Genomic DNA, 143664 nt, shown 5'->3' on the forward strand with positions numbered 1-143664 from the left:
CAGCAGGCAGCCTGAAACGGTCGCTCTGAGAGGGAGTATTGTGCTTAGGAGGGGAAAATCAAGTGCACAGCTACAAAATGGAGAATAACTGGCTCAGCAGCAGCAAAGGATCTGGGGCCTGTAGTAGATCATAAATTGAATATGAGCCAACAGTGCGGTGCATTTGAGAAAAGGCAAATTCCATTCTGGGTGTATTAACAGGAGTATCAGATCTAAGCCATGGGAGGTAATTTTTCTACCCTACTCTGTACTGGTGCAGCCTCAGCTGGAGTATTGCGACCAGTTCTCGGCACAACACTTTAAGAAAAATGTGGACAAATTGGAGAGCGTCCAGAGGAGAGCAACAAAAATGATAAACAGTTTAGACAACCTGGCTTACGCGGAAAGGTTAAAAAAAACTTAGACTTGAGGAAAAAAGAGTGAAGGAGGGAACCTGATAAATCTTCCAATATATTAAGGGCTGTTATTGAGAGGATAGTGATCATTTTCTCCATGTCCATTGAAGGAAGGACAAGAAGTAATGGGCTTAACCTGTAGCAAGGGAGATTCATGTTGATATCAGGAAAAACTAAGTATAAGGCTCGTTAAGCCCTGGAACAAGTTACCAAGGGACGTTGTGGAATCCCTGTCACTGGAGGTTTTTAAAAAGAGATTAGACAAACACCTGTCTGGGTGATCTAGATTGACTTGGTCCTGCTTCAGTGCAGGGAGCTGGACTAATTGACGACTTGAGCCCTGCATTTCTATGATCTGTCCCATTCATCACCTTGGGATGTTGATTCTGAAACCTAAAGATCCAAATGTACCTGGCAGCCTTGTTGATTGTTGAGCTGGATGTTTCTGCTAAAGTGAATTGCGAGTGGAAATGCTTCCAGCACAATCCCCTGCCACCAACACCTGCAGCTTGTTTCCTCACAACCCCGGCCACCATACAAAAATCTTTGGCATGTTGAAAACTGAAAATTGTGGAGTCTGTAAAATACCCCAGGGACTCCAAGAATGTAGTAGTCATTAAACCTCTTCATTTTTAATTTCAGTGAAATGGCTGCAGAATTTCCAGTCTGCCCCACCAGCGTGTAGCTGAATTCAGAAACATTGCCACAGAATTGAGGTCCAGCTTGTGGAGTGAATGGGGCTGGGGTTCTAACTTCCCCAATGTCTCCAGCCCTGGAGGTTTCTCATAGGGGAGACTTCCCCAGATCATAAGGTGTTTGAAAGTTTCTTAGGGAAAGACAAACCCCGGTAATACTCACTGGCATCTGACTGTGCTGGAGGGGGTACATGACGCAAGCTGCATTCTTTTGGCTGGAGTAGGAGTCCTGTTGGGAAGACCAGGTTTCCCCTTCAGCAGACAGTAGCTTTGGGAGCTGGGACCAGCGGTGCACAAAGGTCCCTGCCCTGCTTCTCTGGTACCTTTTGTAGTTTGCCTAAGAGTCCCTCCATGGAGGTTCCATGCAGCATGTGAGCAAGGGTCTCAACAGCTGCTCAGTCCAGAATCCACACCTATAAGGAAAAGCAGGCTAGAGAGCAGGGATTGGCCGGGCTGGCTAGCTAGCCTGACTGGTTGCAGTCTTTGGATGATGCCATGTTGATGGGGCTTTCTGCTTTGCTCTCAGTGTTGGATGAAGCCACCAGTGCTCTGACAGAGGAGGTGGAGAATGAGCTATACCGCACTTGCGCTCAGCTGGGGATGACGCTAGTCAGTGTGGGACATCGCACCAGCCTGGAAAAGGTGAGATGGAGAGCGGCAGACGTATTTCCATCAGCACGGGGGGCCTGCTAGCTCCTGGACTGCATTTGGGACTGAACAGGGCAGGGAAGGGCAGGTGGATGAATGGCAGAGGCATATGTTGTCAGTGGGTGGATGGTGTGGAGTTGGGCAGGGAGAGAGAGGGATGGTGGGGTGTACATGGGCCAGCTCCTGGGGAGGAAGCGGATCCCCCTTTGAAGCCAAGGCACTCAGTTGTGTGTTGCTGAATTGCAGTTTCACACTTGGATTTTGAAACTCTCCGGAAGAGGAAGATGGGAACTAACAAGAACCGAGAGAGCGAGGCGGCTCCCAGCCAGTGAGGGATGCTGAAAAAAGTACCGAGGCTTGAGACTGGTTTATTACCCAGGAGCTGCAGAAACACCTGATTAGTAGATGTGGAACTGCAGAGCCACCAGGAGCCAATCAGTATTCAGGGAGGAGTGTGATGGTTTCTGGATTTTACTGAAGGAACCAGGGCTCTTTCCTTTCTGCCTGTTGTCCAAACTGTTTGTTGTTGGGTGCTGCTGAGAGTGGAGGTTTCCATCCCCCCAGAGGGGGCTTCTCCCCAAACCATTCCCCTGGCATCTGATCCCCTCTTCCTGCCTATCGTGATGGGGGGAGCAGAAGGAGCCCCATTTTCTTGCTTCTTTTGAGAGGGGGGATCACTTTGGATGGAGGGGGGAACTCCTGGGTGCCAGGAGAAGGCATCATCTGGTGCTGTGCAAAGGCAGGGCCAGTGGTGCCTGCACTTGACTGCAGTGTGATGCTAGCTCAGAAAGGACCATGGTCTCCACAGGGATCACTATCATCTGAACGTGAGGCTGGGATCTGCTGGGATGGACAGGGCCCATGTCTCTTCATTCAGTTCAGGGCCTTGCTCAGCACATGGTAGATTAGTCCATGGAGTTAGTGTCATTTTACCCCAGGCTGAACCTCACTAGAAGCATTTTGCATTAAAATCCAGGGCCTGTTAGCATGGGGTATGTGTGGCAGCATTCATCGAGCAGCCTGAGCTGGTGCCAGACAGCAGCTGCCTCCTCCTGTCATCCTGCACTAGGGCTGCCCTTACAGGTGGGCTAAGTGGGCAACTGCCAATTGGGGTGGGGGAGGTCACGATGTCTGAGTGCCACAAGCTAGTGGGCCTGGGCTACCAGAGCACAGGTGAGTGGAAGCTGGGCTGGAGCCACTGGCCAGCCGGGCGGGTGTGGGCAGTGCTGCCCCGAGCTGCCAGCCTTTCTGGGAGGTGGCAGGCAGCAGGGCTCACCCCTGCAGAGCCAGTGGGCAGCCCCTGGGTCCCCACCTTCCTGTGGGCACAGGCAGTAGCTGTGCACCACTCTCCTCCTGCTAGGTGATCGGGGTGTATGGTGAAGGGAGACCCTGGGCTCAAACTTCTCCCTATGCAGCCTGGCAGGCACCTGATCCCTGCGACGCCCCATGCTACTGTTCTCAAACTCAAAGGGTGCCAAAATACAGATTCAGCCAGGGTGCCATTTTCCCTAAAGCTGACCCTGTCCTGCATGGACACTGCTCCCCCACACAGACACAGTGCTGTGGCAGTGGGTTTGGAGCAGCTGCAGGAAAAACGTGGGCGCCTAGTGTTCTACATGGACATGCTGGAGCTGGGAGCCATCCTGAAGAGAGGCCTCCAATTTGGGATTAGCCAACCTCTGCCTCCTTCCTCATTATCCAGATGTGAGGAGGGGTATGGTGGCTTTTCACTAGGGCCTTCTACCTTCCGCTTCCTCACCCCCTCTGCCTGCTTCACCCTCACTCTTACTGCCCCCAGACACGGTCACTTCTCAGAGGAGCGGTCTGCTTTGGAGGTCCAAGGTCTTCAGTGCTGGTGTGAAAAATAAAGGTCTGATCTCAACTGAATTACTGGTGCCTGTTGATTGGCTTTTTCTAGGCTAGGTCCCAAATTAGATGGGGGTGGAGGGGTGAAGAAAAGGGGAGCAGAGAGTCTCTGACTGCACTCAGGTTACTGGCCCTGCTCCTCCTGCAGGAGGCGCTTGTGCCCCTCAATGATCTCCTCCACGGCCTCGTGGTCATCTAAGGTGGTCAGGTCCCCAAGCTCATCTGTTTTGTCCTCTACAATCTTCTTCAGGACACGGCGCATAATCTTACCTGAACGGGTCTTGGGTAGCCGCTTTGTGACCTGCAGCAGAAAGGAGCAGAGTAAGGGCTGCAGCCCTAAGCTGTATCATCTGGGGCTGGGAGCAGTGGGGAAGGGGCTTCCGCCATACTGTTGGGACAGGGTTGAGGGCATACAAGGTGCAGTGTGGGCAGGAACAGGCCTGCGGGCTATTACCTGAACATATTCAGGGCTTGCATATTTTGCAATCTTCTTTGAGACTAGCTCCTTAAGTTCATTGCTCAGCCTCTCCTGAGAGACATCAATCCCCTTCTTCAGCACAATGAACACATATGCTCCTGGGAAAAGATGGAGTTACTCATCCGTGCACCAAGCCATGGTTCAGGGAGATGTCCAGTGCAGGGCTAAGCACTCTGCAGCTGGCTGAGATGCAGCCTGAAGTATGAGGCTGAGATGGTGTGTCTGTGACCTAAGTGAATCTTGGATCACACACACCTCCCTTGTCCAAACCTTTGGACTGAAGTGATCTCACCAAAGCTGAGACTCTTCCTCTACAGGGCTACGGTTCCTCTCCTCCAATGAGGTTCTGGGACCTCCCTCCTGAAGATGTGTTGGAGGGAGTCCTGTGTTACCTGAAGCTGCAAACCCCTGCAGTGTAAGGCTACCCAAGACTTACCCCCTTCCAGCCCAAAGCCATGTGGCTCTTGCGATGACTCCCACCCCACTTTCGGTTGTGCCCCACAAAGCTTACTGTGTGTATGGCAGGGGTGAGTGCATTAGAAATACCAGACAGATGCTGAGTGTGGTCCCTGTGTCCCCACTCCCCCATACAAGTCAGGTATGCAGTCACCCTGAGAATGGCTCCTCCTCCCACCATTAGCCCTAGCAGCTGTGAAGCCCATTACAGAGATTGCAGTAACAGGAATCAGAGCCCCTCACCTTCTCCTTTGATCTTGTGAGGGAATCCGATCACGGCTGACTCTGCCACCGCTCTGTGCTGATTCTGGAACAAAACAGGTCTGCATTTCACTTCAGCAGTCCTGGCAGGCTGGCTGGAGCCTGTCCTGCCACACGCTAGCATGGTGCAGCCAGCTGTAAGGCAGAGAGAGATGGGGAGCTCCCAAGGTGGCCTCCATGCTCTCTTCCTACTTACCTGCCACACAGTAGTGTGTAGGGAAGAGGCCTGACACCCCTGCTTCCTCTTCCAGCTCTGGGCTTACCTCTGTGAGTGGCAACTACCCATTCTGCTCCTGCTGCAGCAGGACCCAGTAACCTGTTCACAAGATCTCACTGGGTAGTCCCTGCTTACAAACCCAGGGATGTATTTGCTCCAAAGAGCATGGAGAGACTCCAATCTCATAATGGGGGCCTCTAAGGTTTAGATCGGGGTTGGCAACCTTTCAGAAGTGGTGTGCCAAGTCTTAATTTATTCACTCTAATTTAAGGTGCCAATAATACATGTTGATGTTTTTAGAAGGCCTCTTTCTAAAAGTCTATAATATATAACTAAACTATTGTTGTATGTAAAGTAAATAAGGTTTTTAAAATGTTTAAGAAGTTTCATTTAAAATTAAATTAAAATGCAGAGCCCCCCGGACCGGTGGCCAGGACCCGGGCAGTTTGAGTGCCACTGAAAATCAGCTCGCGTGCTGCCTTTGGCACGCGTACCATAGGTTGCCTACCCCTGGTTTAGATGATCCCCTAAATTTGCAGGATGCTCTGAATCTTTTCTGATTCACCTAGTTATAGCCTGAGCGCCAAATAAACCTTTATCCCTCCCTTGCATGCAAGGATAGAGCTGGGGCCTGTGCTGTTAGAACAGCTTAGTTGTGGTACTGGAGCTAAATACTTTGCCATCTAGTCTGATATTGCTGAGGAAAGTGGAACTTAGCCTAGTGCAGCCATGTGCTGGGCCCTTTGACAGAAAGGTAAGAAGGCCTGAAGTGTTTGCAGGGGGAAGGGGTTGCCCCCTACCCAGTAAAGCAGCAGGGCAGCTGCAACATACTCATAGCTGTAGCTAGCTTGATAGAGCTTGTGATGGGAAGAGTCCTAGTGAGACTTCAGAAATCATGGCTGCATGTTATGCTCACTATCCCAGCTGGGCAGCTCTAGAGTTGGTTGGAAATCAGAGTGGGAGTAGCAGACGTGAGAGAACTGCCCCTTCCACCCTACCTGCTCCAGGTAGAACTCCTGCCCCATTCCCTACAAGGCCTCCTGCTGGAGCAGAGAACTCAGGCTTGACAGCAAGGTGCTATGTTCACTCAGTGTTTCATGGTTTCTTTACTTGGAAGCCCCCGTGCCCCTACTCTGCTCCCTGAAGAGGCTCTCCCCACCTCAGCTCTTCGTACTTGCTTATAAGCTAGGGGGTCAGGTGTTTACCACTTCCTTCTGCCCAAGCCTCTTACCACAGTATCTTCCAGCTCTGCAGTGCCTAGCCTGTGCCCGCTAACATTGATGACATCATCTAGACGTCCTGTCAGCTGGTAATATCCTTGGCTGGTACGATAGGCTCCATCTCCCGTGAAGAAAAATCCTGTGATGATCAGAACCATGAGAGTCTCTCACAGCTAGCCAATGCTAGCTGCACCCTCTTCCCCTGTCCCATTACCTCCATGGCTTAGGTACACCCCTCCCCACATCAACACTATCCCCCCTATATACTGTGCCCCCCCTAAACTCACGGCAAAGGGACTTCCCTACCCCCAGTCAACCTCCTGAATTCTCCCAGCTCTGCAGCTCAGGGGCATTCCCTGTTACCACCCTTAATTCTGGGGTGCATGCTCCATTGCTGGACCAGCCCCATTCCCACAAGCCTGGGACCCGTGCCACAGTGCAGCCCTCCATAGTCTGGACACTTCTCTTCCCTTCTCTCATTTCTACAGGAGCTGACATTATTTGTATTACAGATGCAATTGGTGGTCCCCACTGAGATCACGGCCCCTTTGTGATAGGTGCTATGTATACATAGTAAGGAGCTGTCTCTGTGCCAAAGAGCTTATTTTCAAAATAGATGAGACAGATGAAGGGTGGAAGAAAGGAAGAGCCACCTCCATTTTACAGATGGGGAACTGAGGCACAGAGAGACTATGTGACTTATCCAAAGCGTTGCAGAGAGTCTGTTGGAGCCAGGAATTTAACCCAGATCTCTCATGTGCCAGTCTAGTGCATTCACCATAAAACCCCTTATTCATGTGGCTCTAGTCTCCAATCCATGATCAACTGTACATCTTCCTCTGTCCTTCCCTGCAAATCCTACCTGGGTAAGGCATCAAGTAGGTTTCCAGAAATCTCTTGTGGTCATTGTAAATGGTCCGTGCCATTCCTGGCCAGGCCTGAGAGATGCAGAGGGCTCCAGAGACATTGTTCTGTGTTAGGATGTTTCCCTGGAAAATAATACACTTTGTCATGACTGGGGCTGAGGGTAACCTCCATGCTTGGTCCTGGGTCTAGTTTTACCTGCCACACCCCACCACAACCTTCTGACTGGGAGACACATGGAGAGCAGTGCGGGAGGATCTAGTTCACACCACCCGCAGGGCGGTGATGAGCAGCCCACTCTGCTGCTTAACACCTGGTTCTGACAGAAGCCAGTTCTCACCCAGGCCCAGCCTGTTCTGTGCCCTTGTCCAGATCTGCTTCCCCTGGTGTGTTCCAGGCTCCCTGGGCAGTGGCATATAGCTACAGCTATGGCTGTGAGTCTAGCATGGCATCCATTCAGTTACTGAGAAGCTGGAACCCACTGATCCAGAAAATACCTTTGTAGCATTTCTGAGGCATGTGTCCGAGCTCCTCCCAGGACAGGGCACTATAGAGAATGGTGCAGGAACACAGGCTGAGATGGCAAGGGGTTGCTACCAGCTCCCTTGCTGCAGTTGCTCAAAATAGGAGGATCTGTAGGGTGTGGGACATGACCTGGGGTGGGCGGGGAGGGGAGACAGGGTCCAGTTTACAAGTCCTCTACTTCCAGCTTCTGCCTGCTGGAGGGGACAGTATGGGAACATTGGCTAAGAGAACCTCTGGACTGATGGTTGTAAGTTACCTTTTCATCCAGGAGGGCAGGGCTGATCCCAAAGAATGGTCTCATGGCCATGCCTGGAAGAATCTCATCTCCGGGGCTGGATGGACGGGGAGAGATACAGATGCCTCCTGTTTCTGAGGTAAATGTAATGGTGACACCCATGAAATTAGGTCAAAGTGAAAGCCATGGAACACTGCTAAGAAATCCACCTTCCCCCTAAGCCTTGCATGGTTAATGGCCGTGTGGTGGTGAGGGGATTCAGCTGCTTCTGTGCCCATGTAGGGGTTGCTGTAGGCAAGGCTCTCTGCTGTCTGGAGGTGGCTGGAAAAGATTGTTAATTAGAGATGGAAAGTCTTGCTCATCTAGTCCAGAGCTGGATTGGTCCCTACCGTCTATTCTCCAGGCTAATTTTAAATCCTATCATTTATTTGTCTGTCCTGTGGTGGGGCCAAGAGGCTCTCTGTGCTGGGCACTTGGCTGTAATGTGCCATGCACATCTATGGTGATGTCTAAATAATAATTACCCCCAGCTGAACAATCCCAGATGGGTATTACAACTGCGTAGGTGCCTGTAATGGCACCTTTGCTTCTTACCAGTTTGCCACCATGTGTCAACTACTGGGCACCGTGCATCGCCAACCACGTTGAAGTACCACTCCCATGCTTCTGTGTTGATGGGTTCTCCCACTGTAAGGGGAAAGAGAGATGAATTATGTTTAAGGGACAATTCAGAAAAAATTCTCTCCTTCCCTTTTCCTCCAACGTACTGGCTTTATCAAGATCATGGACCTGGGCCAACGAATAGGCCTTCTCCTTGGTGGTGTATTCTCTCTTACTGCAAAGTACTGACCCAACACATACCTCTAATCCAGCCCACTACTGAACTGAGTCTGAGAGTGGTAGTCTGGTCAGCCCCGAACCATCACCTGGTACCAACCTGATCCAAGGGTCTTGAGGGAAGATCTGTCGTATTTCTTTACCCACTCGTCCCCATATCTCAGCAGCAAGCGAATTGCTGTGGGTGCTCCATAGAACTGATTAATTCGTAACCTCTCCACTGTTTCCCAGTAACGCCCTGGAATGGGAAACTGGGCCAGTTACCTCTAGGATTGGCTCATCCCAGTACATTCCTTGCTTTCATACCCCTGTTGTAGCAGTGCTATGGCCCTCTCAGCCAGGCCAACTTAGCTCAGGGTAAACCCAGGAGGAGCAATGACTCTTTCCTTTCTTGAGAGCCCTTCCTGATAACCATCGCCACAGCTCTCTCTGCGGCAGGGAAGGGCACAGCTAGCATCCCCCTCAAGACCCTGCCACACATGTCATAAACAAGAGACTACTCCAGAGAAGGAGGGATTTGCTCTTTTCCTTACTGCTCCACCCATGAATAAGATGGTTCCCTACCACCTCCCCTGGGATACGAGAGGAATTCAATGTGTTCTTCAGCTTCACACATGGACTCAACTCATGCTATGATGTCAGGAGTTTTTGGTACGTGGGCTGAGATGGGAATTAATTTCAGGCCTCTTTCTCTTCTGCATGGAGCGGCCAGGGTCACTTCCCTGCTTGCCAGAGATTTCAGAGCAGGGTTACATTCATGCATTTATAATAGCTTCTTACAGTTCTGGCAGAATGGCTGCTGAGTGTTTTTGAAGAAGGATCCTTCCCTCAGCCCCACAACCTCTTCCTGCTGCCCTTCCCTGCACCTGGGGCTCTTCTGAACCTCCTCATTACTCACCAGGATTGGGGTACACTGGAGTGCTCTCAAAAAGGACAGTGGTACCTCCGTTGCACAGAGGGCCATACACCACATAACTGTGCCCTGTGATCCAACCGATGTCTGCCATGCAGCCAAAGATGTCCCCATCGTGGTAATCAAACACATACTGTGCAAAAAAAGAAGAGAGCAAGAGCTGTAGCCTGGACAGGGCCCCTCCTACCACAGAGGTTGCCAGAGCAGCTCTTGTGTGGGAGAGATCTGTAACTAAAGTCTCCTGTCTCTGCCAGCCTCGTCTTCCCCTTCATAGATGCCAAGACCAGAAGGAGCCATTGTGATCACCTCACCTGCCCTCCTGTGTAACACAGGGCTATAGAACTTCCCCCAAACAATTCCTAGAGCAGGTCTTTTAGAAAAAAGATCCCATCTTGACCAAACATTGCCTTTGATGGGGAATCCACCACAGGCTTGGCAAATTGTTCCAATGCTTAATTACTGTTAAAAATGTACACCTTATTTCCAGTCTGAATTTGTCTAGCTTCAACTTCTAGTCATTGGATCACGTTATACTTTTCTCTGCTAGACTGAAGAGCCCATTATCAAATATTTGTACCCCGTGTGAGTACTTACTGACTGTCATCAACTCACCCCTTAACCTTCTCTTCAATCTAAGTAGATTGAACTCCTTGAGTCTATCACTATAAGGCATGTTTTCTAATTCTTTAATCATTCTCATGGCTCTTCTCAAACCTTCTCCAATGTATCAACATCCTTCTTGAATTGTGGACCCCAGAACTGGACACACTATTCCAGCAGCAGTTGCACCAGTGCCAAATACCGAGGTAAAATAACCTCTCTACTCCTACTTGAGATCCCCTTGTTTATCCCAGGATGCCATTAGCTCTTTTGGCCATAGTATCACACTGGGAACTCCTGTTCAGCTGATTATCCACCATGACACCCAAATTGTTGTAAGTCACTGCTTCCCACCCTCTCTGCTACACCCATCTGTCACAGCTTGTCCTTGTTTAGCCCTTAAACAGGGACTGGCCTATTCTGCATTTGTGCAGTACCCAGCACAATGGCGCCGTAGTCCTGGTTAGGGCCCTGCTGAAAAAGAAATAAATAACAAAAGCAGCTTCAGTCCTGTGCTGAGGAAAGGAGCCAGGGTCTTGATGCAAATTCAGACAAGCCAGTTCCCATTATTATTGGAGTCAACACTTGAGGACTGTCAGGAACTTCAGAAGGACCTTTCACAGGTAGACTTGGCAACATGATGTCAGATGAAATTCACTGTTGGCGAGTGCAAGGGCATGCTTGTTGGAATGAACCATTTGGACCACTCCTTCACATTGCTGGATTCTAAATTGACTGGGCCCACTCATGGAAAAGAGCTGCTCCTGTGCAAACTAATTGTTAGGCTGTATAATGAACTGAACTGACCGTGTGATACTGCCATTAGACAAATCAACAGTAAGTTCATAGCTGGAGTAGTGTTCAGCGTTGCTCATCACTCCACAGACAGGTACAGTAGAAACAGAAATGAACAGAGGCCTAGGAGACTTCCCTAAGAGGCAAGACTATTTAGTTCAAAGAGGAGATGAGTCAGAGGGGATGTGACAATGGTGTATTAAAATACTAATTGGTCTAGGGACGGTAGAGCGGGTGCCTGTGTTCCCCCTTCTCAGAAGATCAAGAAGACACTCACTCAATGAAAGTGAAAAGCAACTAATCTAAAATGGAGATAAGGAAATTATTGGCTACCAAGTGTAATCAGTTTGTGAAGTCTCCCCCCCTCCCCCCCAACTCCCCCGCAAGAGCATTTCTACTCTTTGAATGGTCACGCTCTAAAAAGACCACTATGGGGTTTCATGCTCCTCTTTCTCGCTGACTCCAGATCCAGTTTGCTCAATTTGCCAGTAAAAGAAAAAAGTCTCTTTGTGATTGCCAGCCCTCAAAGTCCCCCGTGAGCAGGACTGGGTTCCTTCCACCTTACAACACTGTCTAATAAAGACAAATAGTTGTGCTGCTGCTCTGCAAGCCAGAATAGATTCCAGCCTCTCTCTTCTTGTGGCGTTGGCTCTGCAGGGTTAGCAGGCGAACACCCCTCTGTCCCACTCAGGGGCGGCTCTGTTTTTTGCCGCCCCAAGAATGGCAGTCAGGCGGCCTTTGGTGGCATGCTTGCGGGCGGTCCTCGGTCATGTGGATTCAGTGGTGTTTCTGCAGGTGATCTGCCGGTCCCGCGGCTTCGGCGTACCCGCTGTCGAATTGCCACCGAAACCGCGGGACCGGTGGACCTCCCGCAGGCACGCTGCCGAAGACCGCCTGACTGCCGCCCTCACAGCGACTGGCAGGCCGCCCCCCGCAGCTTGCCGTCCCAGGCACGCGTTTGCTGCGCTGGTGCCTGAAGCCGACCCTGGTCCCACTCCGCAAGGTAAGCCTGGCTCTGCACCGTCACAGGGACCTGGAGTTCAGACTGCTATTTTCCATACCCTCCCATTTCCTTGGATGTCATGCTGGAGTAGGGGGTGGGACAGAATGTCCTAGAGTAACAGGGTTCAGAGTAGCAGCCGTGTTAGTCTGTATCCATGTTAGTCTGGATAGCAGGGCTGGCCCTGAGAGTGAAACCTCTATTTTACTTGGGCCTGGCTCCTCTCACTCCATTTCCCGTCTGTTTAACACCAAGCAAGTTTCCTAGTATAATGTCTCTTGGAGCCCTTTGTTTCTTGGCCGTTGTTCTGAGATCTGCCATTTCCTACAATACTTTAAAAGCCTCTTGTCCCTTACTAACATCCTGTAGCTGCCATTAGATTTGCTGTGGCAATGCTCGAGCAGCTCCCCGCAAAGTGGGCCCCCTGACAGGAGGGTGACAGCTGAGGTTTCCGGGGGTGAGGAAGGCTCTGGAGTGTTTGTAATGGAAACTCGCTATCCTCTGTGATAGTCTCTGTTTAAAGTAACAGAGTATTCAAGCAGCAGCAGCAGCTTGCTGAACCCAGCTGGGGAAAACAAGCAGGAATTCATTCCAGCTCTGGTCATGTTTTCCAGACCAGCTGGAGCTAAAGTGGCCGTGTGTTGGAATTGGATAGTGCTGCCTGCTTCCCACATTCCTGTCCTGGGACAACATCCCCTGCTTTCAGCTTTGTGTTCTCATGAGCTGCCCCAGTATTGCCAAGCAATAGCTACACAGCGTGCAGTGGCCAGCAGCACAACTGTGCCAAGCCAGGGGTCTAGGGAGGGTTAAGCACGTTGCTTTGTTCTGTGTCAAATCACTGGCTCCCGGATTTCCACACGTCCCCATCCCTGGCACACAGGGCATTTCAGACCTAAGTCACCAGATCTGGCCTCACATGAACACTAGATGCACCAAGGCCAGGACTGGAGCCCTCTGGTAAGAGGGCCTGGGTGGAGGTATAAAGATCCCTGGATCAGGTTTAGGGGGAGCTTGCCCATGGCTAAGGAGCCCACACTGAGCTGTTTAGAAAGGGAATTGTCTCATGAGAAGCCAGAAGGGTGGCTCTTGTGTAACATCAACAGACCCTGGTGGTCAGCAGGCAGGATAGAACCTGGGACCTCTGGAGCTTAGTGAGTGAGCCTCTACTGCATGAGCTAAAAGCCAACTGGCTGTTAGCCAAGGCTGTAGAGCAGACTCATAAATCACTCTCTCTCTAAGTGGTCTTGGAGCCACTAGATGGGACAGAACCCCACACAGAGGAGGTGAGTGGGTTACACTTGGAAGCAGTTTGCTTGGGGAACTGTCTCAAGCAATGGGCTTTTCCCCACTTCCCTTGGGGGACTGTTCTGCAGCCCAGTACTGTGCTGCCTCAGGAACATGTGTGGCTTAGCACGTGAGTTCCCAGCAGCTCTGTCTCCAGCTCTCTCTCATGGCTACACGGCAAAAAACAACCACCCGGTGGCAGTGAGTCTCAGCGCCTAGGTCAACGGGTGCACGATGCTCATGCTACAGCACTAGAAATAGCCATGTAGACCTTCATGCTCAGGCTCTGAAGCCCGGGGAAGAGGGTGGGTGTCAGAACCTGAGCTCCAGCCTAAGTGGGAATGTCTACACAGCTAGTTTTGTGGCGTGGCGCAGCGCGTGCCTGCGTCTGTACACCTTGGCTCTGAGGCTCGCTGCCGTGAGGTTTTTTCCCCTCAAGTGTAGGTTTACTTTCAGAGGGCTTGCCTATGGCACCCTAGTAACTGGAATAAAATCTGGGAGATTGTAGGGGCTTCCTCTTCCCAAAGCTATCTCTGCTCCATTGAAGTATGGACCCCTCTCTTTAGTGCTCTAGGGGCTCTCTTCAGGAGCAGAGCTTTCACTCTCACGTATGCTTGGGTTTAGTTGAATCTCAGACCACAGGGGAGAGGGGTCTTGGAGATATCTCTCTCTCTCTCTCTAAGTATGTCCTGTATTCCCCACTGCAGGCCTGTAAGCAAATTGCTGGCATAACTGCAACAGAACTTATACAGAGAAGGAAAAGGCTAGGTTATTTCTGTAAGATACCAGCCATTTCTCTCTCTCCATACGCTGGAATGAATTGGCTGGGTGTCTGAGCAATGCTTTTCTCTGCGGGTGGAACTCCCTCCCTGAACTGATTGGCTCAGTGGCGAGGACAGAAGAAGGAAAAAACAACTGTTTAGACATAAATGACTGTAAATATAAAACCTGTTTCAGAGAAGCAGCCATGTTAGTCTGTATCTGCAAAAAGAACAGGAGTACTTGTGGCACCTTAGAGACCAACACATTTATTAGAGCATCCGATGAAGTGGGCTGTAGCCCACGAAAGCTTATGCTCTAATAAATGTGTTAGTCTCTAAGGTGCCATAAAACCTGTGTCTTGCTGGTGTTTGCTGCTCCTCCCCCTCTTTCTACCTCACTTGACATCTTGGCAGCTCTTTGGGGCATAGACCATCTCTTCCCGAGTGCTGGAGCAGTGCCCAGCACAACAGGGCACCCAGGTCTACTTGGGGCCTCTGGGCGCTACTATAAGTAACGAATAATTGACTACTCTAGAACATGCGCTGGTGCCCCCTGTTGCCTGGACTCAGTCCTGCTGCACTCCTAGTAACCATCTTTACCTCCAGCAGCTGGATCCCTAATAACATTAGCAGCTCCCAGATTGTGCTTTAGCTCAAGCAGCAGAGACGTGGTCTTGTCATCATAGCTTGGTAGTTCTGTCTGTATGCCTTGACCCGACATCCCTGGTGTCTGTGTCTAGGCCTCGTTACCTTGTGTGTGATGGCAGTATAGAGCAAGTATCCTGCCTGGGAGTGGACCAGCCCTTTGGGTTTGCCAGTACTGCCTGATGTGTAGAGAAGGAACAGCAAGTCTTCACTCTCCATGACAGCAGGCTCACAGCATACATCTTCTTTCATCATTTCCTATGACACAAAGCAGAGAGGTTCTCACTCAGCTCCAGGATCTCCTCACAGCCCCCAGATTTCCCTCCACTCTCTCCACACTTGCTCTGACTTCACATTTCATTAGTCATTTACTAAGCCCAGAAGAGCTGAATGGAAAGCATTATATACATCAGAGAAATGAACCCCACTGTGGCTTATTCCTCTGCTGCCCGGTGATGGGCCAACGCTGCCTGGCAGGGGGATAGCATTGTGGAGGCCGGGCCAACCCTCTAGCAATTCAGATCCTAACCCCTCTCCCCACATTCAGGCTCTTTAATCCTGTTGCTTCTTCCTGCCTACATTTATCAAGTCCATCCTTCCTCTCCTTTCCTATGGCTAACATCTTGTCCAATTGGTCAATTCTCATCTTTATTGCCGCAGCCTCTGCCTCTCTGGCTTCCCTGCTTCCCTGCCTGATCCTCTCCAGTACATACCAGAATGGGTGCTGCCACTGGCCATGCTGCCCACCTTTCTTCAGAGCCCTTCAGTGTCTTACTTTCACCTTCCACATCTGGTTTAAGTTTCTTCTCCTCCCCCGCCCAAGGCCCTACAGAATGCTGCCCCAACAGTATCTTCGCTCTCATTTCCTCCTATGCTCCTCTATTTCCTTTGCCTCCTAGTCTTTGCATCTTCTATGCTGCCCTTAAGCTTTGAATTCCCTCCCGCTCCCAAACGCTCACCCCCTCTTCATTCAGCTGGCTCCTTAAAATGCAGAACTACGCTGAAAAGTGACTATCAAAATGGCACCAGTTTTTCACTGTTGCCAGATCAAGTGTGCTGTGTTCAAGTAAACGGAGGGGTTCTCTTCCACATGCTGGCACCACAAACTCCCCCTGGGTCCTGAGGGTCAAGCTGGCTCTTGCTGGCTCAGGCATCACCACTAGTAATAACAATTCTGCAGTTGGGGCACACTTAAACATTCTGCTGATGCGTTGTCCAGAATAGACTCCAGCTCCCTCTCCCAGGCTGTGTAGGTTCTGTGGAGCCAGCAGGAGTAAAAGGCTGTAATCACTGAGCCAGCAGTCTAATGCTGAACCCAGCCAGGGAGCAGATCTGCTGAGTAGAAAGAGGCCATTTGTTCACTGTCACTTTTCTGACCATAACAGAATTCTTCTGAGAAGCCTTCTCAAGTTAATTAGGTTATTTGTTGAGCACAGACAGTGAGCTCCACTCTGAACAAAACATGGAGGAGGCAGTTGTTTTGAACGCAGGAGCTAACGACAACATACTTCTTCAGAAAGAGTAAGTGCCACTACCCTGAGGTCTGGCCAGCATTGGATGCGTTGTGCTTAACTAAGAGTGTAAACACCAAGAGAGACAGTCCACGTCACTGTCTATGCCTTGTATAGCACTGACTGCAGTCAGTAAATGTGGCTGTGGGCCCCACCCAGGCTGGAACAGCAGGGGTACTGCAAGCCAGGAATGAGGTGCATAGACAAAGATGAGTGGGGAGCCCAGGGCTGGAATAGCAGGGAGTGCTATAGGCCAGGTCTGAAGCACATGGGCAGATAGTTTTCAAGGTCTTGCCCACACTATTGCAGGCTCTGGTTAGTACTGCCAGCCCCTGATGTTACACAGAGAACATGCGTCTCAAAGAGCTCCCCACTTTAACTCATTCATTCATTCTAGAGAGCAGGGAAACTGTTGTTGGGAAGGTTCCTGGCCTGGGCAATAAGCTTCGGACCATGACACTGTTACCCCAGAACAATGGCCCCAGTGCATCTAAGTGCAAACACGGTCCTTTGGGCTGGGCTGGAAACCCACCCCCACCACTTCTCCTGATTCACTAGAGCAGATGCCCTACCCTGGGGGGAAGTTGGTAGTAACTCCATATGGCATCTCACCTCCTCCAGCGGCACATCCAGTTCTGACATGGGAACCTTCTGCTCAGTCCTCATGGAAACCAGAACTCGCTTCACCAGCGGGCACGCATGCATGGCCTGGTCCACTGTCTGCTTCAGCTCAATAACCTTGCCCCCCCTCAGCGCCTGGTTCACAGTGATCACTGTCTCTGACTGCGCTGAAGAGGGCAAAAGAGAAGAAAACAAACAGCAGCATGATCAGCCCTTTACCTCAGCCCAGCTGCTCCCCTGCCCTCTCGCCCTCCATCATTATTACCATGATGTCTAGCCTCCCACAACTCCAGCTCCACACACACATCTAACCCTGCCCTGCCCCGCATGCCTTTCCTCTCTCTTTCCCCCTCCCATCTCCAGTTTTCATGGCCTCTCTTTAAAATAAGAGCAGCAGTTTTAAACTCTTTCTTTCCCATTCATGTGTCCCATTAAATCACATACAACCTGATGAGAGGCAGCACTCCAGGCCCTTGCTCCCTCTGATTCATAGAATATCAGGGTTGGAAGGGACCTCAGGAGGTCATCTAGTCCAACCCCCTGCTCAGAGCAGGACCAATTCCCAACTAAATCATCCCAGCCAGGGCTTTGTCAAGCCTGACCTTAAAAACCTCTAAGGAAGGAGATTCCACCACCTGATGAGGCAGAGAACTCAAGCTCCCACGCCAAGAGGGGATGGCCTGACAGACCCTGCTGCTCTAGGAGTTTATTTTTAAAATGCTGAATTTGATGAAGCCGGGCACAGCATCCATTGGACTGGAAGAGGCTTCTAGTGAGACCTAGTGAATAGCCTTGGATCAGGGCAGGCCCTCTACTGGGATATTTAGTGCTCTCCTCCCTGCTGTGCATCATCATGGCAGGATTCCTTAATCATCCCTGACAGGGCAGAGGATGTTTCTCCTTAAAGAGCTCCGCTGATGAGGAGCATTCCAGCACTGTCCCCTTGCAGCATGTGCCACTGTTGAGCTCTGCTTAGGGTTAGAGAGCGTCTCTGAATATTGAACCTGAACTTCCCCTGCTGCATCTTAAGCCTCTTCCTTCCAGGCCGCCCGTGGGAATGAGTGATCCCTGTGCAAACTGTTTCATCTCCCTCTGTTGATTTCCTGGCTGCAGGTTTTATTTTCCAAACCGTCTCTCAGGGCAGGGCTTGTCTGTAGCTACAGCTTGTGGGGAGTTGTGGCGATGATCTTGGGTGGCTTGAGCATGTGATCCCGGGCCCACATGTTTCCTCCGCTCCCTTAGGCCACTCTTGCCTCCATGGCTGGAGGAGTAAGAATGCCAGGACAGGAGGAGTTTGCCAGGAAGCTTTAGGCACAATCACCACACCCTCAGCACCACTGGTCACTGAAGCTGACAGGGGTTGATATTGTTCTCCAAGGGGACAGGATGAAGGGACAATTTGTGCACAGAGCACCTATCCGTTTGAAGAAGGCGCTTACCATCCCGGATCCTATCAGCTAGAGCCTCGGAGCTGAATCCGGCAAATACCACTGTGTGTACGGCTCCTATCCGGGCACAGGCTAGAATGCTTGCCACAGCCAGAGGGCATGGGGGCATGTAGATGATGACTCGGTCACCTCTTTTCACTCCCTGTCGTTTCAAGGTGTTTCCCAGACGGCAGGTCAACTCAAGCAGTTCTCTGTCCAAAGAAACCAGCTTGTAATTAGAAGCTCTCCCATCCCAGAAGTCTCTCTGAACTGGGAACAGATGGGGCTAGCTTCCCTTCCCTTCCCTTCTGGTAGCCCCGCAGAGCTGGAGATGAAAGACTCTGGTTCCTTAATCAGATAAGTAACCATACCAGCCCTCTGTGCTCAATTCCTCCAGCTCAGGGCCCCTTGATGGGGTAAGTACAGAGGTAAGTACTGACCTGTATGTAACCCGGACTTCTTTCCCAGGCTCATCTTTCTCCCAGATCAGGGCCACTTTGTTTGGCGCTGTGTGGACATGTCGATCCAGACAATTCACTGAAAGAGAAGATTGACTGTCATTACAGGCTCAGCTATTTTCAATTCTAGTAAAGCCAGTGCTAGTGACTCCATTTTCTGAATACCAATCAGGGTGGCTGCATTGTAAGTTTGACTGTTATTCAACCCATTAAACCACATCATTGCTAGCACCAACCATCAGGTCAGAAGCACCACCCCAATCCAACTCCCACACCTTCCTACCCACCACACCCATGACCATCCTCTTCATCCTTACTTGCAATCTGCACATTCCCAACCAGAAACTTCCCCCAAACACCCTGAGTAACCATAACAGCCCTCTGCACTTGTCCTTGGCGGCTCTCTGAGTGCCTCATGAATATTAACTCAGTCATTTCTCAGCAACCCTGTGTGGCAGATAAGCAATCCACAGAGAACACTTCACCTCCCACTGAAATGCAGCTGCCTCTTTAGTGGAATGGGGCAGCTATTAAACAGTGACAGCAGCACTCCAGAAGGCAGTTTAGGACAGGAAGTGAGGAGCACTGTAGAGAGAATGTAGGGAAGCAGAATGCAATCACCGGAGATGGAATAGGGCCAGAACTCTGGGAGTACTTAGAGTTCCCAGAATGTTTAATGACCACAAGCGGTCAAGACCTTGGTTTTAAAACTTATCCCAAAGTGGGCTCCTCTGACAGCACCCGTGTTGCCAACACTTGTAGTTTTATTGGGAGTCTCATTGCATATGTTGTTTGTTGTAGAGCTCCAGCTCCTGGAGTTGTGATTATGTGAGACTTTCAGCTTTCATTTAAAAAAAATAAATTTCTCTCCCTTGTGGTTCCAGATAAAAGCTTGAAAATGTGATCCCTAAAGGCTCAAAAACCAGAAGGCAAATAAAAAAAAGAATCAAAACTTCTTATTTTTGAAATCTCATGGTTTTTGGGGGCCTGAGTCATGATTTTTGAGTGGTTGGGGTTGGCAGTGCTGCTATCTAGCACTGTGAAGAGGCACTCGTTGATAAGGGACACGCACTAACTTCTACTTGATGACCCCAGGAGCACATGGGTGCACCTTTGAGGACTCCCACAAAAGGGTACTGACCAGGCCCAATGACACTTAGCTTTGTCGTGGAAAGAATCACCCACGCACTGATTTTAGTTCACAGACTCAGAGCCTGAGGCCTTTATTGCAATACATACCAAACGCGTTTGGGGTGCAGTTCGAAAACTGACACACCGAGCACTGCTCGCAGGCGGGTTTTTATTTCATTAAACCGCAAGCAAAGTACAAACAATACGTCATGAGTTAAGAAACTGGGGTCATGAGTTAAGAAACCGGGGTTGGGGTCAGTCATGAGTTAAGAAACTGGGGTTGGGGTCAGTCTCCCCCCTCCCAGTACCTTCCTCATTATTTTCCGAGAAGTGGGTGTTATTTGGGTATAGGGGCGCTTGGCGGTTTTCTCCAGGGGTGATACTTGGCACCAGCTTGGGTACATTTCTCGACAAGGCACATGTTATTTTCCGGGGGGTTTCGGTGAAGGGTTAAGGGAGAAGTTACCATGGGACGCCTAAAGAAGATCTATGATTGGTTAATTTGCAGATAGCTGGAATTGGAAAATGTTGCAAATAGCTGCAACAGCAAGGATGATTAACTCTTTGCAAAAGCAATTTCTTAATGTAAGCGGATATCCTATTTTTCTAGCGGTTTCATAAACTTATTATTATTATGTTGCTAAAGCAGTTTCTTGCTGTAGCTTTTAGCATTGTTCTGTGTTTTTCTCCCTCTCCTCCCCCTCCCGGTCATTACCCTTGACTGAGTTTGGCAGAGAACCGTGCTGTTTAGTCTTGCTCAGGCTAAGGCCTGCACTACTCTGTGTAAGGGCAGATAGCATAACAGATCTCTGTTGGAGGGTTTATTTCGGGGCCCACAGATTCAAAGCTCTGGCTATTAGAAAGAAGGCCCCCCTGTTCTATTTCCCCATAGCTTGTGAGAGCAGCTAGGCTCACAGCACATGGTGGTTCAGCTGTATTCACACATGCTAATGAGACACACTCACTCCCCTACAACCAATCACATTCCTACACACCTACCACACACAGCCGATTGGACCGTTCCTGGCAGGAATCCTCTGGCTGAACTTGTGCCTGGATCTGAGAGACCATCCCTCATTTGAATCCTTTTACCAGAATGTGCTGCTCAGCTCTACCTCCCTAGTTTTCGTGAAAGTGTTGGATTGAGTGGCACCGTTGGGCACCCCTGGACTTGGGTGTGAGGAGAATAAGACTGGGAACAAACACGCCAGGGAAAGTGGGGGTCAGAGGCAGGTGCTGTCTCACACTCACACCCTCGCTCTCTGACACACTTTCTTCCCTTTCCCTCCTCCCTCTTTGGTGCCTGTTCCTCAGACTATTCCTCTCAGTTTAGGATTTCCACATGCAGGGGAAAAACAGATCGATGCACTTCCAAGAAAGTGTCTAAAAACAGAAAGCTAATTCTTGCTGCCATAGAACTTCCCCAGTAGCCACCGGCTAATAGAAGGAGTTAACAGTGTGTGCATTCCCAGGAACAGATTCATGAGACTGAAAAGGATCCATCCTGAAGATGCTGGGACCAGATAGGTTCCCCAAGAGGCCAGCAAACTGGAGTTGGGGAGTCTGGCTTCCTGCTTACCTGCTACATTCAGTTGTCCTCCCAGGAACCAGGACACCCAGCCCTGCTGTAGATTACAGTCTTTGACAGAGTGAAAAGGATTAATCCACATGAGTCGGCTTCTCCCTAGAGCTCCCCAGAATTCATCTACCTGCTCCACTGACACCTTGTACAGCCCTGGGTGGTCCCTTGATCCAGCGAACGCTACAGCTTCCGGCATATATGCAGTCAGGGGCCCACCGCTCCAAGATCTAGCTATTCCAGAAGAAAAGGGTCCTCTAGAGGACTGACAGAAGACTTTTAGGCAGCAAGCCCTGGGAAGCAGCCAGGCCATGATCCAGGGTTGCAAGAGAGATCCCCAACTCTGCAACAAGCAGGAAATGGACTTCAGAATTGTGCTCTTCTTCTTTAGATACAAACTCCAGGTTAAGTGCTTTCACTCTGCCCTGGAGCTGTGGCCTTGAGCCGGAAGGAGTGGGGTGTTAGCTGGGTCTCTCTCTGTTCATCAGATTATAAATTCGCACTCAGCAGAGAGCTCATGAGGTGCCCAGTCTCTTCCTGACACGCTCGCTCTCGCCTGTTCCAGATGGATACATGCAAAGGAAATTCAATCCCTTTTAAGGGAGGAAAGGGGGTGGGCTGTAGGAATGTTTGACTGGAATAACCTTCATGCTAATCTGAATTCTGACAACTGCTTTTGCTCTGAAGCCAGAACTGGCTGGTGCAACCGGACCAATCCAGGCTGGTCTGTGTCACCTTACACTTTCCCTTTGTCCTATCACTAACCTGCCCTTGCTTAGAGGTTGAATGGAGCAGTTTGCCTGCTAGGTTGATCTGACCCCACTCCAGACTCCTACCTATCTGCTCTGCTTGAATTCTTCTCCCAATCTCACTTTGTGCTTCCCCCACTCATGCTGCCCCCTGTTCCTGAAATTATTTCCCTTCCTTTAGGTTCCAAATGGCCTCACTCTCCTCAATCAGAATCCTAAAAATACTCTTCTAAAGTCTTTCAGCCACAGTCCACCACAGAACTATGGGGCTTCTATGAGTCTATGAAAACTCTTTGCTGACTAAGATCGCACCTGCAGCTGGTCACCCAAGGGGATCTGGGCTATTTATATACACTCTGGGGCAGGGACTGTGCCTTCCTCTTTATTGTCATTGCTATTTATGCCCTGCCACAGAGTGCACAGAGTTTTACTGGTGACTGTAAAAGTGAGATCCTTGTCCCAAGGGGCTTCCCGTCTAAAGCTGGACTGAAGAGACACAGCCAGATTCTGATCTGCACCTCCCTGGAGACGTAACGCCAAAGGCAAGAGCTAGGCAAAAGTGACTTCAAGAACAGCTCCTGGAGTAAGTTACAGCAGCCCCTAACTTAACAGCAGCATTGTATAGCTGCCCAGGGATTGTCCCACAGCCCAGAATAGCGAGAGCTCAAACCACCCTGGCCACTCCTCCTTCTAGCCACTAGCTGCACCCCAACACACCCCTGCTGAGAGCAGTGTAGGGCCCTGTGCTGCTCTTATGCTAGGGGAATGCCTCCAGATAGGGGTTTCCAAACCCTTTGCACCAGTGGACAGCATCCATGGGCCATAGTGAGACAAAAATCTAGCCTACAGTGAAGGATAACAGACATGAAGGGTGTGGAGAATAGCCCAATAAAGAAAACAGGGATCCCTACCCTCAAAGTCCCAGCTTCCTATGCAGAATGAGAGAAAAAAGCTGGTTGCCTCTGAGATGGTTTGGTTTGGGTTTTTGGCATTCTCACTGCAGGGGGTGACGTAGCTTCTAGGATTTATAGAAAGACAAAGGTTTCAATGAGTAGAGCCTGGTCATTTTGTGCAAGACCAGGGAAGCGGTTTCAGGGATTGGGAGAAGGGGATGGAAGCTTGCCTGGAGGATGGGGAATAGGCGGAAATGAGCCCAAGATGGTGCTAGAGCAGAAATGCCCCACAAGGAAATTTGAAAGGGAATCTGTGTGTCCAAGTGACAGCAGAGGGACAGTGAGATGAGATATAGGGAGGCTAGCGAGGAGGCGGTGGTAGGAGTCAGATGAGAGAAAAGGCCAAGACATGGAGCAGCTTTGAGTGTTCATGGTGGAACTCAGAGATGTTGCAAAGGAAGAGCTGCCAGGATGTGCTGACAGCCAAGGCCCTGGATATGAGTGAAATTCTCCGGCCCATAATATGCAGGAGGGTAAACTAGATGGTTTAATTGTTTCTTATGACCTTAAATCTATGAAAGGGAAGAGAGGAGGCATCTATGGCAGTCAGGTGTGAATCTGGGTGTTGGGAGGACAGTGGAATCCCAGTGATTGCAAAGGAATGACTGTGTGTACAGCACCAAATGCATTGGCAACAGCCCACAGTCCCCACAACAGTAAAGGGGCCTTCCCTGATGCCCTAAGTCCCCAAATAGTCTCCGCTAGCACCATGAGGGGCTGAAGCCCTGTCAACCATCTCCTTCCAGGTGCATCCAGGCTCCCAGGAGGCAGAGAACCAGCAGCATGAACACAACAGGGCTGCAGCTTCACTGCCCCAGAAGCCCCTCTGATATCAGCAATGCCAAATTTTTGTGCTAGGAAAATGGGTTTGGGAGGAAGAGCTGGGGAAGAGGCTAGAGGTCAGAGTCTGTAAGAACAGAGCTGCAGGAAGAGGGCTGCCTGAACTAGGGAGTCCGATGCATCAAGCAGGAATTACAAACACAAGAGTTAAAACTGCCCATCGGCTCGAGAAATATGTGAGCTGGAGTAAGAAGGTGGTCAGGGGGGAAGTGAATGTGTAATTAAATAGGCAGGTGGAGGGAAGCAGAGAGGCTGGACTGAGCAATTGTATCTTATAGAGATAGGCACAGAATGGGTGGCCTGAGTGACTGTATCTAAGGGGCAGGTGTAGAGAGGCCTTGCTAAGTGACCATGTCTAAAGGGACAGGTGTAGAGAGGCCTGACTGAGCGACTATATCTAAAGGGGCAGGGACAGGGAGGCGGAGAAGCTGGATGCAACCTTAGCAAGGAGCATGAGAGTTCCTTTATGTAGCTTCTGTTCTCTCCTTGCACTGGGGCAGGGCTCTGGTTTATTGTCTGTGATGCACCCAGCACACTTGAGGGGATCAGGTTTGCGGGAACATAATAATAATCTCCACGGGCTTGTGCTGGGGCAATGCAGGGAGAAAGACTGGGAGTGGTTCCGGGAAGGAAGACAAGGGGCAGCTGCAGCCTCAGTAATTCTTGACTGGAAAAAGAGTGACCTCCAGTGGCTTTTTCAGGTCACAGCATGTGAGTATTTCCCACTGGACTGGCTCCAGGATTGGCAGAGTTAAAGCACATGGAACACAAACTAAGCCCCTGGGGCAAAAGGTATTGAGGGGGACATGTCTGGCTTGCCCTCTTGTGTTTTCCTGTGCTGATGATTTTCCCTTTCAAAATGGCCAGTCTTGGGCTTTAGGACACCTACACTAGTGCCAACCCCAAAAGTTCAAAAATCATGTGTTTGACCCCAAGAAATCATGAGTTTTAAAAAAGAAAGATTATATTTTTTGTCTCTTTCAATTTTGAACTCTCCTTGTCCACTCCCTCTGTGTGTGTGTGTTTGTGTGTGTGTGTGTGTGCGGACGCACATGGGATCATCAGTGTTTCCAGATCTCCCAAATGTATAAAGTGACTTTTGACACACACACCCCTGCCCCAGTGCACGAGTTCTCAGTGGCTGTTTGAGGGTGTGGAGCTTCCAGCTTCTCCCCAAATCCGAACAGGCTAATTAAAGCTGTTGTCCTCTCAAAAGCCCAACATCAGCCCATCCTACAGCCCATCAAATAATTATGTATCTGCCCCCTACCTCCATTCAATTTGGTTCCACCAGCCCCCGCATTAATTTTGTCCCCATATCTGCCTGTGCCCCAGCCCCCATTCAGCTCTGATTGGCTGCCTTCCCCACTTCCCTACCTCCTGGGAAATAACAGCCTATCAGAGGGGAGTTTCTGATGGGTGGTCTGAAATTGCTGTGAAGGCTGGAGCTTCTCCGAGACTTGCTCCAGCAGTGGTCCAAACTCACGTTACTCATGTTACGGGTGATGAAGTTGTGAAAATTGGCATCACTGCTGTTAGGTCTCCATGCACAGGACTAGTATACATCAAGGCAGGCAGGCTAACCATCTAGCCCCATGGGAGTGGGATGTGTCAGGCCAGGTCATCTCCCCCTGCAGGAATTGGGTGTCATGCCAGACCTACTACTGCTATAGGCATATATGCCAGTGAGTATGTCCATTTTTCCCTTGGCAATGTCAGCCCAGGGAGGCTGGGGAGCATTGAGCTGGAATATCTCCAACTTACAGGCCTGGGTGGAGTAGGGCCAGACCATCTCCCCCTGTGGATCCAGGATATGTCAGACTGGGAGTAGGGGGCTTGCACCAGGTAAAACCCCCATGTGGGCCTTCTGGGCTTTAGATCAGGTCATCTCCTCTAACAGGATGGGGGGGGGGGGGCGTCAGTCTACCTTGTCTTCCACCCAGGGCCGGCACAACCCATTAGGCGACCTAGGCGGTCGCCTAGGGCACTAACATTTGGGGGGCGGTGACCACGGCGGCCGGATCTTTGGCCGCCCCAGTCGTTGGCAGTATTTCGGGGGCGGGACCTTCTGCCGCCTCTGTCGGGGGCGGCATTTTGGGGTTGGACCTTCTGCCGCCTGGGGTGGCAAGAAAGCTGGCGGCGCTCCTGCTTCCACCTGTGGGACCAGTAGGTCAGGCTAGGCCTTCTCCTCCCTGTGAGAGCAGCTGGCTGGACCATCTCCATACACAGGAATGTTATGTGCTGGGCTGGGCTTTGTTTTCCCACAGGACTGGAGGGTCATTGAATCAGGCCACCTCCACCCCTTGCAGCATTGGGTGATGTAGGGGCCATCAGGCTGTGGGGGCTCTGTGTCACATAATGTGCCCCTCATGTAACTATGGGTGTCAGTCCAAGTTGCGCTCCCTCCATGAGACCAGGGATATTGGGTGGGGCCTTCTCCTCTGTGAGGGACCGGGGGAGGCCTGTCCTCTCCTACATGAGCAGGCTGTGACAGGCCATGCCCTGACTCATTGCAGGACAGAGAGGTGTCAAGCCAGGCTGGCTCCAGGGCCGGCTCTGGCTTTTTGGCTGCCCCAAGCAAAACAAAAAAAAACCCAGGGTGGCCAGAACGGCAAAGCAAAAAAAAAAAACACCTACGGCGCGGCCAGAGCCTGGGTGCAGGGGGACTCCCTGCGCTGCAGACGTGCCCCGGCTAGCGGGGGGGACCCACGGGGGAGAGAGAGAGAAGGGGGGCAGCCAGGGCTTCAGCTGGGGGCTGCCATGCAGCCCCAACTGCTGCGCCGCCTCCTGGGAGGCTCCGCGCCGCTCCGGTCGGCTGGGAAGGAAGGACGCGGACTGCCCTGCCGGGCTTGCTGCATGGCACTCCTGTCCTCCGTGCCGCCACCCCATACAGGGCGTCCGGAGCGGAACAAAAAAAAAAAAAAAAGCGGCCATGCCACCCTAGGATTGGGCGGAATGCCGCCTCAAACAATCTACCGCCCCAAGCACCAGCTTGCTCGGCTGGTGCCTGGAGCTGGCCCTGGCTGGCTCCCCCTGTGAGTAGTGCCATGGTGTGCTCAGCACCTACCTCTATGGGCGTACTGAGCTGTGCCATCTTCCACCCCAATTCCATCCCCCTAACCCATGGGACAAGTCATTGGGCCAGGCCATGTCCTATGGTGGACTGGGGTTATGGGATCAAGCCAGGCCATCTTCCTCAGGTAGACTCGGGGTACTGGTCTGTGTACTCTCCCCCTGTGGTACTGGAGTGAATCTCTACATTCCATCGCATCTAATTTATGCCTCCTGCCCATGGCAGGAATGACTTTATCTCTGAACATGAGAGCTGCCAGCTTCTTTCTGTTTTTCTTTTCCTCAGGGCCTAAATAGACAACTATTTTTAATGCAAAGGTTTTGGTTTTTTATAGAATCTAACCAATTGCTTTGCAAGGGACAGGAATGAGGAGGGAGGAACATGAGGGGGATCCCCATCCCCCTGCAGTAGGGGGCTGTGACAAGCCCAAGTAGGGTTGCCACCCTCCAGGATTGTCCTGGAGTCTCCAGGAATTACAGATTAATTTTTAATTAAAGATTATGTCCTGTGATGAAACCTCCAGGAATACGTCCAACCAAAATTGGCAACCCAAAGCCCAGGCCAGTCTTGATGCCAGGCCAGACATGCTGAAGGAATCAATGGTGGAGCCCAGAAGGTTAATGAGTCTCTAATTCGTCAGTCTTCATTAGTGGGATCCCTTGTTGCTCTTGTTTCCCTGATCAGTGGAAATCTGACTTGCCTAAAGCGCTGATCAGGTACCAGTGAGGAAGAAAGTCTGTCCACAGGGAGGGGCTGCCTCCATAGAGAAAAGGAGCAGGGGTGGGGGAGAGGGGAGTGTCTCGCCTAGCATCAGAACCATTGGCAGAGTTACACTTTAGGGCTATAACCCCACTGCATAAGTCCCTCAAAGGAGGACTGATTGTCATTGTTCAGATCCTTGTGTGTATACAACATACTAATGACCCTGTGACAAAAGCAAAACACCAGGATTGTTCTTTATGCAGCAGGATGAGGCCTTGTCTACAAGCGAGACTTATACTGTCTGCTCGTCAGTCAATAGTGCACAAATGGGTCAGTGTGTCCGCACTAGACATGAGCAACTCAGATCAGGGCTGGCTCCAGGGTTTTGGCCGCCCCAAACAGCCAAAACCAAAAATTGTGATCTGCGGCGGCAATTCGGCGGGAAGTCCTTCACTCCGAGCCGGAGTGAGGGACCGTCCGCCGAATTGCTGCCGAATACCTGCACCTGCCGCCCCTCTCCGGAGCGGCCGCCCCAAGCACCTGCTTGAGAAGCTGGTGCCTGGAGCCGGCCCTGACTCAGATACAGTGCTACCTCATAGTCACATTGTCACTTTCTTAAACCTAGGCAACACCGAGCCCCATCTCCAACACTTGGTGGTGTAAGGGTTCAGAGCAGGCAAACCTTCCTCTAGTTTTCTGCCTGAGTCCCCTCTCTGCCCTGCTCCCTTGCACTTCCACTACATCTGTCCCCTTCTGCAGTGTCCCTTCCATCAGTAGAAATACCCTCCTAAGCACCCCCCATCAGGCAGTATTGCCAACCCTAAATATTCAAAGAATCATGACTGCTTCCCCCAAAATCACTAGATTGCCCCCAAAATCATGAGTTGTTTTTTTCAAAAAAATATTATATTGTGGTTTTTGGTCCATCTTTGATTTTTTTTAACTCCTCCCACTCCCTCCGCCCATCCCCACTGTGTATGGGGGGGACAAATTTAGTGTTGCCAGTGCTCACAAACAGATAAAGTGATTTGGCCCCTTGCTGCAAGAACTATTGTGGGCTGCCGTATAGTGTAGAGCTTCCAGCTTCTCCCCCAAATGAACAAGTCAGTGCCCCCGAACCCCCCATCTGCCTGTCCCCTGACCAGCAGTTAATTCTGCCCCTCTAGCCCCACATCAATTCTACTCTCCACAGTCCCTGTATCTGTCTGTTCCCCCAGCCCCACAGCATTTGTGTCGCGTCCCCCGCCCCCATACCAGGGACCTCCAGAGCTGAAGCGCTAAAGAGTCAGGCTCTGTAACTGGTCCCTGTATTAGGCTCACATCCTCTGTGGGTTGGGGATGTGGGATATACCCTCACCAGTGAATTACAGCTATAGGTGCCTGGAGATTAGACACAGGAGGTTTGTTGGGGAGTGGGCTATGTGCATTGTGGGTGAGGTGTAATTTGATGATAATTATTGGCATAATGTATCATACAAGCAGACTGAACTGGGGGGTTGGGGGCGGATGACATGATAACAGTTTTGAAGGTTGTTACCAGGAAGAGGCTGAAAAATTGTTCTCGTTAACCTCTGAGGCTAGGACAAGAAGCAATGGGCTTAAATTGCAGCAAGGGTGGGTTAGGTTGGTCATTAGAAAAAACTTTCTGTCAGGGTCGTTAAGCACTGGAATAAATTGCCTAGGGAGGTTGTGGAATCTCTGTCTTTAAGAGCTTTTTAAAAGCAGGTTAGACAAACACCTGTCAGGGATGGTCTAGTTATTACTTAATCCTGCTATGAGTGCAGGGGACTGGAGTAGATGACCTATTGAGGTCCTTTCCAGTCCTACACGTCTATGATTCTGTGACTGGTCCCCCATGAATTCACTGTCATTTTTGTCAGTTCCTGATGCAGACACTGGTGCCATCTCTGCATCACTTTCTTTTCACGCCAAGATAGGGCCAGGGCCAGTGCATTGGCTACACAGGGTTACCTAGTTTTTCTTTATTGCTGTTTAATGGAAAGTCTTTAAGTCTTTCTGATAGTTTGAGGAAGCCTGTCTCTCACACCCTTGGAGTTTGGACACAGGAATAAAAATGACTATTTCAATCTCTTCTCTGCCTAGCTGTTCCTCTCTTCATTTGTGTCTCCAGTTGCAGAGCTTCTCCCTCTTGCTTGTGGGCACTGATTCTGTATTTGGTAAGAGTCCGTGGAAGTTTGGCACTGTGGTTAGGTATCAGCTAATATGGGATTGTTTCTTTTAAATCAGTTAGTTCCAGTGACATATATATTAGGTAATAAAGCTTTCAGTCCCTCTTCTCCTCATGGCCAGGGCTTTCCTATAGCCTGGTGAAATTTAGAGCAAGTTTCAGGCTGCTCTCAGTTACACTGAGTGACTGGCTTGGTGTCCAGACTTGGGGAGCTTTGCATTTAAAGACACCTTTGCATCACTTCCTCCTGAGGTGCAGTGTGTGTTCTCTAGCCCCACTGGTGGCTTTATCTCTGAGTAGTACCCTGGATCAGCTGGATCAAGGGATTGCGCCAGTAGGACTCATAGGTCACTGAAGTGTGTGCTGAAAAGAGTGGGCTGACATAAAAGCCCAAACTTGCAATTTCCATTTCAGTTCAGTAATACTTTGTTGGCATGACAAGCGCTGCCTGTGATGCCGTGTGAGACGGACCCCTCTGCACATGCTCTCTCGTGCCTTTCTCAGTTGAAGGCCTCCGTTTGCATTCAATTGTCTTTTTCCCTACATCTAACTTGGTAAATGGTCTCTCAGAATTGGTAAGACAACTCCCACCTGTTTATGCTCTCTGTATGTGTGTATATATATATCTCCTCAATATTTATTCCACTCTGTATGCATCCGAAGAAGTGGGCTGTAGTCCACGAAAGCTTATGCTCTAATAAATTTGTTAGTCTCTAAGGTGCCACAAGTACTCCTGTTCTTTTTGGTAAATGGAGTCGTATGTTTCCCCCGCTCCACAACCCCAATAGCAATTGAAGGTTTTGTAGCAATGGATGGTTCAGTCCTGGGTGCCAGATTGAGTCAAAAGTGTCACCAACCTCTTTTATAAAAGAGGCACATCTCCCCCATTGTGTATTTTTTACATTGGTGAATGAGCAATGAAGGATAATTAAGATATGCCCAATGGTTTTCTCAGGGAGGAAGGACACTGCCTTGACTTCATGGATATATTGTATTGGCCAGTTACCATACCTTTTTATTGAGAATGCTGCAGAACAGGACTTCTGGTTCCATGTGCAGTTGTGAAGCCCCATCTAAACCAGACTGTAGCTATCTCTACACGAAGCCTGGTATGTTTGCTACTTTGGCAACGCTCCTATAGCTTGTCATATCAATACAATACTATTAAATTGAATGACATGTGTGCCAAGTGTGCTGTGTACACTTAAGTGAAGTGTGGACAACTGCAATGGGTGCATGCAAGTCGTGAATGTGCGCAAAGTGTAAGCATGGCATTGTGTTGGTACGTCAAGTGTGTTCATGTCTGCAGGGTGTATGTGAGGTGCATGGGTGTGCAAAGCAGAACTGTGCCTGGGTAAGTATGAGTGTGTAAGTACAGGTGTGTGCAATCTGAGTCTATGAGGTGTGACCATATGTGTGTGTGCAAAGTGTAAATGCTTGTGAGACAGAGTGTACGTGGCTGAAGTGGGATGCTTATGAGGTGTGAGAAGTGAAATCTTGTGTGTGGGGCATGTGTGTACACTCAGGGTATTGGAAGAAGCGCTTTGTAAATCTTGAAGTATGAAGCCTTAGAACATACACCACTAGCCCCCTTCGAAGAAGGCCCCCAAGCTTCCCTACATCCTACATGATGTCCAGGAAATAACTCCCTTGCATTTTGGCCTTTGAGTGTAAGATAGTCTGTGGCGTTTGGGGAGCAAATTATAAATGTGGCCCCTGAGCACCTCTCTCGCTGCAATGTGATGCAAGGGTGACCATGGCCAATGCCATGTCACCCTTATTTGGTGCTGCTTGAAATGTGCTAGTCTGTTGTTGGGGGGCCCAGCTCCCTCTCTATGCATAACAGAACTGAGAATTCATTGGGCCACATTTGGCACCGTATTGGAAATAGTGGGTTGTGAACAGAAGTTGTTCATTTTTAGGTTCCATTGGCTCCAGCACAAAGCAAATTCTTTGGGCTGCTCCATGTTTTTATTTTATTCTGCTGGGCAACATTTAGCCCTCCCTTACACACACACACACACACACACTCTCTCTCTCTCTCTCTCTCTCTCTCTCTTCCTCCCTCCCTCCCTCTTTCTCTCTCCAAAAGACGATGATTCCTCCAAGCTTGTTGCTAGCTTTAGTTTACCTTTATTCTTGTTTATATCTTTACAGAAAATGGCACATAACTCACAGGTTCTGAATGACTAGAAGTTGTTACAGTTCCATACCTCAAACACCTCAATACCAAATTCTTTTCTCACTGTTTGTACAGTATTTACATACCATGGGCTATAGTCTAACACGTCAAACAAATTGGAGACAAAGACAAACAGAGGCTGCATGGAAGGGAAGGATCAACCTTTGACAGAATAAAAACAGTAGCTCTGGGGAAAAGCAGCTCACAGCGGAAAGCAGGACAGAAAGGACAGGTGTAAGTTGCTGTCCTAGAGCCTTCATGGAGGGTGGCTCCTCACCAGGATAGGTGGAGAATGTTATCTTGGAGCTGTGATGTCTGGCTAGTGGGCTTTGTTGGTTGTTAGTGACAGGGCCTGTGTGTATTCATGTGGGGGTTTGTGTGTAAGGCATATGTATACCTCAGAGCGTTTATGAGCATGCCTGCATATCCGTGGATGCAGCTGGAGCTCCCTTTGAAACTCAGAGACAGAGCTGGTGGAGTATAGCTCAATAAATACCTAATTTGGCAAACGTTGTTAGATATAGAACCACTTATTCAGTGAATATTTCCCCCCAATATCTGACCCACTCCACACTGAGATTCAGAAGAGCCTGCAGGTCTCTCGCTCTCTTGGCATGCCCCGCTGTTCTGGGGGCTGTAGCCAAGTCTCTGAGAATGAGCCTTGTGGAAACAGGCTGGAACCAGGGCATGCTTGCAGCGAAGACTCTGTTATTAATCCATATGATTAAACCTCAGCAGTTTATGCTGGGGAGTAGAATGTGCTGACCAAATATTTCTAGGGAGCAGTTTGAGGCAGCCTAGATTACAGATAAAATGATATAGTACATGGACTGCAGGAGAGAGATCACTTGATCATTACCTGTTAGGTTCACTCCCTCTGGGGCCCCTGGCATTGGCCCCTGTCGGTAGACAGGATACTGGGCTGGATGGACCTTTGGTCTGACCCACTACGGCCGTTCTTATGTAGCAGGGTGCAGCCTGTATTGATAAGGGGAGGAGGCGGGTCTCAGTTACCTGAAAGGGGTGAAGCTGGGAGCAACACTTGGGTACCCGTGAGATCCTGGATACCTGTTAGGCATGATGTCAGTGTAGTATGTGTTCAGGGTGGCTGAAGGCAGGAACCTGGTACCTGAGTGGGTTATGAGTCTTCGGCATGCCTACAGGGGGAAGACAGGTGTAGGACTTGGGATACCCCCAAAGGGAAGGGGTGGGTCTTGGGTACCTGAGGTTGTAGGGATCAGCTCCTGGAAGTGAAGCCTGCTCTTCTCCATCCCCTTGGCTTCTTACTGGAAAACTGAGACCAAAATCAGCTGTCCAGCACACCACCCTCCCTGTCTCAGGGTGCCCCAGGACACCCCACCACTCAGTCAGGAAAGACACACATGGAATATACAAACCACCATTTAAATAGACTCACTGTTTTACGCAAACACTTCCATGGATTTGTCCCGCAGTGCTTTAGGTCAGAGAAAGAGTAAAATGGCCCCACCCACATCAGGTCCTTGAGTGCCAATGGCCAGATGCCATAAACACACTGGGGAGGAGCACATTCTGTAGGAGATGGAGTTCATGCTGCTCTGGGCAGGTGGGAATGCAGCAGAGGATAGACTCGCTTTCAGGGTTGGGGTGGGGGAGACTGGACCAGGGGGGAGAGAGTCGCTCTGACATGGGAATGGGTGGGACAGAGACTCACTCTGAGGCTGGGTATGTTGGACCAGGACAGGAGAGACCCAAAGCTGGTTCTCAGGCTGGTACAGAGGGACCCAGAGCCTCAGTTAGCCCCAGCCTCCTCTCAGAAGAAGATGGTGATAATTCCTGATCCCTCAGAAAGGAGGGGGCAGTGTGGCAGGAATAGTCCTGAGGGCAGGGAGGATGGAGGGGCAGGAATGCTCCTGAGGGGAAGTCTCTGGACACACCTGACAGTCAGAACTTGGCCTGAGCCTGTGGCTTCCTGAAATGCACAGAGACCATGTGGGGCCTCACTCCCTGTGCAGGGGCTGTCGGAGGGGCCCTGTCAGTCTGAGAGGAGGCTGCAGCCCCCCAGAGGAGACAGTCTTTGGGGCTGGTTTCCATCATCTCTTTCCCTCTAGATCTGCTTCTCCTCCTCTTGTGATGAGTTTGATTTCTCCATTTGTCTCTCATCCTCTGACGCTGCCTCCTCCTCTTTTTCTGGCTTCCTGGCTGGGGTGGGGGGGTCCCCAGGGACGGTCCCCAGGACTTTGGTGCTATGCTCCTGAGCTTTGGCCCTAAGGGCAGCAATGCTGTTCTCTCTCAGTTCCTCCTGGGAAATGGTGGTTTTGGGATCCGGGCCCCTCTCTTCCTTGTTGCTCTTGTCAAGCTTGGGCAGGGCCTGGCGTTCCACCTCCGGCTTCCTTCCCACCTCAGCTGCTGCCTCCAGAGACTTTTTGTGCATCCCTAAAAAGAATTGTTGGTATTCGGGTTTAGAAAAGCGCCTGGGCATGGGAAAGCCATCTTGAACTGAAAACAGCAAAGATAAAGAGAGGCCAGAATTAAGGAAAAGCAGAAACCCTTGCTTCAAACAGCAGTCACACAGAGAGCCCATTGCTTTGGGCCCTGCATGAGGGAGAACTCAGGCCAGTTCTCTTCTAGAGACAAGCCAGCACTGAGGAGGAGCCCAGGACAGACCAGAGGGGGGAGCTTGTGCCAACTCTGTGCTCTGAACAGGCCAAACATAAGGGAGGAACCTGGCCTGTAGCAAAAGGCATGGAACTTGGCTAGAACTGAGATAGGCCACACCTAAGGGAGAGGAGGGTGGTGGGAGGGGACAGATCCCTGTGCTCCTCAAGGGCCAATTCTGAGAAGTGGATAGGGTGACCAGATGAGGGGAAGAAAATATCGGGACACATGGGCACATGGGGGGGGGGGGGGCCCCCCGGGAAAAAAAAAAAAAAAAAAAAAGGCTGAGCAAAAAAACACAGTGCTGCCAGCGGATATTGGGACAAAATGCATCCCAACCAAAGATCGGTCGAGACGCGGGACAGACACCAAAATATCGGGACAGTCTCGATTTTATCGGGATGTCTGGTCACCCTAGAAGTGGACAAATGTGCCGAATATGACGCCACTTCAGGAGGCACAGTCTAAACATCATGAAGAGCCAGAGATTTCCTGCCCCAGAGGTTACGGGTGTGGCTGCAGGACCGGGGCATGAGGGACCAAACAGAATGAGCTCCCTGGTGCTAGCGAACAGTGAAGGTACCCAACTAGCAATGACAAGATAACGGTGTGGGGGGGAGGGGGACTTGTACAGCACCCTATTACTGGAGCCAGGAAGCAGGAGGGGTATCTGGCTATTCTCTCACCCACAGGGCTGAGAAGAGGTATCCCTTTGCCTGTTCTCCTCCCTCTTGCCCAGCCTACCCCTCCACCTTTCTCGCTCCCAAATTCACACAGACAGAAGGACAGGGCAGTGCATTTCTAAGAGGCCAGAAATGAGCTTTTTGGCAGAATGAGCCTGAGAGATCAGAAAACAGGAAGCAAAGAGCAGGAATGTGAAAGGGAATCTGCTACTTCCACATCCACACAGCCCCGGTCCACCAGAAGAAGGCAGGCAGGAATTAGACTGCCTTCAGCTGCAAGGAGCTGCAGGAGAATACCAGTCCCTCCCTTCCTCCCAAAAAGAGGACTCAAGAGGACACTTGATTCATCACAGGCACAAAAAAGTTGCCCCCCGCCCCAAGCAAAGGATCACACGGGGGACCCCTTAAGGGCTGCAGGAATCAGACCCAGACAATTTCTTGCTGTGTAGCAGGGAACCCAGCCTGTTATGGCTTTTGAGTACAGTGGATGTTGACGCTCATGCCACAGGAACCTGGGTCAGTGGGATGGTACCCCCACCCCATGCCACAGGAGTCTGGGCTCAGGGCTGATAGCCCTCCTCCCCCATGAGTCTGGACCCGAGGACTGATAGCTTACCCCACCCTTGGGCCAACAGGCTGATATCCTTGCCCCTCAAGTCAGGACCCAGGGATGGCAGTCCGACCCTATGCCCCGGGGGTCAGTCCCTAATATAAAAGGCAGTGTCCTTGTGCTTGGGGGTATGGGGAAAGTGTGAGTGCGGGATAATTTCCTCCCTTACTCAACACTTCCAATGTTACTCTAAGTTTCCCTATTTCAACATGTCACTCCCTGGAATACTGGCTGTGCCCAGGGAGGGTGCTGGTCTCTTACCCAGGAGCCAAGGGGCGCAGGACTCCATGATGCCATCCTTGGCAGATTTGAGGATAGACTCTGGCAGCGGGATTGAGTGACGTACCATTGCTCCATACAGCCCATATTCTGCCATCACGCTGCTCCTGCCCCAGCACTTCTCCCGCTTCCGCCACTTGGCCCGACGATTCTGGAACCAAACCTGCAAAGAGCAGAGCACTTTACTGAGGCCCGGTGAATTGTCGCTGCCCCCTAAGTTAGCCTGGGATTCTGTGTGCGCGTGCATGAACGCGTGCTTTTGGCTATCTGTGTAAGGAAATATGTCCCCCTCAGGAATCACAAGCCAAAACAAGAGAGACTTATTACAAATGTTGCGAGAGACTTTAGTCACCTTTATTCCTGACAACAGCACAGGCCTGACCATGCTGAATGGATAGGGCACAGTGCAGGCCAGAAATGGGCAAGCTTCCACCTGCTGCTCTGCTGATGCCCCTCAGATCCCCTTGCTACGTCAATGGTGGGACTCTCTATACACAGCTCTGCCAATATCCCTCTATCTCATGGGAGAGGGTGGGGAGCGCCCTTCTACGGGCCATGGAGATGTCTCAGGAGCAGCTCCGCCTCTCCCGTGAGTGGCTGTGCACATCTCCCGCAGGGGCCGCCATGTCTACCCCGGGGGGGCAATACATTGCCTCTACTGGAGCAGCTGTAGCTTTCCTCCCCTCCTGCGCCCCTCCAGTAGACTGTGTCATTTCCCCACCCTCGCAGGAGCCAAGCTTCAGTGCAAGTCCCATCCCTTGCTGCAGGATGTAATTAATTTTCCATTGCAGTGTCTCGCTAGTGGCTTTTGGCTCGGGTGCCTGGGATTTTCTATTTCATTATTTACTGAGTGGCTGAGCCGCAGAGAGAGGCTGTGTGCAGCGGTGTCTGTGGGGAGGGTCGGCCCAGGGTGGTGTGTGGGGTAGGAGGCAATCGCCACAGCTTGCCCTGAATTCCCCATTTGAAAAGCCCCTCATCTTCTCAGAAAATTGGCAGAATAATCTCTGGGCTGTGACCCAGGGGGCAGTGAGCAGAGACTCGGGTGGCACCAAGGGGACTTGGGGGGGGAGACTCACAGAAATCTATTAGTGTTCTCGCTCCGATTTCCATTCCTCTTGTCTCGCTCTCCCCCCCACCCTCCCCTCATTCCCTCCCTTCCCGTAGTGGAGAGGCATCAGCTTTAGATGAAAAATTGCTTGAGGTCTATTCAGAAGGCGGCAAAGGAAGAGTCAGCCCCAGGGGCAGCCCGGGCCTGATTGAAAAATAAGTTAATTTCAGTTTGAATCGATGGGCCTCAGGCACTGAAATATCACGGGAAATTAAAGCAGCTGGCCCCCAGGGAACCGCGCCATTGACCCGCGCTAATTAATGCCACGGAGTTACCATTCGCCTCTCTGTGAGGCAGCCCCTCCTTCCCTGAGGACACCCCAACCACCTCCTCATTTAACTAATTAGACTCACGGAAAATTGGGTGTTAATTTGTTTAGGAATTTTTTTTTCTTTCCAGGGAAGTACATGGCAGAGTGGAAATGAATGGCGGGGTCTCGCTGGCAGATGGATGCTCGGGGTCACTCCGCAATCTTCTCCAACTTGATTGCTTGATTAGGTCGTTAGCACATTAAAAAAAAAAATTGCTTGCCGTCTGGCGCTGGCCTGATGAGTGGGATGAGGCGGGAATCGCCTGGGTAATTTATCTTTTTATACTGCAAAGAATTTGATTTCAATCTGCAGATATATGGAGGCGCCTTTGACACCTGTTTAACATTACAGAGCTGACAACTTAACCCTCTGATGCCTCCACTGCCATGAGCCAGAGGGGAGCAGTGATCACCGCTCCAGCTGGGGGCCCGATGCTGGGAAGCCGGGTTCCCCAAGGGCTGGCCTGGGGAGAGAAATTCTGGAATGAACTCCAGACACTGCCCTCCGGCAGCGAGAGAGCACTTGGAGGGATGCATCGCAGGTGGGGGCTGTGGGGATGCAGCTGACAGGTTTCTTTCTCTGGCACAGCGGAAAGTCAGCATGCTTGCCGATTTGAAATGGATAAGTCTGGGCAGACCCTACAATGGCTGTGGGGAGCACCCCAGGTTATGGCGAAAGTGGTGCCAGCCTCTCCCAGCAAGGAGCTCTGTGAGGGGAAAGAGGCAGGTGCACCCCTGTGGGGAAGCTCCCAACTACTCCACTCCCAGCTTTTCTCAGAAGGAGGCGCTGTTGGGGACAGAACAGGGCGCCAGCAGTTACTTCTGTATCCTGGGGCGGGGAAGCAGGGGTGCCAGCTTCCAGGGGGTGCTGCACCACTGTGCTGTTCTGCTGGGGGATTTTTTGGCAGGGGGAGGGACTTGGCTTTTTTTCTGCTCAGGGACTTGCGGGGAGGAGGTGACACCAAAAACGTTCTCTGCCCTGCCCGGCGGAACGGCTAGTGCTGCTCCTGCCAGTACCAGCCTGTTCTACCAAGAGCTGTGTAGGGTATAGGACAGCAGCAGTTACTTCAGTCCCGCTCTCTCCCAGCAGGGGGCAGCAGGAAATGGACCAAGGCACTAGCTGTAGGGGAGTTGCCGGCTACGTTAGCCCCAGCCTCTCCAGGCAGGAGTTGCTGTAGGGCAGTGGTTTCCAACCTGGGGTCCGCACACTGTGTCTAAGATTTCCCAAGGGGCCCACACCGCCATTCAAAATTTTTTAGGGGTCCACAAGTGGAAAAAGGTTGAAAACCATTGCTGTAGGGAATGGCAGGTGAACATCGCAGCTACTCTCATCCCAGCCTTACCTAGTAGCAGGCACTGTAGGGAGTGGAGTCAGAGAGCTCACCGTCACTGACTGCCTCACAAAAGAGTAATGTAAATAGCTTCCTTGAACATTTAAGATCCCATATTCTTTGCATTTTGCACTTTTCATTCTGCTGCTATTTTATTTCTAGACTGTTAATGGTTCTGAACCCATAGATCCCTTGGCGAGCGCCCTCCAGGATTCGCCTGCACCCTCCTGGTTGGAGGGCTCTTTATCAGTCAGGAGGTAGAGGAATTCTTGCTCAGGAACTGCTTTGTTCATTTCTCCTGTGAGCTTTCCAGTGTCAGGCCTGTCACTCAGAGGACAGTAGCTCCTTCTTCTCTAGTACAAAGAGGATGAAGCAGAAGGGGACTGTGGAAGTCCCCACTCGGAGGCAGCAATGCAAATGGTACCAATCCTTTCTAACTGACCAGCTTTGAATATCACTGGCAACACCACCTCTGACCCATACAGCGGTTGCCATCAAAAGGCCTCCACCCCCACACCAAGCGATGGAGCTCGCCAATTTTACCTTGGATAAATAGATACAGTTATCTCCCTATCTACAGAAGTCCCATGTTCTTCCCTTAATATCCTATTAGAAACACCTTGAGTGCTGCAAATTCTGTGGGTAGCTAACTGCAAATAATTACACCCCTGTAAACAATTTCTAAGATGCTCAGCGCTGCAGTAGCTGAGCACCAAGATTATCTTGGCATTTGTCAACAATTATCACACAGCGACAGCCAAGCTGGCCATAGATTTCTCCCTGTGAGATAGATGTGGGACGTGGGTGATTCACTGTGCCTTTTAAAATGCATTTACTGTACATAAAGGACTGTCCATACATTAATGCATTAGGGGTGGATGGGTTCTTAATTTTAAGTGTTTGTTTCAGTGTTACAAAAGGGGAGGTCTTGAAAATCACCAAAAAATGTGTAACAATTTCACTCTTCCCCACCCTTCTCTCTTTTTTGTACATACCCCTTCTTTCCTTCCCCAACCCATGTTTTTTATCATCCTTCACTTTCTTTTTCCCCCTCAGTACTTCATTTCCCTCCCCCACGCTTCCTGCTGCCCCTCCCCTGGGACACACAGTCTTGTGAACTTCTCTCACTCACATCTGTGACAAATGCACACCATTACTCACACCCCTCTCTCATGCCACTTGTTTCCCCAGCTCTTTCATGTAACAGCATCTGTAATGTCCACTAGGTGGCTCCATGCATTGAAACTCAACATACTTACTATCTTTTTCACAGCAGAGGAGAGGAAGCAAATGTAGAAACAACAGCAACAGCCTGCCAGGTGGCAAACAATTTTCTATCGGCTAATGCTATGTCAGTGAGATCAACATGTTTCATGAGAACTGTCAATTCAGTCAAAATTTTTGATGAAAAATTATCAAAGTGCTTAAGAGCAATAAGATCAAAGCACCTCATTTTGGCTTTGTTTTGACTATTATATATTATAATTTGTAAACATAAAAGTCATGTTATATCATAAATGATATTAAAAGTCAAAATGATAAATTTGAAACAAAGCACTTTGATGAGGTTGTTCTGACACTTCCAGCATGACATTTTTCTGAGATTCTTTTTTTTAATGGGAAACTTCAATTTTTTGTTTTGAGTTGGGATGAAAATAAATGTTGGAATGTCAGAGTATCTTGTAGAATGGACACTCTGAGGTTTGATCAACTCTAGTATTGACCCAAGGAGCCAGATTCTGCTCTCACTTACACTCATAAATCAGGCATGACCTCCAGTGAGACCAATGGAGTTTAAAATGGGGGTTAATGAGATCAGACTCAAGCTCTTCAGCGCTGCCACAATTAATGCCTTAGACCTCAACAGACGGAATCACAGAAATGTAGGGCTGGAAGGGACCTTGAGAGGTCATCAAGTCCAGTCCCCTACACTCAGGCAGGATCAAGTAAACCTAGCCCATCCCGGACAGGTGTCTGTCCAACCTGTTCTTAAAAACCTCCAGTGATAAGGATTCCACAGCCTCCCTCAGAAGCCTATTCCAGAACTTAACTATCCTTATTGTTAGAAAGACTTTCCTAATATCTAACCTAAATCTTCCTTGCTGCAGATTAAGTCCATTGCTTCTTGTTGTATCTTCAGTGGAAAAGGAGAAAAACTGATCACTGACCTCTTTATAACAGCCCTTCGCATATTTGCAGACTGTTATCAGTTCCTCTCTGACTTCTTTTCTCAAGACTCAACATGCCCAGGGTTTTTTTTAAGCCTTCCCTCTTAGGTTAGGTTTTCTAAACATGTTATCATTTTTGTTGCTCTCCTCTGGACGCTCTCCAATTTGTCCACATCTTTCCTAAAGCGTGGCACCCAGAATAGGGCACAGCATACCAGGCTTCACCAGTGCTGAGTAGAATAGGACAATTACCTCCCATGCCTTACATGCAACATGCCTGTTAATGCACCCCAGAATGATATTACACTTTTTCACAACTGCATCATATTGTTGATTCATGTTCAATTTGTGATCCACTATAACGCCCCATGATCCTTTTCTGAAGTACTACTACTAATTCGCCAGCTATTTCCCAATTTGTATTTGTTCATTTGATTTTTCCTTCCTAAATATAGTACACTTGTTGATTTCTCTAATTTGTCAAGACTATTTTGAATTCTAATACTGTCCTCCAAAGTGCTTGCAACCAGTGGCGTAGCCAGGTGGAGCTAATGGGAGGCGGACATAAAAAAAGGCGCCACCCACTGTGGCGCTTGTATTCACCGGGCAGTGCTCCGGGTCTTCGGCGGCACTTCGGCGGCGGGTCCTTCACTCGCTCCGGGTCTTCGGCGGCACTGAAGGACCCACCGCCCAAAAGCCGCCAAAGACCCGGAGAGAGTGAAACGACCGCCGCCGAAGTGCCGCCGAAGACCCGGAGCGCCGCCCAGTGAGTACAAGCGGGCGCAGCAGGTGGTGCCTTTTTTTATGTCTGCCCCCCCCCGTTCAGAGTAAAAATTAAAAAGGCGCCACTTGTGCCCAGTGGGGGAGCGGCCGCTCCCCCTGTTCCCCCACTAGCTACGCTATTGCTTGCAACCCCTCCCAGCTTGGTATCATTCACAAATTTTATAAGCACACTCTCCACTCCATTATCCAAGTCATTAATGTAAATATTGAATAGTACTGCACCCAGGACAGACCCCTGTGGGACTCCAGTAGATACCCCCTTCTAGATACCCCCTTATAATTTGATAGTGAACCATTGATAACTACTCTTTGAGTACGGTCTTTCAACCAGTTGTGCACCTACATCAGTAATTTCATCTAGACCACATTTCTGTAGTTTGCTTATGAAAATGTCATGTGGAACTGTGTCAAAAAGCCTTACTAAATCAAGCTATATCACATCTACTGCTTCCCGCGAATCCATTAGGTCAGTAACCTTGTCAAATAAATAAATTATATTGGTTTGGCATGATTTGTTCATAACAAATAACATGCTATTTATTCCTTATAATCCTTTATCACATAGGTGCTCATAAATTGATTGTTTAATAATTTGTTCCAGTATCTTTCCAGGTATTAAAGTTAGTCTGACTGGTCTATTATTCTCTGGGTCCTCTTTGTCCCCCTTTTTAAACATAGGTACTATGTCTGCCCTTGTTCAGCCCTCTCGGACCTCACCTGTCCTCCATGAGTTCTCAAAGCTAATTGCTAATGGTTCTGAGATTGCTTCAGCTAGGTCCTTAATTACCCCAAGATGAATTTCATCAGGCCCTGCCAATGTGAATACATCTAACTTATCTAAATAGTCTTTAACCTGTTATTTCCCTGTTTTGGCTTTCATTCCTTCCCCCTTGTTGTTAATATTAATTGTGTTGAATATCTGCTCATCATTTTGGTCACCTTTTTAGTGAAGACTGGAGCAAAATAAGCATGAAACACCTCAGCCTTCTTGATCTCGTTATTAGTTCTTCTTTATGACTAAGTAGAGGACCTTCATTTTCCTTCATCCTTCTCTTCCTCCTACATAAGAATGGCCATACTTGGTCAGACCAATGCTCTATCTATCCCAGTATCCTGTCTTCTGATGGTGGCAGGTGCCAGATGCTTCAGAGAGAATTAACAGAAGAGGGCAATTTGTCAAGTGATCCATCCCCTGCTGTCCAGTCCCAGCTTCTGGCAGTTTGAGGTTTAAAGACACCCAGAGTTTGGGGTTACATCCCTGACCATCATAGCCATTGATGGACCAATCCTCCAGGAACTTATCTAATTCTTTTTTGAACCCTGTTATACTTTTGGCCTTCACTATTTTTGGCAATGAGTTCCATAGGTTGACCATGCATTGTGTGAAGACGTACTTCCTTTTGTTTATTTTTGTATTTCCTGTTGCTTATTAATTTCATTGGGGGACTGCAAGTTCTTGTGTTATGAGGAGGAGTAAGTAACACCTCCTTATTTAGTTTCTCCACACCAGTCATGATTTTATAGACTTCTCTCATATCTCCTCTTAGTCATCTCTTTTCCAAGCTGAAAAGCCCCAGTCTTATTAATCTCTCCTAATATGGAAGCTGTTCCATGCCCCTAATCATTTTTGTTGCCCTTTTCTGAACCTTTTCCAATTCCATTTTTTTTTTTTTGAGATGGAGAGACCACATCTGCATGCAGTAATCAAGATGTGGGCAATCCTCGATTTATATAGTGTCATTATGATATTTTCTGTTTTATTATCTATCCCTTTCCTAATGGTTCCTAACATTCTGTTAGCTTTTTTGACTGCTGCTGCACATTGAGCCGATGTTTTCAGCGAAACTATTCATGATGACCCCAAAATCTCTCTCTCGAGTGGTAACAGCTAATTTAGACCCCATCATTTTGTATGTATAGTTGGGATTATGTTTTCAGCGTGCTTTACTTTGCATTTATCAATATTGAATTTAATCTGCCAATTCTAATGTATTTAAAGAACCTCTTCTTATTGCCTTTTATTTCCCTTACTAGGTATAACTCATTTTGTGCCTTAGCCTTTCTGATTTTGTCCCTACATGCTTGTGCTATTCTTTTGTGCTCATCCTTAGCAATTCATCCATATGCTACCCTTGTGGTAGGATTCCTTTTTGTTTTTCAGGTCATTAACGAGCTCCTTATGGATCCATATGGTCCTTTTACTATCCTTCCTATCTTCCCTTTGCATCAGGATAGTCTGCAGTTGCACCTTTAATACTACCTCCTTCAGAAACTGCCAGATCTCCTGAACTCCATTATCCCTTAGATTTTCTTCCCATGGGACGTTACCTACCAATTCTCTAACACTGTGGAAGACACTATGGCTGTGAGCCTTAGCAGGTCACATCCAGTCCACCATTGTCAGACAGGGCAGACTTATTCCCTACAGTTTATTCTCAGGGTTTTGTCTAGATTTAAAAGGCCCAAGCCTTGGGACTTCTCTTGGGAGATGATTCCACGGCCTAACAGATCTTGTTCTTGGGAACCGTTTCATGATATTCAGCCTACATTTTCCTTTGCTCAATTTCTCAGTTGACTCAGGGCCAAGGGAAGCCCTTTCTTTAAGATAGTGGGAACCACTTTTATTTTCTCTGCTTTTATTGATGCCTCACTTTTGGTAAGTCTGTGGAATTGGCTGTTATGCAAGTATATCTCTTCAGCCGCCACCACGATGTATGAACGTGGAGCCACTTATTGTAGGCAGGCATCTTGTCTCCACTTTCCCTTTCCCTGGAGAAAATGGCTTCACCTTTACTCTCTGATCTCTTTGCAGCTTTGGTTCTTCTATGGCTCCTTGATCAGAGTAGCCGTTGCTTTGGGATGGTGCTGATATTTTTGTTCTCCAGCTCTTTCCATAAGCAGCATCAGCAGTAATTTGTTGGCCACTGGGAGTAGTATCCAGGTTAAATCAAGACATTAGCTGCTGTATAGGTCTGCTCTTGGTGCCTCCCCTTGTGGCAGGCTTTGCATGTATATACCATACACTTTGCTTTCACCTTGTAAAAGCTTGTCCTTAGCTTGGTTTTCCCATTATACTGACTGGGATAGGGCAAGGAGCTTATATATTTGCACTCCCAAACTTCCCTAGTAATGGCTTTGTGAAGCGTGAGCCATTAGCAATGGCCACAACATTAGAAATGCACAGGTGACTAACCTGCTCACTGCAACACTCCACCGTCATAGCAGAGGCTGTGTCTCTGGGAGGTTCAAGCTCCCTGAAGTCAAAGTGATAGTTAACTGCTCTGAAATACTTAAGCTGTTTGTCCATACTAGCTTTGCTCCAAGGTCTGAGGGAACATCATGTGGCATAAGTCACTCCTTCACGTTGTTATACAAAACATTACACATTGCACTGTCTCTCACAGCACCTGCTGTCTGAGTTCCTGCCTGGCCAGAATAACATCTCCGTCTTTGCCAAGACATCTTCTCTGTGCCTTGGTGACCAGCATGAATTCTTGACAACATAACTCATAACTTTGGCTAGAACTATTCTGGGTCCTTTGTAGGAGACTCTATTTTGCATCCTGATTTCCTCCCAATACACCAAGTATTCCCTAGTGCTGTCAGGATCCCTGTCTTTTATATCTGACCTTCCAGTTTGCAGCACAGCTTTCAGTGCTTGTAGTATTTCATCTCATCTTCCATCTTCAGCTAGGTACTGATCTGATGTACAGAGGCATACACCACAGGGAGAAGAAGAATAAAGTCCTCTCTGAAAGACCTGATGTTTTTTTAGATTTTACAGATACTTTGCTGATAGGCATCTTCAAAATGAGAAAGTTAATTTCTCAAAATTTTGTTTCTGTTTGCTGAACAATGTCTTTGAATTTTTGCAAGGCTCTCAATTTGGTGATTCCCTCTTGGACCAATGCAAAGTATCTTGAGACAATGCTACTCCTGAGAGAAGTTTGCAATGTGTACTTCAGATCCCTTTTTATTTCATTTGAGCACATTCTGTGTGCTCAGCCCTGTAGAGACAACAGAAAATATGGAGCCTGCCCCAAGAAGCTCATGATCAAAACTGCTCAAGACAATATAGTAAACAGGAGGGATTTTGTTGTTGTTTTTACTTTTTAGGATCTGGATGAGTAAAGGGGGGTTGTTCAGCATTTGAACAAGAGAGAGAGGGTGTATCAAGTATTTGGGGAAGCAGGGGAGAAGGTGCAAAGAGGAAAGTGGGAGAATACAATGGTTAGGGCAAGGAGAGACTCTTGGATGGAGCACAGACAGCAAGTGGGAAGAGGAGGGAGAGATGAGAGCACAGATGTAAATGGGTGGAGTCATGAAGGGGTTTGAAAGTAAAGATGAAAAGCTTGGAAAGCAAGAGGAAGCCAATGAAGGGGCTTAAATAAGGCAGCACATGATCAGCACATGCCTCTATCTCTGTACTTCTAGAGGATTCAGGGGCAAATTGCAGGGAAAGATGTTACCCTGAGGCTTAGGGTCCGAATCAGCACTGATCACAGCTCACCATGCAGATCAAATTCCCTGGATGCGAGTGCTGTAGCCTGGCACTACTTTTTAATCGGTGCCTATGGCAGCTTCCTAGACGAGAGAGACTTTGACCTTCAGGCTGTCTTTCCTGTGGCAGGGTTGAACCTAGTCCTGGCTCACTTCAATCACTCTGAATTATTACATCCTCGTTGACATCTTAGTATCCAAGTGCTGATTGCTGAAGACAATTGCTTTCACTTGCTCAGAGGCTTATTATGCTGCGACTGCCACTCCCAGGCAGTGTCCTTGTCTGATAGTTGATGGAGTGGCTTATATACACCGTACAGGTGGGCAAAAATTGAGAGAGGTAATTCACAGACACCATTAAACCTCGTACTGCCTGCGCACTGGCTAGCTTAGGCATAGCCAGAATTGCATACATCTTCTCTGAATCTGGACACATCCCCTCAGCAATGAGCAGATGGAAAATGCAGGAAACTCCTTTTTTCTCCTGGCTCTCTGTAGTATGTTGCTACGGTCAGTTACTGCTTCTTCCATTGTCTCACCACAGCCACATACCAGAACACCTTCTGCAATAGCCACTGCTTGATGCTGTTGCTGCTGGTACTCCGCTGGAGCATCTGAAATACCAAACAGCACCTGGTGCCTTTGATATTGCCCCACTGGGAACCCAGGTACTTGAGAAATGTGGGTGTTGAAGCTGACCCACCACAAGCTTCTCAATACCCTTTTCCTAAGGAGGGAAAGGTAGAGACAGGGCAGTAGTTGACAAGATCTTTGTCACCCAATACCTATTTCTTGAGTGAGGTCTTGACACTTAACGGCCAGTGGGAGCTGACCCTCCCCCAGAAAGGCATAATTGGTCTCCATTAGCCCCACATCCTGTCTTTCATTAACCGGATGGGGAAGGGGTCCATGAGACGGAATGGTCTTCTCATTGTCTAGTGCCTTCGGAACCTACACCTGTGTGACAGGCCCAAGTTGCATCAGGATTCCAACCGCCCCCTTGCGCTCTGAGCCCATTTCCACAGATCTGGTGGAAATGACACAAATTCACTCTTTTCTGCAGGACAACAGCTTTGCACAGCAGGACATGTTAGATTCTGAAGTCAGGTGAAGACAGCTCAGTCTCAGTGTCTATTGTTTAAATGTTGTCTGCCCCGCTGTTGACGAACCAACACTGTCATGTAAGGCTGCCCTTTGCAGGTAAACAGCTGATACCTGGAGCTGTGAATCCCAGCCAGACACTAGCTGGGTTAAGAGGCAACAACACAAGCATAAGTACAGCAAATCGGCTAGATCACTTTCTGTGCAGCACCGGTGAGACAAGAAGATGGTCACTGCATAGTGGGCTGTGTGTGTGCATGCACAGACTTCCTGAGTGACCTTGGGCAAGTCACATGGGGTACATCTGTACTTCGAGCTTGAGGTTTAAATTCCAGCTCAAGGAGACATACCCGTACTAGCTCTGATTGAGCTAGTGTGTTAAAAATAGAAGTGTAGCCATGGCTATGTGAGAAGCGGGAGGGGCTAACTGTCCTGAGTTTGTACCTGTCCAAGACACTATGTGCGTACTCAGGTGGCTAACCACTCCCACTACTCGTGCTTCTATTTTTATCACGCCAGTTCAATCACAGCCTGTGTGGGTATCAGGACCGGCTCTAACTTTTTTGCCGCCCCTGGCAAAAAAGAAGAGCGTCGCCCCTCCGTACCCCTCCCCACGAGCACTGCGCCGCCGTACCCCTCCCTGCGAGCGCCGCCGAACCCCCCCCCAGTGCTTTGCTGCCAAAATCCCCGCCCTCCTGAGCATCATGCCGCCCGAAGCCCCACCTCCGAGCGCCACACAAGTCCCCACCCCCTAGTGCCGCGCCACCCGAAGCCCCACCCCCTCCAAGCGCCGTGCCACCCAAAGCCCCTGCCCCCCCTCTGAGCGCAGCGCCGCGCCGCGCCAGCCCCCCATCCGAGTGCCACGCCGTGCCAACCCCTGCCCCCCATCCGAGCGCCGCGCCAACCCCCGCCCCCATCCGAGCGCTGCGCTGTGGCCGACCCCCGCCCCATCCGAGCGCCGCGCCAACCCCCATTCCTCCTCTGAGCGCCGCGCCACCCGAAGCCCCACCCTCCGAGCGCCGGGCCGTGGAAACAAAAAAACCCTCCAGCGCTGCCCCTACGAACCAAAAATAAATAAATAAATAGATAAAATCCCGAGCGCCGCCCCGCCCCAAGATGCCACCCCAAGCACGTGCTCGGTGGACTGGTGCCTGGAGCCAGCCCTGGTGGGTATGTTGCCTCAAGCTGGAATTTACACCTCCAGAGCGAAGTATAAACATACCTGCAGTCTCTCTGTGCCTCAGTTCCCCATCTGTAGAATGGGAATAATAGCACTTTCCTACCTCCCAGTGATGTTGTGAGGACAAATATATTAAAGATTGTAAGACACTCAGATTCTACAGTGATGGGGACCATATAAGTATGATAAATAGACAGACAGATGTGTTCCCTCTGGTGACTAGAGCCACAGAGCAGATAAGGGATCTGCTCCTGCTACCAACTAAGGGAGCTCATCTTTATGACAAGTAGCAGAGGCCTGTGTTTTTTAGAGGTCAACTACCCTGCTCCCCAGGTGTGGGAGAGAGTTATCTAGTTGCTGTGCCTGGAGCACTAGGATTATTACATTTGGAAACCTGCCATCATTATGCAATAAGCAAATACTGAGAGGTCACATGGCATCCTCAACAACTAGAGATGTGAACATCATCTGGATCACTGTAATTTGCTTTAGATAGCAGAACAGCATGAGTTCTCTGAACCCACTGCTGATCCCTTTCCGCTGCTGGAGCATAGGACACAAAAAGCTGATGCATCCTAGGACGGAATAAGCTGCACGCATCAAACTGATACCACATATCTCCAGCAGATATCACAATCTGTGAACCACAGTATCACCCCTTGGAACATCACACAAACACACCCCTGCCTATACCTGTGATGCCTTATCACCAAATCTGGCTGCACTGTGAACCCTTGGAAAATGTGACTGTTCAGAAACTATTTCACCTGGCAATGGGGTGACCACTGCTCCAGAACAGCAAAATCTCCACTATGACACACTGTAAAATTGCTTCAGTGTAAGGGCTTGACAAAATTATTCTTGTCTGTTTCCTCCTTCTATTAACCACAATTGAGATGACTAATTCTTCTTATTATTATTGATGATGATGTTATGAGTACATTGTATCAGAAAGATTCTTTCATTTTGCAAAGGGAGATGAGACAGAATGTACTCTAGTCATTTGCATTAAGCATATTAGTTTGTTTACTCTATGAACTCCTGAAGCAATGCCTGCTAAAGAGAGATTTCCTTCATCTTAGTCTTGTGGTTGGGAATCAGAATTAGCAAACAGAAATTTAAAAATGTCTAGTTTCTAATGCTGTCCATGTGCTCAAACAGAACACAGGATATTACAACTTTTTTTTTTTGGGGGGGGAGGGGAGTGGGGACAATATGCAAGCGTATCTCCCCTCCAATCTGTGTGAGATGGATAGACCATTTTTTACCTTTTTAATTAAAGTTTCATCCTATATAGCCAGGCATTGTTCTTCCCTGGATCTTCAGGCTTGAAGTTGATTAATTTACTTACTGTTTCTGCGATGGAGCAGTTTACAAACACCAAATCTCACCCAGCACCTTTGATACCATATTTCAGTAAACTTTATTGAGCATGGAATGCTATTCTAACAAACAAGCATATCCTGAAATGTCCACTAGATGGCCACAGGCAAATATGTACACCTATAGACAGACAGACAAACCAACAAAATCTCTCTGTCTCTCTCTTTCTCTCAGCACATATTTTACATAGTCACTAGGATGCAGGTGTACATCGCTGTTTGAGAGTCTGAGACCGAGGAAATTAATAGCTGGCATTAAGAAGCTCTTCTCTAGCTCTTCCCACCACTGATTCATAGTCAATTTCCCCTTGTCCTGCAACCAACATAAACCTGATAAACCAACATGCGGCCATTTTACCACAAATTTCTTCAGATCTGATATTACCCGTGTCTCAAACATCCTGCTGCTTTCTCAGGCTACCAGACCTGTTCCCTTCCACTACGGAATAACAACTCATAAAAAGGAGGGGTCTCTGACTTGAGAAAATAGCAGGGAATAATAAACCCCACCTGATGGCCAGGAGAGCATGGCCAAGGAGCTAGTGAGCTTTGCTGGGTGGATTTTTTCCCTTGACCCTCTTTCTTGGGTGATTTGATCTGCTCCCATAGTCTCATCTGTCATCTCTATGCTGATGATTCCCTGATCTACTTCAATCCTTAACATCTCCCTGTCTAATCTGGCATCTCTGACTGGCACTTCTCTGAAATGTCCTGCAACCATCTCAAATAAAACAAGGCAAAAGCTGAATTTCTCATACCTCTTCCCGAGCTCTCTCCTTGCTTCCCATTATCTAGCACATTGAGAACACCAATGTCAGTCAGTCATCCAGACTGTCAACCTCTAATTTCTGATGGTCCCTTCTCTCCCCATATCCAGCTCTTGACAAGTCCTGGCACTTTCTCCTTTATGTCATCTCTAAAACCCCTCCCTATCTCTCAGTTCCAACCACTAAAACCTATATCAACATGCTGGCCCTCTCTTCCAACCACCTCCTCTCCATCCACCTCCCCTCCAGTCTGTGAAACACTGCTCCTAAAATCACCTTCCCCTTCTGCAGCTGTGAACATGCCACTCCCCTAACCTCTTCACTCTTCCTTGAGAGAAGGCTTCCTCTTGCCTTGAGTATCACATTGGAGCTTCTTGTCCCCACCTTCAAAGCCTTGAACAATCCTGCCCGTCAGCATCTCATCCCCCACTCCTCCTCCCCTTCCTCCTAAGGATGACACACCTTCCTTTGTATCCTTCTCCTGACATCCTCCTTCCACTCTTGGCTTTGCCTTTTCTTCTTATGCTTCCCTCAGCTTAGGCACCAGTTAGTTAGCTTCCCTCTCCTGATTCAAAACCCTTCTTCCCCCAGTGCTTTCAGTGATAATCCACTGAAATAAAAACACCACTGCAGCGATATTGATCCCTCTGCCTTTGCATCAAATGTGTCCCACTACATCATCTGGGTCTGATTTAAGCTGCAAACAAACCCCTTGGGACAGAGACTCTCTCTCTTTGCACATCACCAAGCACATTGTTGATGTTCAATAAATCAATTAATTATAATAACAGTGCAAGTCTTGACTGGATCTTGATAACTCCCTAGCGAGTCTTGATTGCCGGCCAGGGGTGCAATTGTAGACTTGGCTCAGATACTGCTTTCAGATAGGGACTGGGCCCTCCTCCTACGGGCCCAGGAGTGGAAGACCTGGCCTGGCTTGGAAACTTTCAGGCTGCTCAAGGAGGCTGCACCATGTTTATAAACCAAGAAGCTGTTTATTGCTGTTTATTCAAATGTAATGTCAAGATTATTGGCACTATTTATGGTGACATCACTTTCTATGGAGGGTGTAAAAGGGCTATGAAGTTAAACGAGCACAGTAAAGGTGGCACACGGCCTGCATGGCTGATCATAGAAGTCATGACTAGCATTGTCCCTGCTGCTTGCCTAAGCACAGCACAAGGGAGCTTTGCACTGACACCAGGAAGATGGATCCCACCACGCTGGAGGACAAAGGCCTTTCCTTCCAGGCTCAGCAATTTGTAACAACTACCTCTGCCTCTGGACTCACATCCACACCTCTTGAGGGGGAGGGTAAATCTATGTGCAACTTTAAAAAATGCAGTTGTCTGGCCTTCATTTGAGAAGCTGTCACTTGCTGCTAGTGATCTTACCAACCACTGACCTGTCTGAAATCTCTCCCTCCAAGGTTACCTCCCTGATGAGGTTGCTGCAAGCTAACTACACTAGTTTCTCTTCTCCGACAATACCTTGGACCCTTCCAGGCTGATTTCAGACTGGCATGTGGCATGGAAACAGTGCTAGTGTCACTGATGGACTGTGGACAAGCTAATGTAATATTAAGGTTTATGGACATGCTAACATTGCTAGATCTGGTAGCATCTTTCATCACTTCCATCATGTGATGCTACTGACCCACCTATGGGAGTCGAGAAGGGGCAGCAGGCATCACATTCAGCTAGCTTCACTCCTTCCTCTTGAATAGATCCCTGCGGGTAATGATGGGCACTATTCCACAACACTGAGGGCTCTCACTTGTGACACTCCACCAAACTCATCCCTGTTCGTCACCTATGGTAGGTTGCAGGGGAGATTCAGAGACACTGTGGGCTACAATACCATCAATATATCAATGCCACCCCACTCTTGCTGTCCTCATGAAGCACAGACATACTATCCTACTAATGCCCCGGTGTCTGAGGGAGTTAGGAATGGGGATAGGAAACAGGTGGCTCAAGATCAATCCTGAAAAACTGAGGTGCTGCTGGTAGAGAGGGAAGAGTAGTAGCCGTGGCTGTGCCCTCAGCAGAACGTGTCTGTCTTTCCAGCCTTAAGGTGGATTCCCTGCTGCTCTCAGGAGCCCAGACAGAAGGTGGAGCCAGAATAGCTTATGTTCCAACTTAGCCAAGAGACAGTGCCCTTACCTCTTGAATGTGGACCTGACCACAGCGATCCTACTTTGGTCACCTCCAGGCTGAACTAGTGCCATTGCTTGTTTGATACATGCTTCGTGGGTAACCAACAAGAGCATATCACACCAACACTCCACACTCTGCTGATTTCCTATCTAGTCCTGGTTTGGTATCTAGGCTTTGGATATTTTCTTTAAAGCACTAAGTGGGGGTGGGTCTGGATACCTGATACACTCTGTTTCACTGTGCATGGTAGCCACGCTCAGTGGGGATGCTAAGGCAGGCGGAGCTCAGTTTCAAACTCATGGAGGGTAAAGTAGGAGAGCCCTGGGCTGTGGACTTCACCATGGCTGGAGATCAGGCTGAGCAAGAATTTTACCACTTTTAGGGCTTCATTGTTGTCATTGATTGTTTTTAACAGCACCCCAAAGCATGCTGGGAACTTTACAAAACAAGTGAGACCCAGGCCCTGCCCTGAAGGGCTGAGACAGGACACAAGTGAGAGAAACAAGAAAGGGATTAGAGAGGGAGTCCAGGGTTCACCTTGCCCAGAGAACACATGTTAAAATACAGCACTGGGTTTCAAATGTGCTAGATACAACATTGTAGATAACACATTTCAAACATACACATGAATTCTAATCTAGACAAGTCCAAAGATCCATTTTACATTAACACAAAGGATGGCACTTCACAGGGGTTTGCGCAGTCTTGTCCAGCATGTGTCAAGCTGATCTGAGGGGCCACAAGTAACAAGTGAAGTATGAGAGCTGAGTAGAAAGTGGCCTAATCTCCTGAAGGCCAGTGGAATAATCTAGTTGCATCAGAAGTGCCTGAAGAGCTAAGGCAAGCCCTGTTGTAGTCTATCCACAGTCAGATACCTTTCTGTTGCTTCCATATTGTGTGGGTTCTCTCCATGAACATATGGCCCATCTCTGCCGGTCAACTTATCAGAAATCGTAAGATAAGCAGTCAGGGCTGCTCAGCATTTAGATAAGAGGAGGCCTCCAAAGAAGAGACATAGGAAGTAGTATGGGTTGTGCTGTAGCACTGCTCTCCTCTCTGACTCTGTACCAACCCAAATGCCCCAGTGTGGTGCACTTCAGGGGGTGGTGCAACTCAGCAGGGGGTGCTCTCCCTCCTGAGTCAGTGCTGCCCCCATTCCCCCAGGGGAAGAAATGTGCTAGGATAGGTGCACACTTTCAGAGGAGATATAAAACCAATGTGGTATCAGGCTACACCGAAGGCTCACTCATTAAATCTCCCATGGCACTTTTTGTAACATAGGGAGCTACAGCCTTGGGGGCCAAACTGAGCCCGTGAATATCTGCACTGACTTCTAGGCCTTTTGTTTACAACTGTCATGTTCCACTCCAGAGATGGCCATATTTTGGTGAGTAGTCCCTAAACACAATGCACACTGAAGAATGTAAGTGCTTTGGCATTCTTCAGGATGATGGACACTATGGCAGCATGAGGGTAATGTCAGAGAGAGAGAGAACGAACATGTACAACAGCCAGTGTGCCCAGATGTCAACATGGTTAACCACCCGTTTACTGAGACTAGGCTATGAATAATCAATAGGAGATTACAAGACACTGATGCTGCTAACCAGCTCCCCCGCTTCTGCGCTGTCCAAGATTCATCTCCATACTCCAAACCTCCAGAAAGGGAAGCACGGGGAGGGGAAGAGCAAGAGATCTCCAGAGGCTCATCTAGGTTTAAATATTGCCCAGTGAAATACGCATTGGAGGAGAGGGGGAGGGGAAGAACACACACAGCTCCATCCCGGGAGCTACACTACAAAGGGGTGAATATCACACAGTCTATGAAACCTCCAGTTAGCGCAACAGCAATTAGCAGGCGAGTTGATCCCAGGATTAGGGTGCTAGCCAGAGAGCCAGGTTCAATTCCCTGCTCTATCACAGCTTTCCTGTGCAACCCAGGGCAAGTCCCTTAGCCTGCTGTGCCTCACACCCTTAACTGTAAAATGGGGATAACAGCACTTCCCTCCCACGGAGGGGTCGTGGGAGACTCAACCTGTTAACAATTGTGAGGTGCTCAGGTGTTATGGTAATGGGAGCCATCAGTACCTACAATAGACAGAATTTCCCAGAAATGCCTCAACTGGGTCCAGTTCTCAAGGACTTTCCAACACTACAGAGGTTTCCATGCAGGATCCTCGAGACTCCTGAGCTACACTTAATGTGTGTATTAACAGAATGACTTGGGCTGTAAGCTTTTTCAGGCAGGCACTGTGGCTGTGGAGCCCCTACTGGCAGGGCACCAAACTCATCCAGGGAGGAGGGCTGCGTTCCCACTGTAGGTAGGGGACTGGAGCGGAATTCTAGGACTCCACACCCATCTCCATCCACAGCAGAACACCTGCTGCGGTCAATAGGAGATTTGACACAGATCAAGGGTAGAAGCTGGGTTTCTGTTCTAAATTAACTACTTTTGTGTCACACTCAGTAACACTTGGCAGAAAAATGCATCTCCCCTGTAGGCCACAGTTATTTCTGCCCTTTGTTTCTCTTCCTTCTCCCTCCTTTTTTGTCTGTTTCTCTCCTTTCTTCTGGTTTTTGTGTCTCCTCAGGTCTTCCCTGTGGATTTTCTTCCCAATTCGCTGGGCTCCTCTCCAAATACTGCCCCCATTCGATTTGTTGAAAGGATCAGTAACACAATTCATGTCGACATTAACATGTCCTTTTGGTTGATACTTCAATGAAATTAATAGGAGTCTGAGCAGCAAATGCCTCTCTGAACCATTGTTTCAGGCTGGCTGCAGACTTAGGAAGACAGCAGTGCATCCATTTACTCTCCGTTCACCTATTGAAGCTTTTCTTTGTGACCATGAGGGCTAGAAACTTAATTTTTTACAAAATGTAACCAACAGCCTGATCAGTGTGGTGCTTTGTCTCCCTCTAGTGGTGACTAGGCCACAGCTAGAGGTTGAGGCAGCTTTTACAGCCTTAGCTAACGGAGCTTAGTCTTTTAGCTCAGGAATTAGAGGGTCATGACATTCTGCACAATCTGAATATGTCACGCAGGCCACAACAATACAGCAGATGGGCCAGATCCAGCCTGCAGTCAATACATTTGACACTCCTTGCCTTACCCAACAGGGTCCTGCTACTGACGCAGGTCCCCAGGTGTTATGGCACTATAAAGAATAATACCCAATTTATGATTATTTATCCTGCTCCCTTTCTTCTTGATTGGTAATCATCTCCTTTGGTCATTTACATAGCAAGTGGTGCTGGCAAGTCCTTGTTTCATGCAATAAGAAATCATTTTACCACTATGCTCACGACAGCTCTTACCCCAGGCCTCCGCGTGTATGGGGCAGGGAAGAGACCCTCAGCAGTCCAATGCACTAGGTCAAATGAAGCACAAAAGAAAGTACCACCAGAACATCGCCAGACGACACAACAGGCGAGATGGCCATAGTCAGAGCAGCAGAACAGGTGGAAGAATGTGACAACCAAGAAGAGTAATACGTGTAGAAACCCTCTCCCTGGCACTAGCACCTGCCCCAGCTGTGATGCAGCAGCACAGAATACTGTGCTGGGCAGAAAGACAGCCAACGAGAGGGCAGCTTGAGCTGGGGCAGAGGCTCGGAACCCACCTGAAGGGGGCAGTTGGAAAAAGATGTTATGAGGAGGAGGGAAGGAGAAGGATCTAGGTGCTGAGCCTGCAGAGGAACCAGAGCTGGGGTAGGAGGTGAGGTAATAAAAGAAGAGAAGAATAAAAGTAGGGAACTGGGGAATAAGAAGGAGGTTAGCTGAAGCAGAAAACAACAGACCTGGGTATGTGAGCAGACGCTATTCGAGAAGGGAAGTAGAGGGAAATAAAATTTGGCCTTCCAGAGAGCAAGTATCAAGGGAATAAACCGAACGGAAATATAATTGGTGGGAAAAGGAATTGATCAAAAAGCTGTGTTAGATGCAAACAGATCCTGGAAGTAGTAAATGAAATGCCCATCCACAAAGGACCTAAACTACACGAACAGAGAGTGTGACTGTTTGAACGTCTATTGAAGGAATACAGTTTAAAGGTGGCTAATGGAAAAGTGATGGCCCACTAGGTGAGGAAAACCCACAATGTGTTTGGTACTAACTGCCCAGCATGTAGAAGCTCACAAAGGTTAAGGAGTTGGTAACCTATAGTTCATTACTATAAATAGTGGGCCTTTGGTAATGTTCTATATTATTTATGCTCCCAGTACAATTTGAAGGTTTCCCATATAAAGTTCTAAAAATTTACAATCATCCCTGTTGGCTTGGTTTGCCTCTGCCTCTCCTCACAGCTAGTGTAGCCCAGCCTGGCTGGATCAGCACAAATGCAGAAGGCAATGGAGCCTCCCAACATCATCCCTAATGACAGGAGCCTGCCCTTGAAGGAGAAGAAGAGACTGAGACCAGGCCAGATATGGACAGTTCTCTGACCAGTGCCCAAGAAGACAGGAAGCCACCAGAGAGAAAAAGCAAGTACTGCTATTTAGCCTCACTGTATGCTATTTAGCCTCACTCTGCGCAGCATCATGCTTCTCTGAGTTCCACTCCACCCTCCCCTACTCAGGGCCATGCCTTAATGGCATCATCAGGCCCCTTCTGTCTAGGAGATCAGAACCTATTCTGCTTGAGTGATGCCTGGCTCCTGTTTTCCTCACAGAGGGCATTCCAAGGCTCTAACTAGCAAGCCCTTCTCTACACTGGCAGATCCTACATCAGTTTGTCTCCAATACCAGTCTTCTCTTTCCTTCTCTTGCACTTGGCACTAGAAGGATCTCTGTTGAGAGGGTCAGTATCACTCCTGACTTAAGTACTCTTCCCAGGACTCTGAAACGGGTCTTGGTCATACCAAGTCTTCCTTTGCTGCTGTCATTTGTCGCCACAAGGACTGTAATCAGTGGGAAATCCCCGCCATCACATCCAGCACCTGGGTAAAGAATTAGCTTGGGCAGAGAGGAGGCAGCAGATTTTATTTTATCTTATCCCCATATCTCATGCTAGGTCCTCACTATAGAATCACCCAGTAGACTCGCATGTCTCTCTTGTGGGAGGTTCTCTTATACTCCCTTATTATCACCACTGTTTTTTGTTTTTTAATCCAAAATTTATTGACAGTCTTGCTAAGGATTGTACTTTGCCTGTCTCAGTCAAGAGAATGTGAAGGTTGCAGGACATACTGCTTTGGAAATGCCCTGGTTTGCTCCCTTGTGCATATGTGATATGATGATATCCTCTGAGTTACATGATCACTTCCCATTTCTCAGATATGGAGCCACCAGCTTTTTCCATTATACTTGTGTTAATTTCATGGCCAACACGGCCCAGTGTGTTTTTATTGTCATAGTCCTTTAGGTTCACTTCTCACTGAGGTCTGTATCTTAATCATTTAAGCAGAAGCCACAAACTCGACAATTGATCACCCTGCAGCAGTACAGCAACTCTGGTGAAATTCAGGGGCTGAGGCAGTTCACGGCTACTTTAGCTTTGCTGTTAGCTTAGGGGGCTAGTGTGCACTGGCCAATGTCGCTAGCATTCTGCGTTGTATACTCAGGGCTACAGTCTACCTTTTGCAGGCAGACACACACTAGAGGGAGAGTGACACCAACCTCGCTGAAAATGCAGCAGATGCTCCCATAGGCTCAGTTCCTGCCCCTGGGCCACTGCCCCATCTCATCTCACTGCCTCATCAGGTAGCTAGAGCCCAGAGGAACACTAATTGGAAGCAAAGCCTGTGCATTATGAGCACATCATAGCCAGCCACTGGTGGGGGCACAAGAATGAAGATAAGGTGCCATGAGCCCTTTCTCTTCTCAGGCTTGCACAACTGCTCAGGTGCCAGCTACATTCATTGGCACTTAACCTGTTGTGCAATAGGCACGTACTGTTTCTATGTATGTGCCTCTCCTAGACTCCAGCTGGCTTTCACAGCTGGATGGGCAGGACTGCAGGATGCTACACACAGTAGCTTAAGGGTGAAGAACAATGGTAATTTTTATTGTGTTTAAGAAATAGTATGTGGCTATGTAATTAAGAACTGTCCACACTGCTGTAAATGAGAAGCAGCTCCACTGAAAGCACTGATGTTACCCCAGCATAAGAGGAGAATCGGGCCCACCATAAACATATAGACACACACAAGAAGGCAGACCCAGGCCTGCATGTACAAGCTTAACTTTGGCATTTCCAGACTGTGATCCATTTGTGTGTCTTGGCTGTGTAGACTGTAAGATCTTCCAGGCAGAGACTGGTTCTTGCCTTGTGTGTGTGTGTGTGTACAGCACCGGCATGGTGACACCCCAATCACAACTGGGGCTGCTTGGTGCTGTTGTAATATAAATAAATCAACAGGAGCACTCCAGTAACAAAGAGTAGGGCCAATTCAGGTGCATTTTGAGAACATTCTCAGCTGCTACTGAAGTGGGAGGAGCCACACACCCATCAGGCAGGACAAAAATACAAAGGGACCGATAGCAAAATGTGATTCATCTTGGCATAAACAGAGCTAACCTAGCTGGCTAAAAGTAATCCCAAACTCAGGTACTCACTGAGAGGGAGGAATCTGAGGTGTGAGAACAGTGTAGAAAGTCGGAAGGGCCAGGGAGGGCTAGGTGTAGTGCAGCAGGTGCAGTTTAGACAGCTTTCCCTGTGATATGGCAAGGAAAAAAGCTAATGCACTGCTGGACAGCGTACACCATGACCTCACCCAAGGAGCAAAGAGGGGAGCATCTGTCCTCTACACAGCTCAGGTATTAGCCCTCTGGGAACGCTGCATTCAGGCCCCGAGTCAGCAAAGCATTTAAGCAAGTCCTTTGCTGAATTAAGGCCTCAATTCTGGGCACATCCTTATCCCAGGAATAGTGACAGATTGGACCTTTCGGGACCAGGAAATAGACTCTGTGTCATAGTGCTGACAGCGAATGGAGCCTTTTGTTCTCTGGTGGATGACAGGGCCTAGGACTGTCAGGATGTCCTGACTCCAGCAGCTGGCAGGGCGACGGGGCTCAGTTCAGTAGCATGGATAGGTCAGATCAGTTGTGTAGCACTGTGGCTCAGGCTTGGCTGAAGACAACGGTCTATCCCAGCAAAGTGCTGCCACCTGCCCTGGGGGCCTGACACTCCCCTCCCAAGTTGCATTGACCAGGAGCCCCAATAGCCAGAGAGCAGTCAGTCACTTCTGGGTCACAGGAAAGACACTTTCCCCCACGACGTCATGCTCCTTATCACAAAACTTCACCTGGGAGTTTGTGTTTGATGCTCCGCACACCGGCATGAAAAGGGAGACAACAAAACCAGTTATGCTGCACTTACACCTCCTCTGCTGGGGCTTTGAATAAACATGCAAATCAAGGTGGTGGTATTAATAATTATTTATTAATATTTAATAAAGCTTCAAGCTTTATTAGCTAGCAGCCAGCAGCTTCTGCTATGCCTATGTTCAGACTGCACAGCATCACACCCCAGCTGGGGACTGACACAGAGTCCCTCTCAGGCTGGCTGCATGGCAAGGGAGCAGACACCACCTCCTACCCAAAGTCAGATCATGGCAGGCTCTAAGCTAATGCTTCCAGCTTCACTTGATCTGTTTACAGGAGTTTGCCAGGCCCTCCGGCCATTAGCACTGCTCAGATTAGAGTCAGGAGATGCCTGTTTGTTCGCACCGCCTCCAGCTAAGGTGGCCTGCAGCAGGCCTCAGAAGCCACCACTGCTGTAGAGCATAACTGCAGCAGTTTCTTCTTCACCTCAGTCTCCGGTTTCTCCCATGCAGTGGCTCATACAGGCTTCAAGTCAGGGAAGGACAAGAGTCATTTGCACCTGCACCAGGACTTCTTTCCTGGTTTTGATGCGCCCAATGCTTAGGATGCAGGACAAGAGTGACAATATGCTTTTTATATCTATATATAGGCCCTAGGACCTGCTGCACCACCACCCAATCACAGGGGAAAGATAGAAGGCAGCCAAAAGGCAGGATGGATTAATTCTGGCAAAGAAGAATCAGACAGCGTTTAGAGATCTATCAGGAAAAAGAAGCGCTATAGAAAACAATCATCCATTAAAATATAAAGAGGGGTGTGTGAAATTAACCATGACTCTAAAATGGCTGTGATATTGAACTGCATTTTAAAAAGTCTGTACTCAACAAAATCAGAGAAGAAAATTTTATAAAAATAAAGCAAGTAAGGGGAAATCTGAACACATACCAGTCAGCTGGTCCCTTTGACATGCACCCAAGGGTATGATGAGAATTAACTATTGAAGATACTGGGCCATCCACAATTTTTTTTTTCCCAACTCAGGTCATGAAAAGTTGGGGAAGTATCAGAGGATTAGAGAGAAGTGAATTCCTCAGCCAGAGGAAGGAGTGAGCATGACAGTTACTAGCACAGACATTTAGAGTAAAATTTTCAGGAGCACCTTGGTCCCATTTTCAGTCATTGTTGAAAACAAGACTGAGGCGATTTGAAAGTTTTACCCCTAACTTCTATCTCTAGGAAAATAATGGAACAAATATTGAGGAGAGTAACCCACGTCTAGACTCTCACAGCTGTACTCATCCATGCAGAGACCTCCCTCACACTCTTATCTGGACCATGGTCCTGGCAGTGGTGGGGAAAGCAAGAGCTAGGCACCCAATGTCCCCTGTTGCAGGAAAGTGGGTGGGAGTAAGCCACTCCCCAACAAGGGGCTCAGTAACTTATTCCTTCAGCACAAGGAAAGACGGGGGAGGAACAGTCACTCCTGACTCATGTCAGCAATGTGCTATCATGTGCCAGCAATGCCCCTCAGCCATATACATTGGCCAAACCGGACAGTCTCTACACAAAAGAATAAATGGACACAAATCAGATGTCAAGAATTAGAACATTCAAAAACCAGTCGGAGAACACTTCAACCTCCCTGGTCACGCAATTACAGACCTAAAAGTCGCAATTCTCCAACAACAACAAAACCACCTTCAAAAACAGACTCCAAGAAGAAACTGCAGAATTGGAATTAATTTGCAAACTGGACACCATTAAATTAGGCTTGAATAAAGACTGGGAGTGGATGGGGCATTACACAAAGTAAAAACTATCTCCCCATGCTAATTTTTCCCTTATTGTTACTCACACCTTCTTGTCAACTGTTGGAAATGGGCCATCCTGATTATCACTACAAAAGTTTTTTTTTCTCCTGCTGATAATAGCCCACCTTAATTGACTAGTCTTGTTATAGTTGGTATGGCAACACCCATTTTTTCATGTTCTCTGTGTATATATATATCTGCATACTGTATTTTCCACTGCATGCGTCTGATGAAGTGGGTTTTAGCCCATGAAAGCTTATGCCCAAATAAATTTGTTAGTCTCTAAGGTGCCACATTTTTTGCTGATACAGACTAACACCGCTACCACTCTGAATGCTGAATCACAGTTCATTCCCTGCTCCTTGGTGTGGGTGTGTTGCCTCTTACTTTGAGTTGGCTCTTAACATCAAGTAGGTAGAGCCACAAACAACAAGAAGCAACACGATATGTAAAAAACACACTAAAAAAAATTAGTTCCGAACATTAATTTGTGGCTGAAGGAAGTTAGTGGATTGAATGCATCTGCAGTTTAATGAAGCCCTTGAGAACCAAGAGTCACAAAATTTTAATTCATTTTAGCTGGACATGCCCATGCTTTCGTTAGCACAACCCCTTGCACATGGAATGCCACTCCAGTGGGTCCACCTTCTCATTTAATTCCTTCCCAAGACTCACTTCCACTGCAATGTCTACAAGAAACTAACCAGCTATTAATGACTAGATATAGGGATAGTCAGGGATAGTTTACATAATAAAAGTGAAAAATATATGGCACTAAGAAGAGGTATTCCAGACACTCCATTTTTTCTTGCCTACTATATCACTTCTCCTCCTCACAATTCAGTTGTTTTTAACTCAACTCTTTGGGGCAGGGTTCACATTTTCCTGTATGCCCATACAGCAACTAACACATTTCTGGCAGTGCTAGAATAATAATTAGTTTGGATACAAGCATGAGTGTGTGCACTGAAAACTGTCTGAAGGACCATAAGCCAAGGGGAATGAAAACAAACACCCCATTACAGCAAGGGCTAAACAACTCAGTTGAAAAAAATGAATATGAATTTAGAACTAAACAAGCATTTTACGCAAGAAGTGGTAAAGCAGAGAACTCCTTACATACCAATTAAAACACAAGTGCCAAGAAACACCAAGTGCCTTGAGAAATACTCAAAATATGGTTACTAATCCATATATCTGCTTACTTTTATCTCACTTGTGCACTTCCTCTCTGCTTTTAGAAGTGTATGAAGTTAACGAACACTTATCTGAGATTTCACTGCCCAGACGTGCCGCCATGAGTTATTGGAAGATGATATCTCTGTTGAGGAGATAGAACAGGCTATTTCAAAAGTACCTCATGGCAAAGCCCCCAGCCCTGATGAACAGACTATTTTATTTTATACAATTCTTTAACAAAAATGCTGGTTCCCAATTAACTGATATCTGAAACTGCTCTGTATGCCCTGGCAGTTTACCTCCAACTATGTGTTCAATCATAACTTGTGTTTGTGCCTTAGGTTGGCCTATTTTACCCTTCGATAAGGGCATAAAATCATCCCAAGTTTTAGCAAGCAGGAAGAATTTCGTCCTGGTCTGGTCTTTACCAATCACGTGGTACTTACACAGGCAAGAGATGATCTCATAATATTAATATTCCTTAAGGTAGCAGAATGAATTGCATATTTCTGCAGCAATTCCATCCTTAGATTCCAGAAAGGCCATTGATTGCATTGAGTGGTCAGTCCTCATTTCTAGCCTTGAGTGATAGGATTGGGACCAAAATTCCTTACTTTGGTACAGTAATTGTACCAGACCTCAACAGCCATGATCTTTAATAATGGTTATGAGTCCAAAAACTTGGCCTTCAATAAATTAAATGTGCTGCCACTTGTCATTTTCTTTTATTATGGCTCCTCTAGCTAAAAAGGATTAATTCCAGTAACTATTTCCAGGTGGAAAAAAATCAGGGATAACAATCATCCCCCAGGTTCTGTGTTTCACCTCTTAAGAGATCCCCTATGGCCCATTCTCATGGGCTCCAACTCAGTTAGACATTGGAACATTAGAATTGGGTATTGGAGTCCATGTAGCCAGAGATTCTTTAGACCTTTTCAAGTTGAATTATCATCCTTTAGCCCCCACTTTAGAAAACAGTCTTGCATAACTAGAATATACTTAACCTCTATTTTCCTGAATAAACATTATTAGTATGAACTCCCCTCTTCATCCCCCTGTGATTAATTACTTTCCCCCCAATTCTTCCAGACCCAGTCTCACTTAAACTTCTTTAACAACTGCAGGGTGATATTAAAATGTATTTTGACAGGTGGCAGATAAAAAAAATCTTTATAATTCTGTATCCAAAAAAAATAATAATCCATCGATGGTTTAGAGTTTCACAACTTAACTGTCTAGCAGCACTGTTGGATCCATTATGAGAATAGTGCAGATACTGCCCATGTCCTTCCAAACAGCACTGGATCCCTATGGAACCACAAATCCTAGATACCCCATTTGAATACATCTCTTCTCCTACACAGTCTAATTTTTATCTGCTGTAATCAGGGCCAGAGGGGAGAGGGAGGGAACGGAGGGAGAGAGAAAGGGGGCGGCCAAGGCATCAGCGGGGCACTCGCCATGCGGCCCCGACTGCCGTGCCGCCTGCCGGGAGGGCTCCACACCGCTCCAGTTGGTGGGGAGGGAAGGACTCGGGCTGCCCTACCAGGCTTGCTACAGACCTGGCACCGGCTGGGGCAGATGGAGCGCACAACCTGTTCCCAGCAGGGCGCTCCCCTCCTCCGCGCCTCCGTCCCCTACAGGGCGGCCAGATCGGCGAACAAAACAAAACAAACAAAATAAGCGGCCGTGCTGCCCTAGGATTGGGCGGAATGCCGCCCCGTGGAATCTGCCGCCCCAAGCACGAGCTTGCTCTGCTGGTGCCTGAAGCCAGCCCTGGCTCTAATAGAATTACATTGTTTACTCACCATACAAAGGTTATACTGACTAGGGTTGCCAGAATTCTTAAATACTTTCCATTCCCTTCTCCCCTCGGTAATAAATTGATCATTTCCCCTAGAAGATTATCCTACTCTCCATCCAAAAAAAAGAGACAGGCATGGTCTTACTAGATGTACCCAATTTCTTGATATGACTGGTCAGATATATTCCTTTGATCAGTAAGCAACAGTTTAATTACACCAATATATCATTATTTCAATAATCCCATACTTGGACTTTTACAGGGCAATAGCACTTTGAATACAAGAGCTTACCAGGCTTGGAAAATATAACATTTTAGATAACCAGAATTTAAATGTATCTAAAATCCACACAATACATTTAAGAGACCAGGATCTGCCCTCTTAAGAAGTATATAGGTAGAGTTGGATAGTAGATTCCTGAGGCCAGAGGGACTATATTTTGTAGAAGAGGCCAGACTCTTAACTCATCTCTTATGTTACCGTAGCTGGGAGTGGAGTTGCCCAGCCTGGGTAGACAGACTTGCACTAGTGGGGCTCAAGCTAGTGTGCTAAAAATAGCAGTGTGGACATTCTGACTCGGGCTAGAGCTTGGGCTCTGAAGCTCCAGTAGCAGCCTGCTTAGCCCCATACTGATTGGCCTCAATTTATTGTGATAAATGTCACTTCAGTTCGGCTATAGGCTCTTTCAAACATGTGTGATGGGATTACACATTAATCCTGATATTTTGTGAAATGGTCACAGTGCAAGTTATTAGGAGATGAGAGAGAGAACCTGCTGGAAAAAACTAGTTCCCTCCTCGGTTTCCTTTTAATAGAGGAGACTTTCTAATGCTGCCCAGTGAGGAAATCCTCATGTTCCTTCTATGAGCATCTGCTTCAGCAAAGCATGGGACATCCTGACAATGAGGAAACTTGCTGCCCTAAAGAATTAATATCCATATGATCTCATTACCTGGGCACCTGGGAATATTTTTACTGAGTGCAGTATAATGTATCAAAACCAGAAACTATCAGTATTTGATACCTGTTAAGAACACATGGTGCTTTGCTACAGGTATTGCTTGTGTGAATAGTTCTTATACATCACTCTATTTCAGTTTTTCCATTTACTTCTGTAAGTATTTTAATATTGGTCTCTGCTTGTGACCTCCAAAAACTAAACCCATACATGAAAACAAAGGGTAGTAATAAATTGCAATATGCAAGATGGGTCCAGTGGGAATGTGCAGGGGTTGGCATTAGGAGTCAGTCTTATATAACTTCTTTATTAATGATCTAGAAGAGGGAGTGAACAGCATGTTAATGAAATTCACAGATGGTACTAAATTGGGAGGAGCTGCAAATCCCATGAGGACAGAGAAATATAGAGGGCCCTGGAAAGATTAGAAACATGGCCAGGGAATATGGAGAGATTCAGTTTAGGAAAAAAATATAGCTAATATGTTAAGTGGAAAAATAATTTGAAACCAAAAATACTGAGTGGAAGAAGGAAACCTGTGGGGCAAGAATGTCCAAAGGAGACTTAGGAGCGATAGCAGACAGCCACTAGACAGATAGGAGTTTGCAATGTGATGTGGAATCAAAACCAGGCCAACACTAGTTTGGGGAGTGATGTGCAGAAGGACGCAGGACGGTAGCTGTCCCGCACTATACAGCACTGGTGTAAGCTCATTTGGTATATTCCAGTAGGCTCTTGATCCCCTGTTACCAGAAAGGCTGACAAATTGGAGAGCGTTCAGAGAAGAGCAACCAATTGATTAAGGGGTTGGAGAGACTGATTTATGAGGAATGATTAAAAAAGATATTATAGCTTGGATAAGCAATGACTAAAGGTTGGAGAGTAGAGGTTGGTGGGGAGAGGAGAACAGGTTAACAGTGTACCACTATTTAGAGGGTGTAAATCTCAAGGCTGGTGAGATAGAGATTATTCAGACTGGTACAAAGGAGAGTAACTGGATAAAGTTTTAAAAGGGGGTATTGAAGCTAAATATCAAGGAGCACTTTCAAGCATTAGCATCATCTTCCTGATAGGTGGGGAGGCTTATAACACGAAAGAGCAGCCAGGGAAACACTAGAAAATATACAATAAGGAGCAATCCTGTACTGACCCCTTGGAGGCAGCCTGCTCTTTTCCTTCAGTATCTCTTAGGAGTCTCTTATGGGATTCTGGGATCTCTGTCCTGGCCCGAGATGCTCATATTCCCCATACAATAATGCCATGAAAAGCTACCGTTTCCCATACCATCCCAGTTTCACTAACAATCACTTCCCCCTGGGAGACCGGTGCTGATGCTTATTATGCCCGTTACAGAGTCTATAGCTCCTACTAGATGGGTCTAGTCCAGTTCCCGTTGAGTAGGCAGACCACAACAATGACAAGTTGTGGCACAGAAGTTGCCAAACAGTTTCTCACTGGATAGTGACAGAGTAAAATATAAATAGCAATTCTGTGAAAGAAGAAATAATTGTCAAGCGCTATTCAGCTACTAAATAAGACAGATGAAAACATTCGCTCACATCATCACAAAAATGACCCAGATATTGACATTACACATGCAACCTTGACCTGCAGCACATGAATATATTGGTCAATCCCAGCCTATCAGCCTGACGTGATCGGTAAATGGAGTCTCTAGATTTCAATAGTCTGGTTTTGTCCATGGCTAAGGTTCATTCCCAGACAGACAAAGGGTGAAGGCCCGTCTGTGGGAAATCAAAGAATAGTCTTTCTACTCTAGCTCCAGATGATGAATGCAAGCAATGTTTATCTCCCCACAGGCCTCTTACACCCTGATTCACAGAGAGATGACATCCCAGAAAGCCAGAGGTATCTAACTGGCTCTCCATCTAATTCTTTCTTGATAGAAGCATCAGGACCCATCCATCAGTGAAATCCCAACGTGGAATACAAGGAACAAGAGACCTTATTCTAGGCATTCCTATGTCAGGTAAGGAGCCAATTAATTATGTCTCAGGCCTGCTGGAAATCAGTGCTTAGAATAACAGCAGTGAGGTCACCAGGAGTCATGCCAGCACAATAGAAGGATTGGGACTTGATTTTATCAACATGGTACATTTGATTAGCACAAGCATTTGGTGGGGGAAGATTTGTGTTGCAAAGTAAAAAAGTGAAACTGTTTGGTTTGGGAAACTCTCTCCATTCCTCCCTTTCCTCTGCCCCTCCCCCCTCCCCCACCCCCCAGTTTATACCTCAGTAATGTACAGCATCACCACTGTATCCTTGAGAGTTCTCTAAGGTTGTTGTGAACCCGTGGAATGGGCAGTCTACCAGTGCTGAAGAAACAGCCACGTAATGATGTGTTGGTCCCGAGTGCAGGGAAGCGGCACTGAAAGAGGCACAGACTAAAAGAGCAGATTTGAGTCAAGGGGGCAAGTTGACAGAATAAGGGGACCAGTAAGAAAACTTTCAGTTTAGTGTGGCACAAAGAGGAACCCAGGCCAAGCCCTTCACAGAGCAGCCGAGCTGCATCAGCTAGAGAAGCAGCTGCCACAGGTATGCAGGGGAACAAGGCCAAGTTTCAACCCTGCAAGCCCAGAAGCTTCACTCTGTATCAGCACATGCAGGGAAGCCAAAGGGCTCCATACTTTGCTGCTTTTTCCCTGCGCTTTGTGCAGGAACCAGGAGCGGGGGATAGGGGAGAAGGGAAAGCAGAGGTGGCTTTAAGCTCCTTTGTGATCCCCACATTCTCAGAGTGTCAGGGTCCTACACTGCCTCTGACATTAGTTGCAGCAGTCATAAGTATTCTCTAGCTTCTGTTCTGGCCTCAATGCGCCCCTATGGGCTGTCTGCCAGCCCAGAATAGCCAGAGAACAGCATTCTCCAACCACGCCCCCTCCCTCTGCACCCTGACACGCCCTATACCAAAGGCTGTGCTAGGGCATTGACACACACACAGCTGTTCTGGCAGTTCAATGCCACCCAGGGAATCCCCATCTAACAGGGATATAATGCCAGAGGGAAATAAGAAGGCAGGGGTGCAATGGAAAATCAGCCCCAAAAGGTTTTCCTGGGGAGCCACAAGTCCCTGTTTGGAGAGTTCGACACAGAGGACACAAAAGGCACATACACATGCCTTATTTAGAAACTCATCCATCCTTGAGTTCATAATACAATCTTATCCAGGACTACACTAGGCAATCTGATGCACCCTCAGACAATGAGATCTAGCCCTCCTATGCGCCTCCAAGAGAATAGAGACTGGCTGTTCCCCATGTCAGTGCTTCAATTTGTACTGGGTTGGAATCAGGGATTTCTCAGTTCAGGGGTCAGGTCTCTATGGAGTTTCCTCTTTAACCATGTCCACACAGACTCTTGGGAGCTGCAAGGCATGGCTATCCAGGTCATTTTGACCATTTTGGACTCTCAGTACAGCAGCTCCTCATTTTGGGGTTATTTTTCTATTCTGCCTATTGTAAAATATATCCATTATCCTGGGCACCTTGTGGCAGGTGCTATGGAACTTAACAAAACAAATACACACCCAAAACAGGACAGGACAGTACACACACTAACAGCAGCACACAATGCAACCGCACACCCAAAACACCACACCCAGACACCTAACAGAGGCTTGCAAAGAAGCACAGAAAATATGACTGCCTAGAGGTTTCGGTTCTGAGGAGTGGAGTTTTATTCAGTGCGATGTGACCATTTCTGTGCTGGAAGCTGCCGTGTCCTCTCCTGAGGAAGAGAGCGAGCGAACACTGCTTGGGAAGGGAGGGATGAGAGGGTTGCTCTTAGGGCCCAGAGAGGTATGATTACCTGTATCCTGTCTTCAGGCAGTTCTGTTTTCATGGCCAGCATCTCTCTGGCATAGACATCAGGATAGTGGGCCTCATTGAAGGCCTTTTCCAGCTCCTCCAGTTGGTAGGATGTGAAGATTGTCCTGAGGGGAGTAAAACTCATTGATCAGAATATAAAGAAAGCTGAACAGTCACAAAGACGGAGAAACAGGGAAAAGAAAATCCCAGAAACTGGATAACGTATGTAGATTGTGTTTTACTGTTTTTCTATGGACAGAAGGTCAGGCCCTTGGCTGAGAGAAAGCCCAGAAAGTGCCAGGACATTGTGTTCTTATACAGTCACAAGTCACCTTCCTTTTCAACCACTTCCTCCTCTAGGCAGCCTCTCCTCCAGTTTCTCTCCCCCAACAGGATCATTGAGATGACCGTAATCTCTAGATTAGATCTAAGACATTATTTCCTTCCAAAAGACATTGAAGTGTCTCTTTTCCCCTCAAAGAGGGCCCCACTTCCTGATTTACGGGCACTATGGTCCCCTTTATGTTTGCCACACAGACACTCCAGAAGATTGCACTGAGGCACGGAGAGGAGTGACATTGTTCTCAGCATCTCACCTTTCCCTGCTTACAAACAAACCAATCCCTTCAGATCTCTAACCCTCAGCAAGTCCCCAAAGTTTTGTCACAGCCCTCACTACTTTCACCAGCCAGTTCCTCCCCCCCATGCATGCAATCTCCAACCACGAACCCAGTGCCAGTTCCCTTGCTCGACTTCTACACAGGAACCCCGAAAAACCCATCTCCCACTAGCGGATCCCTCCCTTCCTCTGATTTGCATTACCCCATTACCCATCATTGGAAATCCTTCCTGACTGCCCTGAATGGTCAATTGTCCCAACCTGCATCCATATGCCCAGTTCTCAGCTTGGGATGGGTGGATTGAAAAAAAGCTGGAAAGCTGGAAGCGGAGACAGATGAGAGCACAACTTCAGGGGAATGCACAGAGATTCTAGCAACGGGGAAGTAAGGTACCAAGACCTTCTTCACCTCCCTGGTGCCAGAAATCCACCCTGAACCTCAGGCTATCCAAACCTTTTGAAACTACAATTTCTAAGTGTGGTCAGCCTACACAGCAGTCAGCTTTCTCATGTTTGTTTGTCTTTTTAAAATTGATTTGCATTTAAAGTAAACAATCAAACCACAAGACAGGAGATACAGCGCCCGAAAGAGAATTTAAAAAAAAAATTTCACTCAAATAAATTAGAGAATTTCAAAAGATCCTATGCCTTCCCAATAGCACAAACAGAAACAGTCTCAAAATTACCTTCCAACATTCAAAACCTAAGGATTCTACCAGATCAATAACATTATTAACAAGAGGGGCTTGTGAATGCAGGGGACCGAGTCTGCAATCAGATCTTTATTTAAATTCACTCCTAAATCTGCTCTGTGTTCAGAAGGATTCTGCTCCTGCTTTTGTAGAATCATGGACACTAGGATGAAAAAGGACCTATTAGCTCATCCGGTTTCTCTCTTCCAGACCCAGTGCAGGATTATTTGTTATTGTACATTCTCTAGTTTTTAAATGCCTCAAGTGTTTGGGGCTTCTACCATCATCAGGAAAGGATGCCACAGCCCAGTGCAGCTCACTGGCTGAATATATATCCTGAAATTCATCCTATATTTTCCCTTTTTAAACATCTTCTTAGTCCAAGTCCTTTTTACCACAATACATAATCCCTCCTCCAGTTGTCACTTAGCCCAGATACAGCAGACAGATTTGGCAGTTTTCAGCTTTTCTTAGTAAAAAAAAAAAATCACTTTTAAACATGAAAAGTTTGTTACTATGCAAAATTGAAAATTATAAACAAATGCAAATCTTGTTTCCAGTATCCTGATCCATCTCTAGTCCTGATCCAATTGTGATCCTTACTCCAATCCTAATGGAGATCTCACCCATCTTCCAGCCCAATCTAGTTCACAAAGGAAATGAGTCCATATTTACTCTGGGGGGAAACCATAGAATTGTTTGACTTGAAAGTACGTCATATGGGTCACTAGTCAATCCCCCTGGATTGGGGTGGAACCTCTAGCAGGGAATCTAGCCCATCCTGGGATATTTAGTCTCTTCCTGCACAGTATCCTGGCTAGGCTTTCACTAGGATATCTTTTAATCCACCCATCCTGAATTGTGGCAGGATTGATTTAATTATCCCTAAACCATCCCTGATAGATGGCTGTCCCACCTCCTTTTGTCCTGACTATCCCTGGCCATGGCAATCCCAGAATCAAGCTAGGTACTTCTAGCCATCACTGTAGTGTCTAATGTTTGTGTGGCTCAGTGATTTTTAGCTGCATTTTACAGAAGGGGAATAGAGACATAGGGAGGCAAAATTTCACATAGTCTGTGGCAGAGCTGGGAACCGAAGCTAGATCTCTAAGCTGTGACGCAAGTGCCTTAACCAACAAGCCATCTTCCCTCATCTACCTTAGCAGCTTGTTCTACCTCTTGTTGAATATCTTCAATACTTTATTAATAATGAATAAGTGATTGATAGAAACTGCTATTTGCCTAATAAATGATGCTAAAATTGCTCTACTGCATTGCAGAGTCCAGTTTTAATAAGCTGACTACTCCCATTTCTAGTGGCCCTGGGATAAATGGCTTGTCACTTTAGGAGATATTTTAAAACTATTGGTGCCTCTGGGACCTGCATACCTAAAAATTGTAGACACCTTTTGAGTAAAGTAGTAGCCTGGTTTCAAGGATCCAGGACCATAGGGAATAAATCCCCGAGGGTAACTTTTTAAAATAAATAAACAAGCTTTTTATTATGACAAAGTTACAATAAAACTTTAACATACTAAATTGTATATTACTTATTCAGGATCAGATTACTATTCAAAAAACCTTGCTGGCTGGGGAGCCCTCCTCCTCTGAATCCACTAGTAAAGACGACCAAATGTCTTAATACTTATCCTCTCTTTTTGGCACTTCTCTTGTTTATGGACTTGGCGGGAAAGCTTTCCTATTAGCACAGTCCACATTTTACTATATCATAATTGTATAGGTGGAAGGGTCACCTATTTCCAATAATGTGCAATACAAAGTCTCACTGCCAACAATTAAAAAAATTAATTTGTCGTTCTCTTTAAAATGCAGATACTTAATGCTCTGGTGAAGAGAACAGGTTAGGGGATCTCTAGGAAGCCGGCATTTTGTCATAAGACGGATATCTTTATTAATTTCCTCCCCAAACCATCTAATTCTTGGGCACAACCACCACATGTGCAAATGTGTCTCCCCAGTTCCCTGCAACTCTTTCAACAGAGTGCCTCTCTAGTAGCAAATATATGATGGATCTTAACTGGAGTCAAATGCCATATGTGGGTAATTTTCTTGCGATTCATAATCAAACCCCAAATCCTGCTTCCTTTGACTGGGGAGCAAAAAGCAGAAGGTTCCCTTCAGACAGATTCCTCCCTCCTGTCGCCTTTATCGGGGGAGTTCAGACCTGAGCCCCTGTTCCTATGGGCTGAATTATCTTTTTTGTGAAGGGTGCGTGGATCTATATAGAGGAGGGAGACAGGAATGGAATAGAGGTGGAAGGTAGGGTTGGACCCAGTTTGCGGCCTTGGCTGGCTACTAGGGATTGCCGATCTCATGCATTCATGTTTGTTTATATTTTTAATAAAACGTCCTTTTATTTGAAACGCATCCGTGGCACAGCAAATCCATGCAACCAGACAGTCCTACCGCTGTTGTCCTCATCCTTCATCCCTAGCCCCTTCAATCGCCTGTTACACCGAATTAGTGCATTTTGTCTCAATGCAAGTCCCCCGTGCAGCAGCTGGATCTAAGTGAGCGCGAGGTGCTGCATGCACAGACCCAACTGCACCATCGGGGCCCGAGGCTGGAAAATCTTTGGGGGGCAGGAGCTGCGCCATCCCGTGCCTCTGTGCAGTGCCCAGCACAACAGGGCCTCGGGGATAGAAATAATAAATACGGCTCCGAGAGGCCTAAAAGTACCAGCCAAGGTTGGGCAGATTCTGCTGCTGGGGGCAGGCAGGCGAGCCCACAAGGTGCGGGGGGCTCCAGGGTAGCCCTGCGGGGTCTCGCCCGGTGGGGAGCCGGGCAGGCGGGGATGGGGGCAGCGGCCTTCTCTCCTACCTGTGCCGTCTCTTCTTCCGTTTCTTGCTCTGGTTTAAGGAGGATTTGGACATTTTCCTGTCGCTGGAGGAAACATCCTCGGAGTCTGGGAAGAGAAACGCGGCAAAGATTGAGGACGGGCTCGGGGACTCGCCTCTCCCAGCTCCGCAGAGGCCCCCAGGCTGCCGGCGCCCCCTCCCCGGGCCGGCCCAAAGGCTCCCTGCCCGGCGCGGGGTGCCAGGGGCTGGCACGGCCCTTGCTTTGCCTCTCCCTGGGATTTCGCTTTATTTTTCGTTGGTTCGGCGGGGATTTCGTTGCGGTCCCGCAGCGACAGCCCCCGGGCCGGCCGGGCGAGGCAGAGCCCTCCTGGAGCGCCTGTCCTGGGGCGCGGCGGGGGAAGTCTCGGGGCTCAGCCCCTTGTGCTCCGAAGGGCCGGTTCTTTGCGCGCCTGTGCACCGATTTCACCCAGTTTCGTTGGTTTTTAATTCCAGGCGGTTTTAAAACAAAACCCCCGAGAGGGCGGGAAATCCCCGCGCTGCGCCAGCTCCCCCGGGACCCCGCCGCGGGGGGAAATCGGGCTCTGGGGAATAATCCGCCCGGCTCACCCGGGAGGCGCCGGCCGATTCCCGGCGTGGCTCGGGGCGCATCCCGGAGCCGCCCTGCGGCTCCTTCCCTGTATTCGCCGCCCGGGGTGGTTGTTCGTTCCCCCGGGCCGGGGGTCGTTCCGGCAGCTCGGGGTCTCCCTTCCGCGCCCAGGAGCGGCTGGTGCAGGGCGCCGGGACCCGCATTTCGATACAATCGGTTCTGCCATAGGGCAGGGATCGTCGGGGCTCGCCCAAGGGGCGGCCGGGTGGGATCGGCCCGGCCCCCACTCGGTAGGTATCCCCGCTGGGTATTCGCGATGCGGTCTGGGCGTTAAAGGCGGGCGGGCGACCCCGCCGGGAAGCGGTGTGTGTGTGTATATATGTATGTATGGGGGGGGGGGGAAATTATTACGATATTTACTAACTTTCCCCCGGGCAGCTGCGGGTGAAGCGCGCCCGGCCGGGTCCGAGGCTCCAGAGAAGGCGGCCGGGCGGATCCTGCCGTCTAGCAAACGGACGGCGAGGCACCCAATTCCCCGCAAACGAGTTAGGGGCTCCGGCGCCCCGGGGGTCTGCGCCCCTCCGGCTCCGGGAAGCCGCGGGGACGGCGTCCCCCATCCTCCGAGTTCCCACCCCCCCATGTGGCACCCGCCGGCTGGGGTTTCCCATCGCCAATCCATCCACCTGGCGCTGGAACGAATTTTAATAAAGCCCCCCCGAGGGAGGGGGCAGCCCGGGCTTCCCTGCCGCCCGGGCAACAACTCCTCCGATGGGGGCAGAGACCCGGGGGGAGCGGACCCGGCTATGGGGGGCGCCCCGGGCAGCAGCCTGAGCCTACCTGAGCTGGCCGTCTGGCTGGTGTCCAGCGGTCCGGGGGCCCGGGCCAGGGGCTGCAGGTGGACGCTCTGGGGGTCGGACAGCACCTCCAGGAAGGTGGGCTGGGTGTAGAAGCTGGGGATGCTGCCCGCCCCCAGGAGCCCCATGCTCACGCCACCTACCCCGGCGGGGCTGAGCACAGAGCGGGCCGCCAGCAGGTGCCCGGCGGGCAGGGAGTCCAGGGCAGCCCGGGGGTGAGAGGGCGGCTCCTTGTTCAAGCCCAGGATCTCCTGGATGCCGAAGCCGGTGCACCTGGGCGGGGTGGGCCCGGAGCTGGGCTTGGCCCCAGCGGCGGCCCCGGCCCCAGGCACACTGGCCGCGCTGTCGGGTTTGGGTTTGCTGGGTAGGCTGTGGGTGAGCGCGTCTCCCGCTTTGCCCGTCATGCTGCGGCCGGCCGGTCCCTAGTGCCCGCTCCCGGGAATGCTCGGGAGCCCCCGGCTCAGGCCCCTTTTATCCGCCCAGCCTGGAGCCCAAGTGGGGTCAGAGCCGAGCAGCCAATCACAGGGGCCAGCCGCGATTAGGAATTCCAAAAAGCCGGCAGGCTCCAGCACAGGCAGCGGAGGGGCCGGGGGGAGGCGGCCTGGGACACGAGGTCCAGGGGGAGCCCGGGAGATGGGGAACCCGGCGGAGGCAGCAAGGACCTGGGGGCCGCCCGGGATTGAGGGAGCCTGGCAGGGCAAAGCAGGGAGGTCGGGGGCAGTGGGGCCCTGCCGATCAGCTGGGCCAGGTGTTATTACTGATGTCAGCGCGATGCCCAGCAACCCCAGCCAGCCGCTGGCCCGCAGAACATGGGGTCTGACCGGGGACAAGGCCTGACAGGTGGGTGCAGCAGGCAACAGCGGGAGGGGGAAGGCAAGGCCAGGGCCAGCCGGCTGTGGGCATTTGCCAAGTGCAGGCTTCGGCGCTGGTGTTTTAAATAAGCGAACAAAAAGCCATGAATCAGGCCGCCTGCTAATAGCGACCTGGGGCAGGTGGGCCGTACCGCCCCACCGCTGCTGCTAGCGCCTTTGTTGGGGGGGGGGGTGATCAGAGGGCAGAAGCGGACCGAGGAGCAGTATGGGGGCAGCCCCACACAGCCCGAGGGGAGGGGGCATTGCTGAGCCCACAGTGAAGGTGTGCTGCGGGGAGGCTGCCGGCTAGAAGGTGTGTGTGTGGGGGGGGGAGGGACAGGGGCAGGAAGGGTTGTTGTGGTGGGTTGGGAGTGCTGTAAGAAGGCATCAGAGTGACTGGAAGTTGAAATGCCTGAGCACATACCTCTGAGCCTGCCAAGGCCCGGGCGGGCGGGCGGGGGCTGTGTGTCACACCCCCGAAGGGAGAGACACAAAGTGGTATTCATGCGGGAAGCTGAAGATGCTGCGGAATTAGCCTTCTTGGTTACTTGATTATTTCTGAGGTAAACAACAAAGGTGAGGGGCTATCCAACTTATATGGAACAGAGGTAAGGTAGGGACTGAAGTGAGTTGTGTCCCTTGACACAAGGTACAGCTGAGAGCAGACGAGTTACAAACTATTCATTGCTAAGATTGCACCTTCCCACCTAGACCCAAAGAGGGCAGGTAAGAAGTGCAGACAGCACGACCCACACAACCTCTAAGCCTGGGGCTCCTCAGGGAGGGACACTGGGCAAAAGACAAAGCACCTCCTTGGTGCTTGGGCTTCGGAGGAGCCCTGGTCAAAGACTTCAATTTCAGAAAAGATCGCCTGTTAAGCCTACATTTCATCCAATGCCTCTTAGGTATAACCTGTTTGTCACCCTGACGGTCCCCTTCTTCTTGGGGTTTATGCCCATCAAATATTATTACACCTCTCAAGTGTCAACAGTTGCAGTACCACCCATCGGATGTGGGATGTTTTCCAGCCACATTAGAAGACTGCCTTGGTAGTTATTGGGTGGAAATTTTCACCTGAGATATGGTTCCCTGTTCTGCTTCCCCCCACCGGAGTCCTTCCAAGGGGACTTGATGGGATTCCAATTTCACTGAACTAGAAGGGACAGGGTGGAGTAGCCTGCTAGGTTCCTTTGCACTCCTTCACACAGACTATGGGTCACAGTACAAATGTTTTAGTGAGTCCCAGTCATCACATAGGCCATTCTGCTTTTCAATACATTCTAGAGAACAGAAGGAAGATGCACATCAAGATAAAATTTGATTACACCTGATTTTGAGTTAATTGCACCTCAGCTTGAAGATTTAAGAGAAAAACAAAAATACACACAAACCACTACCCATGACTTTTACTAAAAAGGATCAGCACTTGAGAGATGGGGAGAAGTGAAGGTAGGTTTGTCGGAGGCAGAAAGGAAGTCCAAACATGTGCAAGAGGGAGATGTATTTGGAGAATGAGACATTAAGAGAATTGGGCCTCTTATTGTCCACCTCTTTTACACTGCCCCAGTGGCATGAGAGTGTAAAAACAGCAAGTGGAGACAGTCTCCCAGAAGCTCCCGGAGTAAGAGCCAGCCAAAGGCATGGCAAGGAATGTGGCCAACACTGGCTATTCCAAGCCAGCAGAGCAGCCTATAGCTTGTTTAATACTGGCCTAAATTAAAGCAGCCCCTGGGGCCGCTCTTACTTGGGCCAGCCGGGGTGCCAGAATTCAGTAGACACAGAGGTAGCTTAAAGCCATCTTTACCACCACCTTGCCCCAGAGGCACCACTCAGAATCTGGCCCTACAGCTTGAAATTGCTATGATTTGTGAAGAGCAGCAGGACTCCTCATGCAGTAGGGGGCAACTGTTTCTATCCTTGAGGCAAAGGCTAGTCTATTTTGTTATACTTAGATAGAAAAGTGAGGTCAATTATCTGCCAGCACTAGCTCTTTATAGTGCTTTCCCTCCTTCCCCTCAGAATGCTGCCTAGTGCTCAAAGTTCCATTATACTTCAGTGTTTAGGGCTAAGTCGTGCTGGACCAGCCATCAATGTACTGGTGGGAAGAAGGGGAGACCGTGCAGAAATCCCCTGTCCTTACCCAACACTCCCATGGAGAGGACAGTCATAATGTGACAGCCTGAACACTCAGGGTCAGCTCCTGGGGGCTTCTGTGTGGCACACGGGGAGGGAAAATGTTTCTAAGCCACACTCCTGTTCCCCAGTCTTGGAGCTGGTTTGGTCCCTGGCATGTCTTGGCACCCCTCCCTGGCGGAGCTCTGAGGCAGAACCTTAATGCTACACTGACAGTCATAGTCACCTAGGGATCAGTCTGCTGGCCAAGAATCACCAGAGAGTACAACACTCTGGCCACACCACCTTGCCAGGTAGAGGGACCAGGAGTGGACAGCATAGAGCTGTAGTGTCCTCTACACCAAGGGAACTCCCAGCAAGGCAGCTAATTGGTTGTACAAAGTCAACCCTCAGAGTACACAGGGTGGTGGGGTTTGCTGGCATTACCAGCAGGCCTTAGTGCCCTGAAGTGAATATGTGTGGCCATGCCCAGTCCTCCCCCTCCCCCCGCCCAGCTTCACAACAGCAGAGAGGATCATGTGCTACACCTGTTGTAACTGCTGGTGGAGAATATGCTCCTCTTCCCCCACCACCACACACTCCCAGAGGCATTATCCTTTCTCCTCACCTACACAGGCATGACAGTTCAACACTACTACATGGGCAGTGTCCCTTCTCTTCTTACCCTCAGTAGATCCCAGCCTTTCATTAAATATCTGAGGTCTCAGAGATATTTACTGCAAGGTTTTACTACAGAATCATTCTTTTCTTCCTGAAGAATAGTACCACATTTGCCCATCTCCCTTACCTCCTCACCACATTCTTCGTCTCATTATTCACATCGTTTGAGAATGGGAAAATGGCTATCAACTTCAGGCTGAAATGGGAAGAATAGCTTCTCTTGCACATGGAGGAATTCTGATTATTAGGCTTTAGAGTGGTCCTCAATGGAGGAACATCTTCAGTGATTGCATTGCATTTATAGGATACCTCCCCTCCTGCCCCCAAGCACAAAGACTTCTGTATATCTAGGAAAATAGAACTGAATGCAATTTCTCAACAAGCAAGAACCCATGTAAGCCAAAAGTTAGGGCTCTCCCTGCACAACCCAGACAAGAACAGAAGAATTACAATATGCCTCATCCCTCCCAACTCACCCCAACCACATGAGATAGAACAAACAGAGAAGCTAAATCTTCCTGTGTCTCACCCAGGAGGCCACAGCTCTACCCTGGCATATATCCAGGGGACAACAGTCCAGAGTCATGATGTTCTACTCTGCCTTCTTAGGACTATGCCATAGGATTGCCAGCTGCTTCAACCCCAAACATCCGAACAGAGAAGATGGGCTGTCAAGCTGATTTATATCCTATCAGCTAGACTAGTCCTATGCCATTCAAAGCTTTATATTTTAACAGGCCTTGAAGCACCTCCAATGTTTGTGTGAAAGAGGGTCTTTGTTTCCTGCACTGGCTACAACCTACTGAGGCCCATCACAGAAAGTCACTAGAAGATGCACATTTAAGCAACTCAGCCACAACCTTCCCCAACACAGGGTAGATAGTTGGGTAGCTCCAGAGTGTCAACCCCTGGTTTCTTAGCAGAGGTCAAGCCTTTGGCATGTTTCTGCTGTCCTCCAAAAAAGAAGGCACCGACCATAGACAAATCCCATGGAAATGGAGTGGGATCTAGGCATCCTTAGGACCCTCTGCATAGCTAGGGGTGAGTTTCTCCCCCAGGAAAAGATGAATTTGAAACAATACTCCTAGCATAAGAGATGCTGGTGTGGGTGGAGAATGTTGCACCTTCCGTAAGGGTTCTACCAAGGGAGAATAGCTTTTATCTGCAAGTAAAGAATCTAGAGAAGCCCTGCAGGCAATGACTGTTAAGTGGTGCTGCCCAGATTCAGCGTGTTCAGACATCTTTCCATGACCCCTCAGGCAACATTGCCGAGGTGCGGGGCATGTAATCTTCAGTCCCCCTTCTGGAGCAACCCACAGCTGACTGTAATGCAACTAATTTCTTAGCAAAGATGGAAGTTGTTCACATCATTTAAACAATGAGCCTTCAAGGTAGAGAGTGTCCAAGTTTAGTTTATTAATAGCAATTTAGCCTCGGGCCAATGTGCAAAAAACAAAAAGTATTCCAATACAATTTAAAACTAAATCCAAAATTATAAAATGTTAAATAATTATAAATACAAATTAAAAGACACATCCACCATTATCCATATATGATCCCAGTGCCACTTGCATTTTCCTTATTTTACAAGCTGACTGTGCCAACAGGGTAACCGCTCAGCTCACAGATCCGTTGTCAGTTCTTAACAAATATGCTATTTTCTGAGAGGTTGTAGAAAGAGGCATGCAGGGCAAAAACATGGAAAGCCATTTTGACCTCAAGTGGCAATACAAATTAAAATGTAATAAATAATGGGGTAGGAGGAGGACAGCATGTGCACCAGACTTCACCACTCTGAACACCTTCACTGACCAATTCTTTGCTACATCTATAACAAATCAGAGGTTTGCCTATGCTCTAACCCTATGATAAGCCAGACCCAACTGGGTTTTCTGAGCATGCAAGGCTCCTTCCCTGTCATTTCATTTCCCTGGATTCAACTGTTAGCCATGGGAAGACCCAGCAAGATTGTATCTTTAACAGGCAAGAATTCAGTGGCTGAGGAAAGCCAGTTACCAGAGGTCTCCACTAAGCTTTCAAGATCCCATCCTGATGGATTAGCTTATTCTCAGGCTTTCCTGGAATTGTGTCATACAGAAGCCTCTAGAGACAAAACACACACCTTTTCTGGTTGCAACACTGGATTGTATTTGGGTTGCTTTGACCTCCAACTGCACCAGCTAGTCATGTGACCATGAACTCCAGATAGCTACCAGACACCTGTTGTAGGGCCAAGGGCAGAACAAAAGAGAGCGGGAGACAGACAATTCATTGTGACTCAGGGTAGAAAACAGAATCCCCCTTTCTGGAGGAGGCTTCACTGCAGGGGTCTAGGTTAATCCAGATGGAGAAAGGTCTCCAGCACCAGTCTGTCTATCCAGTCCTTCAAACATATAAAACAAAAAGAACAAACCATTAAGGGTCATTTCTGTTTGTCCATCACTGGCTTCTAGCAATCACAATCCCCCTTGGGCTTTCTTCCTTCAGAGGTTCCACTCTTCCTCTAAGGTGTTCAACCTAAATAGGCTCAGCTGCACTTAATTAGCTCCTAGCTGGGTGGGCTTCCCTGAGCTTCCTCTGAAATTTGACTGGAAATTAATCCCCAAAATGCCAAGCCACGAGTTGGCTCAGCCGAGCCTCTTGCCAGGGATGCCAGTGGGGAGGAGTGAGTCAAGGTTTTGGTGCTACCCCAAGAGGGCCTCAAAGGACCGTTAGTCCCCATTACATACCTCTCCAGACCCAAACCTCAGAAGAGATCTACTCATAGCATGGGTAAAGTCCATAGATGCCACAATGTCCAAAAACTCTCTGGCAAACAAGCAAAAGTAATTATTGACTTGGCATTTTTAGTATAATGTTGAGGATTCCAAATGTAGCCCACACTGGCTGAGAGTGGGTCTTTATCCCCCTCAAGTGGCTCATCTCCTACAGTTGCTATGTTAACAAAATGACTTCTTTTGCCCAAGTAATAGATGCCTATGCTGTGAGTACTGAAAGTCTTGGGTTCCAATCCCGTTGCTCACACAAGTGGGGTCATTGTAAAAACAATAAAGGAGCTCATCTAGCCCAGCAACAAAATCCCTGGGATATGGAGGTGGATGGTAAACAGATGTCTTGGTAGCTAAATTGCCCCATAAGAATAATATCTGGTAGTTTCAAGCTGCTTGAAAGTTGGGCCAGAGATTTTTCATTCTCACCCTCCAACCTCCATAGATGAGGAATTGCTGGGAACAGAGTAAGAGTGGGGGTGCCAATACAGAAATTGGATGGGCACTGGAATTCTTGCAAATAGCCATTGCAGGGGCTTTGCTTTTTCCTTTTGATTGCCTTTCTCCAAATACTTCATCACATCCTCTCATCAAGTTGCATTTCACTGGCTTAGTAATTACTATTAGCATATAATGCCATCTTTCCCCCTCTTCTTCCCTTTCTATTTCTCCTTAGATACTTCAGGAACTTCCCAGTCTCCTGGCCTTGCCTCCATAGGAGGGAGCCAGAGTTGTCTTCCTAGTTATCATACTCTTTGTACATCTCTAGTGGTGACACCTATATTGTGCTAAGATCACCTGTTCTATGGAGTTCCACAAGGCTCAGTTCTTGATTGTCTTCAAATTTCTATGCACCTCTATCAGCTTCTCTCTGGCTTTTATTGCGCCATCATTTCTCTGCTGAGGACAGTTGGCTATACATAGTTTGACACCTTCTGTGATTCACCCTTGTACCCTGTCTTGACCAAATGGACTTTTGGCTTCTTCTCAACTTCCCGCAGCTGAATGTCTCAAGGACACAAATTTTTCTCTTTGGGAGAGGCACCTCCTCAGGCTTAGCTCCACCTCCTCAAGTTTCCCAGTCTCAGATCTTCCATTTCAGAAGAAGGAGTTGGTGGATGAGGCATTTCTACAACAAGCAACAGAAATATCCTAGATACAAAACCTGGTAGCAATGGGGCACTTTAACTATACAGATATCTATTGGAAAAGTAACACGACAAAACACAAAATGTCCAATAAATTCTTGGAAAGTCCTGGTGACAACTTATTATTTCAAAGGGGGCGGGTGAGAGCAACCAGGGAGGCAGCTATTTTATACTTGATTCTGACTAAGTGAGGAATTGGTTGCAAATCTGAAGGTGGAAAGCAACCTGGGTGAAAGTGATCATGAAATGATGGGCTTCATGATACTAAGGAAAGGAAAGGAAAGAGTGAGAACAGCAGAATAAGGACAGTGGACTTCAAAAAAATCCGACTTTAACAAACTCAGAGAAGAGTTAGGTAAGGTCCAATGGGAAGAAAATTAAGAGGAAAAGATATTCAGGAGAACTGGCAGTTTCTCAAAAGACAATTAGAGCACAATAAACTATCCTGATGTGAAGAAAAGGTAGGAATAATAGTAAGAGAACAATACAACTACATCAGGAGCTCTTTAATGACCTGAAAATCAAAAAGGAATCCTATAAAAAGTAGAAACATGGACAAATTGCTAAGGAGGAGTATCAAAGATTAGCTCAAGCATGTAGGGACAAAATCAGAAAGGCTAAGGCACAAAATGAGTTACACCTAGAAAGGCACATAAAAAGCAATAAGAAGATGTTTTATAAATACATTAGAAGCAAGAGAAAGACAAAGGAAAGAGTAGATCAACTACTTAGCAGGGAAAGTGAGCTATTAATGACCACCACCAAGAAGCCTGAGATGTTTCATGCATATTTTGTTTCACTCTTGCCATAAAAGGTTAATTGTGACCAGATGCTTAACACAATTAATATTAACAACCAAGGGGGAAGGAACACAAGGCAGAATAGGGAAAGATCAGGTTAAAGAATTATAATGGTTCAGTCACCACTATGGCACCTTCCAATGGCTGTTTTGGGAATTAGCTCAGTTTGCAAGTACACCCTCCTCTGGTGGTGCCTCGCCACCATCACTTCTGCTCTTGGACTCACATCTCTCCAAGGACCACGGTGTTCTTTTCAGTGACACAGCACTCCCGGCTGTACCACACACTGTGGTCTCCCCTTCTAGGGGACCTGCAGTCCACTGTTCAGCCACTTCCCTCAGTGACTGCTGCAGCAAATTGTCTGGCCACTTCCTCATGGCACCAGCATCCTCTTTGCCCTTGCCTCAGGGCCTCAGCCTGCAAACCCCAGCAGCCAGCCAGGAGCTGTCTCTCACTCCCCCGGTTCTGCTGGCAGCACTGCTCTGTCCAGGGTGCTGATGGTTCTCTTAGCCTTCCAAAGACACAGTCCTTCCTCCCTGGGCTCACAGCCAAGAACTACCATCCTCCCTCCTACAGCTCCCTTTTTATATGGGCCTGCATGGCCATGATTGGCTGCTCCCTTCAGTCCTTCTCTGATTGGCTGCCTCCCCCACAGCCTCCCAGGGCTGCTTTAAACCCCTTTTCTGCCAGTGTGGGGCAGCTGCCCCATCACAAGAATATTTAGATAAGTTAGCTTTATTCAAGTATGCGGGACCTGATTAAATTAATCCTAGGGTACTTAAGGAACTAGCTGAAGCAATCTCTGAACTGTTAGCTATTATTTTTGAGAAATCACGGATGATGTGTGAGATCCCAGAGGACTGGAGACAGGCACACATAGTACCAGTATTTAAAAAGGGGGGGGGGTCAAAGAGGACCTGGGAAATTATAAACAAGTCTAACTTTGATACCTGGAAATATATTGGAACAAATTATTAAGTAAACAGTTTGTAAGCACCTAGAGAATAATAGGGTGATAAGTAACAGCCAACATGGATTTGTCTAGCACAAATCATGCCAAACCAACCTAATTTCCTTCTTTGACAAGATTACTGGCCTAGTGGAATCGGGGGAAGCAGTAGATGTGATTATAGCTTGATTTTTAGTAAGGCTTTTGACACAATCCCATATGACATTCTCATAAGTAAACTAGGGAAATGTGGTCTAAATGAAACTACTATAAAGTGAGTGCACAACAGGTTGAAAAACTGTACTCAAAGGGTAACTATCAATGGTTCACTGTCAAACGAGGAGGACTGTATCAAGTGGGGTTCCACATGGGGTCTGTCTGTCTTGGTCTGTTTTTATTAAATGTTTTAATTAATGACTTGGATAATGAAATAGAAAGTATGCTTATAAAATTTGCAGATGACACCAAGCTGAGAGGGTGCAAGCTCTTTGGAGGACATGATTAGAATTTAAAAGGACCTTGATATATTGGAGAATTGGTCTGAAATCAACCAGATGAAATCAAATAAAGACAAATGCAAATTACTACACTTAGGAATTAAAAAATCAAATGCACAACTACAAAATGAGGGATAACTGGCTAGGCAGTGTACTGCAGAAAAGGATTTGGTGCTTATAGGGGATAACAAATTGAATATGAGCCAATTATGTGATGTAGTTATGAAAAAGGCAAATATTATTCTATGCTGTATTAACAGGAGCATTGAATGTAAGACACAAGAAGTAATTGTTCCACTGTACTCAGCACTGGGGAGGCCTCAGCTGGAGTGCATGTCCAGTTCTGATCACCACACTTTAAGAAAGATGTGGACAAGTTGGAGACAGTCCAAAGGACAGCAATAAAAATGATAAAGAATTTAGTAAACCTGACTTATGAGGAAAGGTTAAAAAAACTGGGCATGTTTAGTTTTGAGAAAAGAAGACTGAAAGGGGACCTGATAACAGTCTTCAAATATGCTAAGGGTTGGTATAAAGGGGACAGTGATCAATTGTTCTCCATGTCCACTGAAGACAGAAGAACTAATAATCAGCTTAATCTGCAGCAAGGGAGATTTAGGTTAGATATTAGGAAACACTTTCTAACTATAAGGATAGTTAAGCACTGGAATAGGCTTCCAAGGGAGGTTATGAAATCCCTGTCATTGGAGGATTGTAAGAACATGTTAGACAAACACCTGTCCGGAAGGGTCTATGTTTATTCGGTCCTGCCTCAACATAGGGGGCTGGACTAGGTGACCTCTTGAAGTCTGTCCTAGCCCTACATTCCTATGATTTGCCCCCTCTGTCTGTAACTTGAGCATTGTCCCCAACTCTAAACTTGCCTTCTTCTCCCACAGGCTCTGTCAGCAAACCCACCTTATCCCATCCACAGTACTGGCCATGTGCTCTAGTGCCTTGACTCCTCTCACTAAAGCTGCTTTCTTAACTATGGATACCCAAAGTCCCAGATGTCCAATGTGCACACAGAGCTGCTACCACTTCCTCACACTTGCAAAGAAGCATGACTAGATCACCCCCTCCCTCACGCAATTCCCACTCAATCTCATTTATTTCAGCATCTGGTTCAAAATTGCCCTGCTCTTTGTTTACAAAACCTCCTGTGGATTTGCTCCAGCCAGCTTCACAGACTCTATCTCCCTCTGCTCCCCTCCACTTCCACTCATCCATCTGCTCTGATACCACCAGTCTCCTCTGACTTCACGCAATCTCAACTCGCTTGGCATGAGAGCTTTGTCCTTTGCTTCTCCTTCCAAAGAAATGGCCTCCCTGTATCTTTCCACCTCATCTCCTATCCATCTCTTTTCAAATATCATGTGAAAAAAAAGATTTTCCACTTTGCCTAAAATTCTTCATCTCTCTCATGCTGCACTTTTATTTTAACTCTTCCCTCATTTAATTCTGTGATGCATTTGGGATCCTTTTTGTATTTTTTAAGTGTGATTGTAATTAGTCATTGAAACAACTTACTTAGAGATGAGGTGATTCTCCATCACCCAAAGTCTTTAAATCAAGGCTGGATTTCTTTTTAAAAGATATGCTGTAGCTCACATACAAGATATGGGCTTTGTGAAGAAATTATTGGGTAAGGCTGTGTGGCCTATGCTAATCAGGTGGTCAGTCTAAATGGTCACTTCTGGTCTTAAAATCTTTGAATCTTTGGCTCTCTGTTGTCCTTTATATGTAATATTTTTCAAATACGTACTTATGAGATTTCTTGCTAGTCTTAGGATAACCGAGATGTCCCATTGGATATATTTTTTCTTTAAATAGCATTTTATTGATTTTTGTAACTATTCATTAGGATACACAAGATACAAGGAGGGTGATGGAATATAACATTTTTACATGCATTTCAGAATGTTTCCCATTAGTAGTTGTTAGTCCATTGTAATACTTGCCTGCCCCACTGGTGGGGTTTTAAATATTATTTAATGTCAGTACAGTGTTTAGTAAGGAGCTAGGGAGGTACTGAGTAGTACTCATTAGTTTATTTATTGAGAATGATCCCATCATTTTCCACTTACATCCATTAAACCAGAGTGTCAAATCCTGGCTTCACTGAAGTCAATGGGAGTTTTGTCATTGACTTCAGAGGAGCCAGAATTTCGCTCTGCATCTCCATCATTCACCATAATGTGTATGTCTCCTTTTTCCCATGTGCCTGGTACTTGTTACAGACACAGAAATATCCATGATCTTCTTTTTCCTCATCATCTGTAGTAGAACATCTCCATATTCTTTGGGTGGAGCATCTTCAACCAAGGCAGTGAACAGCTGTTGGTAAAATACTTCCTCTGCCTGGGTCTCTGCTGTGGCAGGGATTGGGCAACAGCTGAAACATATCCTACAAGCAGGGCTCTTTAGGGCTTGGGGCCTGACACCAGGCAAAGAATCTCCTGTGCTTGGGAGGAGGAACTAGACACCAGATGAAGCATCTTTTCTGCCCATGGCTGCTGAGTGGTAAGAACTGGACGCTGGTGGTTTCTGGTTCCCATATACACATTTTCCTATTAGCTGCTCCCTGTTGCCTATAAAACAGATAAAAGCAATTGAACTGTTATGAGTTAAGGAGTTGCTGGGAGCAGTGCTCCATCTACTCCAGTATCTTGTCTCCAACGGAGGCCCATACACCAGATGAGTCAGAGGAAGGTGCAAGATGCTCTGTAACAGAATATGCTGCCAATGTGGGAAGTGTCTTTACCTGCCTGTTTGTGCTCGGGAAATTTTCTAATTTGTTTTGAAACCAGTTAATTTAAATCCGATTTTAGAACTAATTAGAACCCTAGCATAGACACAGTTTTAGTTGGTCTAGGGCTGCCCATTTTTATTAAACCACTTTCAAGTAGTCTGGAAACTAATTGAATGAAAACAAACCAGGACACTTTAAACCACCTAAAGCCAGGTCTACACTACAAAAAAAGTGTGTAAAAATCTGTTCAATTGAATCATTTTAAAAATCAAAATTTCCCCACTGTAGACAGGCTCTTAGTGGGTGCCTTATATCGTAAAGCATGTGAGCATAAGTCTTTACAAGGATTTATGCTGTCTAATGTAACTGTTGATGATCTCATTATCCATATACATATCTGATCCTTTTTTGAATCCTGCTTAGCTTTTGGCATCAGTGGCATCTTGTAGCAATGAGTTCCACTGGTTAATTATACATTGTGTAAAAAATACTTCATTCAATGTTTTAAATTTTTTGTCTTTTAATTTAATTGGCTGTCCCCCTTTTCTTGCATTTTGAGACAGGGTGAATAGGAGAACTCAAATTACCTCTCCATACTGTTCTGTAACAGGGTGGTTTGTCTCATTTAAAGGCAGGAGGGGACTAGGGCCAACCAACCCTGTTCTAAGGCATGACCACTTTAAGAATAGGTAATTTAGTAGAGGTATTACCAGATCCAGCTGGGCATGAGTTCAGCTGCCTGAGTCATGAGACTACCTGCTCAGGATTTTAAAAAGAGTGCTCTTAGCACTGTTAGGAGGAGTTTATAGGCAGATTCTCCTTCCACAGAGTGTGCATAATGCTGGGTTGTGGGGAAGTCTGACAGACTAGAGCTATGGTCCTAAGAAGCAGACCCTTCTATGGGAGGAAGGAGTTTGATACAAGGGATAGGAAGAGACCTAGGGGAAAGTCTCCCCAGAGAGACTCAGAGGCTAAAGTGGGACTGGCAGAGCTCCCCTGCTCAGAGGGAAGTGGGGAGCCAAGGTCTGAAGCCCTGAAACAAGGGTAAATGCAAAAGTCCGAAGAAAGGAAGAGAGGGAGGGTTTGATCCTGGAAGGGCCAATATTTATTTCATGAGGATTTACTAAATTGCATCCCAAGGGAGAGAACATTATTCTAAAACTCCTGGGTGTGTATGAGTGGATTGGGGAACTGAGAACAGAGGCTACAATGCCAAGCCATGGTATGTTCTGGGACATCCTGCAACACCTCTATTATTTGTGTACCTCTCTCATGTTCCCCCTTATCCATTAAAAAACTAGACCAATATAAAATTAACATGGCAGATGTTAAATAGATTAAAAACTGGCTACCTGATAGGTCTCAAAATGTAAATTGGGATTCATCATCAAGCGGGTGTGTGGCCAGGGGTCCCTCAGGGACGGATTCCTGGCTCATCACTATTTAAAATTTTTATCAGTGACCTGGAACAAAACATAAAATCAACATTGATAATGTTTGCAGGTGACACAAAAATTGGGGGAGTGGTAAATAATGAAGAGGACAGGTCACTACTACACAGTGATCTGGAATGCTTGGTAAGCTGGGCGCAAGCAAACAACATGCATTTTAATACAGCTAAAAGTAAATGAGTACATCCAAGAACAAAGAATGTAGGCCATACAGGATGGGAACTCTATCTTGGGAAGCAGTGACTCTGAAAAAGATCTGGGGGTTGTGGTGGATAATCAGCTAAACATGAGCTCCCAGTGCAACTCTGTGGCCAAAAGGGCTAATGCAATCCTTGGATGCATAAACAGGGAAATATCGACTAGGAGTAAAAAGGTTATTTTACCTCTGTATTTGTCACTGGTGCAACTGGAATACTGTGTCCAGTTCTGGTGTCCACCATTCCAGATAAATTCAAGATGCTGATAAATTGGAGAGGGTTCAGAGAAGAACCACAAGAATTATTAAAGATTAGAAAACATGCCTTATAGTGATAGACTTTGGGAGCTCAATAGATTAAGCTTAACAAAAAGAAGGTTAAGAGGTGACTTGATTACAGTCGATAAATACCTACATTGGGAACAAATATTTGATAATGGGTTATTCAGTGTAGCAGAGAAAGATACAACACCATCCAATGGCTGGATGCTGAAGCTAGACACATTCAGAATGGAAATAAAGTATACATTTTTAACAGCAAGGGTAATTAAGCATTGGAACAATTTACTAAAGGTTGTGGTGGATTCTCCCTCACTGGCAATATTTAAATCAAGATTGGATGTTTTTCTAAAAGATCTGCTCTAGGAATTTTGGGGGGAAGTTCTATGGCCTGTGTTATACAGGAGGTCAGACTAGACAGTCCCTTCTGGTGTTGGCATCTATGAACCTCTTCTCTAAACAGTCCCAATCTCTCCTCATGGGGAAGTCTGTCCAAGCCTCAGTCTAATCCTTCCTGTTTCCCATCTCTGGACTGTTTTAAGATAGGATGATGAGACCTGAACACAGTATGCTGCATGAGAGTGTACCATTGATACATACAATATTAGAACATTTTCAGTCTTTTCTATGCAATTCTTTATACATCCAAACTGTTTGCTTTTTTGACTCTCCACATTGAGCAGAGGCTTTCATTGAGCTGTCCACAAGGAATGGCTAAAGTTAATATAGAACCTAGCAATATGTATAAGTACTTTCAAAATATTCATTCCAATGTGCACTGCCATGTATTTGCCAACATTGAATTCAATCTGCAATGGCGCTGCCCACTCACCTAGCTTTGTCAGGCCCGGCGGGAGTTCCTCACAGTCTTTCCCTCACAAACCTAAACAATGTTAGCATCTATTGTAACATAAGGAGATAAAAACAGTACGCTGTGGTGCAATGTGCATTCAATAGGCTAGGGCACATGCTCCTGAGAAGCTGAAGTGGAAAGTAAGCATTTGTGTCACCTGCTGCTATCTGGGCAATCAATGAGCAGCCATGAGTCCAAAAAGGACCCCAAGATTACTTAGCACATCACCATTCAGAAGACAGATGCCCTCTGTTGAAGGTGAGACTCAAGGATCAAAATAGGGCAGGTGTGTGGCATTTTGAAGAACTGACCATTTTTTTTTCTGGAGGCTGCCATCTTTACTTCCAGAAGCTAAATGTTCAAAGAAAAAAAATAAGTCTCTTGCTCTTCTGGTTGCAAAGATAACTTTAAAAATGTAAACAGAGTGTAAAATGATGCAGTCAGATATCACAGCACAGGCAGCCTGAAACAACAGCTCTAAGAGAGGCATGAAATGCCCCTATTCTTGACAGGGGTTGTTAACATTGAAGTCTACAGATGACAATTCAAATGTTAATATTCTTAACTATTTCACTTTGGAGACTTGCATAACCTATTGTGAATGGCATCTTGGTTTAGTGTTTCAACTGGGCTAAAGTTGGTTTGTGAGTGGAGCTTTGAGCAGTACCACTACTGATTGGTTTTTCTCTCCATTTCACACCCTGGTGAGATTAGAGTAGTGCTAGCTCCCCACACTGCTACTGTTTCTTTCTACCTACCAGCATTCTCTCCAGCTTTACTGCCTGATCTACAGCCAGCTGATGGCTTTCAAGGTCCTTAACTCCCTCAGACACTGGGGCTGCAAGGCAACATCATCTGCATTTACTGGGTTCAGTTCTTGGATCGCTACATTCTTCTTTGTGCTGCAGCCCTGGTATAAAGCAGGGCAGGGGTGTGCAAGCAGAACAGCAAGCAGGAGCACAGTTCCCCCAGATAACAGGTGGGGGCACAGAACTCCTCTGGCCCCAAGGCCGCGGTGGGAGCTGACAGCTCCTCTGGTCCCAGGGCCACGGGGAAAGGGTGAGCTCCTCTGGCCCTGGGGGCCATGGGAGGAGAGCACGTTCCTCCAGCTCCAGAACCGCAGCGAGGGCACAGGACATGCCCCTTCTAAAGCTCTCACATTTTTATTCCTGTGCATGCCCCTGAAGCAGGTTTAACCCTCAGCATAGCGAGATCTTTTGGTTGTGTAATGGCATGAAAGATTAGGTGAAATGGGACATAGCCAGTGTGACTGACCCTACAGCTCAGTGATCTCCAGCTGCTGAAATGGCTCCTTGAAGCTGTCGGCATCTGGCTGTAACCAGTCTGAGGCTGTCCTCAGAGTTGGAAGGAGGGAAGGAGAAAGGCACCGATGCCTCTCCCAGTGCACCTGATGATGTAGTCTGAGGATCCTATCTCCTCTCTCTCATTGTATAAATGCCCCTCTCGCAGCCTTCACACAAACATTCAGCTGTTCTCAGGACTTTCATTGCCATTTTCTGGATCTTTTCTGTGACAAGAGAGCTGCCAGCCCTAAGAATTTAAACACTTTCACAGGGAGCATTTATTGGGCCAGATCCAGAGGTGTGGCTGATCTCCACAGAGCGAAGGTCAGAGGTGGTTGTCCCTATTGTCCCCACTCCAATTCTGGTGCAGCTTCTTCAGGGTCATTCCCCCTGTGCCATGTTCAAGCAGCCTAAGGTCTACTCTAAATTACACTGGCTACAAACAGCACCAAGGAACTAAAATGCAGCTAACAATCTGCATGGAACAGGGATGTTCTGGTTACCCCCCCTTTCCTCCAGCCATGGCTCCTTTTCCCTGCTATGTTGACAGTGGGTTGACTGGGGTTTAGTCTGCAGAAGAGAAGAGTGAGGGGGGATTTGATAGCAGCCTTCAACTACCTGAAGGGGGGTTCCAAAGAGGATGGAGCTAGGCTGTTCTCAGTGGTTGCAGATGACAGAACAAGAAGCACTGGGGGAGGTCTAGGTTGGATATTAGGAAACACTATTTCACTAGGAGGGTGGTGAAGCACTGGAATGGGTTACCTAGGAAGGTGATGGAATCGCCATCCTTAGAGGTTTTTAAGGTCCGGCTTGACAAAGCCCTGGCTGGGATGATTTAGTTGGTGTTGGTCCTGCTTTGAGCAGGGGTTTGGACTAGATGACCTCCTGAGGTCTCTTCCAACCCTAATCTTCTATGATTCTATGAGTGGGAGAGCGGGAGTAGATAACAGCCTCTACACTGGCACTTCACCACCATGTTCTAGGGGGCTCCTCCCTGGGCTAAGACAATGTTGTAGTAGCACAAAGCAACCACACTACACTGGAGAAGCTGTCCCATCATCCCAGCCTTTGGAGAGACCAATCATCCCCCAGTGGAACTGGAATCCAACAGGGGTGGGGGCTGGGGAGGTGAAAGGGACTTGGAGGAGAGGCCTGAGCTGGTTTGGGAATGCAGAACTCAGCAAACCAATACTTTTCTTCCCCTCATACCTGCAGATGTTGCTTGAGGATGGACATTTTTGCTCACAGCAGAGATCAGACCAACCAAAGAGAATTTTTTCCCTTCACAATATTCAATTCCATTTTATGTGAAAAAATAAAAGTCTGAGCTTCCTGTTCATGAAGATTTGATAACAGAGTCGCTCTGCTCTGAGAGCTGACACTTCGGTATATGGGGAGAGAGGAAGAGCTGAGGACTTGGTGGAGTGACTTGGACAGGGTCACCATGAGCAGAGGGAGGTTTGTTTATAAAACATGGGATTCTAGGCAATATGGGAGTGGGAGGGATAGGTTGAAGACAGTACGTTGCACTGGGGTTCCCAGTGTGTAGGGTCAAGGATTGTGGGAAGGCTGGGAAATCCATCCAATGTGTAGGGTTGCTGGGGGGGTGAGCACATAGGGTCAAGATTGTGTGGGACTGTAGAGTTCAGAGTGCAGCATGACAGAGCATGCATGGAATGGGTTTTCTAGTATATGCAGTTGGACTGGAGGTACTGGAGTGTGGCATTGGGAGTCCTGTGTTGTGGCTGGAGTATCCCATCTTCTCAATCTGGGGGCTGAGCACCTTGTTTCATAAAGGTTGATGAGCCACAATCAGGACTTGGGGGCAGATTCTCTGCCCTGTTCCACTCCCACTGTGCTGCTCAAGAGGCACAACAGGAGCAGAAACCTCTGAAGTCCATGGCTGGGGATTCCTCCAGTGGAGCTAAAGCTGGCATAGCCATCTCCTATGCCTCCCTCCCTGCAGCCCTGGGTGCATGGGTCAGAGAGGGGGAGTGACTGAAGCATGCTGAGCTCCAGCTACTGCAGCTGGTGTATGGTGTGCAGGGGGCCACTGGCAGCTTGATGAAGCTACAGTAACTGTCAGATTCTCCGACCTGGGCTGGTGCAGGGAATAAGAGAACTGCAACTCGTTATTGGTTCTCAAATTCAGCTTCTCTTTCTCCCCTGGCTTGGGCTGCCCTGGGTGGCTGTGTGGGAGAAGGGACCATCCTTTACTACATGCCCTCCAGGCTCAGGCAGAGGTGATCAAGCTCCTAACCTGTTCTCCCTGAGGTTCCCCCAGCCTGGCAGGGAAGCAGGCAATGGTGCATCCTGGGCAACTCTCTCCTCCCTTCCCTGTGATGCAGCAGCTGGCAGATAGGCGTGCTGCTGAGCAGCTGCGGCAGGGAAGGGACAGCCTCTGCTCAGAGCGCTGTTGCTCACACCAGAGATTCCCTGGGGCTGTTGGACATTAGGGTGACCAGATGTCCCGATTTTATAGGGACAGTCCCGATATTTGGGGCTTTTTCTTATATAGACGCCTATTACCCCCAGCCCCCTGTCCCAATTTTTCACACTTGCTATCTGGTCATCCTACTGGGCAAGCACTGGGTGACAGTGGGAGGCGTGGAGTCCACTCCCCACAATGACAGGGCTCCTCAAACACTTCTGTTTAAAACGAGCATGGCTCAGGGAACATATACATTTTCTTCTTAACACAAACTCAAATGCCACAGGTTAGACATCCCCAGTATGGAATGTTAAGTGCCAGGCTGTGGGGGTGGGGACCCTGTGTGGGGTTAGGAATCCTTAAGCGTGAGGTTGGGGATGGTGTGTAAGGCTGAGGGCTCCAAAGATCTGGGCAGAGAGGGCGATGATAATTTTGGGGTGTGGATTTCTGTTGCCTGTGAGGCACTAGTTTCTGGCTTGCAGCATGAGGGCAGTTGTGGGGCACAAGTTAGACCAGGCTGGGGTAGATGGGGACAGGAGAAAGTCTTTCCTGCACCCTCCCATCACACCTCTTAGACCTCTCTCTGGTCTAGAAGGGCTGAGTGCTTTCCTGTGGGCCAAGAAGGAACAAGGCTATCCAATGGCCTCCCACTTGGAACATTCATCCTCCTTTAGGAAGGATTTTAATTCGTGTAAATGAGTGTTTTTAATTTGTTATACTGGGCTTTATCTCTATTACCATCTCATTTGCTTTTAAACCCAGTTTTGCCCTCCCAACTGAATTCCATTTGCTGCATTAGGAGTAATTCTCTTCCCCAAGGGTTAGACATTTTCTCTCCACATAAAAGTCGCTTATTTTGGATAAAGAGACGATTAGATTTATCTTTAATATTTTAATGGCAGGCGGGATTATTGGGTAGGCAGCCCCGGGTTCGGTTGTTGTGGGGGGATTAGACTCTAATAAATTCTTCAGATTGGGATTTTTTTTTTCTGTTTTGCACAAAGTACTTGTATTTTTTTTTTTAAATAGTCGCTTCCTTTTTTTTGAGTCATAAATTTCATTTGTTGTTTCCTATTAGTATTAAATCAAGTTGATTAAATTCATAGTGACTATTTGCACATATATCTTTTTAATTTTAACATCCACAACATAAAATCTTTAATGGTGCAATTTTAAATACCTGCAACATACATTGCTATTCCTGTAAGAACAGATGGAAGCGAGGAGCTTTACAAGGAAGAGTGAGGGACAGACAGACAGAGAGGAGAGGGAAGTAAATTAGCTCCTCCCATCACCCATTCTGCTAGTGCTGTGGGTATTCTGCAGTTGTAGGGTTTTAGAAAGGTTCCTGCTCTCTTTGGAACATCAGCTGCACCTCTGCAGAGCTAAAGAGACTGGACACCCCCCCTCTCCCGCCCAGTGGGATCTTCATCGCTACAAACAGAGCTCCCCGTCAAGTCTTCAGCTCCAAGTGACTACTGGGCAGCCCCTCAAAGCTGGTATCAACTGGTGCCAGGAGGGGAGGGCTGAAGGTAAAGCCCACTTGTAGGGGCCGGTTCCCCCTCTGAGCTCCGCACTCCTGGTCTGCCTGCCACCAGCTCCTATTTTAGGCTAATCAGAAACTTGGTAATAGAATAAAATGTCAGCAAAGTAGAAATCAATAAGTGTTAATGCTCCGGGACTTTCACTGCTAGGCAGCCCCTCGCCTCCCCCCTCCCAGCAAGCCGCACCATCCTGTCCCTTTGATTTCGGTCCCTTCTCTAATCCCCACCTCATCAGCTCCCGGGAAGGGCTGATCTGCAGCAGAAAATCCCTCATTCGGGGCAAAATCAGCTTAATTTGCAGCAATTTGTAGCAGGTCTTTGCTGGGATTTGAGTCTCAAATTATCCCGCGGGTGGGGGCTGCGGCCGCGGCAATATGGGCCGAGATTTCCCTGCTCCTCTGTTTGCACAGATTTGTCTGGGGAGTAATTACCGCCGCGTCGTAGCCCCGGGTTCCGCCCCCCAGCAGCCGGGCCTGGAGCCGCCCGGATTAGCAGCATTAACAGCAAATGCAGCGCAACAATTAATCATTTGCTGGTAAATACAAACAGGCGCCGCCCCAGGCTGGGGATGGAGGCCGGCTGTGTAATGGAGCAATGAGGAAAGGGAAGGAGGAGAGTCGGGGACCTTGTGGCCTCAGGACAGAGATCAGAGCAGGCAACTTTCCTTCCTCTAATTCTGCTAATTACAGCCTGCAGCTCCTGTGCCTGCCAAGCAGGGAGCCTACAGCCAGGGGACACCCTCCTCAGAATGGGGCGCCTCTCCAAACCCGGGCACCTGCAGCCTGAGGACTCCCTCCAGGGTGCCCACAGCACATGCCCACGCCAAGCTAAGGCGTCTCCATAAAGGAAGTGTCCCCCATCGAGGGTGCCAGCCAAGGTTTCCCCAACAGAGGGCACTCCAAACAAAGGCAACCCTCAAACCAGGGACCCCTATATGGAGCCCACAGCAAGGGCCACTCCCCTTACACAACTGATCATTGACTATAAATTAGTGGTTGCCTAGGGTCAGGTGATCACTATGTACCTGATCTAATTACTGTATATTGGTTATGTGAAAACAGAATATAGTTTTGACCATTAATACACAGGGAGCTTTAAAAGCAATGATTTCCCAAGGCTGAAAACAATCATCAACAAAATTGAGAAGAAAAAAAATAAACAAAGTGACCAGTGACTGAGAATTATTTGAGGATATTTTTCTAGATACACAATATATATTTAAAAAAACCCACAATCTTCCCTGTTAAGGAGGGAAGTGAAAGTGGCAATAAAAATAAAAATTAAAAATCCCAATATATAAAAAGGAGATGTTGAAAGCAATGACTATAAATTAGCAGTTATGAAAGGAAGACACTGGATAAGGGAAGCTAAAGGTATTAAAAATCTGTGGCCAGTAGAATTAAGATAAGGAGGAAATTTTAAAATATACCAGGAACAAAAGAAATCCGAGAAATGGTATAGGTCATTACTACCTAGGTATTGCAAAATTGTCAATAGTTATGCAGAAAGGGCAGAAATTTTCAATAAATATTGCAATTCTGTATTTGGTAAGAAGCTTGATGACATTTTCACATCTTACAGTGACAATGAAATACTTTCTATTCCATTATTATCTGGGGAAGATGTTAAACAGTAACTATTAAAATTACACATTTTTAAATCTTCAGGACAGGATAACTTGCACCCAAAAATTTTAAAGGCATTGGCTGAGGAGCTCTCTTAACCACTGATGTTGATTTTTAAAAAAAATCTTGCAATACTGGAGAAGTTCCAGAGAACTGGGGAAAACCTAATCTTGTGCTAATATTTTAAAAGTTTAAATGGAATGACCTGAGAAACCATAGGCCAGTTCGCCTGATATCAGGCCTGTACAAAATCATGGAAAGGAAGATATGGGAGTGAATCAGCAAAGAATTAAAAGATGGTACCATAATTAACACCTATCAATATGGTTTTATGGAAAATAGATCTTGTCAAGTGACTTAGCCAAGGTCATAACATTAATCTGTGGCAGAATTGGGACTAGATCAAGGAGCTCCTGGACTCACAGTTCTCTGCTGTAACCACAGGATTATCCTTCCTCTTCATGGCTCTTAACAAATTTCACAATGACAAAGATAAAGCTAAGTATAGCTCACAGCACTGACTACTGCATATTCTTAGTCAAAAAGATGTTAAAGTTAAGGTTCAGACTGAAATTAACAGACATTAGCAAAATGAATACCAAAAAGGTGCAGATGCCCTCTTGTTTCCTTATTTTTTACAGTTTATTGTAATGTACATAAAGGTTTGAATATATTTACAGTTCATACATTCACTAACATTAATCTAAACATGGGTAAATTAACATTATACAGACAATCTAATAACAGCTTTAACCCTAAATCTCCTAGATAGATACCAAGAAACGTAGTACTTCCATTTAGGTGTTAGCAATAGTTTTAAAAAAATCAAACCATTTGTTTCAACATATACAGCATTAAAACAGCTTCAGTAACTATAACTTGTCTTGCATCAATCGATGGGCCACATTGCACTATCTTACTCACAGTTAATAATAAACCAATGGAACCCCATATGTATCACAACCTATCCCTATGTAAATAAGACCATTCAAAGTCTATCTTCTAGCTACAGAATACTAATATTTTAATTATCAAATTTTTCAGACAGCAGTATTGCAAACCCCAAGCATTCAAAAAAATCATCAGTCAGGTCGCCCAAAATCATGATATGTGTTCAGAGGGAGAGATCTTTGTAATTACCTTTTGGTTTCTGAGCCTTTAGGGTGCATTCAGGTCACATTTTCAAGCTTTTTTCTGCAACCATGAGGACAGACACGTACTCTTTTAAAATGAGAGTTTAGAGTCTTATATAATCACTTGACTCCAGGAGCTGGGTCTTAAAGAAAACGACAAATACGATGAGACTCATGAAAACCATGAGTGTTGGCAACAATATATAGATAATACAAAGAACACTGCTTTGTACATAATGACATGTAATGAAGATATATCTTCCTAAATTATATTTTCAACCAGATTATTCATGGTCCTTTTACAACTGACATCCCATTCCATAGTTATTAGACAAAACACTGAACAACTATGGCTCTGATTCTGCAAACACTTATGTGATATTACTCATATGAATAAAGATGCACACGTGTTTACAGGCTCGAAGTCTATATTACACAATCAAGGGGGAAAGAGAAAAGAAAATTGGTCCCGACTTAAGGTTGTTACTGGAACATCAATGTTAATTTTCACATTTACATTTTTGTTAAAAAATGTATGTATGGTAGGATAGTCAAAACTTTATGTACACAATAAATTAAGATAATTTCCATGCTTTTAAAATGGTTAGATGTTTTTTCTTTTTTTAACTAATATTCTTGGCATTTACTTTTTTCTCAAATATTTGTTAGTCACTGGAGCAGCTATGACTTTAACCAAAAGCTTTTTGTCTGGGAATGTCCTTTTTTATATTTCTTTAAAACCAACCAAAGTACATTAAGAGCATACATGAGGCTCCTATGGGACTCACAAGGTCAACATTGACTCCTGAAAACTCTGGACTGCAGCACACAAAACTGTATGTTTTGAAGAATCCAAGTTCTCCACCCACCCCAAAATAACTCTCTTGTCTACTCTGGAAGATCCAGTCCAGGTGGTGCTTCCAAGTTGCACAGGATTAGGGATAAAACTTGGAAAATCATCAGAGCCTGTCCTTGGTAGGAATTGTGGAACCAGCACCATGGACTTTATTTGAGCTGGAGAAGTCAGTAATAGCTGAAAAAGGAGAGAGAACTCGTCATCATTCAGCTAACAACCCTTTCTCTTTAAATATTCTATGTATAACCTTTTATATGATTAAATGAAGTGTTATGTGTATAAAACTATATGTGCTGAATTATGTTAATAAGATGCTTAGATACCATGGTAATGTGTACAGTATAAATGTCTAGATTAGATATATAAAGTAGACTTATGTGGATACATAACTGTATGTAAAATACTTCCATGCATAACCACATATGTACCCAAAACTTCATGAGCTGAACAGTGCCTGGCCCTGCACCAATCCCTACACTCCCATTCAGATACCATAGACCTTCCCATCCAAAAGTAAGTCCAAGGTCCTGGATCTACGCACTCTGTCAGCTGCTACAGGGCCTGCTGCTATTCCCATTGACGTCAATGGTGTACCTGAAGGACTTAGTGCATGTAGAGCTTGAAAGTGAAGCATGGATCATAACTGGTCTTAGGGTATGTCTACACTACGAAATTAGGTCGTATTTATAGAAGCTGGTTTTATAGATATCGGTTTTATACAGTCGATTGTGTGTGTCCCCACATAAAATGCTCTAAGTGCATGAAGCTGGCGGACCGCGTCCACAGTACCGAGGCTAGCGTCGACTTCCGGAGTGTTGCACTGTGGGTAGTTATCCCACAGTTCCCGCAGTCTCCGCTGCCCATTGGAATTCTGGGTGGAGATCCCAATGCCTGATGATGCAAAACAGTGTCGCGGGGGGTTCTGGGTACATGTCGTCAGGCCTCTCCCCCTCCGTCAGAGCAACGGCAGACAATCGATTCGCGCCTTTTTACCTGGGTTACCTGTGCAGACAACATACCATGGCAAGCATGGAGCCCGCTCAGCTCAGCTCACCGTCACCATATGTCATCTGGGTGCTGGTAGACGTGGTACTGCATTCAGGGCCGGCTCCAGGATTTTTGCCGCCCCAAGCACCAAAAAGAAAAAAAGTGAAAAAAAAAAAAAGCCGCAATCGCGATCTGCTCTACCGCCGCCGCTTCAGTCTTCGGTGGCAATTCGGTGGCGGGTCCTTTGCTCCCAGAGGGAGTGAGGGACCCGCCACCGAATTGCTGCAGAAGAGCTGGACATGCCACCCCTCTCCGTTGGACGCCCAAAGCACCTGCTTGCTGGGCTGGTGCCTGGAGCCGGCCCTGACTGCATTGCTACACAGCAGCAGCTAATTGCCTTTTGGCAGTAGACGGTGCAGTATGACTGGTAGCCTTCATCAGCTATGTGGGTGCTGGCAGACGTGGGGCTGCACTGCTACACAGCAGCAGCCCCTTGCCTTTTGGCAGTATATGGTGTATTAAGATTGGTATCCGTCATCGTCGTATTCCAGTTCAATCAGAGGCACCTGGGCAGACATGCTTTGTCTCCTGGAGAATCAGTCCTGCCGGCAGTCTGATTGAACCGTCTTGACGATAATGGCTAGCAGTCGTAATACAGTATCTTCTGCCAAGTACCCAGAAGATGCCGAGGGCTATCAGTCATGCTACACCGTCTGCTGCCAGCTTAAGATGTAAAAAATAGATGTATTCATTTGCTTCCCCCTCCCTCCGTGAAATCAACGGCCTGCTAAACCCAGGGTTTTGAGTTCAATCTTTGGGGGGGGCCATTCTGTGTGACAGTTGTTTGTGTTTCTCCCTGATGCACAGCCACCTTTGTTGATTTTAATTCCCTGTACCTGTACGCCATGTCGTCAGTCGCCCCTCCCTCCCTCCATCAGTTTCGCGCCTTTTTTCAGACCAGACGCCATAGCACTGGGATGATGGCGCCCGCTCAGATCACCGCGGCAATTATGAGCACTATGAACACCACGCGCATTGTCCTGGAGTATATGCAGAGCCAGGACATGCCAAAGCAAAACCAGGACCAGCCGATGAGGCAATTGCAGCGCGGCGACGAGAGTGATGAGGAAATTGACATGGACATAGACCTCACACAAGGTACGGGCCCCAGCAATTTGCAAATCATAGTGTTACTGGGGCAGGTTCATGCTGTGGAACGCCGATTCTGGGCACGGGAAACAAGCAAAGACTGGTGGGACCGCATCGTGTTGCAGGTCTGGGATGATTCCCAGTGGCTTCGAAACTTTCACATGCGTAAGGGCACTTTCATGGAACTTTGTGACTTGCTTTCCCCTGCCCTGAAGCGCCAGAATACCAGGATGAGAGCAGCCCTCACAGTTGAGAAGCGAGTGGCGATAGCCCTGTGGAAGCTTGCAACGCCAGACAGCTACCGGTCAGTCGGGAATCAATTTGGAGTGGGCAAATCTACTGTGGGGGCTGCTGTGATCCAAGTTGCCAGGGCAATCAAAGACCTGCTGATATCAAGGGTAGTGACTCTGGGAAACGTGCAGGCCATAGTGGATGGCTTTGCTGCAATGGGATTCCCAAACTGTGGTGGGGCAATAGACGAAACCCATATCCCTATCTTGGCACCGGAGCACCAAGCCACCAAGTACATAAACCGCAAGGGGTACTTTTCAATGCTGCTGCAAGCCCTGGTGGATCACAAGGGACGTTTCACCAACATCAACGTGGAATGGCCGGGAAAGGTACATGATGCTCGCGTCTTCAGGAACTCTGGTCTGTTTCGAAAGCTGGAGGAAGGGACTTTCTTCTCGGACCAGAAAATAACCATTGGGGGTGTTGAAATGCCTATTGTTATCCTTGGGGACCCAGCCTACCCCTTAATGCCATGGCTCATGAAGCCGTACACAGGCAGCCTGGACAGTAGTCAGGACCTGTTCAACTACAGGCTGAACAAGTGCTGAATGGTGGTGGAATGTGCATTTGGATGTTTAAAAGCGCGCTGGCGCAGCTTACTGACTCGCTCAGACCTCAGCAAAAAGAATATCCCCATTGTTATTGCTGCTTGCTGTGCGATCCACAATATCTGTGAGAGTAAGGGGGAAACATTTATGACATGGTGAGAGGTTCAGGCAAATCGCCTGGCCGCTGATTACGCACAGCCAGACACCAGGGCGGTTAGAAGAGTACAGCAGGGCGCGGTGCACATCAGAGAAGCTTTGAAAACGAGTATTGTGACTGGCCAGGCTACGGTGTAAAACTTCTGTTTGTTTCTCCTTGATGAACGCTCCGCGCCCCCCCCCCCACCCGGTTCACTCTACTTCCCTGTAAACCAACCATCCCACCCTCCCCCCTTCGAGCACCGCTTGCAGAGGCAATAAAGTCATTGTTACTTCACATTCATGCATTCTTTATTAATTCATCACACAACTAGGGGGATAATTGCCAAGGTAGCCCAAGAGGGGTGGGGGAGGAGGGAAGGAAAAGGACACACTGCAGTTTAAAACTTTAACACTTTAACACTTATTGAAGGCCACCTTCCGATGCTCAGGCAATCATCTGGGGTGGAGTGACTGGGTGGCTGGAGGCCCCCCCACCGTGTTCTTGGGCATCTGGGTGAGGAGGCAATGGGACTTGGGGAGGAGGGCTGTTGGTTACACAGGGGCTGTAGCGGCGGTCTCTGTTCCTGCTGCCTTTCCTACAGCTCAACCATACGCTGGAGCATATCAGTTTGATGCTCCAGCAGCCGGAGCATCGACTCTTGCCTTCTGTCTGCAAGCTGACGCCACCTATCAACTTCAGCCCGCCACTTGCTCTGTTCATCCCATGATTCAGCCCACCACCTCTCCTCTCATTCATATTGTGCTTTTCTGTAGTCTGACATTGACTGCCTCCATGCATTCTGCTGTGCTCTTTTAGCGTGGGAGGACATCTGGAGCTCCGTGAACATAACATCCCGAGTCCGCTGTTTTCTCCTTCTAATTTTGCTAGCCTCTGCGAAGGAGAAACATTTGCAGCTGGTGGAGGACAAGGGAGAGGTGGTTAAAAAAGACACATTTTAGAGAACAATGGGTACACTGTTTCACATTAAATTTTGCTGTTCACATTACACAGCACATGTGCTTTCGTTACAAGGTCGCATTTTTCCTCTTATATTGAGGGCCTGCCGGTTTGCTCTGAGAGATCACTCACGCGATGCCAGGCAACAGAATTCGGCTTGCAGGCAGCCATGGTAAGCCACAGTCTTTTGGCTTTTTTAACCCTCATAACATGTGGGAATGGTTTCAAACAGTAGCGCACTCATTTCGCATACCAAGGACCCGTTGGGTTGGACATTTAAAATGGGTTTGCAATGTAAAAGGAGGGGCTGCGGTTTCCGGGTTAACATGCAGCACAAACTCAACTACCCCCACCCACACACACACCCAATTCTCTGGGATGATCCCTTCACCCCCCCCCCCCACAGCGTGGCTAACAGCGGGGAACATTTCTGTTCAGCTGAGCAGGAACGGGCACCTCTGAATGCCCCCTTAATAAAATCACCCCATTTCAACCACTGACCGTGAATGATATCACTCTCCTGAGGATAACAAAGAGAGATAAGGAATGGATGTTGTCTGCATGCCAGCAAACAGTGGGACCATACGCTGCCATGCTTTGTTATGCAATGATTCCAGACTACGTGCTACTGGCCTGGCATGGTAAAGTGTCCTACCATGGCAGACGGGATAAGGCAGCCCTCCCCAGAAACCTTTTGCAAAGGCTTTGGGAGTACATGAAGGAGAGCTTTCTGGAGATGTCCCTGGAGGATTTCCGCTCCATCCCCATACACATTAACAGACTTTTCCAGTAGCTGTACTGGCCGCGATTGCCAGGGCAAATTAATCATTAATCATTAAATACGCTTGCTTTTAAACCATGTGTAATATTTACAAAGGTACACTCACCAGAGGTCCCTTGTGTGCCCTCAGGGTCTGGGAGCACGCCTTGGGTGTGTTCGGGGGTTACTGGTTCCAGGTCCAGGGTGATAAACATATCCTGGCTGTTGGGGAAACCGGTTTCTCCGCTTCCTTGCTGTGAGCTATCTTCATTGCCTTCATCATCATCATCATCATCATCTTCCATGTACCCCAAACCCGCTTCCCTGTTGCGTGTTTCTCCATTGACGGAGTCAAAGCACACGGTTGGGGTAGTGGTGGCTGCACCCCCCTAGAATGGCATGCAGCTCTGCGTAGAAGCGGCATGTTTGCGGCTCTGCCCCAGACCTTCCATTTGCCTCTCGGGCTTTGTGGTAGGCTTGCCTTAGCTCCTTAATTTTCACGCGGCACTGCTGTGCGTCCCTGTTATGGCCTCTGTCCTTCATGGCCTTTGAGACCTTTTCTAATATTTTGCCATTTCGTTTACTGCTACGGAGTTCAGCTAGCACTGATTCGTCACCCCATATGGAGAGCAGATCCCGTACCTCCTGTTCTGTCCATGCTGGAGCTCTTTTACGATCCTGGGACTCCATCATGGTTACCAGTGCTGATGAGCTCTGCGTGGTCACCTGTGTTCTCCACGCTAGGCAAACAGGAAATGAAATTCAAAAGTTCACGGGGCTTTTCCTGTCTACCTGGTCAGTGCATCTGAGTTGAGAGTGGTGTCCAGAGCGGTCACAATGAAGCACTGTGGGATAGCTCCCGGAGGCCAATAACGTCAAATTCCATCCACACTACCCCAAATCCGACCCGCAAAGGCCGATTTTAGCGCTAATCCCCTTGTCGGAGGTGGAGTAAAGAAACTGGTTTAAAGGGCCCTTTAAGTCGAAAGAAAGGGCTTCGTCGTGTGGACGTGTCCAGGCTTAATTCGATTTAACCCTGCTAAAGTCGACGTAAAATTGTAGTGTAGACCAGGGCTTAGAAGCACTGGATGGACTGGTTCGGCTGAGCGTCTAAGTCCTATAACTGTCCTTGAGGAACTGAAAAGCTGCACATGGACTCGGTCAGCTGGAAAGGAATGTGGACTATGGATTTTGTTTTGCTTGTCAGCCTAGTGGGAGGAACAGGGAATGGGGACCAATGCAATTTTCTGTGGTGCAATGTTTGCAGGAGGTGAAAGCGTTCTGTGCACCAGCCAGGTGGCAGGAAGAGGTCTCAATGTCAGAGTGAGATTTTCTCACGTATGCAAAAGAGAACTTTTAAGGAGTAGCTTCAAAATCAAAATACTTGAAGTGAACAGGAGGGAAAAAAATGTACTCCACCCTAATACTAATTGCCCACATTTTCTGCCAATGATCTTTTCCTTGTTATCAGGTACAGTTACAGAAGTAAAAATCAGACTTACGATTGATTGCACAGCCTAGCACCACTGCAAATCACATTGATGGAGGCTGATACCCAGTGCCCCAGCTGGCACAGATAGAGCTGTGAGAAAACTTGCTCTGTTAGAATAGGGAAGATATAGTAGTGAGGGGGCTGAGGAGCCCATAGTAGATGTTCAACTACCAAAGTGATTGGGTCAATGTTAGATCTACGGTAGGTAAGTAGATAGACGCTATGCCCTTTCTTGCACAGCATCTCTAGAACACTGCGGCTGTCTGATTGGGAGAGGCAGAAATAGCAGAGGGAACTAAACCAATGACAGTATTCTGAGAACACTGTGGGATAAGTCTCTATTTACACCAGTCCAACAGCATTGTAACTCCAGTGACTTCCATGGAGCTCTTCCAGATTCCCACTGGTGCAAGTGAGAGGACACCCAGGCCTTATATCATTTATATTGTCCTAAATTCAGTACTATGTAGACATTGCTCTAAATTATTCCAAGGGAATCAGACAGGGAAATACTAAAAGAGTTTGGCTTGAAAGCAAAGAAAGAGGGGTGAAATTCCAAAGTTATTTAACAGAAAATTGAAAGAGATGAAGAGACATTGTCAAAAGGGCTTGAAAGAGAGACATCAGAGCAGCTGAAAGCTCTTGTTGGCTGGAACCTGCCAGAATATCCATAGTTACATGGGTGTATCCTCAGCTGAAGGGGCTTTAAGTCTGTTGATGTAGGTCTGTATAATCAGGGAGAGAAAGTGGAGAGAAGATACAGGAGGGATAGAGACAAAGAAAATAAAAAAGAAACAAAGGAAAAGAGAGAAGAAAGAAAGGACAGACAGAAAAGGGAAAAGAAGAATGAGAGAACATGGAGGGCTAGGGGTGGGAGGGGTGAGAGGGAGGGAGGGAGAGAGAAAGAGATGGGGAGGGGGAGAGAGAGAGGCTATTTTCTATAATTACTGTGGATTGGCTCGGATTAAGGGCAACTAGCTATCTCTTGGTTTTTCCTTTTTATATAACAACTAATCTCCTTCTAATCAGTTATTATTAAATTATATTCCATTTTTAATTCGTTCACAGATCATTGGTGGCACAATTCGGACATCTGGACAGATAATTGAATAGAGATAATTTATGTAAATGAGGAACAGTTGTGTACAGAGGTGGGGGAGGGGAGAGTCCAACTTCTGAGGCCAGTGACCTAATGAAGAATCTCCGGAAGCTGCAGCCGCTCCCAGTGAGCACTCAGGCTCTGAGGTTTGAGCATTGGTGGTGACATACATACATGCTGGGAGGCTCCAGTCTAGTGGCTGCCTGGACTAGATCTGACCTCTTGGCTCAGGAGACTAGGCAATAGTGAGCATCATTTTACTTTAGCCTCTCTGCTACTCTTTGAGGCAGGGACTGTCTCACTGTGTCTGGGGAATGCTGACCACGGGTTGGGTGCTCCCACCATCTAAATACTACTAACCATCACATACTCATCAAAAACCTGGATGTGCCTGCCCCAGTGGAACTGCACTCACAGTAGAACCCAGGGACAGGATGCATGCCACCTTCTTAGGCGATGTAGAGGAGTTGATGAAAGCACAAAGGGATGGCAGCAGGCGCCCAAACACAAATCCTGTGCAGACAGTGTCACTCTGCAGAACCGGGCCTAGAGCGCAGGCTCTGAACTCTCCAACCTCCCACCAGCTGGGCACTGTGATTTATGGGTTTGGAGGGCAGGGCCATGTAATGGGCTGCACATGGACAGGGAACAAGGAACTCCTGGGCTCTGCTCTGATAGATTCTGTCCCTAAAACATTGCTCAAAGCACCTAGCTGTGACACTGACTCAAAGTGTAAGTACTTCTTGTGCTTCAGTTTCCCCATATGTACCTTGAGAACAATATTACTAACCTACCTACATCGCAAGGAGGTTGTGTTGTTAAGATTTTTAGATTCACTGAGTATTATTGTTTTGAAGGAGGCAAATAACCAATAAATTCCACTGGATAATGCTAAGACTGCTGCTTGAGGTTGCCTTGTGCATGGTGCAGAAAAGTCAGCCTAGCAAAGCCTTCTTTTGGAAGAAAATGCCGGGCAGGAGGAGATGCCTCATGACAACTGGAGAGGGAGGGTGCTGCTGAGGCAAGTTAGTTATATTTACCCATCCCAGGCGGGGATGAAGTTTGACAGAAAGAACATGGACACCACCTCAAATTCTGTGACTGAGCAATGTTCTAGGGACAGAGGCCTGGACAGACTATATCATAGCGGAGTCAGGCTTGGAAATGGCACCCCCTCACTAAACTTGCAGCCTGACAAACTTTGTGAGAGATTGAGCGTTATCCCCAGCATCCTAGCCAAATTTCAACTCAAGTAATAACTTTCTTCTTCTTTAAAATCGACTCAGATGGACAGTCGTCTTCTTCACTGCCTGCCCTAAACTATCACCCAGAGCTGCAGTCCTTATTTCAACAGCTGCTACTTTGTACTGTCGGGGGGGGGGGGGGGGGGAGAGGGGGCATTTCTAAAGGAGACAAACTGATGCCTAGTTACACTATTTGTAAAGTGCTTTGAGATCAAAGGTGACAGATAAACACAGGGGATGACCAAGACAAATGGTGTAACAAAAAAGGTAAAGGGAAAAATTTGGGGGCATTTCAATTTATTGTCATCCATGTGGAAACAAAATGACCTGAGCAAAGGGACACGAGATGGGAGCATCATGACTTCAGTGACCTGGGGAGAGAACAGTAGATGGGCTTGGGGGAGGTGATTTTCTCTGAGATCCTTCCACTGCTGAGCGTGAGTGAAGACAGAAGATTGATTGATGCTGGAAACAGCAGTGGATGTACTAATCGCCTAAAGCAGAGAGTTTAGGATTCACATGGCCCGGCAGTCTTCTGTAGCATGAAGGGACTAGCTGGATTAGGTGGTCTCCACTTAAACAGATGGGGTACCAACCTCCTGGCTTCGTAACAGATACACTCTATTAGGTGCCTTTACACTAGCTTGGACAGGAGAGGAGTGGGATTTTTCACCTCTCAAATCACCAAGCATGCAACTTCAACAGAAATTAAGAAAGAAGATGGAGTTTCTTGACAACAGAAGCAGCATGTGAAATGGACACACACAAATTCACACTCTCTGCCACAGGATTGTGGGGGTGGCAGGGAGGAGAGGGATGAATCCTGTTGTTCTGGGCTCCATGGCCTTGATTTTTTTGTGCTGCACTTAGATACGACAGAGATAGCCATATAGAGACCTATGATAGATACATCAATTTTCCTAAAAAGGGGGAAAGAATTATATTGACCATTGCTAGCCCAAAAGTCTAACTTCTATCCATATTACAATAATGGAAGAAAGCCTGATTGGTAGATGAAGTGAATACAGTTGAGCAATTTGATTTTAGAAAAGCATCTCACAAAATTTTACTACCAAATTAATTCAGATTGGCTTGGAGAGGACATGGACATGGAAGTATAACTGGCAGAGGTACCTCCCTGTACAATGAATGAAACACAGTCCTTGCCTTTGTTCATTCGTATGTTTCATTGTATTGGTTCTGTTTCTGTTTTTAAAATATTTCCCCTTTCATATTGTATTTGCATAACTTTTATTATCAACATGTTTCACTTGCTATTGAGAAAATTACTGTAATTTAAAAAAATTATCAATAGAAATAATTGAAAATTAGCTGAAGGATTGTAAATAATGAGTTATGAGTGTGAATGTATCGAGTTGGGCAAGGTGTCTAGTGGAATGCCCAAGAAATTTGTATTTGGACAGATCTTGTTTAATATCTTCATGAGTGGTGTAGAAGGGACATTAAGCAGCACTTTAACAATATTTACAGATAATCCTAAATTGAGAGGAGTTGTGAACATCAGTAAAGACAGAAACGGAACTAAGAGGCCTAGAGACATTAGAGACTTGAGCAAAAATACAGAGTGAGAGTCAACTTGGAAAACTGCATCTGGGGAAAAATAACCCAACAACAGATAAATCTATTGGAGGCAAGACAGCTAGAAAACCTCAATGGCTGAAAGTAACGTAGGAGTAATAATGAACAGCAAAATGGACATGAGTTTGCAATGTGATGTGACTATAATGCAATTCTGAGCTACGTATACAGAGATATGACCTCCTGGAGCAGCTAGTTAACAGTGTCTCTGCCTGGCTGTGGCATGACTGCACATGGAACCTTGTGTTCAGTTCTGGGTGCCTTATTATCAGCAAAATACTGAAAAATTGGAAGGAGTTTAGAGAAGTGCAACGAAAATGATCAGCGGGCTGGAGGGATGAATTAAATCTGCCTGGTTTGCTTAAGTGATAAATAAGCAGGGAGGAAATGGTAAGTCTTCGACTATCTGAAGGATAAGGATTTAGGATGGTCTCGGAAGTGTAAGTAGGATTAACTGAATGAAATAAAGAACAGTAGGATTTGGAGTAAATAGCAGGCAACAGTTCCTGATGATGAGCTATACCAGGCTGTGGAAGTTTCTCCAAGGAAAGTGGCATGAGAGGGAGACCCTATTGTGTGGGATGTAGAAAACTAGATTGGATGTTTTGAACCTAGGAGGTTTGACCTTCTCCTGTGTGGAGGCCACCACTCCAAACAGGCTGTCATCACAGGAACTATTCAGTGCTGAGGTCTCCTTCCATTCTCGATTCTCAGTGAAGGTCATCCACCTTACTCTCACCTTCAGTTCGTTCTCAGCTATCTAATTCTTGATTCTATTTAAATCTTCCTTCACTTTGTAACTGGTTCCCCCCTAGGATAACAGTAACTAGGATGTTCTCTTGCACTCTTCTGCATATGCTTTGCTCTCCTGTCCAGACATCCAGGAAGCAGCTAATGACACTTTTCTGTTTTCCAGGTCTCAGACAGCCCAAATCAACTTTTTCTCTTTCCTGTATCCCATTCCAAGTTCCCTGGAGACCCCCAAGTAGGGGGTTCCTGCACCTTTTTATTTTAAAGTTATATTTTATAATACAAACCCCCTTTCAGCTACGGTAGAGAAGCTTCATCAAAAAAGTCTTGCAGTGTGTTCTAGAAGTGCCCAGGCTTTGGATTAGTCTGACCTCCTCTGGAACCACTTTCAACAGACAAACCCTCTGGATATTTATCTCTGGTTTATCTCCAGGTCCCACATGGTTTTATCCTGGGTGTTGTCAGATGCATTGTTCCAGAGGGGTATGGCTATCTTGGTGGGCCATGGATGGAGCTGTGGTCACTAATATAGCTGGGCCTGACTCATTGATGCCTTTGAAAACCAGGACTAAGGCTTTCACTTAGCAAAGGAAGCGAAGTGGGAGTCAGCAGAGGGATGCTGGATGCAGTCTCTGAAAGGCCTCTATGTTTAACCTCAGATACAGCAAATTAGAGTAATCCAGTCTGGAGCTGAGAAATGCATGGATCGCAGTGACCAGGTCATGGTCTGGGAGAAAGGGATGAGGTCTCCTAGCAATCTGGGAGCATCTGAAGCATTTCTCAGCACTGTCATGCCTTAATATCCAGGCTGATCAATGAATGAAACAAGATTATGAGGCACTGCACTACTTGACTATCAAAGTAATAGGCACGTTCAATAAGAAAGGAAATCAATATCCTGGCTAGTTTGTTGAAGCACTTACTCCTCCCACCCAGTATTGGTTTTGCCTGGGTTTAGTTTGAAACAGCTGCTCTTCAACTAACTCCTGATCTCTTGCAGGCACTGTGATAACTTTGTGATGGTGTGGGCTACTTGTGTCTAGAGAACACTGTGACAGGAAGTGTGAATGAAACTGAAGTGGATACAGGGAGACTCACTCTTGACAAACTGTTGTCAGACAGGATTCCATTTCCTAACATAGACAGGCCTTTAGCTCAACCAGCCCAACTCCCACAGCCAATGCAGGGTTGTTCGCTACTGTGTGCTTTTTGGTATTTTGTCCAGGCTAGTTTGAAAAGTCCCAAGTGATGTTTCTCTTACCCTGTCCCTTGGGAAAAGGTTCCACACATAGTACAGATCACTGGCAGGGACATTTCCTAGTATTTAACCTGAATTTTCCCTTTCTTAATTTCATCCCATTCCTCCTAGTTACAGCCCTGAGTACCACACTAAGGGACTGGTTGTGCCTTGCTATTGGGTGGTATGCAAGTGGTAGACTTCTCCCCCTTTCACCGCCCATGAAGGGGACAGCACAGTTGTTATTCCTGCACTTTTCTGATTAGAGTGAGTGCTACCTGCTGGAGCCCTCTGGAGTCTCTCCAACAGAGGCAAAGTGGAGGTGGGATTAAGGCTCTATCTCCTCCATGTCTGGAAGGGCACATGCATGGGCCTCTTTCTAAGAGGCAGTGCAGCAGACCCTTCCCACCCCTACAAATAGGTGTTGGATTGCTCTGTGAAGCAATATCCTACATGAGGTATTATACCTCTCAGAGTTCCTCTGGGGTTAAGATTGCTCCACACTGCCCCCAATGATTTTTCCAAAGCAAAATGACAGTGGGTCAGTGAGTTTGATAGTTAATTCCCTTAGCACCCTAGAATGTGTGTCAGCTGAACCAGCCACTTTGAACATCTTCACATTGCCAAAGCATTCCCACACTTACTCTTTAGCAACAGTTATTTGTATAGGTTCTTCTTTCCCAGGGATGAAAGTAACTTAAAGGACTTACCGGTTCGCTGGAGTCCTGAGCAGGGGGCATGGCCTCAACCGGAAGAGGCGGGGCCTTTAAATATCCAGGCCCTTTAAATCACCCCCGGAGCTACCAGCTGCAGAGGTGGCTGGGAGCCCTGGGGCAATTTAAAGGGCCCAGGGCTCCCTGCAGCAGCTGGAGCCCCAGGCCCTTTAAATCACCACTGGAGCCCTGCCACCGCTACCCTGGGGCTCCGGCAGTGGGGCTTGGGCGGCGCTTTAAAGGGCCCAGGGCTCCGGCCGCTGCAGGGAGCCCCGAGCCCTTTAAATCACCGGCCTGGGGAAGCCGGTCCGGTCCAGCATGGCATACTGGCTCTTGCCGGTACGCCGTACCAGACTGTACCAGCTTCCTTTCACCTCTGTTCCTTCCTTAATAACTACCCAAGCTTCTTTTCTCAACGTGTTTCTTGCTGAAAACCGATTTTAAAAATCAGCTTGGTACTGCTGCCCCTTTTAAGCCCTCCTTAATGTAATTCCTTTCACTTCTAAGTGGACCTGCTTTCTCCCTAGTCCTTCATTTTGCTTTGGCAAACAGGAATCCCTCGCTGGCCCTTGCAACACCACAGAGTCTAGGATCTGGATTTACAAACTCTATCAAGACTAGGATTGGACCACAATTTAATTCCAATTTGCCCTAAATTCAGGTATTTGCCAAACAACTTTTGTTGAATCTTTTTGAAGCTTCATAGTAACGGTCAGAGTATGGGACCTCCTGGAAAGCACTGTGGGGGCGTAATCCCTATGGCCAAGGTCTGCAGGAAAGAATATGTTGGCTACCTCACCTTAGCCAGAAGACCACATATTGGCACATATACCCTCCCCCCCACACACACACGTTAGAGTACAAGCAGCTGCAAATCTCATACACTGTGAGCCTACCCAAGAGTGCTGACAATAGGAGAAAGGTCTACCTGGCCACAAGTCCTCACACTCCAGGATCCTTCTTCTGAATAGAAGTTTGAGCTACCTGGAAGATTCTGTGCTCCTGGGAGACGCCAGGGGCACATGAAACAGGGGAAGCATTGGACAGAGGAAAGAAAGTAGTTGGGGATAAAAGTAGAGAATGTATGAAAGGTCTTTTGAAATAGAAATAGTTAAGGACATAGAGGTGAATGGTAATTGGGATAAAAAATACCTGGTTTTATAAAAGGTAGATCGTGACAGACCAACGTGATCTCTTTCTTTGAGAAGATAACTAATTTTCTAGACAAAGGAAATGCAGTAGATCTAATCTACCGGAATTTCAGTAAGGCATTTGGTACAATTGCACATGAGAAATTATTAGTTAAATTGGAGAAGATAGGGAATTATATGAGAATTGAAAGGTGGGCAAAGAACTGGTTAACGGGGAAGTTGAACTGTCAGGCTGGAGGAAGGTTACTAGTGGGGTTCCTCAGGGATCGGTCTTGGGACCAATCTCATTTAACATTTTAATTCATGACTTTGGTACAACAAGTGGACTTGCGCTAACAAAATTTGTGGATGACACAAAGTCGAGAGGTATTGCCAATACAGAGGAGGACTGAAATGTCATACAAGAAGATCTGGAGGACTTTGAAAGCTGGAGTAAGAGAAATGGGATGAAATTTAACTGTGTAAAATCATATACTTAGGGACTAACAAGAATTTTTTCTATAAACTGGGGATGTATCAGCTAGAAGTGAAAGAGAAGGAGAAAGACCTGCATATATTGGTTGATCACAGGAAGACTGTGACCCGCCAGTGTGATGCAGCTGTGAAAAAGGTTAATGCAATCCTAGGATGCATCAGGCGAGGTATTTCCAGTAGAGATGGGGAAATGTTAGTACCATTGTACAAGGCACTGGTGAGACCTCATCGGGAATATTGTGGGCAATTCTGGTCTCCCATGTTTAAGAAAGATGAATTCACACTGGAACAGGGTGAAGAAAAGGGCTACCAGGATGATCAGAAGAATGGAAAACCTACCCTATGAGAGGAGCTTGGCTTGTTTAGCCTAACCAAACAAAGGCTGAGGGGATATATGATTACTCTCTATAAATACATCAGAGGAATAAATGCCAGGGAAGGAGATGGGTTATTTTAAATTAAGTGCCAGTGCTGATTGTAGTGATCCCTCGCTTTTGAGTGAGGAGGGAAGCACCTCTGCCTCACTACTGCAGGCAACAATAGTCAGGTTCACTGGCCCCGCTGGCCAGGGCAGAGCAACAAGCTGTATATAGCCTGCAGCCTTCTGGCTGGGGCAGACAGCAATCAACAGTGTGGGGGCTCTAGCCATCTGGGCGGGGCAGAGCAACAAGCAGTCTTTAGCCCTACGGCTCCTGGCTGGAGCAGACAGCAATCAATAGTTACAGGCCTTCTGGCCTAGGGAAAGTGTGCAGCCAACCCCAGACATGGGGATGGCAGCAGGGGGGTAGGGAAACCCAGGCCCACCCTACTCCACTGGGTCCCAACTCAGGGCCCTGTTAGTGGGTCAGTGCGGAAATAAACACACACTCCCCAGAAGCACAATTGGACCAAAGTCTGGTTCCCCTGGGCTACTTCCTACCCAACTCTGCCTGTGTTGCTTCGTTGGCACTGAGCTCCATCTTGACACATCACAGTTGGGGCATCCTTTCCGGCAACTCCTTGGAGCCCTCCGCCTCTTCAATCAGTAGGGCGCTGGTCTGCTCGACTTCTGGTCCAGGTCCTGCAAACAGCTCTGCTCCCTAGAAGAGACTTCCTTTTGAACTTCCTGTAGTGGTATCTCGTTCTCTAGTCCAGCAGGAGGCCACTCTGCCTCACTACACTGACACAAGAACAAATGGATTTAAGATGGCCAACAACAAGTTTAGGCTTGAAATTAGACAAAGGTTTCTAACCATCAAAGGAGCGAAGTTCTGGAACAGCCTCCCAAGGGAAGTATTGTGAGCGAAAAACCTAACTGGCTTCAAGACTGAGTTTGATACATTTATGGAGGGGTGGTATGATGAGCACATGACCCATCTGCAACTGCTAGTAGCAAAAATCCCCAATGGCTGGAGATGGGGAACTAGCTGGGGAGGACTCTGAGTTAGTGCAGAGAATTCTTTCCCAGGTGTCTGGCTGGTGGGTCTTGTCCACATGCTCAGGGTTCAGCTGATTGCCATATTTGGGATTGGGAAGGATTTTCCCCCCAGGTCGGATTGGCAGAGACCTGGGGGGTGGAGGGGGGGTTCCACCTTCCTCAGCAGCATGGTCACTTGCTGGTTTAAACTAGTGTAAATGGTGGGTTCTCTGTAACTTGACGTTTTTAGATCATGATTTGAGGACTTCAGTAACTCAGCCAGTGATTAGGGGTCTACTGCAGGAGGAGGTGGGTGAGGTTCTGTGGCCTGCAATGTGCAGGAGGTCAGACTAGATGATCATAATGGTCCCTTCTGGTCTTAAAGTCTATGAGTCTTTGAAAGGAGCTAGAAAGAGAGAGAATTGGATAAAGAAATGTTTATAAAAAAACAACAAGAAGCTTTAAGGTTTGCAACATTTTGTTTATGCTCCTGCCTTAGGAGTCTAATTATTGCCATTTAAATGGTAACAAATTTCAAGTTCTTCCTTTATAAATTGCAGTCTCCATTACACGTCAATGGGATTGTGCTTATTAGTAGAACCCTATTATAATAAAAGGTCCAGGTCAATATGCAAGATAGGATAGTTGATTACTATTCCACCTGCTTATATTTGGCCGAATACCATTTCCAGGTACTTGCTAGTCAAACACTAAAATTAGACATTTAGTTAGACATAACTGTGACAAACACACTGTCAGATAGCAGGAAGAGACTACAAAGAGCTGTCATCTGTCTAGGCAGGCATTTATCTTGTGCTCATTTCCATCAGATCTGAGCTCACAGAAGTGGCACCTGTACCACACAGGCATGAAGCCCAGCCGTTAGCTAATAGCTTTATTCCACTGAACCTTCTGTCATGTGAAATAGCACAACCAAGCGCTGGGCAACAGAATAGCAGGACCTCATTGTCAAGATTGCTTGCCTCAAGTAGCTGGTGTGAGGCACTGAGATGGCTTAGGGTCTGGGGAGACACTGGTTAAGGCCAGAGCTGACCTCTTACTTGATTTTCTTTCTGTGGTTGGCTCCAGTTTGACCTTCATTTGAAGCTTCTACTGGGGTGACTCAGTCACTCCTAGCTCATTAGAGTACAGTACATGGAACGTCTGTCTTTTTGGAGTCTGCCAGCAGTCCTGCATTCAGAGAGTGGGATGGTTTCCTACCAGGAGTTACTCCTAATATTTCTCTCCCTCGTCTTTCCTTCAGGTGTCAATGTGTAGGCCACTGTATTATTAATTGTAATTGCACACAATTAATTGCCAGATCCTTGCTCAGTAATCCATGCTTGACATGGGAGCTCTTTCCAACTATTGCTATACCTCCAACCTCCCAGGAAGGTGACAGCAAAACAACTCCCTCAACAGCTTGATTCTTCAGGTTTTTTGGATGACAGTCAGTTTGGTTTAGACTTGTGTATAGTAAGGAAATGGTACAGATAGTGCTGGTTGATGATCTCCTGGCCATGAAGGAAGAGCAGGTATCCAGGCTTAGTCTTTTAGATCTATCAGCTGCATTCTGTACCATTAATCACAAGATGGTGGTGATGCATCTGCAGACTTTAGCAAGGTGGATGGAGTTACTCCTGAATGTCTCTGCTTCTTTCTTTGAGAGAGTTCCCAAAGAATGGTATGGGGCAATTACTCGTTTGTCTCACGGGCATTCTCATGTGGGGTTCCACATGGCTCCATCTCATCACTCCTCTTGTTCAGCAAATATATATATTTGAGGGACTAGTGAGGAAATATGGGTTGCAGTGTGTTCAGTATGTTGATGGCACCCTGTTTTCTCTATTTTTCCATCTCTTATGACCCAGAAGGTGGGGACGCTTACCCAGTGTCTAATGGAGATTGGGATATGGAGGAGAGCTAGCTGGCTAGGCTAGAGAAGGTGAATGCTGCAAGACTCAGCTGTTCTCCCAGGCTATTCTTGTGCAAGGAAAGGGTTAACTGGGTAGGGAGCGGATTGCAGGCTTGGGGAAGAGCCACGCTGGGAGATGATGTCTGGGCTGGGAAGATATGGGAGATCTGGATTTTTCTTATGGACCAAGGTAATGCCCCTGGTTAAGCCCTTATTTAAATTTTACTCAAAATTGTGATGATAGCTCTAATTATATACTTTGGAAAGGTAAGCTGGGCCTCTGTTCTCTGCCTGGGCTATGTACATTGCTGTATTCCTCCATATTCCTCTTATTTGGCTTTGTAGTGTGAAAAAAGTTGGTTTTTAATTGTCTAACGAGACAGGAGCAGTTAATAAATATGAATGAATAGATAAATGTGTAAGCTGCCTATCACCAGGTATATGTACAAACTTAACACAATTTAAATTGGTTTCAGAGTCATTAACATCCATGCCTCAGGCTCCAAATGGGATTGCTTCAGGTGGTTAGAGCTGGGCAAAAGCAGGGATGTTACATAAACAGCTCCCTACTTCTGCATGTTCATACGTTATCCTCCATTAACGCCTGCACATCATGCACGCTCTCCCTTTGCTTTTCTGCGGCACTCTTGGCTGGCAGAAGACTTTGGCCCAGCCGCTGTACCCCAAACAACCAGGAGAAAGGTTAGTGTGGGGCCCTAGTGTGGGTGGACCTGTCCTTGCCTCTGACAGAGACCGGAGGGGTCTGGCTCTATTTCCGGTCTGGCAGCACTTGTACAGCTTGTCAGGCCAATGAAGTCTCATTGAATAGAATTATATCTACTCTCTAAGGCCTCCTCACTCTTCTGACTGTTCTCCATCTTAAAAGTCCCACTATCAATGCCCTCCACCCTATGAGGCTTTGCTCCCTTATATTCTCCTTTGTAGTCCAACAACAGACCCTCCTCGTTTCAGACAGCCCCCCCCTTCCCAGTCTCTTCATTACTGCCCCCTTAGCACACATACACACAGACACCATTAGCAGCTCCCCTTTCCCCTCCTATCCCCTCCCCTTCCCTTCAATAATCTATCTACATATTAAAATGAGTTTGTCCCTGATTTACATGCGTAAGAAGGGATGTAATAATGAGGACGTAGATTAGAAGATTTAGCACAATCGTTTGTGTAGATTGTGTCCCATCAAAGGGCAGCTCTGACGAGCCGAGATTAAGGAGCAAACAGCTGCCGCTGGAATTCAGTCCATTTGTTTGTTTGCTGTTTTCTCTCTTGACTCCAGCAAACAGTCTCATTAACATGCAAGTGATTTGCTCCTTAAGCCTTTTCCTGTTTATTATTGGGGGAGTTGCTGACGAGGGCTTTGTAGAGTCCCTGGCCCAGATCTAGGAGATCGACATGCAAATCAAGATTAAATTGGGAAGTAATTAAAAACAAAGAGGGGGCATGACACCTTGGTACCCTCTTCCTTTGTGGGGGGGCTGTCTTAAGGTTCAGACATCACAAGAGGGAATACAGGACACAAGAAGCTGTGGCCCAACAAGACTGTCTGTCCCTTTAGGTTTCTCTCATCCACACCTCTGGGTCTTTCCCTATACATATTGTTGTCCCTTCCTCCCCCCACCCCACGCCCACAAATAAAATGTCTGGCTGTCTACTGAACTCATTTACATATTTGCTTCAATGGCCTTATGTGGCAACTTGTTCCATATGGTCACTGCTATTTGACTGAGATGGTGTCTACCCATAGGCTCACTCCTTGGGATCTGCACTCTCCCCCAGAGTCGTCTTTTCTGCTGTGGCCATACGTTGGGCGGGTGGTAGAAGGAGCTCCCTACCACTCCTCTGGGCAGCACAGTATGAGATTTTTCATTTCACATACGCTGTCTATTTTGGATCATTGTCACCAGGCTTTATCCACATTAAAATGCATTTTACATTTACTGGCTCCCATAGGTACTGGAGCTAGGGGTGCGGCTTGAAGTGGTTTCTGTCATATACAGGGTTTACAGTTTGGTTCAATGGCTCTCAGCACCCGCAATACACAAATTGTTCCAGTACCCCTGCTGGCTTCGAGCACTGAGATGTAAATCTCTCCAAACTCCTGGGCACCATTCCCTTTTATCTTCTTGCTCTCCCTATTTGGTATCATCAGTAAACTTTGATATTTTGATCCACATTGTTGACAGATGCAATAAACAGAAAAAAAACTTTCTTGCGAAGGGGCTCAGATACTGCGGTGATGGGGGTATCTAGACAGACAGATCAGGTGAGCTACTGGGGACTCTTCCTTCAAGAGACCTTTTTCCAGCTAGGGAAATTACAATTCACCCACCCTAATTTCAGAATTTGCCTCTTACCTCCTATGTCATGGCCTCTTTAGCTTAGTCAATAATCTTTTACTGGGAACCTTTTCAAATGCTTTCAGAAAGCAATGCGTTTACCTTGTCTCTTCTGCAAGGAATAGGGTGCACCATGTTAAATCCCTGCCCTAACTTGGGTTGATTTCAATCGTAAATTTGGTCAGGTGTCTTTAAAAAATACACAGGGTCAAATCAGCAAGGCTACCCAATGTTCCCTTACCAGGACCTGGACAATTGCTGTTAATATCTTCGTCACCCCGATGGTAATGTGGTAGCAAACTCAGTGGTTTCGTGTTGCTATGATTTCTCATGATCCTTTAGGTTTGGATATTATCTCCAAGATCTATTGATATCCACATGGAAACATCTGTTCTTCCACTATTGGTGATATAGGAAAAAATATCACCCACCTCACCATACACACCCCCACACCTCTCATGCCTTGTTAGTTTATGAGATGGTGTGAATATCTGCTGCTTGCAGGGAATCTGAACAATATAGGAAGTTATCCTAGGACCTTTTGTCGGATGGGACAGAGGCTGTGACAGAAATGCCAGTAAAACAAGACAACCCTTTTCTTTCATTTATCACAGCATCTGTTGCTCCCATTTCAAGACTGGCAAAATGATGATAAATTCTAGACATTTCATTTGAAAAAACAGTGACCGTTACTGAATGACGACATGTAAGTTACCTGTCACGTCATTTACCAAACTCAGGCACTGAAAAGCCAGTCAATTAGCACTGAAAAGCCAGAATGCCAGGGCATCATAAATCTTACAGTGTCCACGTCACAATGAAGTACAAATACGTATTTTGTCATCACACAGTCACCCTTGCTATACACGCTCTGCCTGTGCACTGAAGGGCAAATTCTCTTCTCAGTTACCTCAGTATCAATTCAGAGGACCTGACTGTGACTGGCCTCATACAAGGGTCACTCACTTGGAGGAGCGCACAAGATTGCTCCATCAATACAGCTGTGGGGGTGCATATCCCCCAAAGAGGACAGGGAGGAGGTGGAGTCTTCCCCCGAACACACATATATGCTCTGCCCCAACCCATGGTGTTGGCCAGGCCTCTAGGATGCTGTAACCTGTCAGTCCAGCCCTTCTCCCTACAACATCTGACTGTGAAGAGAGGGATGGTCTCTCTTGAGGAATGCTCCCTCATCTTGGCTCAACATAGCGGGGAGCAACTCCATACCACCCCCATGTAGGCCAGTGGATAACTGCCCACAATTTGGGCCCCAATGAGTACCTTGATCTCAATTAATTTACATAGTTATCATTGTAAAAGTCTTTAGGCTAGAATGAGGCAGGGATCACAGCACTCCTGGCCCCAGCATCCTGTATATGATCATGTAATTACCGACTGCATCATAATGAACACGCACAATGGGGCAGAGTTCATGTTAAAAACTTACCTGACATTTCCCGACATTTGGGGGCTTTACTCTGCATGGAATCGCCCTAACAGAACCTTCATTATTTGCCTAGACAATGTAGTGAGATAGCACAACAATGACACAGCGTCTGCCTGAACTTTAGAGTATTGCACAGAATGAGACAGGGCTCCTGCAGATTTCATGCTGACCGAGGCATGGCTCATGTTTCTCAGCATCATCCACAATCCCACACACATGAACGTGTAGTGCAGACTCTTTGCATTCAGGACATTAAAAATCACTCAGCCTTGTTTTAAAATTCCTGCCCAGTCAAGAAATAAATAAAATAGCTGAGATGATTTTTTTTAAACGAAGCTATGTGTGCAAGCTCATTGCCCCACTCTTCTTCTTTTGTGTCAATTTAGGTGGCACAAAGGGAAAGGAAACCATCTCCCCCAGCAGGTGCATGGGGATGTTAGGGCAGGAGGGACATGGCCAGCTTACACCATGCTCTGGCCATCTCCAAGCAGGGGATGATTCTTTGCTAGCTGGCACAGGTTAGAACAGCCATCAGGGTCCTCTGATCTATGCTAGGATCGGCACTGGAGCAGAACAGGTAATCTGGCTCCCTGATCCCCCCGCCTACCATCTGCTGAAGAATTTCACCCCCAAAAGTCAAAGAGTAACAAGTAACTAAAAAGGGAGTTTATAATAGAAATGTGTACTCAACCGTGATTTAAATCATTAGTGTTCCAGGTATAAGGATGAGCCAAGGACCTCAATCTGCAGCCAGACCATCTCAATAAATAAAAAGTAAAGTAAAGAAGAAATCTGCGTGCCAGTCCCAGTGTGGGCCTACTGCTGTTCAGGGAACTCAGTCACTCAGCAGAGCCCCCTTCTGGCTGGTTCTTGGGGTAGCAGTGATGGACTCCAAAGGTAGCTGGGTCCAGTCCTCAAGCCAGAGAAAGAATTCCCAGGATGCAGAGCCTGAGGGTGTGGAATCGTACATAGGAGAAAATGTGGGGGATCCGGGAGAGTTCCTGTTCCCCTCCCCACTGAAAGAAAAGCCTGGTCAGCCTCATTGACTCTGGGTGGCTCGTACGTAAGTGGAGGTGGGGGTAGGGTGTTGGGTTATTGCTTTACAGGATGTTTTCCTAAACATTACAGTGAAATCTACATTTGATTGTCTATATACAGAGACTTCAGTGAATGGCACCATAGGAAGTGGGGGGAAGGAGTGTGAGCAACCTGCTCTTGATGACGGGTGGTGCCCAGTGATGCTGCGGGTGGGGAAATGTGTTAAGGGAAGCGGGGACATTTCTGGTTTACAATAGAATTTTTTTATATATGTTTTAGGAAAAAGACAGATGCTGGATTGTGCATTTTCCGTCACAGAACCTCCTGCACTAAGGAAGGGCTTCTAATGTATATCCAAGTTTAGATGCTGTACTCTGGGGATAGGTGCTACCGATAGCTCCTGTGGTCATCCACTCATTCGGGGTGGCAGGGAGGAAGGAAGACTGTGAAAAAACAGCCTGTTAGGTCTAGGAAAACACTCTCACGTGTTTTCTTCTTGGTCTCTCAGGGCTAGCTGCAGCACTTGGATGACTTAATTTTTAAAGGGTGGCTAAACTCCTATGTTTCGTTAGGGCCTTGGGAGTAAACCCCAGTCAGAGGCTGACTTCTAAACCTTGTGAAGTTTTTAGAGCCTATTTTGTCATTTCCAGCCTGTCCCTCAGTTCCTATGTGAGGCAGGGGTTGGCATGCTACTCTGGTGACAAGCATAGCAGATAAGAGCAGCCGTCAGGGAGCCACTGACAGACACACTCTGTGGTAAATGTTATCCCCACCCCTCACTTCCAAACACATGCACTGCCTCCCCCTATAAGGGCCAAGCTTGAGATGGGAGGGAGCATTTGGTGCAGGAGGGGGCTGCCTGAAAGCCACTGCTGCAGGGGCACCAGGTAGAATCAAGAAGCACTGCAGCGAGCGCGCGGCAGGCAGGCAAAGAGTGGCCTCAGAGACCAGGCTGCCGCTTGTGCCACCGTGCAAGGAGTGGGGTGGCAGGGCCTTTAATATGCTGAGTGGCTGGGACTGCTGCCAGGAGCCAGCTCCTTTCCCTGGAGGTGGCAGCAGAATATCCCCTCACCTGTCCCTCTCCTGCCATCCAAAGACACAAAACATGTGGGGCCAGAATTGGGACTCCCTCCAGGCTACTCCTGTCAGAGATTGTGGTGCATGTCAGTAAAATGTCCGCAGGCACAGAAAGGCCAATTTTAACATCAACCTTTTCCTTTGGGGGGACAGAGTGCTTTTGGGAACTATACAGATGCTGCTCGGAGCCAATGGGGGCAACTTGTTTTTTATGATTTGAAAAGTTGCTGCACGTCTATGCTGGGTTTAGATTTGGTTTTCCTTCCTTTCTATGGGGCATATACAACACTGTCTTGCTATTCCTTTCTGAAGTAAGGGAGCTACTTTCCCTATTTAAGCCTCCGCTATCCAGGCAGCTTCCCTCTTCAGAGCAGAGAGCTCTGACTTGTCCCAGCACCACAAGCTTCTTCACTAAATATGATTATTGTTATTATTACTATTGCTATTATGTCACAAATTGACGTCCTGTGTTCTAGTCTGTTATCTGGGGATTCTGCTCTAATCTTGATGATCACTAATGCAGTGTAAATCCAGCGCGCTGGGTGATAATCTGGCTACATAAAAATGGATGTTTTAGACATAATCAAAACCTTTCATTTTAATGTTGTACAATATATTTGGTCTAAAGTGCATTGCACTTCAGTCATTCTTGTCTGCTGCTCAGAAACACACCCCAGTGTTTTTAAAATGAAGCTGGTGCGTGGCATGTAAACTTTGGAATTTAATACACACTGAGTAGAACCAACCCTTGGAAGGGAAAACAGAAACTTCTCAGCTGTGATTTGGTACAGAACAGAACAATTATGCTGTGCAGACTGGTGACATCTGAAAGTTGGCAGGGAAGCTGGCCCCGTCCCAGTGCCTGCAGGGAGCTTTTCTCCCCCCACACAACCAGAAATCTGTCGGACTTTTTGTTTATTTTAAATGAAAACTGGTGAGATGCATTTCAGCTTATTATCAATGGTTTATATAGATTGAAACTATATTTTCAATCTATTATACATGATCGGGCAGGTCTGGCCTAAGAGGCAAAAAGTATGCCAGACTCTCACTACCTAATTACCTGGAAAGAGAGAAAGAGATGAAAGCAGAAAGCAGCAGCTGGAGGGAGAAAGAAGAAATCATAAGGGATTGTCTCCCCACATACACACACACAAAAAACCCCTACTGTGTTAGTTAAAAATAATACATATATGTATATTGCTTTATTTGTATTCTTCTATTTGAACCCCCCCTCTATATACTTACACACCACATCCCTACTAGGTTTCAGTTGAGTTGTTTCTGTAATATCTTCTACCATATTGGGAGTTTTTTCTTTTCTCTCCATCTTGTTCCTCCTCTTCTTTTCCTGAGTCCATCCCCTTTGAGTTCCCTGTTCTCCCCATGCATTACTGTGTCCTGGCTCTACATGTTTTCTGAGAACCTGCACTCTTAGCATTAAAGCACAGGGAGAGCAAATGCATGTGTTTGGAGGGAAAATAAAAACAACCACTCCTTTCACTGGGGGGCCACATTAAACAAGATCATGAGTTGGAGTTGGCCTGTGCCATTAGCCAGCTCTGTGATAGGGCTTTTTCCCTTCTCCTGCTCCACGTAGATCCCTCTCCCTCGTGCCCCACTCTGACAGAACTCTTACCTCCAACTTCATCCTGCTGACAGGCTGGGATCCGGGTTACTTCTATGCCCCCAGCAGGTTTTACACTTGTGTCAGTCCATGACGTTAGTGTAGCTGCCTGCAAAGCCTGCTGGAGTGTAGGAGCTGCCGCCGCAGGATTAGGCACAGAAGATGTCCGTAGTAGTTCTGGTGCCCTGTAGGAATGAAAAAGGTAGTAAGAACATAGCAGGGGTCAAGAGATAAGGTGGCTGTAGGAGATGGACTCCCTTTGATATTGCAACAGAGCAGGCTCACAAGCATGGATGAATAAGAGAGGCTAAATCATTTCAGGGAAAGGAAGGAAAGCAACCAAACTAAGGCAACGGTCCTGTGCCCCGACCCCAAGAGCAGCAATATTCACCAAAAAGAGTACAGTAGATCTCTGGGGGTCAAGTCCCCTTTCTCTCCCCTGCTGTCAGTGGAGATGGCTCTGCCCATCCAGCTGCCAATGGAAACAGAGAATTGAGAAATTCGTGATCAAAATAATTTAGTTATGGATGGGCTTCACTCTCCAGTGTATAAACAAACAGCATTCTCCTTTCACAACCGTCTGTGCCCCTCTCCACTCCCATTATAGTATATCATACTCTTAAAATTCTCCTATAATGAAAAACCACTTTCTGATTTTGTCTAAAATCTCTTCTTCTAAGTCCTCCAGGACTGTAAACATGAGAGAGGAGCAATAAGAACATAAGAACGGCTATACTGGGTCAGACCAATGGTCCATCTAGCCCAGTATCCTGTCTTTTGGCAGTGGCCACTGCCAGATGCTTCAAAGGGAAGGAACAGAACAGGGCAATTTATCGACTGATCCATCCCCTGTTGTCCAGTCCCAGCTTCCAGTCATCAAAGGTTCAGGGACACCTAGAGCGTGGGGTTGTGTCCCGGGTCCTCTTGGCTAATAGCCATTGATGAACCTATCCTCCAGGAACTTATCTAATTCTTTTTTTAACCCAGTTATACTTTTGGCCTTCACATCCCGTGACTATGAGTTCCACAGGTTGACTGTGTGTTCTGTGAAGAAGTACTGCCTTATGTTTGTTTTAAACCTGCTGACTAGTAATTTCATTTGGTGACCTATCATTCGTGTGTGATGTGAAGGGGTAAATAACACTTCTTATTCACTTTCTCCAGACCAGTCATGATTTTATAGATCTCTACCATATCCCCCCTCAATCATCTCTTTTCCAAGCTGAACAGTCCCAGTCTTTTTAATCTCTCCTCATATGGAAGCTGTTCCATAAACCTAGTAATTTTTGTTACCCTTCTCTGTATTTTTTCTAATTCTAATATATCTTTTTTGAGATGGGGAGACCTGAACTGCACATAGTATTCAAGAAGCAACAGAGGGTCCTGTGGCACCTTTGAGACTAACAGAAGTATTGGGAGCATAAGCTTTCGTGGGTAAGAACCTCACTTCTTCAGATGCAAGCGAAGATGTACGAAGTGAGGTTCTCACCCACGAAAGCTTATGCTCCCAATACTTCTGTTAGTCTCAAAGGTGCCACAGGACCCTCTGTTGCTTCTTACAGATTCAGACTAACACGGCTACCCCTCTGATAGTATTCAAGGTGTGTGTACACCATGGATTTATATAGTAGCAGTATGATATTTGATGTCTTATTACCTATCCATTTCCTAATGGTTCCTAACATTCTGTTAGCTTTTCTGACTGCTGGGGCACACTGAGCCGATGTTTTCAGAGAACTATCCACAATGATTCCAAGCTCTCTCTTTTGAGTGGTAACAGCTAAGTTAGACCACATCATTTTGTATTATAGTTCGGATTATGTTTTCCAATGTGCATTATTTTGCATTTAACAACATTGAATTTCATCTGCCATTTGCCCGCCCAGTTTTGTGAGATCCCTTTGTAATTTTTCAAGGTCTGCTCTGGACTTAATGATCTTGTGTAATTTTGTATCATCTGCAAACTGTGCCATCTCACTGTTCATCGCTTTTTCCAGATCATTTATGAATATGTTGAACAGGACCAGTACAGATCCTTGGGGACACCTGCTATTTACCTATCTCCATTGTGAGAACTGACCATTTATTTCTACCTTTTGTTTCCTAGCTTTTAACCAGTTCCTGATCCATAAGAGGACCTTCCCTCTTATTCCATGACTGCTTACTTTGCTTAAGAGCCTTTGATGAGGGACCTTGTCAAAGGCTTTCTGAAAGTCCAAGTACACTATATCCACCGGATCACCCTGGTCCACATGTTTGTTGACCACCTCAAAGAATTGTAATAGATTAGTGAGGCACAATTTTCCCTTACAAAGGCCATGTTGACTCTTCCTCAACATATCATGTTCTTCTATGTGTCTGATAATTCTGTTCTGTACTATAGTTTCAACTAATTTGCCTGGTACTGAAGTTAGGCTCACTGGCCTGTAATTGCCAGGATTGCCTTTTTTAAAAATTGGCATCACATTAGCTAACCTCCAGTTATCTGGTACAGAGGCTGATTTAAGCAATAGATTACATATCTCAGTTAGTGGTTCTGCAATTTCATATTTGAGTTCCTTCAGAACTCTCAGATCAATACCATCTGGTTCTGGTGACTTATTACTGGTTAATTTAGTTCCAAAACCTCCTCTATTGACACCTCAATCTGGGACAGTTCCTCATATTTGTCACCTAAGAAGAATGGCTCGGATGTGGGAATCTCACTCACATCCTCCGCAGTGAAGACCGATGCAAATAATTCATTTACCTTCTCCACAACATCTTGTCTTCCTTGAGTGCTTCTTTAGCATCTCCATCGTCCAGTGGTTCCACCAATAGTTTGGCAGGCTTCCTGCTTCTGACTTACTTTAAAAAATATTGCTGTTAGTTTTTGTGTCTTTTGCTAGTTGTGCTTCAAATTCTTTTTTGGCCTGCCTAATTATATTTTTCCACTTGACTTACCAGAGTTTATGCTCCTTTCTAGTTTCCTCACTAGGGTTTAACTTCCAATTTTTAAAGGAAGTCTTTTTGTCTCTAATTGCCTCTTTTACTCCTTTGTTTAACCATAGTGGCATTTTATGTTGGTCCTCTTACTGTTTTTTTTTTTTTAATTTGGAGTATACATGTAATTTGAGCCTCTATTATGGTGTTTTTTTTTAAAGTTTCCATGCAGCTTGCAGGCATTTCACTACATGGGGTATGGCACACTGGCCCATGAGTGCAGACAAACGGAGATTCCTCTGCAGAGACAGACTCTGGTTGTCATACTCCTGGAGGACCCTTCTCGCTGTATGCTTCTTGGGGACACCTCCTCTGATGAAAGGTACCATAAACACAAGTCTTCAGGAAAGCCCAAAGAGAAATATGGAGCCGATGATGCACCATCTCTCTACAACCCTCTCACGCCTTGTCCAGAGCATGGGGTAGAAGCTGTTGTGAAAAAAAGAGGACTGTGTGCCTTTAAGAAGTGCCTGGCTGTCCTGGTGTCTGTAGTGCAGTGAGGCAGGGAATGCACCGCTGATACTAACCAAGTTTGCCAGCCATGCTTTTCTCATGGCTCCCACACAATGGCCCGTTTTTTGCCCACCTGCCGATAATGCTTAATTAGGCGAGGAGTTGATTAATTTGTGGTAATTGACAGCTAATTACAGGCCTGAGGGCTCATTAACTTGACGTCTTGTCTCAGTGAATTGGCTGAAGGGGGTCAGGTGATGTGCAACCTCCCCTCACCTCCCAGACACCCTCTATTCCCAGCACAGAAGACTGTTGGAATTTACCTGGGTCGCAGGAAGGGTGTTAGGAGAACAGCCTGTGGAGAAACAGCAGCTTAATGCAGGGGTAAGGAAAGGAGGGCAGAGCTTCTGAGATAGTACTGACACAGAGGGGCTAAAACAGCACTTTTTAGATATTACAATGATAAGCAGTGTTATAAAAGCCTACAAATACAATGCCCATTGCGTTTTGGTCACAGAAACAGAACAAAGCTGAGGGTCAGGCGAAACGGTCCCAGCTGGCAAAATGGATGATCCCAAAGCTGAAGTAGAGGAATTTCTGGATTCAATCAGGGATAGATTGGAAGTCAGTGGGAGAACACTGGGTATACCACACTAGTGGCAGAGGGGAACAGTGGCTTGAGGGACAGAGGAATTACTTACCTATGTGGGGTGTGAGTTCTTGAGACCCCGGCTCCTGTGTACGAGGCTCTGGGAATGCTGATGGTCTAGAGCAGGGGTCGGCAAACTTTCAGAAGTGGTGTGCCAAGTCTTCATTTATTCACTCTAATTTAAGGTTTCGCCAGTAATACATTTTAACATTTTAGAAGGTCTCTTTCTATAAGTCTATAATATATGGCTAAACTATTGTTGTTTGTAAAGTAACTAAGGTTTTTAAAATGTTTAAGAAGCTTCTTTTAAAATTAAATTAAAATGCAGACCCCCCCGGACCAGTGGCCAGGACAGGGGCAGTGTGAGTGCCACTGAAAATCAGCTCGCGTACCGCCTTTGGCACACGTGCCATAGGTTGCCTACCCCTGGTCTCGAGGGTACTATTAGATTATAAACACACTTTACAGGGTAGGTCATATCAAGAGGGTAGATTGGGATGAGGGAGGGCCTCTCAGCAGCATGTAAGCTGGTCAGGATTCCCTTCACAATGATATGACTGGCCTGCAATGGCTAGAAGCTCTCATTTCCACTTTATACCACCCCCATGACCATCTCCAAGACCTAAGAAATTAGCCAGTTCCCAGGCACCAATTGCAACAGAATTAGTTAGTTTCCTATGGGTTAAAAAGAAAGTACAAACAATTACAGAGCAACAGAAGAGCATAAGAACTGCCAAACAAGAAATGGCCATTAGTGCATCTTGTCTAGTATCCTAAACCCATACTAAATTAGATCTATGGGCCATATAATCCAGTATCCTTCTGAAACAGGCCCCAAAGACTGATATTTTAGCTTCAACCGTGGACAATGTTGGGTGCTACAAGAGAAGGCATAAAATTCCCACAAGGCAGGTTACTGTTCAATACTATCCAGTGGTGGATTAGTCACTGGGACGGTGGGGCCTGGGCCCAGGGGCCCCAGCCAACTGGGGGGGCTCCGGAAAAAATCCACTGCCAGTCGGCGGAAGCCCAGAACCCCAGCCACCAGGCAGGTGGGACGGGGGAACCTGCCTCCCCAGCGGCCCCCGACCCCATCCCTGGCAGAAACACTGGGACGGGGGAAGCCACCCCCCCCCAGTGGTGGCTCCCGACCTTGTCCCCAGCAGAAGTCCCCAGGCAGGGGAAGCCCCAGTGCCCCACACCCATCCCTGGAAGAAGCCGCAGGGCAACAGGGGAAGCCCCTGTGCCCAACCCTGCTCTCTGGCAGAAGCGCCGGGCAGGCAGGGCAGGAGAAGCCCCCCAGTGCCCCAACCCTGGTCCCCCGCAGAAGCATGAGGGGTGGCGGGGAAAACCCCAGGACCCTGACCCCTGCTGTGGCCCTGGGACTGGAGGAGCTCTCATCCCCGCTGTGGCACCAGGGCCATGGCATGGGGACAGGGCTTCTCTGGTCTTGGGGCTGCAGGAGAGGCAGAAAGGAGCAAAAGGAGTTGCGGGGCTGCAGTGGAGGGGCAGAATGGAGGAGACCCTGGGTGGAACAGGAGTTGGCCCCAAGGAAGGGGCAGAAAGGGATGGGGCTGTGGGCAAGGGCACAGGCGGAAGGGGCGGAATGGGGGCGGGACCGCAGGCGGAAGGGGTGGGGAGAGGCCCCCCACTTACTCTGGCCTAGGGCACCAGGAAATCTTAATCTGCCTCTGATACTGTCCTACTGAGGAACTAGAGGAAACTGTATGGAAAACATTTGCAAAAATACTTATTTTAAAAGGACACCACCCTACTATATTTTTATTCATTATACAGAGTCATTTATTTATATCACAGAGTCTGAGTTTTTGCTGGATTATTGCCTGAACACAGACCTTTTATCTGATCAGTTGCTTCTTAGTAGCTCCTTATTGGATAGAAATTATGGGACATCTTAAATGTGTTGTTTTTTAATTTTGTACGCCCTCTTGTTTTAATTTTTTATACCGGAGCAAACTGGAACCTGATTGGCTTTCTGTACCACAGTCATTGTCTTACACCCTTCTTTCATTTGACTTTTCTCCTTTTCACCCTAAACACTCCCAGACTTTGTAGTGTCTCTTTTTGTAAGGAAGCCAAACCATCCCCATGACTCTAATAAACATTGCTACCCTTCTCAGGACCTTCCTCAATTTCCATAGGTGAAAACTATATCTGAGAGAACATCTCAGTAATTTTTATTATGGCATTGGAATATTTTCCTTATCACTTAGCACCAAGGAGGGTAATTGTTTGGAATAGCCCAAAAGGATATAGCCTGTCATTTTCTCTCTAGATCCATTACTAAAACACTGGGTGATGGAAGTCTTGCTCATTTCTCACCTTGACTACTGCATGCCTTTCAGAGCAAGTGTGAGCAAAGGCTATATAAAAGGTTAAGTACTAGATATAGCATGCCTCGCTGAGCAATAGCAAGTGTAAGTCCCTTGTGCCTCTCCTCTTTATCTTTTAGATACTGTCATGGCCCCAATGACCAAAGTATTGGAGCTTCACACACATTAATGAATTTATCTGCACAACTTCCCTGTGAGGCAGGAAAATACTACTCCATTTCACAGATGGGGCATTGAGGCATAAGATAGATTAAGTGACTTGCCCAAGGTCATATAGGAAATCTGAGGCAGAGCCAGGTATAGCTGTAGATCTCCTAAGTCCCACTCCAGTGTCCTCTTAGGCCTCTCTCTTACTACATGGCAGGAATAAGTTGGATGCCACACAGCAATGCTCATTATTGTAGGCTCAACCTGCCTTAGCTGCAAGTCTGGGTAACAAGCCAGCTGCCTCACTGAGTCAGCAAAACCCATTTAACACTTTCACATCAGGATCAACACCAGCTAACAGGGTGGAGGATGTTCCAGGCAAAGATTGCCAGCCTGTTCCAGTCACTATAAGCCTTACCCACAGACATGCCATCGTATACTGAGAAATTATAAAAGGGAGATTAGTTACAAAGAGACCCTCAAATTTGTGGGTCACCTGGAACCCTGAGTGCTTCATTTCTCTTGTTGAACCATCTGAAGGATGAGGGAAAAGGGGTTAATGAAAATCTACATGGGAAACAATAGAGATCACCATCCTTACAGCCTAAATATCTGAGAGAGAGAGAGAGAGAGAGAGAGAGAGCGGTAACCAGGGAAGATGTTTAAAAAGATGTGTCAGAATAGAAGGCTTTTCAAACCCAATTTGCATTGGGTGCTTTGAACTCTGGGATGAGCTTGAATGCTCTACACAAATGGGTTGGTAATACACAGGGCATCCTACTAGCTGCGTGCTATATGGGCCCCATCACCATAGCATCTGAGTGTCTTGATGGGTGGTGCTGTGCCTCTCCCAGAAAGGAATGTCTCAAGAGGACTGGTCCTCCCCAAGTTCTTTAGCAGAAAACATCTGCACCATTTCATATGATTAAAACAATTTGACAAAAACCCTTATCTCCAAAAAAGAACTCCCATTCAACCCAGTTAAGGGCTCTCTCTATATGAAGGGAAGATTGATAAATCTACAAATGCTTCGTCTATCTGAATGGATTTGATTAAATATTGGAGGGTTTCACACAACCATGAATCCCATTTGATCCATTCTGTGTACCTGGCACCCCATACTGTCCTTGAGTAGGTGGTCAAACACTCCTGTCAGGATTGTCACGTCACAATTGAGCTATGACATAGCAAAGTACAGGGAGCACTCACTAGGAAAGGTGGCCCTTGTTAGGCATCAGTACTGTGGCAGCATAATGAGACATTTCCACTGACATGACTTCATCCTGGTCTGATAAATGACTGGTAATTGACTAAAAATCTGAGAGAGATCAGGAATTTTATGAACTCTGTAGCCATCACCAATTCCTTCCTGGGTCTTGGCCTTGGCCTTGATGAGGGTGTTGTCTAAATTGGAAAAGACATGTCAGCCTCTGCTTCTGAGATGTGCCACAAGAGTCACTAACATTTTAATGAAAACTTTCAGGGAAAAGAGAAGAGCCTGAATGATAGTGTGTTGTTTTACCAGCATGTTCCGTTGTAGCAGAAGTGTAGGTACCTCTTATATGAATAGTGCAAAGGTGTGTATAAATAAATCTTGATCAGACTTACAGATGTCATGAATTCCCCTGGCAGAATCCTTTCCCAGAGGATATTGTGAAGGCCAAGACTACAACAGGGTTAAAAAAAAAAAAAAAAAAAGAACTAGATAAGTCCATGGAGGATAGGTCCATCAATGGTTATTAGCCAGTATGGGCAGGGCTGGTGTTCCTATCCTCTGTTTGCCAGAACCTGGGAATGGGCGACAGGGGATGGATCACTTGATAATTATCTGTTCTGTTCATTCCCTCTGCGGCGCCTGGCAATGGACGCTGTCGGAAGACAGGATACTGGGCTAGAGGACCTTTGGTCTGACCCAGTATGGCCGTTCTTATGTTCTTAATCAGGCCAGATATTGAAGCCAGGCTTTCCCCTCTTGAATTTGATTTGCTTCATATTTCAGCAAATTCAGATCTAACAGCCTTTGGATTCCCTGACTCTTGGGAATTACAAAGAAGATGGGGTACATCTGGCAAGCCTTTTGTCCTTGGAGAACAGCCCTGCTACATCCAGGAGATGATCTGGACTTTTCATAGACCGGAGCTTTCCAGAAGGCTCCTAGATTTCAAGGGGCCATATACATCTTCCTTGTGGTTGCCTCAATAGTTCCAAGGGTGCAGATGCTACTGATCTGCCTGATGTAGGGTCTGTTATTCCAGGCTGAAATTGGAGAATCAGTCAATCACATAAGGCTTGTTTTTCCAGGCAGTCATGGATTTTGCCTGGAAGAGAATTACCCTGAGATGTTGGATTGCTGACTTGGTTTTCTTCATCTGGGATACCTTCCCCATGGCTTTCATCTTTGGGATAGTTTATTCTGTTGGTATTGGCAAAAGGCACATCTCAGGCAATTGCAGGAAGAGTACAGATTGATGAGAGACTTTTTTTTTAAGCTTTTTTTAAATTTCACTCTATATCTGCCTCACATTGGTCTCTGTTGAATTTGGCAGATCTGATTAGTTGTTTAGCCTGGCTGCCCCCTGAATCATATGTATAGCCTTAGATTCCACCCTGTGACTATGTTTGCAGCTGTTGCTATGGCTAAATGACTGATGGATTCCATAGATGTGACCACAAAACAATTTGTGGCCAGTGGCACCTGAGTAAGAATGTTGCTGATTTTCAGTTCCACTTTCTACTGTCAATTATATTACTTTCACTCTGGAAAAACATGTAGAAGCTAAAGAGGCCTGTAGGGCTATTGAGCCGGCCTCATAGTTCTGCATAATGGCTACTTCTCTCGAGGTCAGTGAGCTCCTTAGGGAATGATGGGATCTTTGGCATGGACTGGGCCTGCCCTGGTCAGTTTGGGAATCGTGAGGCAAGCTGTTTTATCCTTTGGGGATTTGTAACCTTTGCAGCACTGTCAGTTCAAGCCCTATCTCTTGTTGGGCTGCTCTTTTTATCTTTTATCCCACCCTCAATGGCTGCGTTTAGCTGCATTTTTTAATACTTTGAAGAGTGCCTTGCTACAGGCTTCACCTCCTCACCAGTGTGTTAAAGCTGAGTGCTGCAATGACCTGGTGAACCATAGTTTCAAATACGTAGCTCAGAAAGAAACACTCCTCTATCTATCCCACTCACCACTAGGGACAGCTCTTCTCCTGATCTGGGATGAAGCAGCAGGCAAAGGGGACCTGTCTGAGGGGGATGATGAGTGTTGCAATGTTTGGTTTCTGAGGCCTGAGCCTTTTGAAGTGCTTAAATTTCTTCTTTCTCTTACCTCATCCTTTTTGTGAAGGGGAATAACAAGTGGAGGTTCCTAGTGCTTCTTGCATTTAGATACTGATTATCCTTGCATCTTTGACTCCATTATCAGGCTCTCTCTTGTATGTCTGGAGAGACAGTAATTAAGGACCCTGGCTTTATTGGGGGGATACGAAACATAGCACCAAACAACACTTTATAAACTCTCTCAAACATTTCTAAGATAGCTTTTCTGCAGAAGGTGCTGCATGCACAGAATCCATGCTGGTCTGGTGCAGGATAAAGGTTTTATAGGTATGAATGTGGGATGCTTCACCACTCATGAGTAGTGTAGCCAACACAAACTCATGCCAACAAAACCTTTACACACTAGAATGTGTCCTCTATATCTCACTCAAATTGCCAAATATGTAAATTAGGATATTAAAATGTGATCTGAATTAATTGCCCTAATTTGCAAACTAATTGTCAGCAAGTTTCCGATGTGAATTTGGATATATCTAGCTCCTAAGGCAGTAGCCACCAAAAGTAAGCTATTTCCACTGATTATAGATGCAGAGGTCAGCTTTTCAGACATACAAGGCATGTGTGTTTCAGCACAAGCGTGGAGCCAGGAAGCTGATGTGGTTTTAAAATCAAGACCATTACTACCACTTGTGTGTATGTGTGTGTCAGAGGAAGAGGGCTGTCACCACCTCTACAAAGGTTGGAACCAAAGCCCATTGAGATCAATGAAAAATCTTCCATTGACTTCAGTGGCTTTGGATCAGGACTCAAGTGAGGATCTCCAAGAGCTGCTCTACATGTTCTCATCCAGCAGCATATAATATGCAGGCAAATTGCACAGCTATAAGACCAAAGAAATCCCAGAAGCTGTTGTGATGGTGTGTTTTCATCACCAGCCTCCTTTAACTTTCTAATGTGGAGGCTCTTGGGCCATGTGGTTTTGCTCCTCTATCCAAAATGGCCACTTTCTGGTACTGGTGACTCCCCTTCTCTTTCCTTAAACAATATGTAATATATACACAAACATCTGGTTTCCCATATCCTAAAAGAAACAAACCAGCACCCTAAATCCAGTGAGAAATTAAATGTTATATAATAGGACTTAATAGGTCTTTATAATAATTTCAGACCAGAAAAATATACTAAGACAAAGATGGAAAATGTTGATTAAAAGGGTGCAAAAACTTTCAGGCCAACACTAAATGTATTGTTATGTCACAATGAGTTCTCTAAGGCTTTCCCCAGGCACCTGAAAGGAGGTGGATGGAAGTGGCTACTCAGGCTTAAACCAGTGTTTTAATTGGTGGAAAAGATGTTTTCCAATTGCTGCTTAGATGATTGACATCTCTCCCAAATATCTTGCAACAAAACAATCCTTATTTTAAGCTTGGGATGCGTGAGACCTCGTGGGTCAGATTTCTACAACTCGCAGACAACCAGAATATGGTGCCCAAGGCCCCAATCCTGCAAACATTGACACATGTTAACTTTGTGTGTGTGAGTAGTCCCGTTCATTAGGAGAATTGCTTATATAGGTAAACAGACCTTATATAATATTGTAAATGGGTTTCATTTTGATGAACTTTAAAGTAATTTTTTTCTATCAAGATTTAGATTTCAGAAGATAAGCTGTCTGAACTATAGCTCAGTTCAAAAATAGGAAGGCAATTAAATTAATAGGAAGGTAATTACCTTGGTGACACCTGATTGTCCAAAGGCCTTGGAGAGAGGTGATGCAAGACAGAGCAAGGAAAAGTCAAACCAGAAAGATCAAATCTAAGGCCAAGAAGCCTTGCCTTTTGGGTCATTAAATCATCTGAAGAAAAACTGACATTCCAGAATCTACAAGATTGATCACCTTGGAGAGAGGAAGTCATGACATCAACAAACAGGCCGTTCTAGCCTTTGACCAGTCTCTCCTGGCACCCAAAGAATGGCCGCTAGTGAGAAATGCTGTACCAGCAGAATGTCACTGCTTGGCTCCTTAACTGAAGTTCCAGCTCCTACTGTCAGAGTTGAGAAGCCTGCAAGAGCTGAAGACCTCCCTTCCCCTTCCCCGCCAATCATTAATCATCCCATTTTTCCTGTTTCTAATGTTTATTTTTTTTTATTTGATTGGCCGGGAGACATCCCAGCCTTTTTATTTTCTTTATTTTTAGGGTGTGGAAGTGAAAGCATGGCTGTGTGCATGAGTGCCTATAAAGCCCATGGGGAAGGTGCTAAAAAGAAAAGTTCCCCAGGTTTAAACAGCCCTAACAATTGTCTCATAAAGGTATTCATTAAAATGTGTTCTGCACGTAAAACTCCTCAGAGACTTGAGATTGTCATCTGTAATTTTGGGTAAATAAAATTGTTAAACTGCTTACTGGGACTATTCTGTTACAGTCTGTATTATAATATCTCTTTGGTGAAGGGAGGAAAGGGTTAGCTACCACATAAGAATTAGGACTCTTTGAAGGGAGCTTTATAATTGGTTCTTAGATTGAGATTCAGACATTCAATAATAATTTGCAGGGGCGGCGAGTTATATGGGCCCATGGTGCCCGTGCTCCAGCAAATGCAGGGCCTGGCTCCACCAATGTTCGGGACCGGGTCTCTCCCCTGGCCCCACCTGCTGCCCCGTGCACCTCCCCCGGCCCCACCTGCTGCCCCTGCATGCCTCCCCCGGAGCGTCCCTGCCTGCACCCTGGGCAGCTGCCCCCTGCAGCTTCGCGCTGCGCTCCCTCGCTGGCCACTGCCGCTACAAAAGGGAGCGGCGCCGGCAGCAGGCTGAGGCGGTGACACAGTTGCTGCCTGTGGAGGGAGGAGGTGCACACGTTGATGGCAGCCTTCCCCCCAGCACCCACCACAGGGGAGCTGAGGGGGCTTCCTGGACCTGAGAGGGGCCCAGCCCCTAAGAGCATGTGCAGTTACAGTGTTGGTTGAGTGTGCTGCCGGGGGGGAGAAGGCTGGGGGGACTGTGGAGTCCTCCTCTCTGTCCCCAGTCCTGATGCAGCCTGACTGCACCCCTAACTCCTTATCCCCAGCCTTGCCACACACTAGAGCCCACACCCCCAGCCAGAGCCCTCACCCCCCCGGGCCCCAACCCTCTGCCTCAGTCCTGAACTCCCTCCTGCACCGTGAACCCCTCATCCCCAGCCCCACCCCAGAGCCCTCACCCCCTCTGCCCTAGCCCTGAGTCCCCTCCCACACCCCAGCCCCACCCCAGAGCCCTCACCCCCCAGCCATAGCCCTCATCCCCCCACACCCCTCCACATTGTGCAATATAGAGAAACTGTTAAACGCTTACTGTTTCCAGTCCATTTTTACATTATTTAAAAAAATATATATTGACTTACAAGGCAGGTGGGGAGAGGGGGGCAGGACTTGGATCACCAAAAATTATACAAACCTGCCACCCCTGATAATTTGGTTTCAGTTTTAAAATACTTAATAATTAAAACTATAGATTTGATTGACTTTGATCAAATTCTCTACTTTGTCACCAAACGGACAGCCACGTTCTTAGACTTCTTAGAATTTATATAAGAATTGATCATTTTTGCTACTAATTTGATGATTTAACTCTAATCCAATATTAACACTAAGTAGATTTGTTGATTTGATTCTGATTTGATAGCGTGTTTTATTCTTCACTAGTTTAATATTAATAATAGCTTAGTGCTGTGATACACAGGCCTCGTTCTCAGAAGTGCTGGGCAACCAAATTGAAGTCAGTGGGAGCTACAAAGGCTGAGCACCTCTGAAAATCAGGCCCTATGTGAGTAGATAGGCCATGCAAGGTGCTCTAAAGGTCAAAAAGTTTGGGGGCTGACAGGAGGAAGCAAGTTCCAGAGCTGAGGAAAACAACAAGTAGTCTAGTGGCACCTTAAAGACTAACAGATTTATTTGGGCATAAACTTTCGTGAGTAAAAACCTCACTTCTTCGGATGCATCCGAAGAAGTGAGGTTTTTACTCACGAAAGCTTATGCCCAAATAAATCTGTTAGTCTTTAAGGTGCCACTAGACTACTTGTTGTTTTTGTAGATACAGACTAACACGGCTACCCCCTGATACTTGAGAGCTGAGGAACTTTCACTGGGCTTGATGACACTATGTTTTTATCTATCTAAAAATTTCCACTAGTGCTAATGCTATTTCAGCTTCACTGATGGCGGTAACAGTATAGACAAGGTGCTGGCTGCTGGTAGTGTTTTCATCACCTTGGCATGCAGCCCTGCTCTGAGCAAATTAGATGAGACAGTGACTGGAACACTGGAAGCTGCCTGGAGCCCTGTCTATTCTAGGGCTCCCACCACTGCTCCCTGCAACGGATTGAAAGAGTGGGGAAACTTTCCTCCCCCCCAAAATAAATACTGTAGGTAACCCTCATGGAGAATGAACTGATTTTTGGTGGGCTTTAAATATAGCAAGGCTAATCTCATCTTTATGAGATCTGCCCGGGAAGCAAAATATAATAAAAGCAAATTAAATGCATTAACTTAAGATTTGTGCAAATCTTTTCTTGTTTAGTCCCTTCTTTCATTTTTTATCCCTATTTTTCCTTTTATGTCCACCTCACTCTATCCCTTTCTCTTTCTTTGAAAACCAGCATCTCTTTTTCTCCCATTCTTTCCTGCACATTTTCCCCACCTTCTTGTCCATCCCTTTTCTTCTTCCAAATTGCACTGTTTCATCATCAGTTTCCTCAGTCCCCTTTTTCCTGCTTCCCTTATTCCCACCTGTGTCTCATTCTCTTGCCATGGTCCTATCCCACCCTAAGACTCTCGCTAATTAATAATACTAATACTTATACCTACGCTGAGCTAATAAACATGAATTGAGGTAAGTAAATATTTAACTGGATCCAATTCAGCCCTTGCAAAAGCAGCTGGAACTCCTACTGCAGTGAATGGGAGAAACACTCACACCAGGGCTGCATAGTACTTAACTCTTTGGGGTGTTGAGATTGTTAATGCAATAATATTTTCTGTGCGGGTTCACAGGATTTGGCCCGCTATCATCATTGCACCAGTGGGGTCAAGAATTTAAACACACTACACTTCTACCCCGATATAACGCGACCCAATATAACACGAATTCGGATATAACGCGGTAAAGCAGCACTCCGGAGGGGTGGGGCTGCGTGCTCTGGCAGATCAAAGCAAGTTCGATATAACACGGTTTCACCTATAACGCGGTAAGATTTTTTGGCTCCCAAGGACAGCGTTATATTGGGGTAGAGGTGTATAGTTAAAACATTTCAAAATGTCCAAGAGACTAATTCCCCTGCCTTGTGCCATGGCTCGCACCTGTGCAGAGCGAGTGTGAAATGTTACCAAGTCAGAAAGGTAGTGCTGTAATTTATGCCCACTTTGCACAGGTGTAAATGACTGCACAAGGTGCAAAGCAGGGAGTATGAGGCCAAAAGCTTCCCACACATCGAGAGAAGTAGTTGAAATGGCTGTTGTTAGAAGCACCTTAATAATATATAATACCACCTAGCTCTTAATAAGCATGGCTATAGTTTGTGCAATGTGGCTTTGGGAAACCTTCATTTTTAGTTTGCTGATTTTTGTGTTTAAACTCCCAGCCTTTAACAATGCATTAAGGTGAATATTAAAAATTTAATTCTCTAAATAGTTCCTATGGGCATTTAAAAAAAAAGATTAAAACGTCAGGTATTACGTTGTGATTTATTTTTATTTAAATTTCGTATACCTATCAGTCTCTAGATGCTTATATTTGTATAAAAAGCCACAGATATTCAAGCTGAGAATGAGTCAGCATGGTGGTAAGGGCTCTGAAATGGGACTCAGAGACCTGGGTTCTATTCCTGCTCTGCCACTGGCCTGCTGGGTAACCTTTGACAAGTCACTTCACCTCCCTGTGACTCGGTTTTCCCTCCTCCCTTTTTCTGCCTTGTCTATTTAGATCACTGGAGGTTTTTAAGAACAGGTTAGGCAAACATATGTCAGGGATGGTCTAGGTATACTTAGTCATGCCTCAGCACAGGGTGATGGAGTGGATGATTTCTTGAAGTCCCTTCCAGCCCTCCTATGATTCTGTGATCATAAGCTCTTCAGGACAGGGTCTGAATCTTAATATGTGTTTATGCAAAGCCTAGCACAATGGGGCCTGTAACACAAATACATAATAAATAATAAAAATGTCAAAAGGATCTCCTTCCAAAAGCTCTCCTGCCTTAAAACCAAACAGCCATCACTTCCCTAAGCTGCTCCACTAGTAACTAATAGATTAATATAAAAAAATCTAAATGAGAAATGTATGAAACCATCATACCCTTTTGCACTAGGCACCCCACACAATATGAAGAAATTACAATCTGCTTTTAAAATATTCTTGAGGTTTGCTGGTCTCTATAAGGGGTCTGTTTGTCAGGGAGAATCTTTCTTTGCAAAAGAGGGTTTGAAAGCAAAATGTAAGATATCTGATTACCCTTTTCTTTTCTGTATTTGGAAATCTGAAGTTTTGCAACTTATTATGTTGTAGAGCACTGTGACATTTTATGGACCTGACAGCAAGTACTCTCACACCTCATCACATGAGGAATTTGAGAGAGACTGAGAAAAACAGTTATACCTAGGGTATGTCTACACTACGAAATTAGGTCGAATTTATAGAAGCCGGTTTTATAGAAATTGGTTTTATACAGTCGATTGTGTGTGGCCCCACATAAAATGCTCAAAGTGCATTAAGTCGGCAGACCGCGTCCACAGTACCGAGGCTAGCGTTGACTTCCGGAGCGTTGCACTGTGGGTAGCTATCCCACAGTTCCCGCAGTCTCCGCCGCCCATTGGAATTCTGGGTTGAGATCCCAATGCCTGATGATGCAAAACAGTGTCGCGGGGGGTTCTGGGTACATGTCGTCAGGCCCCTCCCCCTCCGTCAGAGCAACGGCAGACAATCGATTCGCGCCTTTTTACCTGGGTTACCTGTGCAGACAACATACCACGGCAAGCATGGAGCCCGCTCAGCTCAGCTCACCGTCACCATATGTCATCTGGTGCCGGCAGACGTGGTACTGCATTGCTACACAGCAGCAGCTAATTGCCTTTTGCCAGTAGACAGTGCAGTATGATTGGTAGCCGTCATCGGCTATCTGGGTGCTGGCAGATGTGGGGCTGCATTGCTATACAGCAGCAGCTCCTTGCCTTTTGGCAGTGGATGGTGTATTACGACTGGTATCCGTTGTCATCTTACTCCTCAGTGAGTTTGGTCAGAGGCACCTGGGCAGACATGTTTTGTCTCCTGGAGACTCAGTCCTGCTGGCAGTCCTATTGAACCGTCTTGATGATGATGGCTAGCAGTCATAATACAGCATCTTCTACCAAGCACCCAGAAGATGCCGATGGCTATCAGTCATGCTGCCCGTCTGCTGCCAGCTTAAGATGTAAAAAATAGATGGACCAGATTTGTTCTGTATTCATTTGCTTCCCTCTCCCTCCGTGAAATCAATGGCCTGCTAAACACAGGGTTTTGAGTTCAATCTTTGGGGAGGCCATTCTGTGTGACAGTTGTTTGTGTTTCTCCCTGATGCACAGACACCTTTGTTGAATTTAATTCCCTGTAAGCCATGTCGTCACTCGCCCCTCCTTCCCTCCCTCCATCAGACAATAGTTTTGCGTCTTTTTTCAGCCCAGACGCCATAGCATTGGGATCATGGAGCCTGCTCAAATCACCGCGGCAATTATGAGCACTATGAATGCCACGCGCATTGTCTTGGAATATATGCAGAGCCAGAACATGCCAAAGCAAAACCAGGCAAGGAGGTGATTGCAGCGCAGCGATGAGAGTGATGAGGAAATTGACATGGACATAGACCTCTCACAAAGTACAGGCCCCAGCAATGTGAAATCATGGTGTTACTGGGGCAGGTTCATGCCATGGAACGCCGATTCTGGGCCCAGGAAACAAGCAAAGACTGGTGGGACCGCATTGTGTTGCAGGTGTGGGATGATTTCCTGTGGCTACGAAACTTTCGCATGCGTAAGGGCATTTTCATGGAACTTTGTGACTTGCTTTGCTTTCCCCTGCCCTGAAGCGCCAGAATACCAGGATGAGAGCAGCCCTCACAGTTGAGAAGCGAGTGGCGATAGCCCTGTGGAAGCTTGCAACGCCAGACAGCTACTGGTCAGACGGGAATCAATTTGGAGTGGGCAACTCTACTGTGGGGGGGCTGCTGTGATCCAAGTAGCCAACGCAATCAAAGACCTGCTGATATCAAGGGTAGTGACTCTGGGAAATGTGTAGGTCATAGTGGATGGCTTTGCTGCAATGGGATTCCCAAACTGTGGTGGGGCGATATCCCATCAACGTGGGATAGCCGGGAAAGGTACATGATGCTCGTGTCTTCAAGAACTCTGGTCTGTTTCAAAAGCTGGAGGAAGGGACTTTCTTCCCAGTCCAGAAAATAACCGTTGGGGATGTTGAAATGCCTATCGTTATCCTTGGGGACCCAGCCTATCCCTTAATGCCATGGCTCATGAAGCCGTACACAGGCAGCCTGGACAGTAGTCAGGACCTGTTCAACTATAGGCTGAGCAAGTGCAGAATGGAGGTAGAATGTGCATTTGGAC

The 143664-nt window shown here is 47.2% G+C and overlaps 3 protein-coding genes across 9 annotated transcripts in view; 1 reads left to right on the plus strand and 2 right to left on the minus strand.

Moving 5' to 3' along the window:
* The window catches only part of ABCD4 (ATP binding cassette subfamily D member 4), a 26619-nt gene extending 24493 nt beyond the window's left edge, over positions 1 to 2126 (plus strand). For all 5 annotated transcript variants that reach the window (XM_034768549.1, XM_034768548.1, XM_034768550.1 and 2 more), the window contains 2 exons: positions 1617 to 1732; positions 1985 to 2126. In XM_034768549.1, the coding sequence (XP_034624440.1) occupies positions 1617 to 1732; positions 1985 to 2080 (212 nt within the window). In that variant the 3' untranslated portion in view covers positions 2081 to 2126. The remainder of the gene's footprint in view (positions 1 to 1616; positions 1733 to 1984) is intronic.
* LOC117876402 (acetyl-coenzyme A synthetase 2-like, mitochondrial) lies at positions 1003 to 21994 on the minus strand. 3 transcript variants are annotated; one of them, XM_034768545.1, is made up of 14 exons: positions 21423 to 21993; positions 18695 to 18791; positions 18267 to 18466; positions 16819 to 16994; positions 14801 to 14953; positions 9596 to 9743; positions 8798 to 8935; positions 8455 to 8547; positions 7882 to 7994; positions 7099 to 7225; positions 6248 to 6375; positions 4782 to 4845; positions 4059 to 4180; positions 1003 to 3905 (listed from the first exon to the last, which is right to left on the minus strand). In XM_034768545.1, the coding sequence occupies exons 1-14, from the start codon at positions 21733 to 21735 to the stop codon at positions 3729 to 3731; spliced, it is 2049 nt and encodes a 682-aa protein (XP_034624436.1). In that variant the 5' UTR covers positions 21736 to 21993; the 3' UTR covers positions 1003 to 3728. The 3 variants fall into 3 exon arrangements, with proteins under 3 accessions (XP_034624436.1, XP_034624437.1, XP_034624438.1); XM_034768546.1 differs by lacking the exon at positions 8798 to 8935; XM_034768547.1 differs by lacking the exons at positions 1003 to 3905; positions 4059 to 4180; positions 4782 to 4845 and adding an exon at positions 4852 to 4934 and having other exon boundaries at positions 21423 to 21994.
* Positions 21995 to 34089: 12095 nt separating this feature from the next.
* On the minus strand, positions 34090 to 75920 carry VSX2 (visual system homeobox 2). The gene is made up of 6 exons (XM_034769582.1): positions 75849 to 75920; positions 75500 to 75815; positions 74099 to 74183; positions 69948 to 70071; positions 36301 to 36481; positions 34090 to 34524 (listed from the first exon to the last, which is right to left on the minus strand). Exons 1-6 carry the CDS (start codon positions 75918 to 75920, stop codon positions 34196 to 34198), a joined length of 1107 nt encoding a protein of 368 aa, XP_034625473.1. The 3' UTR covers positions 34090 to 34195.
* Between the last annotated feature and the right edge of the window lie 67744 nt (positions 75921 to 143664).

The sequence above is a fragment of the Trachemys scripta genome, chromosome 4 (assembly GCF_013100865.1).
Source record: "Trachemys scripta elegans isolate TJP31775 chromosome 4, CAS_Tse_1.0, whole genome shotgun sequence".
NCBI lineage: Eukaryota > Metazoa > Chordata > Testudines > Emydidae > Trachemys > Trachemys scripta.

What these genes read in the sequence shown, in the direction of transcription:
- LOC117876402 (XM_034768545.1), bottom strand. Translation starts at nt 21,735, where the DNA reads ATGGCCTGGCTGCTTCCCAGGGCTTGCTGCCTAAAAGTCTTCTGTCAG. An exon ending in ATACTGCCATCACACACAAG is followed by an intron (nt 9,744 to 14,800) that starts GTAACGAGGCCT and finishes TTTTTTGCACAG; the next exon opens with TATGTGTTTGATTACCACGA. An exon ending in TCACAAGATCAAAGGAGAAG is followed by an intron (nt 4,181 to 4,781) that starts GTGAGGGGCTCT and finishes ATCTTTTCCCAG; the next exon opens with GAGCATATGTGTTCATTGTG.
- VSX2 (XM_034769582.1), bottom strand. Translation starts at nt 75,920, where the DNA reads ATGACGGGCAAAGCGGGAGACGCGCTCACCCACAGCCTACCCAGCAAA. An exon ending in AACCCGACAGCGCGGCCAGT is followed by an intron (nt 75,816 to 75,848) that starts GTGCCTGGGGCC and finishes GCTGGGGCCAAG; the next exon opens with CCCAGCTCCGGGCCCACCCC. An exon ending in TGCCTGAAGACAGGATACAG is followed by an intron (nt 36,482 to 69,947) that starts GTAATCATACCT and finishes TGCTCTTTGCAG; the next exon opens with GTTTGGTTCCAGAATCGTCG.